The 144,179-nt window shown below is 39.2% G+C and overlaps 5 protein-coding genes and 1 long non-coding RNA gene across 7 annotated transcripts in view; 5 read left to right on the plus strand and 1 right to left on the minus strand.

Moving 5' to 3' along the window:
* gra (granulito) overlaps window positions 1-42 on the plus strand; it is a 9,808-nt gene extending 9,766 nt beyond the window's left edge. For both annotated transcript variants that reach the window (XM_022673967.2, XM_007256504.4), the window contains exon 7: window positions 1-42. This exon is cut by the window's left edge. The gene's annotated coding sequence lies outside the window, so the exon portion shown is untranslated.
* A 2,284-nt stretch (window positions 43-2,326) lies between these two features.
* Window positions 2,327-13,745, plus strand: upp1 (uridine phosphorylase 1). The gene is made up of 8 exons (XM_007256510.4): window positions 2,327-2,520; window positions 2,872-2,925; window positions 5,651-5,762; window positions 6,707-6,865; window positions 8,277-8,391; window positions 9,911-10,120; window positions 10,242-10,388; window positions 13,161-13,745. Exons 2-8 carry the CDS (start codon window positions 2,885-2,887, stop codon window positions 13,307-13,309), a joined length of 933 nt encoding a protein of 310 aa, XP_007256572.3. The 5' UTR covers window positions 2,327-2,520; window positions 2,872-2,884; the 3' UTR covers window positions 13,310-13,745.
* A 3,030-nt stretch (window positions 13,746-16,775) lies between these two features.
* On the plus strand, window positions 16,776-27,576 carry stmn2a (stathmin 2a). The gene is made up of 5 exons (XM_007256509.4): window positions 16,776-16,942; window positions 21,595-21,690; window positions 22,869-23,044; window positions 24,228-24,419; window positions 25,366-27,576. Exons 1-5 carry the CDS (start codon window positions 16,924-16,926, stop codon window positions 25,423-25,425), a joined length of 543 nt encoding a protein of 180 aa, XP_007256571.1. The 5' UTR covers window positions 16,776-16,923; the 3' UTR covers window positions 25,426-27,576.
* Window positions 27,577-30,280: 2,704 nt separating this feature from the next.
* Window positions 30,281-36,537, plus strand: fabp4b (fatty acid binding protein 4b). Its single transcript, XM_022673345.2, has 4 exons — window positions 30,281-30,414; window positions 33,014-33,189; window positions 34,805-34,906; window positions 36,351-36,537. Exons 1-4 carry the CDS (start codon window positions 30,345-30,347, stop codon window positions 36,402-36,404), a joined length of 402 nt encoding a protein of 133 aa, XP_022529066.2. The 5' UTR covers window positions 30,281-30,344; the 3' UTR covers window positions 36,405-36,537.
* Window positions 36,538-50,396: 13,859 nt separating this feature from the next.
* LOC125802378 (uncharacterized) lies at window positions 50,397-51,211 on the minus strand. The gene is made up of 2 exons (XR_007439442.1): window positions 50,706-51,211; window positions 50,397-50,607 (listed from the first exon to the last, which is right to left on the minus strand). It is a non-coding gene; the product is annotated as an uncharacterized LOC125802378 (long non-coding RNA).
* A 611-nt stretch (window positions 51,212-51,822) lies between these two features.
* On the plus strand, window positions 51,823-105,097 carry ankib1b (ankyrin repeat and IBR domain containing 1b). Its single transcript, XM_049480213.1, has 20 exons — window positions 51,823-52,015; window positions 59,452-59,717; window positions 61,063-61,363; window positions 62,090-62,272; window positions 64,494-64,611; window positions 73,090-73,298; window positions 77,451-77,539; window positions 78,623-78,767; window positions 80,040-80,206; window positions 83,659-83,747; window positions 84,546-84,676; window positions 85,843-85,977; window positions 86,562-86,648; window positions 87,888-87,954; window positions 88,056-88,201; window positions 89,501-89,679; window positions 91,881-91,932; window positions 92,450-92,561; window positions 94,156-94,199; window positions 95,334-105,097. The coding sequence occupies exons 2-20, from the start codon at window positions 59,530-59,532 to the stop codon at window positions 96,138-96,140; spliced, it is 3,249 nt and encodes a 1,082-aa protein (XP_049336170.1). The 5' UTR covers window positions 51,823-52,015; window positions 59,452-59,529; the 3' UTR covers window positions 96,141-105,097.
* The last annotated feature ends 39,082 nt before the right edge of the window (window positions 105,098-144,179 follow it).

Raw genomic sequence — 144,179 nt, forward strand, 5'->3', positions numbered from 1 at the left:
GATTTTCCCCTGACTAATAAAATAAACACTAAAAAACCCAAACAGGACTGAACTGTACTCTTTTTTTATTATTATTTACTCTGATTGTATACATATATAGTTTGTTTTTATACTACAACTGTTTTCCTTTTATATTGAATATATTGAATTATAACCCCTGTACTTTGATGCATACAGAATGTGTTTTTATCATTTAGATTCTGTAGACACCTCTTGCTAAGTTGACAGCTTTGCATGTCTTGGCTGAATTTTCTCAGTCAGCTTTATGAGGTAGGGTCACCTGGAATGGCTTTCAGTTAACAGCTGTGCTGGACTTATCAGGAGTTAATTACTTAAATTCTTGTCTCATAATGTGTTTGAGATCATCAGTTGTAAAGTTGTGAAGAGGTAGAGTTGGTATACAGTAATAACCCTATCTGTGTAATGTTCCAATCCATGTTATGGCAAGAACTACTCAACTAAGTAAATAAATAATACTTTAGGAATACAGGTCATTCAATCTAAAACATTTCAAGAACTTTAAAAGTAGCATCAATTGCAGTCGCAGAGACCATCTAAAAGTTATGATGAAACGGGCTCTTATCAGGACCACCCCAAGAAAGGAAAAGCAAGAGTTTCCTCTGTTGCACCGGGTAAATTAATCAGATTTACCAGCCTCAGGATCTGCAAGTTAACAGAATGCCAGATAAGAGCACCTATTCATGTATTTTGTGTTCCTTCATAGTCTGGATGACTTCAGTATTCATTTATAGTATTCAATGTAGGAAAAATAAGAAAAACAATGAATGAAAATGTGTATCCAAACTGCTAATACAATCAAATGATTTCTGACACCAAACTTTTTCAGTTGATTCACGGAAAACGATTGGATGGATTTTCTTGATTGGGGCAGCTGAGACCGAGGTGGAAATACAGAAGCACACAAAAGTTCTGTATAATAAGTGCGATATAAAGGCGAGGTTTCAGCATTAGCTGTGCATAGCTCTACAGTGTGTGAGAGTAGCTCATCCACACTGACCGCAGCTCTGTTCACCGAAACCCTTGGGTTTCCATGGTAACTGCTCGCGCCGCAGTGTGACATTTGCATGCCCTTGGGCACGCACCGCTCAGTGATGAATCAGTTCAACTAAATTTACAGAACCGACTCCTGAAAGCATTCGATTCAGCTGTGAACTGATGCACGACGCATCTGGTTCCCAGATGGTAAAAGGGCTATGCTAAATCAACGTCTATTTTTCTTTGCATTGAAACTACCCAGATAGCAAAAAGGATCTGGCCCGGATCCGGCACAATTCAAAACGGATCTGGCCCAGTGTCCTTTTGCCCAGTGAGTATGTTAATTTTAGACGTCAGAACTGATTTATTTTTTGAATTGCATCGATTAAAACTTGTTTCAAACTTCAATCCAATTAACATTTATTTTTACTTTCAGGTCTGACCGGGCTAATTAAGTGTGTCCATATGCTAATCACTTTAATATTTGCACGCAGTCATTATAAAATATTACAAACCTTCCCACGTGAGTACTTAGGGGTGTAAGGAGCAATGAATTAAATATAATAGCAATATATCGAAGCATCACAATATTGTGTTTTGATGGTGGTGTCAATCGATTAAAATCAGATTATTACAGCAAAATTCAGTGATTAATCCTGATTAAAAGCACGAATAAAATTGTAAATGCTGGTATTTCCCTGTCTATTGGGAGGTAGACAGTAAATGTGTAATGGATCATTATTTTCATATTTTCCTTATCATACAACTTAATCAAAGCTTACACCCAAGTCACACCTTTTCTTTTTCTTAAGATTTAATAGTGGATATATAAATGTACTCTAAATGTACTCTATATATATATAGCAAATATATTGATTCTTTTACTTAGAGTATATTTATATATCCACTAATATATATATATATATATATATATATATATATATATATATATATATATAATCCAATTATAATCCAAACTTTTAAATGTTTTTTTATTTATTTTTTGTTTCTTACAGGGTTTTTTTTTTACTTTCAGGTCTGAAAGGGTTAATTAAGTGTGTTTGAGGAAACAGGGACAGATATTTTTTATCAAGTAAGTATAAGTTATAAAACATCCTAATAATTTCAAAAGATCAGGGAAAAATAAATAGTCTCTCCCTATCTAGTGCACTACTAATGAGTAGAGGCGGGTAACCCAGGTCCAGAAAGTAAAAATCCCGGGGTTTTGTATCAGCTGCGGCAGAGACGCCCAGGCAGTTGGTAGAAAACCCTGGGTTGGATTTTTACTTTCTGGACCTTGGTTACCCGCCTCTACTAATGTGCGAGGGAGTAGGACCTCTGATTCAGAACCTGGTGAATCTTTGAAAAGAGCCGAATCAAGGGAACTGATTCTCTTTTTTTTTATTGATTCGCTGCTGATACTTCCCACCGTCACGTAGCCCCGCATCTGACGGATGTTGAAGGCTGGGGAAGCGGCGGTACGCGGACACACAGCACTGCGGCAGGAGGAGAACCGAGACCGGGGTAAGTACAGCCGGAACGAGTCGCTCTGCTGCAGGTAACCGGACTGTAAACTACTCTTTTATACTTAATCTTCATTTTCGTTTGTTTCTATTCAATTGTCTGTTTTCGAAATAGTCCGTTCCACCTTAAATGTTGCAGGATTTACATTGGAGACACCGCTGTTTAAGGTGGAACGGAAATGGAAAAAAGTGTTCAGCGCAAGTTATTAGCTAAAGCAGAGCATATTAAAATATCACATTTTTATGATTTAAGGGGTGTTTGACTCGCTCTTGGGTGGTGTAACTCTTTGTTATGACCCACTGTGATGTATTAAATATATTTATTTTATTTTTACTGTGATTATATTAACAGGAACAGAGGAAAAATGCCTTCAGGTGGAGAGAAAAATGGAGAGACCTGTGACAGGTGGGTAAAGTGCCAGTCTGTATAACAAGTCCAGCCTGAGGGCTGAAACTAATGATAATACAGGCTAATAACAGAGCCTCCTGACCTCAGGCCAGCTCAGCTCACCTTTCCTTTGTTTCTGAAGGTGAAAGGTGGAAGCAGGAGTGGAGCTTCAGCTCTGGGTGTAGATTTTCACAAGCTGTCCACATAAGAGTCACTGTGTGAATGAAGGTGCACAGCAAAACACAAGCAAATCATTTTTTTTGTTTAAATACGTTAATCAATTAAAGGTGTCATTCAGTTGTTTTTTAATTAATTTTGTGTCTAGTTGTGCTCTCTAGTATGAATAAATGCCATGTAAGCTGTTTTTTTGTAAGAAGTGCTCCGGTGTTTCTGTATAGCTCTGCTTTTTTTACCACGTTGAAGCCTCAGAGTCCGCTCTAAATCGTGAAATCTGATGCGAGCGGCGCCCGCTTTGACCGGTGTTCTGTATAGTTGTGCTACCTTGTCAAACCGTGCTTCCCTAGTGTATATTTAAGGTCTCTGTAAAACGCAGAATCAACCGGAGATCCGTTTTAAACCTAGAGTTACTTACACAAGATAGTTAACGTTAACTAGCTGATGTGAACAGATCTGTAAGCTTTCTGCTGCAGCCCGGCTTCAGCTCTATCTGTGGGCGGTCCTGAGCCGAAGTGTGCGAGGCCATAAACTCACGAGTTGACGAAGACATGGTGTATTCTGAGTATTTTCTTTTACTAGCTACTGCAGACAATGGAGGCTGAAGAACAGTTTTATGTGCAGCATCATATACAACTCAGAGAGACCTATTGTATTTCACAAAGAACATAAAAAATTGATTTTACTGGAAGGAGACCTTTAATGTAGTGATTTAGCTGTTGTCCACCACACATTTTACATGCATTCATTGTAAAATATTACAAACCTTCCCACATGAGTACTTAGTGGTGTAAGGAGTAATATATTCAATATAATAGCAATATATATTGAATCATCGCAATATTGTGTTTTACTGGGGTGGTGTCAAACAATTAAAGTAATTAATCAGATTAATCACAACAATATTCAGTGATTAATCACACTAAAATCATGATTAAAAAGGTTAATAATGGTAATTTCCTGTATTTTGAGAGAGAGACAGTAATAAATGTGTAATTGATCTTTATTGTCATATTTTTTTTATCATACAACTCCTCAGGCTCTACTGCTGTTTTTTAAAGCAGAAATTAATCAGATTATTTATAACAATATTCTGTAATTAATTGCGATCAGTCAGACCTTTTCTTTTTCTTAAATTTTATTAGTGTATATATAAATGTTCTCTAGGTAAAAGAATCAATGATAGATGAAAAAAATAAGCAAAATTAAGTTCTATTTATATTAGTGCTGTCAATTACAACAATTTTTAGTGATTACCCTTGATTAAAATTATGATTAAAAAAAGTTAATGCTGGTACGGTACTCTCCTGTCTTTTGGGAGGGAGATCTTTATAGATCTTTATTTTTATATTTTCTTAATCAACACCCCTTAGCATTACATTATAACACTTAAGCCTTTTAGATTTATTAATGCAAAAAAAAATACCACGTTCAAGTGTTCAGATTAATTGTGTGTGTTAATGTGTTAACATCGACGGCACTAATTTAAAAAACTGTATTGACTTCGATTTATTCCTTTTTTATGGTAAATGGATGTAAGACGTCAAATGATGGTAATGGTGAATGATGTCAGACAGCAGTACTCTTGCAGTCTTCACTGTTCTAATTGGATAGAATTTAATGTTTCTTTTATCTGATTGAATGCATATAATGACCAACACTAGCTGCACAACTAGCCTCTCTCACTCCTCTCACGAGTGCTGTTTAATATTGTGTGTGTTTGCTTGCACCCAGTGCAAAGCAGCAAAAAAAAAGGGATTAAATATTTGCCATGAGAGGGAGCTGCTTTTCATTCTTAAAATTATGTTAATGATCTTCTCTCTTAGATTTAAATATTTTTTTCAGCTTCTCAGAGATTAATGTGTTTAAAACACAACAAAAACACAACTTTATAGTTTCACTTTTAGAGATGCTGGGACTTTAGTTTGGGTTTTAGGGGTGCTTGAGCCCCCCTTATAAAGGGATAGCAATGCCCCTGTCCGAATAGGTTAATTTGTGGTGAGAACGTGATCCAGCCTCAATCCCACCCAAACACAATACTCATATTTGAGCTAAAGGGCTGTTTAGGTGCAGTTTAATCTGATTTATTACTCAGATATTTACAATAGCTATAAACAAACGCTCTGCTGCTGCTCCGTGCTAAGCTGTTTTCACACTGCGTGCAGTATGTGGAGGGCTTGTCTGCACAAATCCCTGCCACGCATTCCCATTGAAAAAGTGTGTTTGAAAGTGCAGTGGCAAATTTTTCATGTTCAGTGTTAAAGCAGCTTCACACTGCACAACTATATGCACTGGTCTAGAACATAGAACCTTTTTCCTGTATTTACGTTCTAGATCCGCCCCAAACAGCTCTTCTCTTACTAATTAGTTGTGACGTGTTGTTTGCAATTGTTATTTTTTTATCTTGTGTCAAACCAAACCAAGGAGGAAAATGCTCATTAACTAATTAACTTTTTTGGACCAGATAAACAAATTACAGGTGTATAAATTCAATTCTCTTCATGCTTCTTATTTCAATACTTTTGCTGGAGTGGCAAAAATATACCTACTTTTTATTTCGTTCTTGTAGGTCTATATATGTGAATAATCCCCATTTGGAGTCTATGAAAGAGGACATTTTGTACCATTTCAATCTGGGTACAACCAGCCACGACCTGCAAGCCCAGTTTGGGGATGTCAAAGTAAGTGTTCATGGATTATTTGTCATATTCGCATTGCCTTTTCTGTGTTTTAGTCTTCCTTTAAGCTGATATCCATAAATTTTGGGATTTAGGGCCCTCTCTTGTGAGAATGTTAATTGCACAGAGCATGTGGAAGAATCATTTTTAACTGGGCGGGTGTGATGCGGTCTCCTTTCAGAGCAGATGAGTCCGATTCCAGGTTATGTTTAGCCAGTGAGAGAGAGAGAGAGAGAGCTCAGTCAGAAGCTAAAACTACACACTTTGGTTTTACTATGGGTGAATAAGCTACTGAGCTCTGAGTTTCCCCTTCTGAAGTCACCATTGCTCCACCAGCTGCTTGTGTTGAGTAAAACTGAGCCGGATCCTCTTTTAGAGGCTGTACGTGTGACGCGAGTACGTAAAGACGCAAGATGTGGCCAGAAGAACTCCTGCAAAAAAAACAGTGTTAAGAATAAATACATTAGGTCTAGTAGGGGTGGTCGTTCCAGCACACTGGTACCATTCTATCCCACTCAGAAATGCTTCTACTTTCAATTTATTTTTAAATGTTCAATTTAAACAAAATAATATGGACTGCCACTTTAACAAAGGAACATTTAGATTTAAGATTTAACCTAAAAAACAGCCTCTCTGTTTTTTTCAGCAGGGGAGTTTTATATGAAATGTTGGTGATAAGACATTTTTTATTAGTCTTGAAATTAATAAAATATTTCACGAATATTTTTATCCCAAAATAATAATCCCCTGAAATGTGGTGATATTGTTTTAGGGCCACCCTTATCAAAGACTTTTAGACAAGTGGGTGGAGTTTCCTTTTCCTTTTCTCAAGACCCTAGTGTGCTAAGCGTCTGTGGGAAATGTCCTTGGTGGTTGCCTCACTGCTGACCTGCACTTCCTGTGTGTGTGTGTGTGTGTGTGTGTGTGTGTGTGTGTGTGTGTGGTAGTTTGTGTGTGTTGGGGGAAGCCCGTGGAGGATGAAGTCGTTTATTGAGTACATCGCCGGGGAACTGGGCCTGGCTGATCCAAAGGCAGAGTACCCAAACATCTGTGAGGGCACAGACCGCTACGCCATGTACAAAGTTGGACCTGTGCTCTCTGTTAGCGTAAGTCATTACCACCTCAATCCCAACACACACACACACTCACAAACAAATCTGATGCTTTAAAGGGCCATATTATACAACTTATTAATTTAGAATAGGTCTATAGGCTATACAAAACCTGTTCATGAAGTTTTTTTGCACCAAATCACAGAGAGAGTTCACAAGCTCTACACCAGTTCTCACCAGTTTTAGTCCCAGAATGAGCCATTTAAGGGCTCTGTCATTTTTATACAAATTAGCTGTTGCTGGCCACGCCCCTAAGTGTTTACCACATAGCGTTAATGTTAGCTTGTGCTAAAAAGCTAAACACAAACAAGCTATTTCATGCTTAACTGTGATAGAAGCACAAAACTCATTATTTGAAAATATTTACATCACAGTAGGTACAGATTTCTCCTTCAGACAAAGTCTGTTAACTAATCCTGCTGTGTACTAAGTTCTCTCCCAGCAGGACGAAAATTTGTTTCTTCAACTGATTATGTCAGAAACATTCCAATAAGTCATGCAAATGATTATTAGGTCACGTGTTTTCAGAATACTAACTCTACCTCTTCACAACTTTACAACTGATGCTCTCAAACACATTAACAGGCAACAAATTCAAGTAATTAACTCTTGACGAGTTCAGCACAGCTGTTAGCTTAAAGCCTGAATTCCAGGTGACTCTACCTCATAAAACTGACTGAGAAAATCCAGCCAAGATGTGCAAAGCTGTCATCTAAGCAAGAGGTGCTACTTTGAAAAACCTAAAATATATAACGTTCTAGTTTGTTTAACAGTTTGGACTGGTACTGTATATCTATACGATATCTTATTGCACGTTTGCACTGAGATAATGCTATGCTAATCCATGCAAGCATGTTTTCGGTTGTTTTAGATAAAATACAGATGTCTGAAGCTTATAAAGGACATTTCATATTGTTCTGTATGTTATATCTGCAGGCGTTTGCACATATGCCAGCCTGTCTCCATTTTAACACCACTGGGCGCTCACTGTATATCCACTCATACCAGCCTTCTATCTGTTTGAATGGGGAGGGACCAAAATATTCTAAACTGAAGGTCTAATTACCATTTCAACAACATATTTTACATCACTGATACCATCAGATAAAACCCTCCCGATTAGTTTGTAGCTTTTTGCTTCATATTTCACAAAAATTATGTGTAAAAGAGAGAGTCTTATCCACTCTTTTTATCTCTTTTTATTATTTATCTCTGTTCTGATCATTAGATATAAAACGACTAAAAATAAAACCAGTGTTTTACCAATATTCTGCCCAGCTCTTCTGTAAAACAGGCTGCTTAACAGAAGTCTTGTGTATTGTTGTGTTTAACACTTGCACATGTGTTCGTATGTGTATGTGTGTGTGTGTGTGTGCGTGTGTGTGTGTGTGTGTGTGTGTTTTAGCATGGCATGGGCATCCCCTCCATCTCTATAATGTTGCACGAGCTCATCAAGCTGCTGTATCATGCCCGCTGCACTGACGTCACTGTAGTACGCATCGGGACCTCGGGTGGAATAGGTACAACTGTAATACACCTGTATAACACACTAACACACACATAGTGTGATAGGAGGTTACACTGAACAACAGGTGAACTACCTAACAACCCCATAGCAACCACCTTGGATACCATGTCATATTAGTAAGTAATCTCTAGAAACCACAAAGCAACACCACAGCATCTATCTGATAACCCCATATCAACCACCTAGGACACCATAACAACTTAGTAAGTAGTGTCTAGCAACGACCAAGCAACACCACAAAGGCTACCTAACAACCCCATAGCAACCTCCTGGGAAAATGCAACAATTTAGTAAATTAATCTCTAGCAACCACCAAGCCACTTTACTGAAGCTACCTAAGAACCCCATAGCAACCACCTGGGGCACTATAACAACGTAGTAAGTAATCTCCAGCATTCACCAAGCAACACCACAGGATCTATCTCATGAACCCCATGGCATCCACCTGGGACAGTACAACAGCTTAGTAAGTAATCTCTAGCAACCACCAAGCAACACCACAGGATCTGTCTCATAAACCCCATAGCCACCACCTGGGTCAGTACAACAGCTTAGTAAGTAAACTCTAGCAACCACCAAGCAACACCATAGAAGCTACCTAATAACCCTTTAGCAATCACCAGTGACACTGCTCCATACAACAGCTGCCTAGCATTTCAACAGTAACCACCAGTAACACAATAGCAACTGTTTGTGATACCTTAACAACCATCTAGTGACAACAAACTCTGGGATTTACGAATTTTGTACTTTTGTAATTTGGAATGTTTACTTTGATCTGGAGCAGATCTATGTAAACCTATTGGTAACTACCTAATAACCCCATAGCAACCACCTCGGACCCTCTTAACTTCTTAGTAAGTAATCTCTTCCAACCATCAAGCAAGACCACCACAGCTACCCAGCAACACCACCGCAACCTCCAGATACACAATATCAACCACCTGCAATACCATAGCAACCACCTAAAAACACACAACACCTACCTAGCAACTACGTACAACTGCCTAGCAACCCAATAGTAACCACCATTGACACAATAGCAAATGCTTGTGATACCATACCAACCACCCAGGTGTCCCAGTATAGAAGTAGTGCCAGTAGAATAGGACTATCTGGAATATATCAAAATACATTTATGGGCAAGTAGCTAACAACCCAATAGCAACCACCTGGGACTCCATAGCAAATTGGAGTTTTTTGTAACAGCATAGCAACCATCTAGTAACCCCACTGCAACCACTTCTGAAAGCAGGATAATCCTGCTTGCTGTTTCTTTAGGTTTGCAGCTGGGTGACTACCAATTAACCTCATAGCAACCACTTTGGACACTATAGAAATGCTGTAGCAGCAGCAGAGCAATCACTTGGAACAGCACAGCAACAACCTAGTAATCCAAGGACAACCACCACGACCACAGCAGTCAGTTAGCAGTAGAACAGCATAGCAACCACCAAGCAGCTCTACAGGAGCCAGCATTGAGGGACTCGTCCTGCTCACTGTTTCCTCAGGTTTGCAGCCGGGTACTGTAGTGGTCACTAAGCAGTCGGTGGACTCCGCGTTCCTCCCCCGCTTCGAGCACGTGGTTCTGGGTAAGCCCGTGGTGAGGAGCACCGAGCTGGATGAGGAGCTAGCGGAGGAGCTGCTGCAGTGTGGGAAAGAGCTACCGGAGTTCCAGACCGTCATTGGGAACACCATGTGCACACTGGACTTCTACGAAGGTTTTTATTGGTTGAACACTTTTACTATTTGAAGGTATTTGGTGGGTAAAAGGCTGTGCACCCCACAGGTGTTTACTCTGTGTTATTGTTTGTTTATTTGTGTGTGTGTGTGTGTCTGCAGGCCAGGCTCGTCTGGATGGAGCTTTCTGTTCATACACTGAGGAGGACAAGCAGAACTACCTGGCTGAGGCGTACGCAGCTGGAGTCCGCAACATCGAAATGGAGTCTTCTGTTTTTGCCGCCATGTGTAAACTCAGCAACCTGAGAGGTACAGATCTGTGTGTGTGTGTGTGTGTGTGTGTGTGTTTGTGTGGCTGTGGTGTAGCTAAATATTTCACCGCCTTGTTCAGTTAGTGCACATTTTACCCACTGCTTTCTAGAATTTCCCCTCAGGGATCAATACAGTGTCCATCCATCCATACATCCATCCATCCATCCATACATATATCCATACATCCATACATACATACAAACATATATCCATACATCCATCCATCCATCCATACATATATCCATACATCCATGCATACATACCGTATTTTTTGGACTATAAGGCGCACCGTATTATAAGACGCACTATCAAAGAACGCCTATTTTCTGCTATTTTTCCATACATAGGGCGCATCGCATTATAAGGCGCGTTAAGTGACACTAGAAAGGGTGCCTATATCAAAGTGAACAGGGGTGGCGCCATGTTTCCCTTCCCCCACCGGGGGTGGTCGCTTGCCGGTGGAGCGTCTCAGTATATATAAATCTAGCTCTTTCAAAGTCAAACGAGTGCTGGATATTAATCTACACAGATTCCTCTCCTGAAAACTGTTTATTTGGGTGAGTAACGTGCTTCAGTTTATTTACAGTAAGCTTAGATTTCCAGATGTCCACTAAGGCTTGCTGCACCAGCGTTAGCATAGCTATCCGCTAGCACGCTAGCTAGTCACCTAAACTAGTAAAGTTAACCCAAACTTAAACGACAGCGTTACACTGAGTAATCCTGCGTGTTCTGGTAAGACAGTGAGATATTAGCTAGCGATTCGTCCCCCGTAGCTTGTTTTAACACGGTAAACAAGCAGATTACAGGCTGATAAAACTCACCTCTGAGAGAGTTAGCGCTTAGCATCTAGCTAATGCTAGCCAGGCAAAGCAGCACAGACTTACAGGCCGATAACTCACCTCTGAACGGTGAACGCTTAGCGATTAGCATCTAACTCTAATAATACTGCTCCAGCAGTATTAAAAGTGCTAAATTTAGAAAATACTGATCTCTGAACAGTGAAAAAGCTAGCTAGCTAAGCGGTTAGCATCTAGCTAATGCTATTGCTGCTCTGCACGGAGTGTGTGTTTACTGCTCCTTACACCTGACGGGTAAAATTTAGATAATACTGATCTCTGAACAGTGAATAAGCTAGCTAATGCTATTTGCTGCTCCAGCCTCGGAGCTGCACGGCTCTGGACTCTGTATAGCACTGAAACTCTGTATAACGCTGCACGGAGTGTGTGTTTACTGCTCCTTACAACCTGACGAGTAAAATTGAGATAATACTGATCTCAGTGAATAAGCTAGCTAGCTTAGCGGTTAGCATCTAGCTAATGCTATTGCTGCTCAGCCTCGGAGCTGCACGGCTCTGGACTCTGTATAGCACTGAAACTCTCTATAACGCTGCACGGAGTGTGTGTTTACTGCTCCTTACAACCTGACGAGTAAAATCCATACAAAAGGCGCACCGTATTATAAGACGCACTGTCAATTTTTGTGAAAATTAAAAGTTTTTAAGTGCGCCTTATAGTCCGAAAAATACGGTACATCCATACATCCATCCATCCATATATCCATAAATACATACATACATACAAACATACATACATACATCCATACAAACATCCATACATGCATACATGCATACATACATACATACATACATACATACATACATGCATACATACATATATCCATCCATCCATACATACATCCATACATACATCCATACATCCATCCATACACACATACATACATCCATCCATACATGCATACATACATACATACATACATACATACATACATGCATACATACATATTGGCTTTGTTCACTTTTCTTACTGCACAATGGGGCCGATACACCAGAAATGGTAATATTGTCTAAGAAGGTCATGTCTATTAGACTATATAAACAAACCCATAACACATTATAATGCATAAAACAGGGCTATAAATATTTATAAAAAATGTATAACACAATAAAGCTATGTTTATTATGTATTATGAATTATGATTATAATGCTGTGCTAATCATCAGCTGTCATATCATATCATATACCTATCACTATTAATATATTCCCTTCATGGACATCTTTCACTTTACTTAAGAGTGTACAACACACCATAATAAGTTATAAATTATTAATATATGTAAGATAAGTTAGTTAATGAGTTGTTAAAAGAAATTATAGCATGTTTTGTTAAGAGAGGTTTTTGGTATTAACATATAACATCTTATAAACACAGCAGATGCTGCATTAAGATCACAATTTATAATGCACAAAATAAATATAGTTATAATACATTTTATAACTATTGTATGTATACATTTTTGTAATTTTATATTTCTAATGCCTTATAAATGCATTATAATGTGTTGTTAGTACCACAGTAATCACCTAGCAACACCATAGAAACCACCAGTGACACCATAGCAACCACCAAGCAACACCATAGAAACCACCATTGACGTGGTTGCAACCACCTAGAAACACAATGACCCAGCAACACCATAACCACCATCTAGCAACCCAGTAGTAACCACCAGTGACACAAAAGCAACCACTTATAATACCATTGCAACCACCTAGCAATACCCAGCCAATTACAGATGTACTTTTGTAGTTTGGAATGTTCCTTACTCTATGGAGCTGATAAACATGGGCCTATAGACTTTTAGCTTTAGTTGCAGTCACAGTGTAATTTAAACAGTGCAAACCACAATATAGATTCTACACAATATATCTAAAAACAGAATTTGACAATGACAATGTTGTTTCTTTCCAGCCGCTGTGGTGTGCGTGACGCTCCTGGATCGTCAGAAAGGAGATCAGCTGACCAGCTCTCATGATGTCATGCACAGCTACCAGCAGCGTCCGCAGCTCCTGGTGGGTCATTACATCAAAAAGAAGCTGAACGCCTCCATGAAGAAATAATCCTGCGCTGTGATCCAGTGTAAGCCAGGCCAAAGCCTCCGTTTTCAGTGATTTTTTTTACGGATGTTATTTTATATCTTAAATTTATACTGTAATTTCAGCTCTACCCTCACTGCTAGTGCGAACGCTGCAAATGTAGTTTATTAATTGTTTTAGAAAAAGTCATAGAGTAAAACCTGTATTATTATTATTGTTTTAATAATAATAATAATTATTATTATTATTATTATTATTATTATTATTTATGTTCATACAGCCATGAAGATGTCCAAAGTTGTTGTTCAGGTAAAACTGTGCTAATATATAAGATGTCATCATACATCATTTACTCTAATTTGGTCTGTATACACAGTGGGGAAAATAAAATTTGATATGCTGCTGATTTTGCAAGTTTTCCCACCAACAAAAAATGGAGAGCTCTGAAATTTTTATCATAGGTAAAATGGCATTTGAGACAGAATCTAAAGAAATAAAAAAAAATAAAAAAATCACATTGAATGATTTTTTTTAATGATTAATTTAAATTTTATTGCATTAAATAAATATTTGATACAATAGAAAACAGAATTTTATGTTCAGTAAAACATTTGTTTGCAATTAAAAAGATCAGACATTTCCTGTAGTTTTTGAAAAAGTTTGCACACACTGCAGCAGGTATTTTGGCTCACCCCTATATACAGATCTCTCAGCTTTTGGGGCTGTCTCTAGGCAACATCGAATTACGGCTGCCTCCAATGATTTTTATTAGAATCTGGTCTGGAGACTGGCTAGGCCACTCCAGGACCTTGAAATGCTTCTTACAGAGCTGCCATTAGTGTGTTAATAACGGTAATCTTTGAGACTGTGGTTCCAGCTTTCTTCAGGTCATTGACCAAATACGCATATCAATCAATAATTTGCAATACAATGCAAATTTAATAAATTATTTAAATATACTATACAATGTAATTTTCTGCATTTTTATTCTGTTTTTCACAGTTGAAGTGTAGCTATGATAAAAATTGTAGACCTCTCCACTCTTATAGATGGAAAAACGTATTTTCTCCACCGTATGTCACGATGAGTTGAGTGGCTACTATTTTAGAGAAATATAATATACATGTTATTGTTTTGTTTAGTGCTTTATTGCTTGGGAATCTGTGAATATTGCAATAGGATTGTGCTTAATTTCACATTATGCTTTAAGGCCAAGTATATCCTACAGTGTGAACAGTCTGAAATGGGATTTGTATTATTCAGTACTGTACTCGCTATCACACAGATCTGTCACCAGCATGAAATATGTGAATATTAGGAATATTCTGTACCTGCGATTTTTATTTCATTGTATTTTTTTTGTATACAGCAATAAAACAAATACAAAAAAAGCTAAATGTCTTGAATATATTACTTCATACCATTGAGTTTCATGTTGATGTTGATGGTGAATAAGAAAGTACTTAGTTGTATTAATCCTTTTTTTTTATGAGCAGTTTATATTAACAGATAATCTGAATGTTTGTTTTATTTGAAACTTTACATTAAATTTTTCACTATGTAGTTTATTTGTATGCACTTTTAAAATGTAGTTTTATTTATATTTTGCACTTTTTGTTCTTTTTACATCCAAAGTGTTTAGATTTTTTTTTTTACATATTTTTTTTTAACATTGGCTGTATTTCATACATGTTTACACACGGTTTTGGCCTGTTTTGCTTATCACATTTACATCACATGGTTAGGAGTATACATAATGATTAATCACAGAATACTCCGCAATGAGAAATCCCAGAAGACTCCGGTAAAGAGTATACACAAACAGAGAAATCCCAGAATACTCCAGTTAAGAGTATACACACACTGAAAAATCCCAGAATACTCCGGGTAAGAGTATACACACACTGAAAAATACCAGAATACTCCGGTTAAGAGTATACACACTCACACACCGAAAATCTGATTACTACACTAAAATACAGCTCTGATTTTAAACACTTTTTTATTTTTGAAATTTGTAGCCTTTAGATATAGTTGTTTGGAAGTGTTTTTGCACTTTTATACATGCTCTTTTATTTTTCCTGCGTCTGACTGAGGAAACAATAGTGCTGTGGGAACTGCTGGTTGGGTGTTGTCCGTTCCTATTGGTTAACTTCAGCTTGTGACCTCTGTAACTTTAGAGCCCTTACATCATTATAAAGACTCACATATTTACCAGCACTAGCTGTGAAGATCTGTTTATAACTCACACACACACACACACACACACACACACTGTCATTCAGATCAGGCTGACTCATCCCTGACCCGTCTTCAGAGGTGAGGTTCTCGTAAGGTGTATCTGCAGTTTTCCCACCCACTCACTGACCAGATCAATAGCTCCACCCATTTAGTCTACAGCAGTTTAGCTCCACCGATTAAGTCTACAGCTGTTTAGCTACACCCATTGAGTCTACAGCAATTTCTCTACTTCCATTTAGTCTACAATAGTTTTAGCTCCTCCTATTCACCTTAATAATTTTTAACCCCACCCATTTAACCTGTAGCTGTTTTGCCCAACCCATTCAGTCTAGAGCAATTAGGCTATACCTGTTTAGCCTACACCAATTTACTCCACCCATTAATTATGCAGCAATTTAGCTCCACCCATTAATCCTACAGCAGTTAAACTTCACCCATGTAGTCTCCAGAAGTTTAGCTCCACCCATTTAGTCTACACCTATTAAGCTTCACCCATTCATTGTACAGCTATTTTACTCCACCCCTTAATTATGCAGCAATTTAGGTCCACCCATTAATCCTACAGCAGTTAAACTCCACCCAAACAGTCGACATCAGTTTAGCCCCACCCATTAATCTTACAGCAGTTAAACTCCACCCATTTAGACTATACCCATCAAGCTCCACCCATTAACTGACAGCTGTTTAGCCCCACCATTCAACCTAAAACAGTATTAGCCCCAAGTCTTTAACCTACAGCAATTTATCCCCATTCATTTATTCATTCATTCAACCACACCCACTAAGCCTACTGCAATTTGCCCCCACCCCATTCATTTTAAAAGACAGCCAATCAGAACAGATCTCATTTACTTAAATACTAAAAGGGGACTGGTGTAGAGCTGATGATAAAGGGTAACCTGTATGATTTGGGTTCTTTGGGTTTAGGTTCTGGAGGTTAGGTTTTTTGGGTACATCTTCAATCAGCGATTCTGATTACCACGGTAACGGCCGTGCCAACGCCCTCTGCAGCCAATCAGCTTCGAGCTGTGTCGGCGAGACGGTTCGCCTGCATCAGCACCGCGTCAGGGGGCGGCGGCGCCGAGCCAATCGCGTTGCTTTCTCCTTTTCCCACCCGCATTGCGTCCCTTACCCCACCTCTTATCGGGGAAGTCCCGCCCCCGGCCGCACTGTGCCCGCTGGGATTGGGCAGCGGAGGGCCCGCAGCCAATCAGAGGCGGGCTGGGGGTCTCCCTCTCTCTCCGCTACATAACTCATCCTCTCCCACCCATCAGCTTCTCTCTCTCGCGCTTTGTGCTCCTGCTGATCCAGTGCCTTAACGCGCCCCGCTGACCGGTACCGACCAGAACCCCCGAGCAACACCACAGCAACATCTCAGCAACACCACAGCAACCGCCATGGAGCAGATCGCCGCCGGTGAGTGAGCCCCATCCCTGCCTGCAGAGGTGATGCTGAGCAGGCTGGTGATGGTGCAGGTGATGGGTGTGATTCTGGGGGTGGAGGTGGAGTGGGGGAGTGAATGGATGACTAAACTATGCGTCGTAGCTCAAATTTGTTTATTTTATTAATAATTCCTATTTATACTGATATCTATAGCATCATTTCACACAGTCCCGCACAATAAAACTGTAATACAGCTTCATCCGGGCTTTTCATACACAGCAGACACACCTACATTGTTCCAGTGCCAAAGTGATGCTTTATTATAACCACCGAAATGATGCAAAATCTCATGAATCATGTTTAAAAACGGGTTTCAAGGAGATTTTAAATGCAAAATCTGCATTTGCAGCGGCGCAGCTGCCACTTTACTGCTCCCTCCACAGCATAATGCAGACAGACCCCACCCAAGACCCCTGGCACATTAGCCTAGACTGCAAGACAGAGGAATATACACAAATATCCCCTGATTTCAGTGTCAGATCAGTTTAAAGTGATAAAAACGGATTATAACGTTGATATAATGTTTATTTTGTGCATTTTTACCTTATTTCTGCAGATATTGTGTGCTTGTGTGTGTGATCTATATGTCTGATTGGCATTATGTGTTTCCAGTGGCCTGCCAGCTTTAATGGAATTGATCAGAGAGAGCTGAAAAAGTCAGTTTATCTGCAGTTATTATACAGAATTATACAGAATTTAGTCTTATTAAACATTAAATTAACAATATAATGTAATATAAACCTTTAAAAACAACCTGTATGTTAGGCCCTGTATGTTGTATAGGTGTCAGTCTCTCTTTTATATACAGGCTGGGGCCTAGCAATAGATATTTGTGGATTTCTGTATTTACTGGAAGAAGAAACAGTGATGCTGATTTATTAAATTATTAAATGTAATAAATGTTACTTTTAATAGATATGAACAATGTTCCTTAAAATAATATCACAATAATTCAGCATATTTGTCAGTAACATATTTCTGGCGATATACAGTAATAATAGTTAATTTAACCTGATAAATAATGTAACAAAGAAAAAAAATCTACCACAGTCTACAACAATACTGCAAAGTACAGAATTGTTTGTTCATTGCGTATAAACATATACAATTATACTGAAATATAAAGCTTTGGAAACGTTTTAAATGGAATACCGTTATTATTAATATTATTATTATTATATGGATATTAAATTCTTTTAAATCTATTGTGAATGACATAATATGTTCAATTATTTTATCACTGCAGATAAAAGACTTTACTCTACTATACTGATTTTAACTGATTTTAAGGTCCAGTCGGGTGATCTGGGTGTGACTCTTTTACGGACCGCAGGCCTGAGAAGTTTAGTTATCTTTAAAATGAGGAAAACCCAGTTTTAGGAAGAACAGAGGGATGATTTGTACATTGATTGTCATTTTTACCCACATAATGACAGTCACAGCTAGGGTTAGAGGGTTTCATCTAAAATAAGCCAAACTGAGCAAAATAAAACACTTGGTACAATACTGAACATTGAATACGTTTTTTCACAGGTTTTCATTAAATTTGCGGGTTTTAATTTGATTTGCCATTTTTCAACACTGAAAAAGATCAATTAAATTGCCTAAATTGCCTAAATATTTTGTCTTGCTTTTCAAAGAAAAAATACAAATAAACAAATAGAAATGCTTATTGAACAGTGGGCATTTTTATTCTCCCAGCAGGCATACCAACAAAGCATATATCAAATATATTTATCTCAGCACTGCTGTTTTAATCATATTTACCTCAGCAGTGCTATTTTAATTATTTATACCTCAGTGGTGCTGCTTTAATCATTTTTAACACAGCAGTGCTGTTTTTTCATTCTTACCTCAGCAGTGCTGCTTTAATCATTTTTCCCTCAGCTGTGCTGTTTTAATCATTTTTACTTCAGCAGTGCTGTTTTATTCGTTTTTACCACAGCAATGCTACTTTAATCATTTTTAACACAGCAGTGCTGTTTTTTCATTCTTACCTCAGCAGTGCTGCTTTAATCATATTTACCTCAGCAGTGCTGTTTTACTCATATTTACATCAGCAGTGCTGTTTTAATCATTTATACCTCAGCATTGCTGATTTAATTCTTTTTTTCTTCATCATTGCTGTTGTAATCATATTACCTCAGCAGTGCTGTTTTATTCATTTTTACTCAGCAGTACTTTTTAAATATTTTTTTACCTCAGCAGAGCTGTTTTAATCACTTATACTTCAGCAGTGATGCTTTAATTGTTTTTTTTTCCTCAGCAGTTCTGTATTATTAATTTTTACTTCAGCAATGCTGTTTTAATAATTTAATAAAGGGCTTTTATTAACATTTTTTAACTTAAAAACTGCTGTTTTAATCATTTTTACCACAGCAGTGCTGTTTCAATCATTTTTACCTCAGAAGTGTTTTTGACATTTTTTTTTTACCTCAGCAGTGCTGTTTTAATTATTTTTACATCAGAACCCCTTTTTAATATATATTTTTACCTCAGTGATATTTAGTATATTTTACCTCAGCAGTGCTGTTTTAATCATTTTTACCTCAGCAGTGATGTTTTAATTATGTATTTCAGCAGTACTGTTTTAATAATATTTACCTCATAAAGTGCTTTATTAAATATTTTTTACCACAACAATGATATTTTAGTAATTTTTACTGCAGTGCTTCATTAATCATGTATACCTCAGCAGTGCTATTTAATAATCATTTTGAGTTAGCTGAGTAAGAGGGGTGATGAAGGACAGTTGTGGAGAGTTTAGGCTGGGCTGGAGGAGGAGGAGCAGCCGGCTCTCACTGGGAGTCTGGCCAGCCCTGCAGCACCGGAGTTCGGTGGCCTTTGCAGCTCCAGCCAAATCAGCACTAACAGTTTGCTGGCAGAACCACGAGACCCTGGATAGTATCACAGGGCATCCCACGATACAATATTATCACAAAGCGCTGCCCACAATAGCAATGATATCACAATACTGTGATTCTGCGATATTCAATATATAACAGGACAATTCTCTACAATACTTTACAACATATATGTTACTGAAGAGGATAAAATACCCCTCAATATGCAAATTCCAGGAATTATGGATTAATTGATTAATTGGTGTCAGTTTTACAGAATTTAATAACCAATACTTGTGACAGCACATGCATGGAGATATACTCCGGTTAAGAGTATACACACACTGAGATATCTGATTATCAAGCTAAAATTCAGCTCTTTATTAGATTTTTAATCTGATATTTAGATCATACTCTGACAGAAGAAATCGAAGTATATTGATCTGAGACTGATACTAGAGATTTACCATAATTAAAGCTTGGCTTATAAAAAATGTTTAATGAAGAATTGTATGAAATAAAGAGCTTTAATAATCATTGAAATCAGTCAGGATAATTGTTTATGGTTACAATAAAAGCATTATGATTCAGTTATATGTAGAGGTGTAGAGTTTTAGGACTTGACCGATATGAATGTTCATCACTGAAACCTTTTTTTAGGGCTAAAATCTGAGTGATGAGTGTTCTGTGTGATATGTGTGTATATGGGTGTGTGTATATAGGTGTGTGTGTGTGTGTGTTGGGGGTTAAATGTGTCTGTTATGGATAATGGAGTCTGCAGGATGTGATCAGTTCAGGTCTGGGGAGGAAATGAGAGTCATTAGTCTCTGCTGAATATTTCATGTGGCTGGAAGATCCTCAGATTGTTCTTTCCTACAGTCCATTTCCGGATCCGCCTCCTGCCCTCAGACGAACCTCACTAATAAATGAGCGCTGGGTTTTTTTACATAAAATGCATGTTACTGTTGTAGATCATATCAATCTTTTTAGTGATTGGTATAGACACTATAAGACACTATTTAGTCCGGTTAAAACAGGCTCTGGTTAGTGGTTGGTGCGTGACGATACTCATTGCTATCTCACACTCCTCCAACAGTCTATTTTCACGCCTTCTGTCTGTGTCGTTTAAATAGCTCGAGTGCTTGTGAATTTATCTATGCTGATGGGTGTGGTGGTCTGGAAAAAAGGTAAAATAATAAGGTGAAATTTCTGGTGTGTATTGCTATCTTGGCAACATAAAACGCAGGTGCGGCACAGACTGAATATAACCTAGACATACATCAACAATCAGATGTTTATTGCTATTTTGGCAGTGAATTGTCAACACAGACACATCCACAAAGTGAATACGCCCAGCTTGTTACGCACACATGGAAAAAAAAGGAATCAGAGTCCATACTAAAGAGGTGCTCTCAATACTTAAAAATAAAAATAACTTGCAGACCAATTACAGGAGGTCATGGCAGGCTGCTAATATCAATAACTAAACAACAAAAGAAGAAAAAGAACTGGTTTGGGTTTGTGCCACAAACCAACTCAGCCCCTGCAGTATGGGTGCAATAGATTACACTGGTGATTTCTGTATCTGTAACTGTAGATTAACCCTTATTTATTAACAGAAATATGATATTTTTTTAAAAATTGGTCAGTTGGTCACTGAAAAACATGTTTGCAAGAAACATATTTTAAGTGTTGTGAAATGAAATGTTAAGAGTATAGTACATGTGTTTAAAGTGTAGGTTTGTCAATGGTGATAACAGTCTGTGTTTTGATTCCCCACAGCGTATAAGGAGAAGATGAGGGAGCTGTCCATGTTCTCACTGTTCTGCTCTTGCTTTAATCCCAGACTCCACAAAAACCTGGACGTCAACTCAGAGTGTAAGTGTCTACGGATTATATCTCGTTTATATCTCATATGAAAACATACTCTTTTTGGTGTATATATACTATAAAAAAACTGTTAACTCATTACTGCTCTAGGGCTCTACTATGTAGAGTATCTTAATTCACCATATATGTAGCGTAATCTGTTTACCATCACCATGTGCAATATTGGGATTTATTTGCTATTTATTTATTTACTGTCTACCTATGTGCACTATCACTGGTCACTGCTTACCGCAACACATAGAGTATCTCACAAAAGTGAGTAAACCCCTCACATGTTGGTAAATATTTTATTATATAATTTAATGGGACAACACTGAAGGTGACATTTTTATACATCAGTGTACAGCATGTCTAACAGTGTACATTTGGTGTGCCCTAAAAATATCTATGCACTATGCAATATCTATATAAAGTTCTGGAAAAAATAAGAGATCACTTCAGTTTCTGAATCAGTTTCTCTGATTTTGCTATTTATAGGTTTATGTTTGGGTAAAATTAACCTTGTTGTTTTATTCTATAAACTACAGACATTTCTCCAAAATTCCAAATATAAAAATAGTGTCATTCACAGCATGTATTTGCAGAAAATTAGAAATGGCTGAACAAAAAAAAAGATGCAGAGATTTTAGACCTCAAATAATTAATATTCATAAATTATATTCATTTTAAGAGTTCATAAATCAATATTTGGTGGAGTAACCCTGGTTTTAAACACAGATTCAAGCATCTTGGCATGTTCTCCTCCACCAGTCTTACACACTGCTTTTGGATAACTTTATGCCTTTACTCCTAGTGCAAAAATTCAAGTAGTTCAGCTTATATTATAATATATTATAATATATTATAATCATCCATCTTCTGCTTGATTATATATCAGAGGTTTCAATTTGGTTAAATCAAAGAAACTCATAATTTTTAAATGTGATACCTATATAAAAGCACTGCCTTATCTGTTGGGCATGAGCTTCACAGTTTGCAACTGGAGACCTTGCCCTCTCCTTATGTTTGAGGATGCTTAATAGGGTTTAGGTCTGGAGATATGCTTGGCCAGTCTATTACCTTTACCCTCAGTCTTTTTAGCAAGGTGGTTGTCTTCTTTGAAGTGAGTTAAGGGGTTGTTAACATGTTGGAGTAGTGAGATGTGGGATATGTCTTATAAATTTCAGATATGGAAGTGAAGCCTATAAATAAACGAGCTTCAGGTCAGGCCTTTGAAGTGATCCTCAAGCCCCCCTCGCCGGTGTCAGATGTGGCCCACAACATCGCGTCCATTTCAAAGAAAAGAGACGTCTCTCTGGAGGACATCCAGAAGAAACTGGAGGCTGCTGAAGACCGGAGGAGAGTGAGTGTTCACAACACTTTGTCTTACTGGTAGTATTGTGTGTCCATCATCTGCCTCTTATTTGTAATTGGTCATTTTCGGCAACGTTTAGTGAGACACTCTGAAAATCACTAAGAACTCACCTATCATGTCAGAAACCTGCCAATCTTCATCAGAGAGAAGCGTTTGTAAATAGTGTACAGTTACCAGCATTAACATTTTTCATTATGATTAATCACAGAATATTTTTGTGATTACTAAAAGTAATTAACTTCCCTAATATGAATTTAATTTAATTAGCAATCAATCAAACACTGATTGTTTTATTTAAAAGCCACAAAAATATTAAATCTCAAGTTATTTGCTAGATCAATATTTTGTCCCATCCCTGACCTTAGCTGCTGTTCCCCCGATGCCTGGACAAAACTGTTCAGGACACTCACGCCAGAGGCATTATTAATCAGGAGATCAACCTCTTTAATATGACTTGGCATTTCTAATAACACTCAACCCAGCATCACTTCAAGGATAAAGTCCTGTCCTTCAACAGAACCAATCAGCTTACTGCTTATGCTGAAGGGACATGCTGCTGGGGAATCTTCTGCATGATAAGGAGATCTGCTTGGGCGCAGTAGCCATGTCAAGATAAAAAAAAATCTAATTTTTCGTGCCTTATAGATCCAAACACTATAAACTATAAATGAGATTTGTATTAAATTTTATAAGTGATGTAGAATCTGCAGTTGAAATGGTAACTAGACCTTTAGTTTAGAGTATTTTGTTCTCTTTTCAATCAAACATAGAAGGCTGGTCTTGTATGAGTGGATATAAATGGCTGCTGAGTGAACCGATTTGGCAATTAAATTGTGGTGTCCCAAACCAAACCACACACTTGTATACTTTGCTCTTTTGCACCAGCCCTAGAGGTCACACATGTAACTTAGAAATGGCTGACAGATCAAACTACCCACTTATGAATCTCTTTTGGGTTTGTTGGACCACCAGAGTGAGTTAAAATTAACGTTCATATTGGGTAATTGAGCCAATTCATGGTTTATAAATGTTTAATCATTTTTGTACTTAATGTACATGTAAGTGGTTAAGCTCTCCATAAACCGTCCCAATAAAGCTACAGAAACAGCACTTTTTAAATATATTTGTGTACAGCAGGTCATGCTGCTAATATGCTAATGTGTCTCCACAGTCTCAGGAGGCCCAGGTACTGAAGACTTTGGCTGAGAAGCGCGAGCACGAGCGGGACGTCATGATAAAAGCCCAGGAGGAGAACAATAACTTCAGCAGGATGGCTGAAGAAAAGCTCATACTGAAGATGGAGCAAATTGACGAGAACCGCAGGGCCCACATCGCAGCCATGATGGAACGCCTGCAGGAGAAGGTGAGTAAACAACTTACTATTGTTACGATCATCCAATTTATTTAGCTTAGTTGTTATCAATCACAGCTTCCTGTAGGGTTTTACAGTCAGACATAATTAGGTCCATAAGGGTCCATTAGGGTCCATTAGGGTCCATAAGGTTCATATAATCCACACAGGATTATATGAACCTTATGGACCCTATTTTCCGTGATCTTTAGGTGAGTTGCAAACCGTGCATCATGCAGGTTGATTTAGAGAGCGTCAGTGTGTTTTTGCTATTATAACAACAGGAAAAATATGCCTTGTTCGTCTCGAAATGCCCAAAAGGCATGTACAAATTCTCTTAATTAATGACGGGTGTGTTTTGGGCATAACGTGAAATACACCAATCAGCGTGTCACTTGTGTGTTTTTTAAAGAGCCAGGTGTACGCTGACTTTGGCAGATTGCTATTTTAACGGCGCAACTACCAGGACGTGTCCAACACGACCGGCTCATTAACACTCGTTTATTCTGTTTATTGTCAATATTAAAGTTTGCATAGCTGCCAACAGGCACTTGCTATGGGTTTTTGCTCTGCTGCTCGTCCATGTGTGTGTAATGCGCCTGTGCCGACAATTCAATGCCAAGATAGCAATGAATGTATGACTTTTTACATCTGTCTAGGTTTTATTCAGTCAGTGGCACACCACTGTTTGCAATTACCAAGATAGCAATATGTCACAAATTCACCTGAACACATCTAATTTCCAGACCACCACGCCCATCAGTGTAAATTTATTCACAAGCATTGTTGCTACTTAAATTAAGCAGGTCAGAAGAGAAGAGAAGAGAAAATAGACTGTTGGCAGAGTGTAAGATAGCAATGAGCATCGCATCGTGCCTTGCGCAGGGTGTAAAATAGCGCCCCCTACGTTTCCTGATTATATTATAACATATTGCATGTTTTCTTCTGCCTTATTTAGGAGCGACATGCCGCTGTTGTCCGCCGGAACAAGGAACTGAGAGAAGAACTGACAGCATGAAGTCGTTTTCACTCTCGTCAACACTTCTTTTTTCATCCTGTTGTTACACACACAAAAAATCACACACACATTCGCGCAGTACTATCTAGTAGGTAATTTCAGTATAGTTTAAATGGTCTTGCTCAGTTTCATAGTTTATCACTCATAGATTAGTTTGTAAATACGTAATTTTTTAAATAACTATCTCTCCATCCGTCTACCAGTCAGTCTGACTGAGCACAAACAAACATCCATTGTATAAAGTCTATCTACGATACAGTGTCATTATCATATGTAGACTTAACACCTTAATCCCTTACAAAACACATATAATCTGCATTATACACCTGCATACACAAGTACACAGAGTATTTATGCTGATATACAGTATAAACGACACACTGGAGTACTTTCTTTCTACAACCCGGCTCTGAAACACACCTCGTTCCAAGGATTCTCTTTGATAAATCTACCTTTGAAACGCATTAGACACAAAAAAGGTGGTTTGTGTTTAAATATTCTGATCATCTGCTGTTTACGACCTACTCTTTGGACCTTTTTGAACTAAGTAGTGCTATAAAGTGAAGGGTCACTGATTAGCATTGTATCAATAACTCTGTAGCCTTCTTTAGCAACATCAGCTTTGAAAAACAACTTGCTTTGAAAAAATGGTTCACAAAAAATGTAATTTACCCAGTTTCTTTGCCTCACCCAAACTATGGTATGGCTTTGGGCCGTTACGTTGCTGTCTGAAGCAAAGGTGGCATTACCTTATTTTTTTCCTCGTGAGCCTTTGGCTCAAGTACTAGGAAAACAACTTTTAAACACCAGGCACTAATTGGTTAACGCTTGGATGTGTATTTCAACAAATATTTGGTAGCAGATATTTGGTTTAATGCAGGAAAGAAAGAAGCAAATAACACTAATACAGGCAAAGTTAGCTTAGCTTTTTAGTTGTTAGCACTCGTTTAAGGAGGATTAAAATATCAAAAACATAAAACTAAGCAGGGCAAGTGTAAAAGACATCTGAAAATATTGTCTGTTTACTGTTTGTGAAGTGCTAAAAGAAACATGTAGGTTTTATTATGAGAGGAGTAACTGAGGCAGCCTCTCACCGCAGCTAATGAGCTAATGCTAAGAGCAGAGCTAACCGAGGGCCACCATCAAAGCAGCTAATGCTAATAAACTAACAGAGGTAAGTCAGTGGATAATGTTAGACTTATTTTGTGAGAGGAAATTGACAATTTTCATATCTTCTCACTGTTTCTGTACCAAGTTAAAATTAAGTACTTTGAAATCATCCTCAAATGCAGTCCCAAAAACATCAACAATGTTATGATGAAACTGGCTTTTATCAGGACTGCCCCAGAAAAGGAAGACCAAGAGTTAGCACTAGCAGCTACGGAAAGCGCAAGTTAGCAATGGTAAGCATGTTTCTCTGCGAAGAATGTTAATAAACAGCTGAAAAGTGGAACTCTGAGTGGTTAACCAGGACGTGAGTAACTGTGCACATCCCTAGTTTGAGGTAAAGGGAGAATTAAATTGGTATAAATTCGATTTTTTTGTGAACTCTTGCATTAAAATCACACTGAATGCTGAATGGCCAGTCCTTTTTATAGTATTTCCTCATTCCGTAACCTGAAGAGCATGTAAATTCTCCTCTCACCCTGATTCCCTGTTTGAGTGTGTGTTTTTCTGTGTGAATAATAAAAAAAAAAAATCTTAACTCGAGGTTGAGGCTTGCCATCCTGCAGGTCCATCAGACCCAAACCTACTGCAGTTCTGCTGGTGCTGTTTAGAGTCAGATGAATGTCTGTATCCTGACCGTACTGATTTCTGTAATATCTCTGCCGGTCGAATGTACTTCTCCTCCTGACTTCAGCCTCTCCTGTGGATATGAGTTTTGTGTTTGAGTGTGTGTTTGTGTGTGTGACTGAGTGAGTGAAAGAGTGTGTGTCTATGTTAATTAGGGTGGCCAAGCTTTTGTGACCTTTCTCTTTGGCAGTGAAATGCCAGTGTGGAACAGAATATGCATTGAATGTTTTTTTTTTATTGATCACTGTTTCCTCCTGAGATCTGTCTGCCTGCATCTTCTGCTGCGTAAACTGTGTTTCCCTCATTTCTCTGTGTGCTAAATTTGGTAAATAAAGATTTGGGGTTCTGTGAAGGCTGGATGTGTGTTTGTGTGTGTTTATTAGCCACAGGGAGCACCTAAATGGTGTAATAAGTACCAATAGAAACTATTATTTGAGTATGTAGTGGTTCTATAGTTTTTAAAGGCTAAAAGTCTGCATTGCATGAAAATGCCAGGAGAGCATCTGTTTCCAAAACCCCCTCTGAAACCAGCAACAAGTCCACAGGGTTTCACACATGAAGATGTGAAAAGTATGGAAATTCAGTACTCATGTAGAAGCATATACAGTGGCGTGAAAAAGTATTTGCGCCCCTACACATTTCTTGTTTTTGTATTTTTTGTCACATATTTTTCAGATTATCAAACCAACTTTAATACCAGGCAAATATAACCTGAGTAAATATAAAAAGCACTTTTTAAATAATGATTAAAAAAAATATATCAATCTAGCCCTATGTGAAAAAGTGTTTCCCCCCATAAATTAAGTGTGATTAATTACACTTTTGGGATAACTGTGTTTAATTTCACTACTAACCACAACCAGGTCTGATTACTGCCAGGCCTGTAGAATCAAGAAATCACTTAATTAGAACCTGTCTGACAACACGAAGCAGCTAAAAGATCTCAAAAAGCAGCACATTATGCCCCAATATGAAGTAACTCAAAAACAGATCAGAAAATAAAGTCACTGATTAGACCACAGTGAGCGCTAATTTTTACAAATAGAGAAAACATGAAACCCTGGTCCAGGAGTGGCAGGCTGATCGAAATTATTCCAAAATGGAATAAACAGCTCATCCAGGAGGTCACAAAAGGACCCAGAACAACAGTTAAAGAACTGCAGGTCTCACTTGTCTCAGTTAAGGTCAGTGTTTATGATTCAGTAATAAGAAAGAGACTGGGTGAAAATGTTCTCCATTGAAGAATTCCAAAGTAAAAATCACTGCTGAACAAAAAGAACACAACAGCCCATCTCACATTTGCAAAAAAAAAAAAAAAAAAAAAAAAAAATCTTCATGACCCCCAGAACTGATTTCTACTTTAAACTCATCCAAAATATGTAGTGAAGTAAAAAAAGAAGTGGGGGTTAGAAATAGTAAAATAATACTCCAGTAGATACAGATACAGCATTTTAGTACTTAAGTAGTAAAGTAAAATAATACTCCAGCAGATACAGATACAGTATTTTAGTACTTAAGTTCAGTAGTAAAGTAAAATAATACTCCAGTAGATACAGATACAGTATTTTAGTACTTAAGTACAGTAGTGAAGTAAAAATAATACTCTAGTAGATACAGGTACAGCATTTTAGTACTTAAGTACAGTAGTGTAGTAAAAATAATACTCCAGTAGATAGAGATACAGCATTTAGTACTTAAGTATAATACTCCAGTAGATACAGATACAGCATTTTAGTACTTAAGTACAGTAGTAAAGTAGAAATAAAACTCCAGTAGATACAGATACAGCATTTAGTATCTAAGTATAATACTCAAGTAGATACAGATACAGCATTTTTGTACTTAAGTATAATACTCCAGTGGATACATATACAGCATTTTAGTACTTAAGTAAAGTAGTAAGGTATAAATAATACTCCAGTAGATATAGACACAGCATTTTAGTACTTAAGTACTGCAGTGAACAACAGAAGTAGTTCTACTTTTTGCTAGAGATCTCTGAGCATTAGTGTGCAGTACACAATTGGGATGCAGTGTTGTAAAAGTGTAATTCTAATCTCGGCCAGCAGGGGCCGCCAAAAGCATTTACACACGAATAAGAGCAGTTCACTTGTGCCCCCTGGCGGCGGGAGGTGCAATCAGGGTTAATAAAGAGCCTGACTCCTTTTTCTCTCCTATAGAAATCACAATGACATCCTCAAGCATATGTTGATACTGACACCAACTATATCTCAACAAACTGCTCAATAGATGCATATACTTTATATACATATTTTGGACAAACCTTCCCATTCAATGTATATTTTTTCCTACACTGTAAATTAATACTTAATTAAGTGATCCAGACTATGAATGATGAACACATAAGGAATCATGTAGTAACTTAAAAGTGTTAGACCAAAATATTCTGTGAAGCATTTAGGTGATGCTGTCTAAAATATAAACTATATTCTGGTTGGTTTTACACCTTTTTGTTTACTGAATAATTTCATATATTTTTCTTTATAGTTTGGACGACTTTAATATTAATCTACAATTCAGAACAACTTCTCTTTATCACACATCCCACTCATAATATATATATATATATATATATATATATATATATATATATATATATATATATATATATATATATATATATATATATATATATATTTAAATAATTTAAAATATATTTATATATAAAATGAGAGAAGTTGACCTTATCCTTAACATTTGGATAAATGCCAGCTGGTGAATGTGTGGATTAATCTGACTCACCTGATCAGTGTGTGGGGTAGGGGGGTGAATACAGTATACACAGGCCTGCTGTTCATTTATACTGCCTCATTAATCTCATAAATCTACCCCACATTACAATACAATAATTCATACCGCAGCAGCACATTAATCACCTATTAATGCTCTTCTTTCTTTCATAATATGGTCTGATATAAAGTCCTTTCTGATCCCGACTCAATGCACTCATTTAGATCCCAGAACTGTTCAGATCCGGCCTCGCGCTCTGATTGGTCGGTTGATGGAGCGCGTGCCTGCCTCTTTATAAGTTCTGGAGCAGGACTTAAGCAGCGGTGTTGGTGATTAACTCCAGAGGCCTGATATCACTCTAATCCAGCAGGAGAATGGAGAGCTTCATGGGAACATGGAAACTCACCTCCAGCGACAATTTCGACGAGTACATGAAGGCAGTAGGTAAAGATACAGCTCATTCACTCCTATAGAAATACTAAATACAGAAATACTAATTACAGAAATACTGATTACAGAAATACTAATTACAGAAATACTGATTACAGAAATACTAATTACAGAAATACTAATTACAGAAATATTGATTACAGATACAGTGATTACAGAAATACTGATTGCAGAAATACTAATTACAGAAATACTGATTACAGAAATACTAATTACTGAAATACTGATTACAGAAATACTAATGACTAAAATACTGATTACAGAAATACTGATTACAGAAAGACTAATTACAAAAATTCTAATTACAGAAATACTGTTTACAAAAATACTGATTACAGAAATACGGATTACAAAAATACTAAATACAGAAATACTGATTACAGAAATACTAATTACAGAGATACTGATTAGAGTAATACAGTTTACAGAAACACTGTTTATAGAAATATTGATTACAGAAATAACGGTTATAAATACCAAGTTTCAGAAATACTGATTACAGATATACTAAATACAGAAATATTAAATACAGAAATAATAAATACAGAAATACTGATTACAGAAATAACGGTTACAGAAATACTATTTACAGAAACACTAATTACAGAAATACCAAGTTACAGAAATACTAATTACAGATATACTAAATACAGAAACACTAAATACAGAAATACTAAATACAGAAACACTGATTACAGAAATACTAATTACAGAAACACTGATTATAGAAACACTGATTACAGACACACTGATTACACAGACTGATTACAAAAATATTGATTACAGAAAAACTGATTACAGAAATGCTAATTACAAAAATACTGATCTGTCATGGCTGACGCTGTCAGTCTGCCTGCTCTAGTCCCTGCTACTACCAAAGACTCCAACTCCCAGCATGCTCAGCCTCTGGACTCACGCTCTGCCGTGCTGCCTACTAATTAGTAGTTAGTTACTTGATTACTCTCGGGTGCTCTCTCCTGTATACAAGGTCCCTTGTCCTACTCTCTTGTTGTAGAGTATGTATCTATCTCTATAGCTCTGATACAACGCGTTTCTCCTGTGCTCTTGATCTTTGTTTCTTGACCTACCTTCTGTTTCTCGACTACTCTCTTTGCCTATTCCTTTTGTTATTGTTTGGGTCCTCTGTTACCGACTTTCTTCCCTCACTACGTTATTGGTATGTTTCTTGTTCATGCTGCCCAGTTATTTGCCTTTGGTTATTATTGCATTCACTGTAAATAGACCCTTGGTTTTATATTAGCAAGTGTCCTCATATTCTGGCTCAGGTGTTCCTCACATGATCACAGAAATACCAAATTACAGAAATACTGACTACAGAAATACTTATTACAGAAATACTGATTGCAGAAATACATATTACAGAAATACTGATTACAGACTGATAACAGAAATACCACAGCTTAACACTTTGAAATGGCTATTAATAATATAAAAAGCCAGTTTAGCTATGTAAAATGATAATATATGCCATATTACGATTACTGGACAAATAATTAAACTGGGTAATTATATACTTAAAATGTGAAATCACTATATGGCTAAAGACATGTCACTACTGATCTTTCTATTTATGTACACTGGGGAGTGTACATTTAACTAAAACATGTTCAATAACCACAATTTTAGTTTTTTGCATTTTCAGTGTGGAAAACTGTTGTTCGTATGTTTGTCTGAAATATTAGTTTGTCAGAAATTACCTTAATCACAAGCGTACTGTTAATTTTGGTGTTGTGAAAGTGGTCTCAATTGTGTTTCTAAAAGTCATGAATATAATTCCTTCTTACCTTCAGATACCCTGTCTACTATACATATAGTATTTTACATAATGTGGACCAATCTAAAAAAATACTAGTTTAGTTAGAATCTAATAAAATAAATCAAAATTGGACTTTACCTAAGGATAAAAAAATACTTTTAAACAAAGAAAAATATTATTTATTAACTTTTTTATTATTATTTTGGAAAAACCTATTACTGTTACTGTTATTTTAGAATGAGCTAATTAAATCACTTTAACTGCATCTAAACATATTGTATAAAACTACTAAATCAGTTTAGAATAAATGAAAAATACATAATATTCTAATCAAATCCTTTGAGCAACCCCAACACACAAGTAAAGGTGAATAAATTTAAAATAAAATAATAATAATAAAAAACACTGGCGTGCTCAACCAGCATAACGTAACACTCAACAAAGAAACAGTAACTTTTTCTTACAGCCTAGAACACTGAGGCCAAGCAGCCAACCATTATGTACTATTTAGTATCAGTAGTTAGTAGAGAATGTAGATTAGGGGGGGGGGGGACGACGACTACACACTGATAACCAATGAGAAGAGAGTCAGAACAGCTGGCAGAACTGTCAATGAGTTTAGAGAAATGTGTTAAAATGATCAATCATTCTCTACCGATTCAGCAGAAAGAGATTAAGATAATACATACTGGATTACTAATTTTACTACAGTGAGTTTGTAGGTGCTACTGGACAAAATTTCTGCTCCTGTTAGTGCTGATATTTTTGGTTAAACAAGTAATCTACAGACTGATCTGATTAATTCTGATCTTGCAGGCATCGGCTTCGCCTCCAGGCAAATCGCTAACATGGCCAAGCCCAGCCTGTTGTTCAGCGTCGACGATCAAGGGTTCATCTCCATGAAGTCCATGACCACGTTTAAGACAGTGGAGATAAAGTTCAAGCTGGATGAAGAATTTGACGAGATCACGGCAGACGACCGACAAGCAAAGGTGACGTATCTCATACATACTGCTAATGAAGAGATGATAAACTAAATATGAATAGAAGTGCAACAGAATCAGCTAGAACATCCATTAAATTTGAAATTCCACCTTAAATAGTACTCACTATCAGTATATATTATTATGAATTCCACCTTAAATAGTATTCACCACCATTTTTGTTATTATGTGTACCAACTTACATAGTATTCACTACCATTTTTTATTATTGTGTTCCAACTAACATAGTAAACACTACCACTTTTTTATTATTGTCTTCCACCTTAAATAGTATTAACTACCACAACTATTGTAATCCACCTTGAATAGTAATCACTTCCACTTTTTACTGTTGTAATCCACCTTAAATTATATTTACTGTTATTTATTATTATTATGAATTTCACTTTAAATGGTATTCTTTACCTTTTTTATTATTGGGGGTTACACGCTAAATAGTATTTTCTATTTTTTTTATTAGTGTGCGTTCCACCTTAAATATTACTTACTGACATTTTATATTATGTATTATTGGGTGGCGCTAAAGTGCTGCAGGCTGAAGGGGAGGGCATCAACTATTGTAGGTTAAATGGGCGGAGCTAAAGTTCTATAAGAAGAATCGGTGGAGCTAAACTGTTGTAGGCTGAATGGTTGGAGCCAAACTGTTGTAGGCTGAATGGTTGGAGCCAAACTGTTGTAGGCTGAATGGTTGGAGCTATACTGCTGTAGGCTGAATGGTTGGAGCTAAACTGCTGTAGGCTGAATGAATGGAGCAAAAGTCCTGTAAGATAAATGGGAAGGGTTAAACTATTGTAGGTTGAATGGGTGGGGCTAAACTGTTGTAGGCTGAATGGTTGGAGCCAAACTGTTGTAGGCTGAATGGTTGGAGCTATACTGCTGTAGGCTGAATGGTTGGAGCTAAACTGCTGTGGGCTGAATAGGTGGGGCTGAACTGTTGTAGGCTGAATGGGTGGAGCTAAAGAGCTGTAAGATGAAGGGGAGGGGTTAAACTATTGTAGGCTGAATGGGTGGAGCTAAAGAGCTGTAAGATGAAGGGGAGGGGTTAAACTATTGTAGGCTGAATGGGTGGAGCTAAAGTGCTGTAAGCTGAATGGGAGGGGTTAAACTATTGTAGGCTGAATGGGTGGAGCTAAAGTGCTGTAAGCTGAATGGGAAGGGTTAAACTATTGTAGGCTGAATGGGTGGAGCTAAAGTGCTGTAAGCTGAATGGGAAGGGTTAAACTATTGTAGGCTGAATGGGTGGAGCTAAAGTGCTGTAAGCTGAATGGGAGGGGTTAAACTATTGTAGGCTGAATGGGTGGAGCTAAAGTGCTGTAAGCTGAATGGGAGGGGTTAAACTATTGTAGGCTGAATGGATGAATTTGGACCGAGTCTTTAGACTGCACTGTAAAAAATAAAAATGCATTTTTTTGGTAATTTTGGTAAACAAATAATTTTGGTAATCCTTATTGACCTTAAACGGGAAAGGTTTATTCTAATTTCATGTCAGACAGTGAGAAAAACATACATATGTGTCTTTATTATATAGTGTATGTAAACTCTGGTTTCAACTGTAAATAGCTACAGAAAATGTTTGATTTTAATCTAATATTGCTCTTTTTAGACGTTTATGCGCTTGGTGGATGGTAAACTGGTCCAGACGCAGTCGTGGGAGGGCAAGAGCACGACAATCGAGAGGGAGGTTCAGGGCAACAAACTGATAGCGGTGAGTGATATCAAGTTTTTTTGCATTCTATTGGACATAAAATATATATGCATACTACCCCAGCTGGCACACAACCGACCTTCAACGTTGAAATGTGGTTGAAATATGACTAAAGTAATGTATGTTGTTGTTGAATTAACATTTAATGTTTAATGGTTGTGCTAACGTTGAACTTTTAGCGTTGAATCATCATAATGTCCTCAACCTTCTGCCTTTTGAATCAGCTGTGGCGTGAGGAGGCGGGGGAGTTGTGGGTCCGCCCCACGCCAGAGCGCAAAGCCATGCCTGTCTCAGCTGGCCCGGATGAGGGCTGATTGAGCCGCCAGTTGAGACAGGCATATATACCCAGCCTCCGCCATCATTTGGAGAACTCTCACTGAGGAGCTGGGGGCTGAGGCTGCGCGGACTCGTATGAACACTTAAAAACTAAGTAATTCTACGGACTCTAGAGCCCCATTGGGCTATGTTTCTTTAAGTTTATTCTGGGTGTGGTGGAGGGCATTTTCAAGCCAATAAAGGTATGATTTGAGTTCATTTAATCCCCGTGACTGTGTATCTCTGTGAGCTTCCTCCTTCCGGGTCACAGTGATCGCCCCTAACCCCAGGGGCCTACCACACAGCATTTTACATTTCATCACTATATAATTTCTAAAATCGGTTGGATGGAGGAATGAAACAGTGTTTTTTCTTTCTATTTGCAGTAACTGCTTTTTAATTTAACATTATATTTATGTTCTAATAGTTTCACTCTTTTAGTGTTTTTGAGATCAGATGTTGAATCAGATTGGTAGTGGCGGGTAACTTTCTTTATACTCAGCTTTACTACAGTGATGTAAGTTTATTTTTAACACTTTGTTAATCGTAGGATTTTCTAATTTTATTGAGCTATGGTTTATTAAAGGTTGAACATATGATGTTGAAACAACATTGCCATATCAACGTTGATTCATTTTTTAAAATCAACAGTTGATTCAACGTTGATTCAACCATAACATCTACATTGATGAACGTTGATTCAACGTTGATACAACGTTTACTCAACGTTTATTCAACGTTGAAATGCCAGCTGGGACTGGTCTTATCAATTACTTTATTACTGCTTATCACCTGTCACACCTCTAATTTCTCTTTTCACTGCTAAAACTAAGACTAAGTCGAATGTTAAGCTGTAACACGACCTGTTCCATCACTGCTTTACTACAGGAAAGGCTTTTAGTTCATTTGTTTTACTGCTAAATTTTGTACACTGGACCATTTTCGGTTTTTGGCTAGACATGAAGAGCTTAAAAGGCAAAAATAAAGGGAAAAATTTGGGGTGTTTTAAAACCTTTAAGTAGTAATGTATAAATTTAGTAGTAATATATAATTGTACTGTGTACACTTGTAATGTGTATGTAATTTAGTTACAGTTATATATCTGTCATGTTTGTCTTCCTCCCTGTAGACGTGCACCATGGATGACGTGGTGTCGGTGAGGACGTATGAGAAAGATGAGTAAAGGACCCTTCGTTAGGCTGCTTTAAATCCTCCTGCGAATTATTTTAAATGTAAACTGTGAGCTGTATTAAAGGTAGCACAGATGTGTTCTGACTGCTTTAAGTATAAACATCAATAAAATGTTACTTCGTTAACTCTGTAGTTGTGTGCATTTCATTCTGTCCACCTTATGGTGCTTCTCATAATATAATTAAAGAGTAAAGGGGTGTGGCCAAACTGTCGTTCGGTGAATGGGTGGGGTTAAACTACCATTAGATGAAAGGGCAAGTATAAACTGCAATAAAATTATTTGGTAAATTGAAACTGTCATAAGAATGGGTGGAGCTAAACTGCTATAGGGTGAATGGGCGGGGCTAAAGATTTGTAGGCTGAATGGGATGTCAAACTGTTGTAGGCTGAATGGACGGGGCTAAACTGCTATAAGACTAATTTATGAGTTTAAATGTTTACAGATGTTCTAGTGCATTCTGATGAACTCACTCACCCAAAAACTGTATATAATCACACTATTATAGATAAAGAACTTGTCAGAATTGTAAAGATGTATAAAGAGTAGTTACTCCATATAATAGGTGGAATAATGAAGATAAATAAAGATCATAAAAACAAACCTTAAGGAAATCAATAGCATTAATAGTGTTTCACTACTGCACTTAAAGTAATAATGAGAAAAATAAATGAGTTACATTGTAGATTTACATTAAAATCTCTCTTACTGCTTAGAGAAACCAGTTATAATAAATGGGATTAGGGATAGGCTAATGTATCACAAAACCCCTCATATTTCCAAAGTTACTATATATAGAATGTCTATAAGGGTGTTTTCACACCTGAAAGTATGTGAACCAAGGTTTATGTGTTTGTTAAGTCATATTTTGTCATTTTAGTTACTTTTAATTTAATTAAATTAGTGCAAAATAATTTCACACTGCTAAACTTACAGCTAAATCCTGTCATCATCACCTACGTGGGCGAAGTCCCAAGATACCTACAATTTTTTGGTTTGTAAAATGTTGTCAGTTCAGCAATTTGCTTTTATAAGTGTTGTGGCGAATTCTACAGGGGTTGGACAATGAAACTGAAACACCTGTCATTTTAGTGTGGGGGGTTTCACAGCTAAATTGAAGCAGCCTGGTGACCAATCTTTATTAATTGCACATTGCAGCAGTAAGAGCAGAGTGTGAAGGTTCAATTAAAAGAGTAAGAGCACAGTTTTACAATATTGCAATGCACACAACATTATGGGTGACATACCAGAGTTCAAAAGAGGACAACTTGTTGGTGCACGTCTTGCTGGAGCATCTGTGACCAAAACAGCAAGTCTTTGTGTTGTATCAAGAGCCACAGTATCCAGGGTAATGTCAGCATACCACCAAGAAGGACCAAACACATCCAACAGGATTAACTGTGGACGCAAGAGGACGCTGTCTGAAAGGGATGTTTGGGTGCACCTCAACTCTCCTGTTTCCACCAGAACTGTCCGTCAGGACAATAAATTATTGTGGGCTAAAACCAGGTGTTTCAGTTTCATTGTCCAAACACTGTACCTCACAGGTACAGGCCTCCTGCAGCAGTAGGAGTGTTATTAAGGAGTTAATCTACTGTAACAGTAAGTCGATTAATGTTCAGTCTAAGCATTTTGGTCATACAGAAACATGACATACTTGCATGCCAAGGGGAAACAGATTTTAGCAGAACACCTATTCTTTTTTTCTCTCTGGTTTATTTACGACTGACTCAGCTTCCTGTAATTGGTCTGAAAATCTGATCCATCTAGAAAAGTGTTTCAAACTGCAGATGAACCAGACCATGTTTTTTTTTGGCCCCTTTGGTTTGGACCAAAAAAGGTAGGTGTGAAATCATCATAGAAAAAAAGTGTAAAAAAAATAATGACAGTAACAGTATGGAGAGAAGCAGAAATAATATTAATTAATTTAATAGAAAGATCCCAATTTGAAAGTAGAAATTCATCAAAATCATCCTACTCCAGACTTTTAGAGTCAGCAGATGAACATCACCAGAAACAGCTTATTTTGTAATTTGTATGACAGTATATTAGTAGTATCACTGATAATACAATTACAGTGAATATAGGACACCCTCAGCAGCCTGGCTAACCCTGCCTACTAAATCATGTGACTGTAGATCACCAATGGACACTCTGGTCAAAGTCTTTATAGGCAAGGGCAGAAACCCAGGCAACGTGGCCGGTCATATATTTTACATATTTGATAACATATGCTAATAAAATCTTATAAAAATATCATGAGTGGTTTGTAGTATTTGTTTCAAAAATGCAAAAAAAGCGGGAGGGCTGGACATTATCCATAAACTAGCTTTATGATAAGTGTTATGAGGACTCCCATTCATACCGTGGTCAGTGGCCTGTCTCCTCATTAATAAGAGCTCTGCTCTGGCTTCCATATGCAACATTCGGCTCCAGAATTTCTTAGATAGCCAGCTGGGTTGGTAAAGTCTTATAAGATTATTTGCATATATATTATGTTAATTTATCTAAGTGCTTGAGTGCTTAGCTACTTTTATATAGTATTTTAGTTTAGCAGTTTAACAGTCTGCTGTCACAAGCTTTTAGCTAATACTTGGAAGAGCATGCTAACAGTTACCCCATCCTAGCTGCATTCAATTGGCTCTTAAACAACTTCTGTACAATTATTTATGTTTTTGTTTGGTTATGAGCTACAATTGAAGATAAAGCTGCTACGATATAAACTTAGTAAATAAAGTATTGCTAATATTGAATTCTGCCGTGATTTGAGCAGCCGTGGTTGTATGTTTTTTGGATACAATCCGGGTTAGCACCCAAACATCCCTTTCAGACAGCTTCCTCTTACAGCGTCCACAGTTAATCCTGTTGGATGTGGTTGATCCTTCTTGGTGGTATGCTGACATTACCCTGGATAACGTGGTTCTTGATACATCACAAAGACTTGCTGTCTTGGTCACAGAAGCGGCAGCAAGACGTGCACCAACTATTTGTCCTCTTTTGAACTCTGGTATGTCACCCATAATGTTGTGTGCATTGCAATATTTTGAGCAGAACTGTGCTCTTACCCTGCTAACTGAACCTTCACACTCTTCACTCTCTTACTGGTGCAATGTGCAATTAATGAAGATTGGCTACCAGGCTGCTCCAATTTAGCCATGAAACCTCCCATACTAAAATGACAGGTGTTTCAGTTTCATTGTCCAACCCCCGTAGCTCTTATCAGGACCGCCCCAGGAAAAGAAGAGCAAGAGTTACCTCTGTTTCATAAGTTAACAGCACCCCAGATAAAAGCCACCTAAAATCTTCACAGTATAAATTAGTGTAACCTCTGAATTTGGTTCCAGGGCCTAGTCAGTCTTTTCTGCTGGATTTACACCTCCAACATTCCCTCGCAAAATCAGTTTAGGTTCAGGGTTGAATGGCAAGATGTTTGTTGTCCAATAGGATCCCCAAAACCGGAGGTCATGTGATCACTTCTCATCACTCGCTGAGATCTGTTGAACATGTGACAGCTAATCCTCAGCAGCTCGTTTCAGAATGGCTTCCTGAATTAAAAACCCTTAATACCTGTGGATTAGAGGGAGCTTTGCAAAAATTTCACCCCCTGAAGAATGTATTGCTCTCCACCAAAAACCACCCCCACCCAAGCTCTGATCTGACCGTCGTCAGCAGTTTTAATGACCTCTGATTTCTCCCAAATATGAGCTTCCTGCTGTTTAAACAAGCCTACACTACACTATTTCCTAAGAACACAGTGTACTCCCATGGACACAGGTGTTTTACAGCAAGCACCAGGGCATGCAGACTGCTTCTACAAACATTAGTGAAAGAATGGGTCACTGTCAGGAGCTCAGTGAACTCCAGCACTGTGGTGTCATGTAATTTCCTCACAACTAAATATTCCACAGCCAACTGTCAGTGATATTATAACACAGTGGAAGTGACTGGGAATGACAGCGACTCTGTGCTCTGTCAGTGTAAAATAACAGAGCAGGGTCAGCAGAAGCTGAGGAGCATATTGCACAGTGGTCTCCACTTTTCTGCAGTCCTTCATTACAGACCTACAAACTTTATGTAGCTTCAGATTAGATCAAGAACAGTAAAGCGTAAACGAGCAGCTTCATCCAAGTCTTGCAGGTAAGCAGATAATTCGGTTTGGGCAATATGGTTGTGGTCAGCCCCGGGGTTGAGGGGCGTGGCCACCAGGACCCGGTAGTAGGAAGCACAGAGATACACAGACACGGGGAGTAAATGAACTCAAATTCGTACCTTTATTTTGCCAAAAATGCCCTCCACCACACCCAAAAGAACTCAAAACAACATAAATCGACCCAATGGGGCTTTAGCTGCTGTAGAGTTTTCTTAAAGTCTTAGGATGGTCCGTTTCTGCCTCAGTCCTCTGCTCACCAGTTTAGTCATTCTCGAGTGAGGGCTGAGGCTGCGTTTTTATATCTGTCCCAGCTGGCTGCTTAATCAATCAGATGCAGATCAGCTGGGACAGGTAGGACTATGTGTTGCTGCGTGGGGCGGACCCACGGCTCCCCCCGCCTCCTCACGCCACAATGGTGTATGTTGAAAGTAAGACATTTGACTCATTTAACTCTTCTTTTAACAGCAGTGTGTAAAAGGTGTGTGAAGTGAGAAAAGCAGTAGATGGAGTTTTGGGAGTGGAATGTTCTCCTATACTTCTCTGACGGAGCTCTTTACTGGATTTTTCTTTACTGGATTTGCCCTTTTATAAATGCTTTCACTGTTTTTTATAGTTGAAAGGTGGGGACTGCAGGTAGGCCAGTTCAGCACTCAGACTCCTCTTCTGTCAGACTATACTGTTGTGAAGGATGCAGCATGTGGTTTAGCATTGTCTTGATGAAATATGCAAGACCTTCTTTGAAAAAGCTGTTGTCTTGATAAAAGCTTATGTTTCTATGTTCTAAATCCTCTATGTACTGTTCAGCATTGATACTGTAGAACCTTTTTTTAGATATGTAAGCTGCCCACAAGCACAAATATTTACTACTTTATGTTGGTCTTTCACAAACAAATCTCGAAAATCTCACCTGTAAGGTGAAAAATTGAAAAAGTTTATGAGGTATGAATACTATTGCAAGCCACTGTACATGTTAAACAGTGTGCTACATTAATTCGCTTCCAAGACGACTGTGTGTAGAGGAGCTGGTTGTTGGACTGCTGAGATTTCATTCAGAAATTCTCAAATCCCCCAGACGGCAATCCGCTCAGTCTGATCCCTCACACACACACACACACACACACACTCGACTGTCTGGCTGCTGGGTGTATAAAGCTTGTATGGGTTAAGGTAGAGGGAAAAGGACAAAGGGCAACCCCATTATGGTGCTGAATTTTAGGGTGAATGGACTGAGATGTTTTAAGATGCTGGAGTTAGATTCTTAAATAGCTGGAGAGTAATTCTCATGTGGCTAGAGTGAGACAGAAGTGAGATTTTTGGGTGGTGAGAGAGATTTTCAGGCAGCTGGAGTGAGATTGGGGCTGGTAAAGTTATATTTAAAGGTAGATGAAGTGAGACTGGAGTAAGATCTTTAAATAGCTGGACTGAGATGTACCTGAATCTTTGGAGTGGCTTTTAGATGGGGTGAAACTGGATTTGAAAGAATGCAGTGTGAGGTGGAGTTATTTTCTTTAGGGTGAGGTGGAGTGATGTACTGTAGTGTGAGGTGGAGTGATGTTCTATATGGTGAGGTGAAGTGATGTACTGTAGTGTGAGGTGGAGTCATGTTCTATAGGGTGAGGTGGAGGGATGTACTGTAGGGTGAGGTGGAGTGATGTAGGGTAAGGTAGGGTGATATAATGTGAGGTAGATTGATGTACTGTTGGGTGAGGTGCAGTCATGTAGTGTGAGGTGGAGTTGTTATAGGGTGAGGTGGAGAGATGTAGGGTGAGTTGAAGCGATGTAGCATAAAGTGAAGTGATTAGAGGGTGAGATGGAATGATTATAAGGTAAGATAGAGTGATGTAGTAAGAGGTGGAGTGACACGGGGAGATATAGAGATTATAGTGTGAAATGGAGAGATTATAGGGTCAGGTAATTTGGAGTGATGTAGGGTGAGATGAATGACTAGTGGGTGAGATGGAGTGAGGTAGAGTAAGATGGAGCAATGCAGGGTAAGGTGGAGAGATAGTGTGAGGTGGAGTGATGTAGGGTGAAGTGAAGAAATTATAATGTAAGATGGAATGATGTAGGGTGAGGTAGAGGGATATAGGGTAAGGTGTGGTTATATAGGGTGAGGTGTAGAGATTATAATGTCAGATGTAATAATATAGGGTGTGGAGTGATATAGGGCAAGGTGTTGTTATATAGGGTGAGGTGTAGAGATTATTATGTCAGATGGAATGACGTAGGGTGAGGTTAAATTATGTACTGTAGTGTGAGATGAAGTGATGTAGGGTGAGGTGGAATGGTTATAGGGTGAGGTGAAGTGATGCAGGGTGAGGTGGAGTGATGTAGGGTAAGTTTGAGAGATTGTAGTGTGAGATGGAGTGATAAAGGGTAGTGTGGATTGGTTATAGGGTGAGGTGGAGTTATGCAGGGTAAGTTTGAGAGATTGTAGTGTGAGATGGAGTGATAAAGGGTAGTGTGGATTGGTTATAGGGTGAGGTGGAGTTGTGCAGGGTAAATTTGAGAGATTGTAGTGTGAGATGGAGTGATTATAGGGTGAGGTGGAGTTATGCAGGGTAAGTTTGAGAGATTGTAGTGTGAGATGGAGTGATAAAGGGTAGTGTGGATTGGTTATAGGGTGAGGTGGAGTTATGCAGGGTAAGTTTGAGAGATTGTAGTGTGAGATGGAGTGATAAAGGGTAGTGTGGATTGGTTATAGGGTGAGGTGGAGTTATGCAGGGTAAGTTTGAGAGATTGTAGTGTGAGATGGAGTGATAAAGGGTAGTGTGGATTGGTTATAGGGTGAGATGGAGTGATGTAGGGTAAGTTTGAGAGATTGTAGTGTGAGATGGAGTGATAAAGGGTAGTGTGGATTGGTTATAGGGTGAGGTGGAGTTATGCAGGGTAAGTTTGAGAGATTGTAGTGTGAGATGGAGTGATAAAGGGTAGTGTGGATTGGTTATAGGGTGAGGTGGAGTTATGCAGGGTAAGTTTGAGAGATTGTAGTGTGAGATGGAGTGATAAAGGGTAGTGTGGATTGGTTATAGGGTGAGGTGGAGTTGTGCAGGGTAAATTTGAGAGATTGTAGTGTGAGATGGAGTGATAAAGGGTAGTGTGGATTGGTTATAGGGTGAGGTGGAGTTGTGCAGGGTAAGTTTGAGAGACTGTAGTGTGAGATGGAGTGGTGCAGGGTAAGGTTAAGTGATGTACTGTAGTATGGGATGAAGTTATTTGGGGTGTGGTGGAGTGATGTACTGTAGTGTGAGGTGGAGTGATGTAGGGGGTGGTTGTGTGATGTACTGTAGGGTGAAGTGGAGTGATTACAGTTTAAGGTGGATAAACGTTACATAAGATGGAGTGTAAAATGAAGAGTTTATAGTGTGAGATGGAGTGATTATAGGGTGAGGTGGAGTTATGTACTGTAGTGTGAGATGAAGTGATGTAAGTTAAGGTGGAGTGATGTAGGGTGAGGTGTAGAGATTATAATGGGAGGGTGAATGATGTAGGGTGAGGTGTAGAGATTATAATGTGAGGTTGAATGATGTAGGGTGAGGTGGACAGTGGTGTGAGAGTGAGTAGAGTACTGTGCACTCCTGTATGTATGATTATGTATAATGTGATGTTCAGGAGTGTGTGATCTCTGCAGAATGCATTATTAATTCAGGCTTTATTAGTGGATATGGTATATGGGGGGCTGCCGCTGTGGGTGGTCTGCACTATAAGCCCATATTAATGAAAAGCTGCTCAGGCTTTGCTGAGTTCAGGGCGGTACAGTGGTGCCGGGTTTGAACCCAGTGATCTGAGTACCTTGTGCTGCTGGAGCTGTGTGGAACTGTCTGGCTTTAAAATTTAGTCCAGATGTCCAACAGAACTTAAGACTAAAGCCCCAATGAATAGCTAGGCTCACCCTCGTGGTAGCTGTATTTAAAATGGTTCTTTGTGGTAAAATCTGAACACAAACCACAAAAAGATCATGATTTTATCAAAATAATTACAAAAAACATAATCATGTTCATGAAAACATCTGAAACTGCAATGCTTTTAAAAAGTATTCATACATCTTGAACATTTTTCATAGCGATGTGGAGGAATGGTCACAAACTTATGGCCAGACATTCTCCTTCAGGATTTTTTTTTATCAAGAAGCCATCAATTATCATTAAAAATAGGTTATGCAGGTCCTGAACCAGCAAAGCAGCCACCATTACACTACCACCACCATGTTTGCCTTTGTTATGACGTTATTTTTCTGAAATGATGTGATGAAACAGGTCACACACATTCCAGAAAGTTCCACTTTTGTCTTATCAATGTACATATTATTTTCCCAAAGTTCTGAGGATCTTCAAAATGTTTGCTGTTTGTTCTTTTTGTTCAGCAGTGTTTTATTCCCTGGAATTCTACAATTTTACGGCCAGACTCTTTCTTACTATTGAATCAAGAAAATTGACCTTAACTGAGACAAGTGAGTAACCTGCAGTTCTTTAGATGATGTGATGTTTTTTGTGATCTCCTGGATGAGTTGTCCATGCCCTTTTGGAGTCATTTTGGTCTGCCGGCCACTCCTGAGAGGGTTCACCACTGTTTTATGTTTTCTCCATTTGTAAATAATAGCTCTCACTGTGATTAACTTGAGTTCCAAAGCTTTAGAAATGACTTTGTAACCTTTTCCAGACTGATAGATGTTTTTATTTTGTTTTCAAGCAGGTTCTATTTAAGTGATTTCTTGATTCTACAGTTCTGGCAGTAATCAAAATATGTTAATCACAGTTAATACAATTTTTCACAGAGGGCCAGGTTGGTTTGGATAAATTTTTTCTTTAATAAATGAAATCATCCCTAAAAAATGTTTTTTTTTATATATATATTTGCTTATGTTTTCTTTGTCTGATATTAAAGTTTGTTAATCTGAAAAAATACAAATATGCCACTCTAGTTGTGGAGGGAGCTGCTGACTGGGTTAATTTTACACAGGCCCACATCACAGCTCAGCACTGCTACCTAGTGTTCAGTTAGGCCCAGGACACAAATACTAATTCAGGTTCAATGTAAAATAGCTCTATTGGCAAGAAATGTAATTAACAATTTTTGCCAAAGCAATGAAATAGGTATTAATATTAAAAAGTGGCAACAAAAACAATACAAATACAGTTAAAAGAGTATGATTAACTTACATTAGATACAAATATCACTATATACTATATCACTATAGATATATCTACAGATGCAAATCATATCCAGTAATATTCTAATATTTCTTTGAAAAGATAAAAACTAAAATAAATAAAGAATTAACAATATGTAAATACAGGCAGTTGCCAAGGTAATTCCAGGTGGTTTCTATAGGCTTCAAAAGGTCTCTGGCCGGCACACTCAAGGACATTTACAGAGTCGTCTCTAAACCCACTCCTGTGTTGTCTTGGCTGTGAATTTATTTACTCCATTCAGATTTCCCTTAACCATCAGTCTCCCTGTTTCAAACACTTAAAACACCCAGATAGTGGAATGCTGCCGCCACCATGCTTCACTGTAGCAACACATTTGGGCAGGTGATGAGCAGGGCCTGGTTTTCTCCAGATATATTGCTTGATGCCAAAAAGTTTACGTTCTTCCAGATTAGAGAATCTTGTTTCTTGCAGGCTAAGAGTTTTTTTTATTCATTTTGTACTGAGATGATTCTGTCTGTATGCTTTATCATAAATGACAGAATGGTGGAGAGCTGCAGTGATGGATGACCTGGATGATCTGGAAGTTTCTCCATCTGCACACAGGATCTTTGCAGTTCATTTAGAATGAACAAACCAAACTAAAAAGCAGGTGTTAAAGGGGCAGTAAATCACAGTTCAGACTGTAAGAGACCTTCTTGGTCTGGATCTACTGGACCATGGTCCTGTTCATCTGCAGTGTGAAAACACTTTTCTAGAAGATGGATGTTCTGACCAATTATTACATTGGTCCCACTTTATAATAAGTGTCCCTAAGTACTATGTAATTACACGGTAACAATCTATGTAACTACAGTGTAACTACTGATGAAGTACACACTGTTACAGATTAACTATTGAGGTACAGGTTATGTAAGTACACATGTGTACCAGGGTGAGTGTACTCACACACGTAATAGAGCAAGTACTTACACATGTATAACAATGTGTGTGTTACCCTGTTACACATGTGTACTTACACAAGTCAAAATTAACCTTAATACACATGTGTAATTACATAACCTGTACCTCTGTAGTTAATATGTAACAATGTGTAATTCATCAGTAGTTACACTGTAGTTACACGGATTGTTACAGTGTAACTACATGGTACTTAGGGACACTTATTATAAAGTGGGACCATTACATTACATTACATTACATTTGGCAGACGCTTTTGTCCAAAGCGACTTACAATAGTGAAGTACAAAAGTAATAGAAGTTTAAATGTAAAAACATCTTTATATAGGGCTTTAAGGAGGTTAAAGGGAAATAATGGGATTGAGGAGTGAAGGAGGGGGAGAGGAAAAATGAGGTTAGAAGTAGTTAGTGTGTTAGAGGTGTTAGGAGAGTAAGTGCTCTTTGAAGAGCTCTGTCTTCAGGAGTTTATTAAAGATAGTGAGAGATTATCCTGATCTGGTAGTGGAAGGTAGTTTGTTCCACCATTGGGGAACTCTGTATGAGAACAGTCTGGATTGCTTTGTGTGAATGTTTGGCAAAGCGAGGTGACAGCGCAGCGGCCATTGGAGGAGCACAGCGGATAAAGATAGAAAGATAGACTAAGTCTATGAGCACCCATTAAACAATAGAAGAAGAAAAAGAACAGGTGTTGTGTCAGGGGTCTGATTTCCCTAGGCGATGTGCAGGCATGTCATGTAATGCAGCAGTATGGGTACATGAGATTATGCTGGTGATTCTTGTATCTACTGTAACTGTAGATTAAACAGAAATAAAAAGGAATCCAAGGGGAATCTTTTATTATCGTTTATACTCATTTTGTAGAATGCACCTGCCCAGGAAAGGGGCATAAACAGATAGTATGCTACAAACCAATCAATGTGAAGTATAGGGAGTCTCCACCCACATATGTGATGATGTCAGGATGTAGTAAAGTTGTTTAGTGCACTCATTCACTAAACTGCAGTGTAAAAACTGGACAAAATTAATCAGACTAAATACAGAACAGAAAACAATGTAACAAACATCAATTTTGATGCGAAGTCTGGTCCACAGGTGGAGTCCAATCAGGGCATCTGATTAGTTAAATGTTTGTAAGAAATGTATTAAGTATTGAGCGCACAATTATTATATTTCTATATAAACACCTTGGAATCGGAGTTGACAACCATATTTTTAACATCAAGTGCCCTGGGTGAACTTACGGTGCTGTGTGGAGCCATGTGGAGCAGTGCTCGCAGTTCACACCGGTGATGTGAGGCTAAGGTGAGAGTGCCATAATGGACTATGTGTTAATATTAGGGATGCAACGGTACAGTGTGGTTGCGGTTCGGTTCAAATCGCAGTTCTAAAGCCACAGTTTCGGTTCAGATTCAATCTATATCAATATTATTTAGCATTATCAAACATGCAGTAGGTTTTTAGCCCTTTCTATTTCAAATCAACAAGGCGCTCCTACTCACACTTGCAAAGCCAATATTAAATAGAAAAAAGGCACAGATCAATTCAAATCACAAAATGATAAAAAAGGAACACTTATTCTTACCATTAGTCAAAAAACAGGCAAAATTAAATAAAGTGCAGTAATATGAAAAGTAAACATTAATATTATTCAATCAACTCAACCAACAAATATTGTCAGCCAGTCACATACTTTAGGAAAATACCAAACTGATATCACACTGTGCTTTCATCACATTTTTTTGCCTTGTTTATCAAACTCAACGCTGAAGCCAAAATGGTCACAAACAGCGGATTTATAAGCTGACGGCACCTCTTCAAATTTCCTTTTCTCTGTTTCGCATTCACTCGCCATGATCACGCAGCTGAGAAAGTTTTGTTTAATTAGCCCTCAAATCTTCAGCGTCTGCCTTCAGAGCGCTGATTTGCTCCAGGGAAATTCAGAAAAAATTCTGATGTTGGTTGTTGCATGGTTGTGGAGAGACACGCCAAGGGAAGTACACTGCTCAAAAAAATAAAGGGAACACTCAAATAACACAATATAACTCCAAGTAAATCAAACTTCTGTGAAATTAAACTGTCCACTTAGGAAGCAACACTGATTGACAATCAATTTCACCTGCTGTTGTGCAAATGGAATAGACAACAGGTGGAAATTATTGGCAATTAGCAAGACACACTCAATAAAGGAGTGGTTCTGCAGGTGGGGACCACAGACCACGTCTCAGAACCTATGCTGTCTGGCTGATGTTTTGGTCAGTTTTGAATGTTGGTGGTTCTTTCACACTCGTGGTAGCATGAGACGGACTCTACAACCCACACAAGTGGCTCAGGTAGTGCAGCTCATCCAGGATGGCACATCAATGCGAGCTGTGGCAAGAAGGTTTGCTGTGTCTGTCAGCGTAGTGTCTAGAGGCTGGAGGCGCTACCAGGAGACAGGCCAGTACACCAGGAGATGTGGAGGAGGCCGTAGGAGGGCAACAACTGAGCAGCAGGACCGCTACCTCCGCCTTTGTGCAAGAAGGAACAGGAGGAGCACTGCCAGAGCCCTGCAAAATGACCTCCAGCAGGCCACAAATGTGCATGTGTCTGCACAAACGGTTAGAAACCGACTCCATGAGGATGGTATGAGGGCCCGACGTCCACAGATGGGGGTTGTGCTCACAGCCCAACACCGTGCAGGACGCTTGGCATTTGCCAGAGAACACCAGGATTGGCAAATTCGCCACTGGCGCCTTGTGCTCTTCACAGATGAAAGCAGGTTCATACTGAGCACATGACAGACGTGACAGAGTCTGGAGACACCGTGGAGAGCGGTCTGCTGCCTGCAACATCCTTCAGCATGACCGGTTTGGCAGTGGGTCAGTAATGGTGTGGGGTGGCATTTCTTTGGAGGGCCGCACAGCCCTCCATGTGCTCACCAGAGGTAGCCTGACTGCCATTAGGTACCGAGAAGAGATCCTCAGACCCCTTGTGAGACCATATGCTGGTGCGGTTGGCCCTGGGTTCCTCCTAATGCAGGACAATGCTAGACCTCATGTGGCTGGAGTGTGTCAGCAGTTCCTGCAAGATGAAGGCATTGAAGCTATGGACTGGCCCGCCCGTTCCCCAGACCTGAATCCGATTGAGCACATCTGGGACATCATGTCTCGCTCCATCCACCAACGTCACGTTGCACCACAGACTGTCCAGGAGTTGGCGGATGCTTTAGTCCAGGTCTGGGAGGAGATCCCTCAGGAGACCATCCGCCACCTCATCAGGAGCATGCCCAGGCGTTGTAGGGAGGTCATACAGGCACGTGGAGGCCACACACAATACTGAGCCTCATTTTGACTTGTTTTAAGGACATTACATTAAAGTTGGATCAGCCTGTAGTGTGTTTTTTCACTTTAATTTTGTGTGTGGCTCCAAATCCAGGCCTCCATTGGTTAATAAATTTTATTTCCATTGATGATTTTTGTGTGATTTTGTTGTCAGCACATTCAACTTTGTACAGAACAAAGTATTCAATGAGAATATTTCATTCATTCAGATCTAGGATGTGTTATTTGAGTGTTCCCTTTATTTTTTTGAGCAGTGTATATAAAAAGTTTCCCCTGGGTCCTAAGCAGTCCTGACTATTGCCCACAGAATACAGTGTCAAATCAATAACCACAAATAAAACATTAAAGTTTTGTCACCTCAACAGCGAGCCAGATCCAGAACCAGAACCAGACAGAGACAGCAGGACAAACTCAAACTTTTTATTTTCTTAACAAGGAATTAGCAAACTCAAATTACAGTGTTCTTTCTTCTGTATAAAGAAAAAAAAAAAAAACAGAGGTTGGGCCGGGGGTTGGGATTCAACACATTCTGGTGATGCTGTATGAGTATATTCACAAAGCAGCTCCACCATCAAAACCTTGGAGTCCTTGCCCCAAAGAACATCTTCCTTGTTGATCTGCAAACATAACATCACAAGAAGAAAAAGCAGCATATCTTAGCATTTGATGATTTACATTTGTCCCTCATCTGCAATCATGCTGTACCCAACTGTACCTGATGATCATGGGGTCATTTGTAGAGATGCAGTTTTGTGCTTCTCTGCAGTTTCCCAAAAGTGACCGTCACAGCTCCCAGCGTTCCTTTCTGTACATAAACTAGTGCAGGAAAACACCCAAACCAGAACCAGCATTATTGATCTGTGCAAGCAAAACCATCTGTAATCAATACAAACACAAACTAAAACTCTAGAAGCTACTAGCAACAGTGAGTCTGTTGTAAACGTCAAGGATATTAAATGTAATCAAATCTTTGCAGCTCCTGATGGTCAGTCAGCACCCCCAACTGTGAATAGATAAAATGCAAACATCAAGAGTGTGTTCTTAACAAAGGGTGAGTATTAGATTCAGAGATAGATAACGTTACTCTATGAACCATTCCTCCATGGCTAATTCACAAAAACACTCAGTCATCAGTGTTACATTCAATGATGGTGCTGAAGCACTTTTTGTGCCAGAATATAATAACTATTGCTTCCTATTGTCAGCAAGTACTGGTTTCAAAATCCGAAAAATCTTATCATCCAATATAATTCCGATATCAACGAGCATCCCTAACATTAAATGATTCTTTCTGCACATTTAGCCCCCCCCCCCCCCCTCAGTGGCAAGACTTGCCGAATTAGAAGTAAAAACACCTCTGTTTCTTACTAGTGTCGCATAATGCGTTTTATAATCCAGTGTGCTTTATAATGTGAAAAATAATAATCTGTAATAATCTAAAATGGCATGCTGTGTCGTACCAAGGATTTGAGATTTCACATATAGATAAGCTATCTGGCTAACGTATTGACCCAATAATAAATGACAGATAATGTGAATGAAGTTTTTAGTTGTGGGAGTGAGATTCCATAAAAAAATCTCAAAATCAAGTAAAGATTTTTTAATTCATTTTTCATGCAATTCAGATTCTGGGAGGGAAAGGAAAAAACAAAAACAAACAAAAAAAGAACTAAAACACTTTCTTCTAATCTAATTTTATTTGGTTCAAATATATAATAAAAATGAAAATGAAAAGTTTTACACCCATAATAATAATACACTGACTACAAATACTTTAACAGAAGGGGACTCTTATTTTGAAGCAGAGGTTACACACAGAGAGGCACACAGTGCGGCTGCGGGCGGCTTCACGCTGCTGTGAGAGCGTCTATAACAAAGAGCGGAGGGAGAGATTTGTTTTGTTTATGGTTTTGATTGGAGGTAAAGTAATCGATTATTGATCATTATCGATCAGCTTCATATGAGGGCAGTTCTGCGGCGCGAGGGGAACAGCAGCTGATTATCCGTATGAGCTGTTCTAGTCGGGTAATGACGCTTTTAATGGTTTTATCTGTGTGTTTATGTTCAGAGCTGTGCTTGGCTGTGCTGTGCTGTGTTTATGGACTGTGTTTATGGGCTGTAGTTAGTTGTAGTGTAGAGGCTGGTTATGAAGGTTATGAGTTAGTTAGCTTGGTGTTTAGCTACTGTTATAGCCATTATTGCATTCAGGTAGCAGTTAGCGGTCTGTTAGAGTTTATTTGCTGAGTGACAAGGGAGGAAACCAGGGAGTAAACAAGGTAAACAAGGTAGGTAAACAAGCCATTCAGCAAGGTGACAGCCTGATTGCTGCACTGCTGGCTGTTAGTTTCATCATTTATGGTAGTAACTGCATAAAAACTAGAGAAATATGTTTTTCCTCTTCTTTTATTGAGCTAATTAACCTACGTAGATAGCTAATTAACCCAGCTAAGCCAAGTTCCTAAGTAAACATTAATTAAATAAACAAAATTAACAGTTTTTTAGGATCAGGGATTTAAGGCTGCTGAACCAACCCAACCAACAACAAAAACAAAAACAACAGTACAACAAAATTGTACATGAATTTTTAAAAAGTGTGTCATCAGAAGAAAAAAGTAATTTAAATTCAAACATGAAAAGTATTGACAGTCATTACTTTAAAGTTATAAGTAAAGACACTAGGGTTTAAAATACTTCTGTAGAAGTTTGAGTATCATCTAAAACGTTTTACTCTTTAAGTAAAAGTGTAAAAGTACTGGTTTCAAAACTATTTAAAGTATAAAAGTAATGTTAGAGAGGGAAAGACGGCATTATGGAAAAACCTTAGGCCGTGCCACAGTGCAATACCCCAAAACACATTTTTCGAAAAGCCATAATGACTATAATATTATATTAAAATGTTAATATTGATAAATTTGGCATGCTCTAGGCTCCCTGTTTTAGGTGCATATATGCTAATTGAAAATGAATGTATTTTAGTACAATGTAAATATATTACATTTTACCAACTTTAATTGGGATATTTTGAGAACTCGTGGCTATGATGGGTCGTATAAACCATTAGGGTGTTGGAATGGTATATTTATACTTCTCTGCATCCAACCACAATCAGATTCACTCTATCTGGATGGAGAGATTTATCTGGATAGGGTTTCTTTGAATGACGAGAAGCCAGAAATAGGAGTAACAAGGCTATTTTTAAAATCCAAGGAGTAAAGTTCAGATAACTGTGTGAAAATGTAAGAAGTAGAAGTAAAAATTCAATTGAAAAATAAATGCTCTAGTAACGTATAGCTTTTTTGCAAAAAAAGGAAAGGGTAGGTGAAAAAAAAAATAAAGGACAGAGAAAAAAAAACAATATATAGCAAAAAAAGAGTAACAAAAACAAAGGAAGCAAAAAAGTATAAAAAGATTAAAGAAACAAATAAGCAAGTTTTTGTTTTGAATGTGCCCTGTCTGTGTATTTGTGTGTGTATGAACATTTGAGTGGAGGTGCTATAAAATAATAGGATTGTTACAGGTGTGTAATGGTTGTGTTAGTGGTGTGTGGGTAATATGTTTGTGAGAGCTGAAGCTAAAAGTGTTTGTACTCTGTTACTGGACACTTTCAGATTAGATTCAAATCAGTCACACAAGCTATTATATACAGGACACAGGTGTTATTTTATTTTAAGCAAATTTTCAGCAGATAAGAAGATAAAACTGTTGGAGGCATTTTTTTTTTACATACACTGCCTGGCCAAAAAAAAGTTGCCACTAAAAAGGTCACACACACTAATATTCGGTTGGGTCGCCTTTAGCTTTGATTGCTGCACGGATTCACTGTGGCATTGTTTCGTTAAGCTTCTGCAATGTTACAAGATTTATTTCAATTCAGTGTTGCATTACATTTTCATCAAGATCTTGCAGCAGCATTGATGATTGTAGAGTCTGACCACTGCACAAAGCAGCTCTTCTCCATCCAGCACATCCCAAAGATTCTCAATGAGGTTAAGGTCTGGACTCTGTGGTGAACTCTCTCAATCCATGTGTGAAAATGATGATCTCATGCTTCCTGAATCACTCTTTCACAATTCCAGACCCATAAATCCTGACATTGTCATCTTGGAATATGCCTGTGCCATCAGGGAAGAAAAAAATCCATTGATGGAATAACCTGGTCTATATTCAGTATATTCAGGTAGTCAGCTGACCTCATTCTTTCAGCACATACTGTTGCTGAACCTAAACCTGCAGACCAATTGCAGCATCAACCCATCAATCATTTACTTACTTAAATCCAGATGGCGATTTTTTATTTTTTTTTGGCCAGTGTATATTTATTCCTCTCACAGGTGCATTCTCCATCATCCGGTTTAATTTATGTTGCTAAAACCTGCTCTTTACTCTGGGAAAACAACCCAATGTCAGTGGGTGACATACACACACACACACACACACACACACACACAAACTTCTCTGGTACATGCCACATTAGCTTTCTAAATAAAATATATATATATATATTTAAGTGACCTGTAATAAACTACAAGAACACAGTACAAGCTATAATAATAAAATTGGAGAGAGTGATAAAGTGCACTGTGATGAGACTGAAGTGAGCGCAGCCTAAAAAACTGTTTATTTGCTTCTTGAAATTTAGAGCAGCGTCAAGATCTAAATATTTCTGCTTCTTAAGGTGTGGCTATCCACCAAGGTGGTGCTGTAAACACACACACACACACACACACACACACACACACACACACACACACAAGAGCTTAAGCTTCTTCTAGGAACCAGACATGCAGCTGTAAACACAGCAGACAGACTGTGATTATCAGCAGAAAATACATGATTAGCCTCTGCTTCACTCTCACACATTTAAATCAATAATTACTGATGTCAGAGTGAATTACATCATTATTAATATAATTAAAAGCCTTTTGATTAGTGGTGTCAGTTGATTAAAATGAATTTATCACAACAATATTCTGTGATGAAATATTGTTTGATTGGCAAAATGATTGCAGTTTGTGGTGGTGTTAATTACTTTTTAAAAAATCACAATAATATTCATTGATTCATCCTGATTAAAAAAAAAAAAAGTAAATTAAATGTAAATTCTGTTACCTCCCTGTATTTCTTATAAACTATATTGCCAACAAGTATTGCTTATTCTCTTATTTTTACTCCTTAGGTTTTTATTTGATGTGGGTCCACCGTTTACAGCAGGTTTAGGAGTGTGTTTATGGTCATTTATAACTATTATTTTAGAAGCACATTCGTGAGGTCAGGTACTGATGTTGGATTAGATGGTCTGGCTCACAGTCTTCACTCTAATCCATCCCAAAGGTGTTCTATTAGATTGAAGTCAGGACTCTGTGCAGGCCAGTCATGTTCTTCCACACCAAACTTGCTCATCCATGTCTTTATGGAGCTTGCTTTGTGCACTGGGGTGCAGTCATGTTGGAACAGGAAGGTTGTGAGCATGAAATTGTCCAAAAACGTCTTTATAGGCTGAAGCATCAAGAGTTGCTTTCACTGGAACTTAGAGGCCAAGTCCGACTCCTGAAAAATATCCATCAACCCCCCTCCCCCAAACTTTACACAGTGCAGTCGTACAAGTACTGTATTCCTGCACATGGAGGAGCATGATTCGTCACTCCAGAAAACACGCCCCCTCTGCTCTACAGTCGAGTGGTGGTGTGCTTTACAACACTGTTGCTGTCATTCCCAGTCACTTTCAATTGTGTTATAATATCACTGACAGTTGGCTGTGAAATATTTAGTAGTGAGGTCATTTCATGACTGGATTTATTGCACAGCTGTTGCATTATTTTACGTTACCACAATGGAGTTCACTGAGCTCCTGAGAGCGGCACATTCTTTCACTAATGTTTGTAGAAGCAGTCTACATGTCTAGGGGCTTGGTTTTATACACCTGTGGCCATGGAAGTGACTGAAAAACCTGAATTCAGTGATTTTAAATGGGTGAGCGAGAACCTTTGGCAATAGAGTGTAGGTAAATACACACACACACACACACACGCACATGCACATGCACACTGCTATTCCATGCCTTGTGGTTTATTGCGACAGACACACAGGAATAGTGCTGTTCTTTACCCAGAACCGGTCCTGCTCCAGGCTGCCCTGTGTACGAGTGTGACGCTGCCCCTTGGGTGAAGAGTACACATCATCTGACGTGGGCCCTCAGGTGCCGGGTGGACAGATGGTGTGAGCGGGGGGGTGTAACTGTAGGCTGCTGAATCCTGCCCTCCTCACAACCTGCTCTCAGTGGGCCGAGGGGAGCTGGCAGAGTGAGCCGGAAGCCCCCGGAGTTTCTGGAGGGAAATAGGAGGGGAGTGAGTCAGTGTGTGTGTCTGTGTGTTTCTGGAATGTATAGGCTTGATGAGTACTCAGAATGTATGGTCACCCTAATTTAAATACATTTTAGTTCAGTATACGTAGCTTTTAGCTGGAATGGCAGAAATAAGCTTGCTACAGTAATTACATAATTACATTATCGACTTATCATATAGTATATGGACAAGCTTAAAGCCTATTGGAACACATTTTTCTATGAGTGTGATGAGACACTTATCTCACAAGACGAGACATGGTATTGGGTTGACAAGAATAAGGCCAGTCGAGATTTTAACCAAAAAAAAAAAAAAAAAAAAAAAAAAAAAAAAAAAAAATATATATATATATATATATATATATATATATATATATATATATATTTTTTTTTTTTTTTTTTAAGTTTATTTTTTTATTTAACTGAAGCTTACAAAATTGCAGGTTAATTTTTAATATTTTGTAAGTATGGATGTACATTTTTGCTCTTATTATAAACTATATATGTTTTATCATATGCAGCAAAAGACAAAAGAACAGTATGTAAATGCTGCAGCTGCTTTTGCCATAATCCAAGCAAATTCTCTCCTATATGAGCTAAAATGCGTCTCATCAGAATGTTTATTACTATTCTAGTCAGAAACCCCCAGTGAGGGATCTGTATTAAACTGGCAATCCCCCATTGAGGGTTCTATATAGATCTGTAAAGCCATATATTTAACTGAATTGTGTCCACAATTCTGCGTCGCTTTGCAATTTAAACTGTGAAGGTAGGAATGTGTGTGTGGGAACATGAGGCTGCTGTTGCCACCCAAAATGACCAACTTTGAAAGTGCACAGGTAGTTTATTTAAAAAAAAACATATTTTTATACAGTACATACAGTACCTTCAGGCAATTGTCCAGGCGCCACCATCTTGAAATTAAGTCTCAATAAGTCGATTTACAGCACTAATAGGTAGGACTGAGGAACAGGGTCCTCTGAATTCTACCAACAGTGTGTGAAGCTACACTGAGCTTGTTAGCGGTGCAAAGGTAGTGATTTCTTTGCATGAGCCACACTATGCCCTTATTGTTAACATTGTACGATTGTTGGGAGCATCAGCTAAAAAAAGCGCTGTATTTTGTATTTTTTATGTATTTTAAACTCATTATCATATTTCACTACAACTCAAGGATTTCCTTTAAGTAATTTAAGGTTTCAGAAGTCATAATTAAAATACCATATTTTTTGGCTCTATAAGGCGCACCGGATTATAAGGGGCACTATCAATAAACGCCTATTTTCTGGTTTATTTTCATACGTAAGGCACACTGGATTATAAGGTTCAGTATGCGACACTAGTAAGGATCAGGGGTGTCACCATGTTTTCCTTCTAATTCGGCAGGCCTGTAAAGCTAAATTTTAAGTTTAGTAAACAAAATTATAATTTGTAAAGTAAAACGAGCACTGGATGTTAATTTACACAGATTTCTCTCCTAAAAACTTTTATTAGAGTGAATAAAGCGCTTCCATTTATTTACAGTAAGCTTCGATTTCCAGATTTTCACTAAGGCTAGCTGCGGGTACACTTACACTGAGAAACCCTGAGTGTTCCTGTAAGCCAGGGTGTTTATAAGCTAGCGGTTCGTCACACGTAGCTTGTTTTTACACAGTAAACACGCAGGCTACAGTCCAATATACTCACCTCTGAACAGTGAAAGAGCTAGCGCTGTTAGCGGCTAATGCTAAGGCTGCTTCTGCAGTGCTAGCTGAGGTTAGCAGCAGACAAAAGAGGCAGAAGAGCTAGCACTTAGAGTGGTTAGGGGCTAATGCTAATACTGCTCCAGTTTTAAGTCTCAGTGCTGGAGAACTAAATCTGCAAAACACTGTACTTCAGTGGAGTGGCTTTACTGCCCCTTACAACCTGACTGGTAAAATTCATTCATAATGCTCACTGGATTATAAGAAGCACTGACGATTCTATAGTGTGAAAAATACAGTATACAAAATGCAGATTGAAATACTTCTGTCTGCCTTTAAGCTCTATATCTGTGTTAGCGCTGTGTGAGAGGAGCTAATGTAAAATAAAGTCAGCACTTTTACACCCTGCAGAAACACAGAAATGCAACAAGTAGGACATGCTCTGCATCTGCTGGTGTCAGGCCCCTCATGTGTCTGGACATGTGACCGTGTTTTCTGAACACTGCTGGGCCGGGAGAAGTAGGGAGAGAGAAAGAACTCTTCAGATTAGTAAAGACTAGCCTAGCATGCTAACGGTGTCGGGCCTGGAGTCCTGCGCTGGCTCCCTGGGCTGCAGATAAGGAGGCCCAGAATGGAAACTGAAGAGCAGGCTTGGAGTTTGGAGTTGGAGTTTGGCTTGGTGTGATTGTGGGTGTCCTGTGAGGAAACTCTGGAATAAGATAGATAGAAGAACACAGCTTGGTTGTAATAGAATGTTTTAATTAGTATCGTACGCGATAATATCGCTAACATTTCTGAATATCGTGAACGATATTATACCCTAAAATATCGTGCCATAACACTCACCCCTAATTATCACATCATGGTTCTACTTTTTTGCTGTTTTAAGCAAAAGAAAAATTCACACATTTCTCATTTCCTATTAAATATCTACTAGAGACAAATTATATCTGTCCAGTATAATTTATTTTACTTTAATCCTGGATATATGGAGATATTTGGAGATCTGTTATAAATCTGCTAAAATTCTTGTATTTTTTAATATCTTTATTTTTTTGTCATATCGCCAAGAGTATCGTTATCGCGATAATATCATGAAATATCGTGATATTATTTAAGGGCCATATCGCCCACCCCTAGTTCTAATATAAACTCTGCTTAAAGCATAGCGAATGTATTCTAAAAACAGTTCAAACGCACAAACTCTATTAATTCAGTACTATTCTATACTGATTAAAGCAGACCAGCTTAATTGCCATTAATCACACTTGTTCTTCTCAGGAGGCAAGTTTGTGTAGTGGATATTTGAATGTAAATAAAAGAATAAATGTAAGAGTGTGTTTTTATTTCTGTTCTCACATAATACTAATGCTAATGTTAATATTAATAATAGTAATAAAAATGATGATAGTAATAATGTGATTTCCTGCTGTTTTTAGGTGCTGCACCATGTTGGCTGTCTGCAGGTTTACCGGCTGAACTAGCGCTGACGTTAGCGTAGCGCTGGAAGCTGAGAGATGGGGAACACTGCCACCAAGTTTCGTAAAGCGCTGATGAACGGAGACGAGGTTCTAGCATACCAGTTGTACGAGGGGAACCCGCAGTTTAAAGAGTCTCTGGACCCGAACACCTCTTACGGAGAGCCTTACCAGCACAACACCCCACTACACTATGCTGCCCGGCATGCCATGACCCGCATACTCAGGTAACAGATAGACGGAAATCTTTTATTTAATTGTAAAGCTCAAAGCACATTATTTATCACAAACTACTTTTATCGCGGCACAACACGCTTATGAAAGCACCGTGTTAATTACAAAAAAAAAAAAAAATCACAATTGGTCGTATTCTCAGCTTATTATCTCAAAATGCATCAACACATAAGCATAAACCATATATATAGCTAGAAAGAACTAGAAAGAAATCCTACCGTTTCTAAAAACTGCAGCATCATTGCTCTCTGGTGTGAATCTGTGATTAACATATTGTAGAAAACACAATAATAATCTCTCTTTCAAAGTCTTTTTTTTTACAGAGAGTTGAGAATTTTCTGTGACCCGTTTGCTGCTTTATTTCACAGTTTTCAGTACAAAACCGCATTCTGAAGTATAATTCAGTGTCTGAGGAGAGCTCTGTGTCGTCTCTGAATTTCCCCGCGGCTGTGTTTACCCCAGCTCAGAGCCTGAGATCAACACATGGGCTCGTAAAAAATGTTTTGAATCGTTGATTCCAATTTGCACTTGATTCCTGAACTGATTTACTCAAGAGTCAACTTTACACTTAATCCATTGTGCGAGTTCCTCAAAAGCGTCCAAACAGATGATAATTCACAAAATATCAACAGATTTTAAAGTTTACATGTCTCACAGCTTTTAAATACCTGATTTTATAAGCCTTAGTATCCTCTGCTTTTCAGGCCACTATAATTGTGAAATTACATTTTCATACTGTTTCTGAATGATCTGTAGCACAGTGGTATTTGGGTAAATTGTTATGGGCTGTCTGTAGCGATAAAAAAGTTAACCAAAAAATCATTAGAAGGGAGAGAGTTGAGAATTTTCTGACAGTTTGCGGTTAAATTTAAATATAGAAGAATATCTGTGAGAATATATTGTAGAATTATTTAGTAAAGTGAAGTATTGAATACAGAATATTTCTGCCTTTCAAAAACATAAAAAAATAGATCTCTCAATTTTCAAAATTTCTCTTTTTTTTAACAACATGCAAAACTGGAAAAATCAGAACATCAGAGATTTATTTTTCCATTTTTCTTGAAATTATTTTTGCAATAGGCAGAAATAAAAAGACAAATGAGATGAAAATCCATTACTTTAGTTTTGCAGTCTGTGTAATGTTTATAAGTAAAATATTCTGGCCCTTTATTTAAAATAGAAAATTAAGTGTAACATTTTTTGCATCTTGTAACAAATATGGGCTGAATTATTCCATCAGATTAAATTTTTCTTTAGACCTTCAGAATGTTAAGGGCAATTAAATAATGAAATTTGTTTCTATGGTAATTTAATAATTCTGCCTCTCGTCCTGCTCAGGTCCTTCCTCTTCAGTAAGGACGGAAACCCCAACAAGCGGAATGTGCACAACGAGACTGCGCTCCACATGCTGTGCATGGGCCCACACATCCTGCTGCCAGAGGGGGCGCTGCAGCCCCGCCTGGCCCGGCCGTACGAGGACGAGCGCCGCCGGTCCGACTGCCTGCAGATGATCCTGAAGTGGACTGGTGCCAAGCTGGACCGGGGCGAGTACGAGAGCGCTGACGTAAACGCCACGGACAACAAGAAGAACACGCCGCTGCATTACGCAGCCGCCTCAGGGATGAAGATCTGCGTAGAGGTGCGGTTTCAACTACACTCCGTTCTTCTGCAGTGTTTTCACACCTGTACCAAATTTCCATTCTGGGCTCAGTTGGGGGCGGGGCTCATTTTGGCTGCTTTTCTTTCACACACAAGAACTCTAATGCAAACAGTGGATAGATTGCTTAATTCTATACATCACTTTTCTGCATGTAGTATCACTTAAGCTTTGTCTGTTTTCTGCTTTGTATTGAGAATTAGGACTGCAACTAATGATTATTTTAGTAGTTGACTAATTTGATGATTCATTTTTCAATTAGTCGATTAGTCAATTATTATTTCTGCCATGTCCTCCATCTGTAAAAATGATTGAAACAGCTGAACATGAGATTTAAATGCATTTAAATGTAAAGATGTTGTTTAAATGTGGAAAGTTCTGATATTTAATAAGTAAATATGTAATCTGTTGTATTGGATACACAGGTTTAGTGTAAACTGTGTGAATGAGCCCTTTAACAATCTCCCACTGCGCTTCTGTTCCCAGCACTTTGTGTAATGCATTACTGTTACAAAGTAACCATTAGCCAATTAAATTTGTTGTCAACAAATTAAAATAATCGACATTGTCGATTAAATTGACAAATCGTTGCAGCCCTATTGAGCTTGTATTGAATATCAACATCACAACCTCTAACCCCAGCAGGTCATTTTGTTATCTGTGCAGGTGTAAATGGTTAGATATGTGTCTGTGTGGTTCTGTGTGCAGTTTCTGGTGAAGCGGAATGCAGACCTGTTCGCGGAGAATGAGAATAAGGAGACTCCGTGTGACTGCGCCGAGAAGCAGCATCATAAGGAGCTGGCTCTCAGTCTGGAGTCTCAGATGGTTTTCTCTACAGATCCGAATGCAGAGGACATTGAGGCCGAGTATGCTGCCCTCGACCACCGGGAGGTGAGCATTATACACATACATAGAGTAAATATACAGGGGTTGGACAGTGAAACTGAAACACCTGTCATTTTAGTATAGGAGGTTTCATGGCTAAATCGGAGCAGCCTGGTGGCCAATCTTCATTTATTGCACATTGCACCAGTAAGAGCAGAGTGTGAAGGTTCAATTAGCAGGGTAAGAGCACAGTTTTACTCAAAATATTACAATGCACACAACATTATGGGTGACATACCAGAGTTCAAAAGAGGACAAATTGTCTTTGTGATGTATCAAGAGCCACGGTATCCAGGGTAATGTCAGCATACCACCAAGAAGGACCAACCACATCCAACAGGATTAACTGTGGACGCAAGAGGAAGCTGTCTGAAAGGGATGTTCGGGTGCCAACCCGTATTGTATCCAAAAAACACAAAACCACGGCTGATCAAATCACGGCAAAATTCAATGTGCACTTCAACTCTCCTGTTTCCACCAGAACTGTCCGTCGGGACAATAAATTATTGTGGTCTAAAACCAGGTGTTTCAGTTTCATTGTCCAATCCCTGTAGATTAATAACATTTTAAATAAACACAACCTCCCAAAAGTGAATACACCCCTCACATTTGTGCATCTTTTCATAGGAACAGTGTACAACTTGTAAAGCAGTATAGATGTACTGTCCCCTAAAAATAACACAACACACAGTCATTAATGTTTAAATAACTGCAGTTCAATTTGTGTGGCCTCTATTATTATCTAGCACTGACTTGATAGATCTCTTGGCAATGGAGCTTGCTAGAGCTTTACAGTTTACCACTGGAAACCTCTTCCACTCCTCATAATGACATCACAGAGCTGGTAGAGGTTTGACACCATGCGCTCTTCCGCTTGAGAATGCTCCACAGGTGCTTAATAGGGTTTGGGTTTGGAAACCTACCTTATATCATCAGTGCGTCTTATAATCTGGTGCGCCTTATGTATGAATTTTACCAGTTAGGTTGGAAGGAGCAGTAAAGCCACTCTGCTGAAGTACAGCGTTATACAGGAGTTTAAGTTTAGCTCTCCAGCACTGAGCCTGGAGTAGTGTTAGCATTAGCCGCTAACCAATATTTCCCCCTTCAGAGGTGAGCAATATTGGCCTGTAGCCTTCTGATAAACCCGGCTAGCACTGCTGGAGCAGCATTAGCATTAACCACGTACCATGCTAGCTCTTTTGTCATTCAGAGGGCAGTATATTGGACTGTAGTCTGTGTGTTTACTGTGTTAAAACAAGCTATGTGGGATGAACCGCTAGCTAATATCACCCTGTCTTACCGGAACACTTAAAGTTCCTCGGTGTAGCGCTGTGGGGCAGCATTGGCTGCTAACACCTAGCGAAATTCAGGAATCTTAAGCTTACTGTAAATAAACGAAAGCACTTTACTCATCTAAATAAAGAGTTTTCAGGAGAGAAATCTGTGTAGATTATCATCCAGCACTCTGACTTTTATTTATTACAGTGTTGTTTAGTTAGCTTACCTTTACTTAACTTAGCTATCGAGTTGAAAAAATGTTGTGTGGCCCAGTTTCTGTAGGTTAGGGGGTTAAGCTCTGCTTAAGCATGTCACAGTACCTGTTGGAAATAATTTTCTCTTAATAAACGGCTAACCCCTTTTCCGGTAGCAGTTACTCATGATGCTACCACCACTATGCTTGACTACAGGCAAGGCCTTAGTATTTTTTACCAGGGCGCCACCCCACGTTAGACACCGACATCTGAGCCAAACAAGTTTATTTGGTTATGATGAACCGCAGAACAGGATTCCAATAATCCATGCCCTTGGACTGCATGCCTTTAGCAAACTGTTTGCGGGCTTTCTTGTGCATTCAGAAGAGGCTCTTTTCTAGGACAGTCCCATACAGACAGAGGTTATACAGTATGCAAAATGTGACGGCAGGCTGACCTCCCACTTCTTCAACCTCTGTAAAAATCCTGGCAGCACTTATGAGTGTATTTTTTAAAACTAACCTCTGACCTATTACACTGAACATGTGAACTCAATTTCTTTGGTGGACCCTGGTGAGTCTTGATTTGAGAGGAACCCATCCTGGAAAACTGGTGTCTGACCTTGGTTACTGAGCTGTATCTCAGTTTTAAGGTGTTAGCAAACTTCTTATAGCCTAGGCCATTAGTAATACTCTTAATGTATTTTTTATTGTATATTTTTTGGTTTATTTTAAAGCTTTGTATTTGTGTTGCAGTTCTATGAGGGTCTGCGGGTGCAGGACCTGCGGAGGCTGAAGGATATGTTGATAGTGGAGACGGCGGACATGCTGCAGGCTCCTCTCTTTACAGCAGAGGCTCTTCTCAGGGCACACGGTATGCACAGCACAGTTTATTTAAATCAAATACATTTGTTTAGCTCTTTTTACAACTAATGTCACAAAGCAGATATACAAATATCTGGTAGCGGGACTCAGAATCCGACAAAACATAAACATTAGAACACAGAACTTCACAGGTGGGCAGATAATAACTAAAAGTAGTGTTGAGTGGATTCATGATACAGAGGATGAATATGACAGACTAACTAAAGGGAGAGTCAGAAGGTAACATAGACACGGAGGCACCCAGAAACACTGGCATGGTAAATGTGGTAAACTTTGCACATGCTTTTGTATTTCCACTTGGGTCTTGACTCTTATGAACACTTTGAGCATAAAAAAAAATCAGTTTTATGTGAATCAGTTCAAAGAGTTTGGTTTTAGGAATCATATGCTTCTATATGCTGGTTGGATGCTCCCCTATTCTGACCCTGTCACTACCCCTCACCAACCCTCACCAGAACCCACCAATTAGATCAGTTGAAGAAACACCATTTTGGTCATTTTGGTTGTTGAGAACCTCAGCAGAGAAGCTATATCAGGAGGTCCGGCATGGCGTGGAGTCCGCGCACAGCATGGGGGGGTGAAGCTATATCTGCCACAGCCTCTTTTAAGTGTTTTTAGAAGGAATGGCAACATTTACAAAGTGGGGAATTTACTATTTTTGGAATGTGTTGCATGGCTGAAATTCAGGAATGAGTGTTTATAAATAAATTAAATGAAGTTAAGCAGATAAAACATGCAAATCAAATAAAAGACCCATAAGTCCCAACTTTAGATTAGCCAACTAATGCCCATAACACCCAGTAGTGGATTTATCAGTAGAAATGAAACCAACTTCATTATATGCCATATCCAGCCACTATTATTAATGTGGGAAATGTGGGAGTTCTTAGCTGTTTGGAGAATTTAAAGTGCAGGTATAATCTGCAATACTTAAATTGCTTTGGGATGTATAAATCCAGTGTATTGTATATTTTTTCCTCTTTTAATAAAACATGCTGTGTGCTCTGTGTCTCAACATGATGTAACTGTGCACACAGTACAGCTCTGGAAAAAAATAAGACACCACTTCAGTTTCTGAATCAGTTTCTCAGATTTTGCTGTTTATAGGTTTATGTTTGAGTAAAATAAACATTGTTGCTTTATTCTATGAACTAAGGACAGTAAAAATATTGTCATTTAGAGCATTTATTTCCAGAAAATGAGAAATGACTGAAATAACAAAAAAGATGCAGAGCTCTCAGACCTCAAATAATGCAAGAAAAACAAGTTCATATTCATAAAGTTTTAAGAGTTCAGAATTAAATACTTGGTGGAATAACCCTGGTTTTTAATCACAGTTTTTTTATGCATCTGGAAGTACTCAATTTCCAGATACATTACTGTAGCTCACCGCCATTCTCCCCCGGCATTCTAAAATGCATTTCTTTTTAGCCGATGCTCTCTCTGGGTGGGTAGATGGCGCTCTCTCCCCACATCACTCATAGGGTGATGTCCACAACACAGGGCTTCTGTGAGCTGATGTATCGGAGCCGAGTCGCTGCGTTTTCCTCCGAGCGCGCTGTGATGCTGCTCGGCAATGCTGCATCAGCAGCAGCTCGAAAAGAAGCAGTGGCTGACTTCACATGTATCGGAGGAAGCATGTGCTAGTCTTCACCCTCCTGGTGTGTTGGGGTATATACAGTCATATGAAAAATTTCTTTCGCATCACTCTCCCATACAGCTTCTCCTTGTGCAAAGTGCGCTGTATTGTTGACCGAAGCACAGTGACACCATCTGCAGCAAGATGATGCTGCAGCTCTTTGGAGGTGTTCTGTGGATTGTCCTTGACTGTTCTCACCATTCTTCTTCTCTGCCTTTCTGATGTTTTTCTTGGCCTGCCACTTCTGGGCTTAACAAGAACTGTCCCTGTGGTCTTCCATTTCCTTACCATGTTCCTCACAATGGAAACTGACAGGTTAAATATCTGAGACAACTTTTTGTATCCTTCCCCTGAACAACTATGTTGAACAATCTTTGTTTTTAGATCATTTGAGAGTTGTTTTGATGAACCCATGATGCCACTCTTCAGAGGAGATTCAAATAGGAGAACAACTTGCAATTGGCCACCTTAAATACCTTTTCTCATGATTGGATACACCTGGCTATGAAGTTCAAAGCTCAATGAGGTTACCAAACCAATGTTGTGCTTCAGTAAGTCAGTAAAAAGTAGTTAGAAGTATTCAAATCAATAAAATGATAAGGGTGCCCATACTTTTGCACCGGTCAAATTTTGGTTTAATGCATATTGCACATTTCAGTCCTGAAATATTACTGTGTCCATCAGTTATTAGATATATCAAACTGAAATGACTGTTGAAAACACCCAAATATTTAGAACTAAAAATTATTAAGATTAATAGGGGTGCCCAAATTTTTTCATATGACTGTATATATATATCATGACTTAAATTCAGGACACACTCTTTAATAAACTACCTATTCACTTTCAAAGTTCTCAGTGCCTCATTTTAAATGTAAGGGTCCTCAGAAATCTACCAGTGAAGTGTGAAAATACTTTAAGTTTGCTACTGTTGTAAAAATAGCGATTTGTTTGCATGGTTAATGGCATGCTTTGTGAACATCAGCTAAAAGCGCTGTATTTTGTAATGTTGGAGGAGGGGATGGAGGTAAGCTATTCAACAAAAATCCATACTTATCATGGTTCAGATTCACTACAACCCAGGTACATTTTACACCGGTTTTCTCCTTTAATAAGCTGCAGATACAATGAAACATGTTGATCACAAAGTTCGCTAATGCTAACTATTTTAGCCTGCCTGCTGAGGTAATGTTGAAGAGTCGAGCCTTTTTTTCAGATTGAAGGATATCAGGACAGGCTGGTGTTAATATTTTATATTAAAGCTGTTTTCCCACATGAGGGGCGTGGTTTTCCCTGATGATGTAATATATAATCAGTGTTACAGCTGGGATCTGACCACACCCTTCTCACCTCTTAAACAGCACGTAGCACTGGAGTTAATAGAGTTTGATCACTTTTGAGTGTTTGTATATATTTTTTTTAGAGCTCTGGGATGACGCAGCTCTTTCTGCTATTATATATATAAAAAAAAAACAAAGTCCATCATTCACACTTTCACCGTATAATTATAATGTTTAATATCATAGATATTTAGTTATTCGAGTCCAGTATTTCCCTAACAGCTCTGTAAACATCCCCGCAGACTGCTCCACCTTCCGTCTGAACTCACCCTCACTTTATCCCGTGTTCTTCTGGATTCTGTTGCTGTTAAACACTCTCTGGCACAAGACTGGAAATTGGATCAGTGCTTTCTTTAATAATATCCAATTATGTGAGCAGGCGCTGTTCCAGAAACGCGGGGCCTTTTGGGAGAGCAGGGCAGGTTTCTGCTTCACCAGGTTTTCTATTATTATGACTGGGCTCTCTGGAGAGGGAGACGGGTTAAACTGTCCAGGTCCACCTCCTTCAATTGTGTTCGCTCTCAGTTCTCACTGTTCACACATTCTTAACACCAACGCTATAACTTAAATTATACAAGTACAAGTCCAAATTGTGCCAAAAGTGTCAATATTTTGTGTGGCCTACTTTATTATCCAGCACTGCCTTAACCCTCTCAGGCATGGACTTTACTAGAGCTGTACAGGTTGCTAGTGGAATCTTCTTCCATTCCTCCATGATGGCATCACTGAGCTGGTGGATTTTAGACAACTTGCGTTCCTTCACCTTATGGTACATTTGAGGATGCCCCACAGGTGATCAATTGGGTTTAGGTCATACCTGAGACATACTTGAGCAATCCATCTGCTTTACTTTCAGCTTCCTTAGCAAGGAAGTTGTCATCTTGGAGGTGTAATTTGGGTTGGTATTTTGATGGAAAACTGCCATGCGGCAATGTCACAATACATGATGGAATTCATGTTTTCTCTCAGTAAACCCAGAACATGAAGCCAACCTCTGGATATGACCCTGAACACATCGACTTAACTTCTTCGGTCAACCCTGGCATTTTGTAGCTCAGTTTTAGGGTGTTACCAATCCTCAGAGAGTTATTTGCCATGAGGTGCCATGTTTAATATCCAGTGGCCAGTATAAGAGAATTATATTCAAATCATCAAATTTAACAGCCTAGCTCCCAATTCACACGCAAGACCTTGTAACACTAACAAGTCACATGACACCAAGGAGGGAAAAGGGACTCACTTGTGTTGCCACTATTTAGAAATGAATGGCTGTTTGTTGAGTTAAGTCTATCCTGCTATACAAGCTGTACACCAACTTCTCCAAGTTATATTCAAGTTTCTTACATTCTATAGTGTTATATAGTGTTGCCCCATTAAAATATTTTTATTAAATATTTTCAGAAGTGTGAGGGGTGCACTCACTTTTGGGAGATACGGTATCTCCATTTACCACCACTCCAGATTATGTAAAACCAAGTGCATATTGCAGAATAATCAGGCATTTGCTGTTTCAGAGGGAGAAACAGGGAGTTATGTTGTTTAAAGCTGAACTTTGAGCTTCTCTCATTAAAAATCATGAGTTGTAGAAGCTGTGGAGCCATCCACTCGCTCTTTATGTGGTTACTTATTATTAAATATGACATGTTTGACCCACTTAAGAGGTTTTTTGGGTGAGTGGGTGGTGTTAAATGAAGCGCAGCATATCTCAGTTGTCCTGCCTTAAAGGAGAAATCTGGTGTAAAATGGGCTTGTGTTGTAGTAAAAACATGATAACCAATACGAATTTTTGTTGAATAGCCCACCTCCGTTCACCCCTCCGTTCACCCCCAGCATTCCATATTGGGAACAATGACACTTTAAGCTGTTGCTTCCAACATGCTTCCAATGCTAGCGATAGGGGCACAGCGAAGCCAAGAATTGGCTATTTTTACACCATTGACGAGCTCAAAGTAGCTCCACACTTCATTGGTAGAATTTTGAGACCCTGACATTTAAAACAAGACACTGAGAAATTTAGGAGACAAAAATAATAGTGTCGTGTGGTTTACTTCTAGTTTACTTCGTGCAGACGTACTGTATTATAATATCTTAGCGTAGAGTGCAAGAGAGAGGGGGAGACTGCTCTAGAGAAGAAGAGACAGTGTAAGTGAGCAAGAGAGGGAGAGACAGAGCGAGTGACAGCACAAGAAAGGGAGAGACAATGCAAGTGAGTGAAAGACAGCACGAGAGAGGAGGAGACAGAGCGAGTCAGTGAGAGAATGAGCAAGAGCGAGTGTTCGAGAGACAGCACGAGAGAGGGGGAGACAGTGCGAGTGAGTAAGAGAGGGAGAGACAGAGCGAGTGAGTGAGAGAGGGAGAGACTGAGTGAGAGAAAGTACGAAAAAGGGAGAGACAGCACGAGAAAGGGAGAGACAGTGCGAGTGGGTGAGAGAGGGAGAGACAGAGCGAGTGAGCAAAAGACAGCATGAGAAAGGGAGAGACAGTGCGAGTGAGTGAGAGAGGGAGAGACTGAGTGAGAGAGAGTACGAAAAAGCGAGAGACAGCACGAGAGAGGGAGAGACAGAGCGAGTGAGTAAGAGAGGGAGAGACAGAGCGAAAGACAGCACGAGAAAGGGAGAGACAGTGCAAGTGGGTGAGAGAGGGAGAGACAGAGCAAGTGAGCAAAAGACAGCATGAGAAAGGGAGAGAGTGCGAGTGAGTGAGAGAGGCAGGGATAGAGCGAGTGAGCGAGAGACAGAGCAAGTGAGCGAGAGAAAGTACGAAAAAGGGAGAGACAGCGCGAGAGAGGGAGAGCGAGTGAGCGAGAGAGACCACGAGAAAGGGAGAGACAGTGAGTGAGTGAGAGATGGAGAAATGGAGCGAGTGAGCATGAGACAGCACGAGAAAGGGAGAGACAGTGAGTGAGTGAGAGATGGAGAAATGGAGCGAGTGAGCATGAGACAGCACGAGAAAGGGAGAGACAGCACGAGCGACTAAGAGACACTGAGAAAGGTCGAGATAGAGCGAGTGAGTGAGAGAGCTAAATGTAGTTTAGCAGCTAGTTGTTTATAAATAGTATTTTTAACAAACGAGCTGTGAACTTTTAAAGTTCTCAGTGCCTCGTTTTAAATGTCAGGCCCTCAGAATTCTACTACTGAAGTGTGGAGACACATTGATTACATTGTTAATGGTGTAAAAATATCCATATTCTTTGCATGGGTAAGGTTATGCCCCTATCACTAGCATTGTAAGCCTGTTGGGAGCATCAGCTAAAAGTGCTGTATTTTAGAATGCTGGGGGAGAATGAAAGTGGATTATACAACTAAGGCTTGTACTCATTATCATTTTTATTACAGTCAAATTCATACCATATTTCTCCTTTAATATCCTGTTGGTCCACATCTGGAAGTGATAGTTTTGGGTCCAGAAAGGCTGGGACTTTTTCTACAACTCACCACTTCATCTGAACTCCCTGTCCTCTGTTTCCTCAGAGCTGAGATCACACTAATTACACTCTGACCCTCTCACCCCTGCTATCACTCCCAGTCTCCTCCCAGAATCACAGACTGAGATCACTTCTACTCATTTCTTAACTTAAAGACCGTAAAATAATTAATGTGGTGCAGTGACTTTCTGTTTTATATTCAGTTAATAAAGTGCAGCCTGTCTCTACTACATTAAAACAAATATTTAAACATTTCTTCTAATATTTAATGAATAATATTCATGAAATAAACAACATTTTAAATAGACTATTAAAAAAATTAAAATATGTTCTTTCACAGAATAGTCTATATTTAGTAGATATGACAAAAAATATATATAACAAAACACTTTTGGTCTGTACGATTTTTTTTTTATCAGCCTCAACTCTATGCTATCATACATATACATAGCTGCCATTCTGAGGACCGAATAAGGGACTGACTAGCTAGCACTAACACATGAATGCTTAGCTTGGTTGGTTAGAATCCCTTCTAGATTATTAGCTTAGTATAGTTCAGCTACACAGCTTACAAATTAGTGCCTATTTTACCAGTAGAAAGCTTATCCATTTCAACTTTCAGCATTTGATTGCAACTTTTAGTCCCAAATGCTATCTAGTTTAGGGTGCTATGTGTTTTCGGTGTGCTCTGTTAACCTCCAAGCGCTAAAAACTGTAGCTAGCTATGGCAAATAATACGCTATTTGAGTTCTCTACTGGTGCAGTGTGTGGTACCTTGCTAAATGGGTAGCTAAGCTAGTGAAATACCCACACTTCTAACTGTTTTAGTAAGTTTTGTGTTTATTTCTCCCTGCAGCTTCCTGTAATAAACATAAGTCAGAACAAATGGCAATAAAAACTGTATATAATGAATATCTTTTACAATGTTTGCAGGATGTTTTGTATAGTTTATTACCTCTATTACCTAAAAAAATATACACAAATAAGACTAAGTATATAAGACTTACATACTGAGCTTGGTTGGTTAGAATACCTTCTAGACAATTAGCTTAGAATAGTTCAGCTACACAGCTAACAATTTAGGGCCTATTTCACCAGTAGAAAGCTTATCCATTTCAAATTTCAGCATTTGATTGCAGCTTTTAGTCCCAAATGCCCTCTAGTTTAGGGTGCTATGTGTTTTTGGTGTGCTCTGCTAACCTCCCAGCTCTAAAAACTCTAGCTAGCTATAGCAAATAAATGCTAAATAAATGCATACGGCTAGCCGTTTTAATAAAATCAGATATGCTATTTGTGAGTTATCTATTGGTGGAATGCGTGGTACCTTGTTAGCTATCTATCATCTAAATTTGATGCTTAGTAATTAGAATAATGTAATGTTCTGAATTACTGAGTTTAACAGAGCTTCAATGGAAATAATGGGTAGTATAGCTGCATATATCACATTTATTTTTTTGGAAAGAGAAAATGTGCGTGTGTGTGTGCACGTGTGCGTGTGCATGTGTATGTGTGTGTGTGGGGCAAAGTGCGCATTCTCAGTGTGCGCTTAGCAGAGTCTGTACTAAACTCGTAAAGTAATAATGCAACATTACATTTTAATAAATCCATGAAATCCGTGATCCATATCTTTTCCATCTGTTTCTGATCCTTTGAAAATGACGTGATCTGCCCCGATTTCCGATCATGTGATGGGATAGGGGACATCCTTAGTCTGACACCAGTCTTTACATATAACCACCATATACATCATTAAAATCAGTATTGTGTTTTTTTTTTTATGAATACAGCTTTGAAAAAGAAGATATTCTGATACAGTATTGATTAATCTTACACCCCGGATATGTGTTGTGTGTTATGTGTGTTACTCTAGTCTTCAGGATAGGGGAATGTAGCTTAAAAATCAAATTACCTTTTGGAAATGTTTCTGTCGTGGTTATATATTGTTATCTACTTTTTGTCGAGTCCTAATTGTAATATACTAATATTTGTACAATATTTGATGGAATGTTGAGATATGGCTCAGTGGTTGCAGACAGGTGTGAACACTCTGCCTCTCACCCTCAGACTGGGACAGGGAGAAGCTTCTGGAAGCGTGGATGTCGAATGCTGAGGACTGCTGTCAGCGCTCCGGCGTCCAGATGCCCACCCCCCCGCCTCGCGGCTACAACGCCTGGGATACGCTCCCGTCCCCCCGGACCCCACGCACCACCCGCTCCTCCATCACCTCCCCCGACGAGATCAGCCTCTCCCCGGCCGACGACGACCGCTCCCTGGTGAGAACACAGAGAGAAACTGAAGACAGGATTCTGATAAGATTATGGAAATCCACCTACAAAATTGATTCCAGTGATAAAATTTTAGTTATGGAAGTCCTGATATAGAATTTAAGTTCCGGAAGTTCAAAGATGAAGTATGACTTTTGGAACTCCAGAGACAAAGTTTAAGCTATGGAAATCCAGATATCAAATGGAAGTTGTCGAATTCCAAAAAGATAACATTTAAGTTATATCTTCTTCATGTTCCAGAGATAACATTCGAGTTATGGAATTCCAGTATGGAATGGATTTACAGTACAGGCCAAAAGTTTGGACACACCATTTTCTTTCCTCTTTTTCTTTATTTTCATGACTATTTCAATTGTAGATTCTCACTAAAGGCATCAAATCACTATAAATGAACACGTGGAGTTTTATGTACTTAACAAAAAAAAGGTGAAATAACTAAAAAAAAATTATATTCTAGTTTCTTTAAAAATAGCCCCCCTTTGCTCTGATTACTGCTCTGCACACTCTTGGCATCATTCTCTCAATGAGCTTCAAGAGGTGGCCACCTGAAATGGTTTTCCAGCAGTCTAGAAGGAAGGAGTTCCCAGAGGTGTTTATTAGCACTTGTTACTCCTTTGCCTTCTTCACTCTGTGGTCCAGCTCACCCCAAACCATCTGGATTGGGTTCAGGTCCGGTGACTGTGGAGGACAGCTCATTTTTTGTTAAGTACATAAAACTCCACATGTGTTCATTCATAGTTTTGATGCCTTCAGTGAGAATCTACAATGTAATTAGTCATAAAAATAAAGAACGCATTGAATGAGAAGGTGTGTCCAAACTTTTGGCCTGTACTGTATATTTGTTTTTATATTTTAACACAAATATTAATATCACCTTCATGTTTCAGAGATAACATTTGAGTTGTGGACGTTCTGAGATAGAATTCGAATTTAAAAGTTCAGAGATAAAATATACATTTTGGAACTCCAGAAATGTTGAGTTTTGGAATTGAGTAATGGAATTTCATAGATAGAATTTGTGTTTAAGTTTCCTAAATTTAGTTGACAACAAGCAGGTAAAAGAAGAAACTACTGGAAAGGCAGCTAGATGAAGAATGTCGAAATAAAATGCAAGTCCAGAATATAGGATTCATTTATAGAGTTCCTTATACAGCTTATTTGCTCTACGGTTGTCCAGATTTGTCAGTATGATCAGGGTTGGAATAATGAGTTAAGTATAAGCTGTTTGGAGAGACCCTGATTTATATTCCTCTCTCTAAAATTAGCACATGCAGCATGTTCTCCACGAGCAGTCCGGCAGAGTGTCTGAGCACTGAGCTCTCGAGAGGTCCAGCTGGTACTCCGGCTCGGTACTGACCCGTTTAGAAGGAGCTGAGTAAGTGGTGGGACAGTTGCCCCTTTCAGATCCAGTGTAGAGGTTGTTTTGGGACAAAGCACTCTCTCTCTCTGAATCACAGAGGAAGCCCAGTCTGCCCCACAGAGCTGCCCTTCACTAAAGCTCTGAATGGACCTGCTGATCTTTCTCCACCAGTATTCCCCATTACCCGGCCACGGACATGAGCTCATCAACCACCACCAGAAGCTCATTCTGTGCTAAAGAGTCTCCTGTGTTTGCTCCTCCACCAATGCAGAGTCAAGTCAAATATGATCATTCTGTATGTTCTTGTTCAAAAAACAAACATAAAAAAATTTGATTAATCACTTCCGCAGTCAAGACCTGTTTGATCCACACAGCAACATTCTTCATTATTGCATTAAATTAAAACCAAAATGTAATCTCAAAATAAAATCTATAATAAATGACCTGTGTTGTAAAAATTCAACAAAATGCCAGAAATCCAGTATTTAAAAGAAACTTTTATCTGGCTCAGTGCTGAACATCACCACATATTCTCCCATCTGGGTTCTGGATAAGCATCTCATTTAAATTATAAGTAACTTATTGAGATATTGAGACGATTTGAGTTATGGAAGTCCAGAAATATAATGTCAGGTAGGAAGTCTAGAGATAAAATTTGAGTTATGTACAAATAAATAAATTCCAGAGATTAGATGTGAGCTATGGAAGCCCTGAGATTTCCAGCAATGGAATTTGTTTTGGAAGTCCAGAGAAATAATTTGAAGTTGGATGTCTAGAAATAGTAGTTGAGTTATCAAAGTCCAGAGATAGAATTTGACTCACTTGCCTCAGATAAGGTCAGTAATAATGATTCAATAATAAGAAAGAGTTTGGGTGAAAATGGTATCTATGGAAAAATTCCAAGGGAAAGAACACTGCTGACCAAAAAAACCCACAAAGGTCCCTCACATTCGCCAACAAACACCGTGATGATCTCCAGGATAAAAAGGGGAAAATATCCTATAGGCTGACGTGACAAAAGTGGAACTTTTTGGATTGTGTGTGTCCTGTATGGCAAGCCAACTAAGCCAAAACCTGTGGGAAAGAAACGCCTCTACGCGTAAAAATATTATGTGTACAGGCGGTAAAACTGTTCGTGTATACACCACTTGGCATCTAACATCCAATCAGTAAACGCGCCTATGCATACATTTGCATTGTAATAAGGCAGCCTGACGACACATGATGTCATGCAACGTATTGTATTCCATATTCATAAGACGCTTATGTGGGTTACAACGCAGTGTCAACGTACCGTGACATAGCCCCTTACATACTCATACACACTCTGCACGTAAGGTCCACGTAACTGAAACGTTGTAATCATGTGACTATGATGTACCCCCTATTTCAAATCTACCTCTTTACAGGTAAAAAAAAGCACGTGATGTACAGACGGCATAAATTTATGCCTCTACGCGTAAAAAGATCACGTCTGTACACGCAAAAAGATAGCGTCTTTATCTGTCAACGCATGATTTTCTTTTACGTGTGGACACGTGATATTTTTATGCATGGAGGCGTTTTTTTTCCTCACACGTTTTGGCTTAGTTGGCTTGCCATAGTCCTGTTACATCTGGCATAAACCTAACACATAATTTCAGAAACAGATCATCATACTGAATGTAAAACATGGTGGTGGTAGTTTGATGGTCTGGGGTTGCTTTGCTGCTTCTAGACCTGGAAACTGTAATAGAAGGAACCAGGAATTCTGCTGTTTACCAGAAAATCCTAAAGGAGAATATCCGGCCATCAGTTTGTGACCTTAAGCTCAGACATACTGCAGCAGGACAATGATACAAAACATACAAGGCTGTGGCACGATCTTAAACTGGTTAAACAGATTAAACAAGTTTATGCTGGAAAACCCTCCAGTGTGTCTGAATTAAAACAATTCTGTAAAAAAGAGTGGACCAAAATTTTTCCATAGAGATGTGAAAGACTCACTGCCAGTCATCACAAACAGCATTGATTGCATTTTATGCCGCCAAGTGTGGCACAACCAACTTATTAGGTTTAGAGAGAAAACCCCTGGGTTCAGGTTGGTTTGGATAGATCTTTTCCTTTAATAAATGAAATCATCATTTAAAAACTATTTTTATATTTACTCAGGTTATATTTGTCTTATATTAAAACATATTTGTTAATCTGAAAAATGTAAGCATAATTTAAAAGCAAAAACAAAAGAAATCTGTAAGGGGGGCAAATACTTTTTCACGGCACTGTATATCCTAAATTTACCATCAGGTGAAAGGAAATACTGGAACACGTTGGTGAAGTGTGGGCTACTTTTGGGCACCCATAATTCTATATTACTTTAAGAACTACTCAACTCAACAAACTCAACAAAACCTTTGTTGAATATCCCACCTCTGTTCTCCTGCAGCTTTCCAAGATCCAGCAATTTTGTGCAGTTTGTCCAAACAGGCTAGAATGGTTTGTAATGGCTTATATTTGCCCCTGCAGATAAATTGCTTTTTACACCGTTATCCAGGAAAAAAAATGATCTTAATAAATGAAGGTCAGTCAATCTGAAAAATTTCAAGAATTTTAAAAGCGCAGTCGCATAGACCATCAAAAACATTATGATGAAACTGACTCTCATCAGGACTGCCCCATTGTAAAGGCTCAGGTGACAGTCTAATGAAAAAACAAAGTCAGTGAGTTGTGACTGTAACAGAAAAGGAAATGCTTCAGTGGAGTCTGACTGGTGTGTGTTTGTTGTGTGTTTACTCCCTCAGTGTGGGATCTGCATGTGTGCCGCCTCCATGTTTGAAGAGCCTGTTGATATTCCATGTGGGCATGAGTTCTGCAGAGCATGCTGGGAAAGGTGAGGTCTAAATATGCTGTAAAACACTGGAATCTGATCGTCCTGGCATCTCGCAGGCCACTGCATTAATCAATTTATTCACAGTGATGTTCCAACAATTACAGGGGCTAGGTATCCAAATCAAATCAATATCTTTCATTTTTTTGATTCTTCAAAGTAGCACCTCTTGATTTGTACTGTAATCTTGGCTGGATTTTCTCAGTCAGCTCTTTGAGGTAGAGTCACCTGGAATGGCTTTAAGGAAACAGCTGTGCTGAACTTAACAAGAGTTAACTACTTGACTCTCTTAATGTGTTTGAGAGCATCATTTATAAAGTAGTGAAGAGGTAGAGTTGGTTGGTATACAGTAAATAGCTCTATTTGAGTAATGTTTCGAATCCAGATTATGGCAAAAACTACTAAACTAAGTAAAGGAAAAACACTTTCAAAAATAAAGTTTAGTCAATCTTTTTTTAAAAGTATTCATAAGTGCAGTCGCAAAGACCATCAAAACATTATGATGAAACTGGCTCTCATCAGGATCACCCTAGTAAAGGAAGAGCAAGAGTTTACTCTGTTGTACAGGAGACATTTATCAGAGTTACCAGACTCAAACTGAAAAGTTAACAGCTCCCCAGATAAGAGCACCTAAATGCTTCACAGAGACTCCAGACTAACTTTTTTTTTTTCTTTTTGACTACCATCCCAAACCATCCCCCATCCAATCGATTTATCCTAAATTGAAGATCATCAGTCCCAAAATATATTTTTTTATATATTTTTTTATTTTATTGTTGTACTTATTTGTGTGTAATTCTGCTGCCATATAATCATGTTTTGTTTTATTTTAGTTATCTTTTTTTTTGCACAGTGAAGTCTGTCCACCTCTGCTTGGTTAGAATTGCAGTTCTGCCGTTAGCCAGTGAGTGACAGTTCTCATGATTAACATTGTCACTTTTGAAGCTCCACAGTTGACTGATAGGCTTTAATCCCATCCTGTTGCACATTTTTATAGTCTCTGGGACGATGGGGTGGTGTTATTCTGGAGCCCTCAAATAAAAGGTTCTACAGCTATGTAAAATGATGTGTCTTTACCTCTGGCAGCTTTTTGAACCTGAAGATCCAGGAGGGGGAGGCCCATAATATTTTCTGCCCAGCCTACGACTGCTTCCAGCTGGTTCCTGTGGAAGTCATAGAGAGTGTGGTGTCCAAAGAAATGGATAAGCGCTACCTGCAGTTCGATATTAAGGTATGCATCCGTGGTGACCACCAACACACATGCAGATTCACTGTATATCTTCGGGACTTCAGTTCATTTAGATGTATTGTCTGCCAATAATGAATTTCTCCTATAGTCATTCATTATGTTATTAGTGTGTTTACAGCACTAATAATTAATAACCATTAACCCTTGGAACCCTAAGGACACATTTTCCATCTATAATCGCACCTTGTGTTCTCAACTTAATTACTCAGGAAACTCTTCACACATAAACATAATCCATATATGGTTAGAAAGGACGGAACTTATTCTTTCTAAAAATAGCCATGACATCCCAGTGCGGTAAAGTTTAATCTACAAGAAACGCATTGAGAAAAACACCTAAAAAAGAGAGATCTCCTTCCCCAACCATTATTGTTTATGTTTAGTGCTTCAAACATATTTATATGATGTTTGAAACCAAATAATATCAGTAAATGACTCGAAAGTGTCCACAGAAAAAGTGTGAAACTACCTGCTTTACTCAAACTAAAGCTAGGTATGCTGCGCACTACTTTATATAGTTTTATTTAACCTTTTTATTCATTCGGACTAAAAAATGTACATTTTTGTATATAGTTTTCTTTGTGTGTCCTGATTAAAATACTGAAAGGCATAGGCTGCTCTGAGTGTCAGGTTTTTAGTATCTACATGTATCCTAGAGGTGTGATTATCAAGGAAAATAAATCCGCCTGATGCTGTTTCTCCATGTATTTTGTCAAAGGAATAAACCATTTAATGAACGATCGTCAATATTCTTATGCTTTTAACTCATAAACACTCTATTCTAACAATTTTTGAAAATATATCTTGGGTGTGAATATGTTTAAAGTCTATACATTCAAAAATAATAAGAAAAAAAAAAAAAACAGGCGCTTGGTACATTTTTGACCAAAACATGACCAGTTCCAGGAAAATATAACAATTTTGCTTCCTTTTACATTTTAAATAATTATATTTTTGAGCAGCCGTATGTCTTCTGGAGTAAAAGAGCTCATGTGTTTGTCTGATATAATTACTGTGTTTTAAGACCTGAAAAAGAGGAACTGACAAAAACTGAGAAAAAAAAACACACCAAAACAGCCTAGAGTTCAAAGGCTTAATATGAACTGAATGGATATTCTACCACCAATAAAGAAAAAATGAACGTGGGCTACAGGTAGCTTGAGCTGAGTGGTAGTAAATATATTCTGGGTTCTCTCTTTTTCTCTTTTTCTCTTTCTCTCTTTGCTCCTCCCCCTCTCCTCTGCTCTGTTTTAGGCGTTTGTGGAGAATAACCCTGCGATCCGGTGGTGCCCGCGAGCAGGCTGTGACCGGGCGGTGCGGTTGGCGGGGCAGGGACCGGGTGCCAGCGCTTCAGATCCACTCAACTTCCCTCTCCTGCAGGCTCCTGCTGTGGACTGTGGGAAGGGTCACCTCTTCTGCTGGTCAGTGATTGCTGCCAGCACACTCATATGTTATCAATGTCCAGTTTATTAGAGAAGCTTGCCTCAAATTTCAATCTACACTCAGATGGTATCAGTGTCTAATTTATCATTCATTATGCAAAATCCAGTCTACACTCATATAGACATATTTTATCAGAAATACAGGTGCAATGGACAATGGACAATGAAACTGAAACACCTGTCATTTTAGTGTGGGAGGTTTCATGGCTAAATTGGAGCAGTCTGGTGGACAATCTTCATTTATTGCACATTGCACCAGTAAGAGCAGAGTGTGAAGGTTCAATTAGCAGGGTAAGAGCACAGTTTTGCTCAAAAATTTGCAATGCACTCAACATTATGGGTGACATACCAGAGTTCAAAAGAGGACAAATTGAGGACGTCTTGCTGGCGCATCTGTGACCAAGACAGCAAGTCTTTGTGATGCATCAAGAGCCACGGTATCCAGGGTAATGTCAGCATACCACCAAGAAGAACCAACCACATCCAACAGGAATTGTGGACACAAGAGGAAGGTGTCTGAAAGGGATGTTCGGGTGCTAATCCGGATTGTATCCAAAAAACATAAAACCACGGCTGCTCAAATCACGGCAGAATTCAATGTGCACCTCAACTCTCCTGTTTCCACCAAAACTGTCAGTCGAGACAATACATTTATTGTTTCAGTTTCATTGTCCAACCCCTGCAGGTGTATAGTAGTTTACCTTCAGTATAAAGGGCCAGGTGTAGGGCCAAAACCCATTGCAACAAGGCAAGCAAACTTGTCAATTGCCTAGGGTCCCAGACAACGACCTATAATAGATGGATGGGATGTCTTGATCACATCTGTATGGTTTTATGCTGTGTGTCGGTGAGGGGGCATCCATTTTGCTTTAAATTAGTGATTTGTGTGCATTTTGCTTTCTAGTAGGAATGCACAGAGTATTTGATGAAAATATTTAACCTCAAACATTTTTGATGTTCAGACAAGTGAAAACATTGATTTAATTAATTGAGGAAAACATAGCAAATTTATTTGAAAACCTTGAAAAATCATGTTCAGTATTCTGCCTCGGCCAAATAATTAATTTTGTTTGGTTTTGTATTCAATCACAATTTTAGTTTAGGTGCATCTCTGGCATGGTGTGTAAGCATGTTAGCAGGGTTAGCATGTCTTCCCTGCAGCTCTGGCCCTTCTGTTCCCACCAAACACACACACACACACACACACACAAAACACACACATACACACTGTAGTGCTGTGTGTAGTACTGACTGTGCCAGGGATCCACATTACACCCCAGTGCACTCCTGACTCTATTTTCTGCCTCCATATGCTGTCAGTGTTTATGCTCTGCTCACAGCTCTGACTGAATGACTGTACCAGCAGCACCACAACATTACACAACACAGCATTTTACATTAACAGTGCATCATTATTTAACACACACACGTTACTGTAAATACTGTTATACTCTACTTATCTGCACTCATCTATACCCATCCACACTTATTCTGTACCTATACAGTGGTGTGAAAAATTATTTGCCCCTCTACAGATTTCTTTTGTTTTTACAATGTTTTCATACTAATATTTTTCAGATTATCAAACTTTTTAAATTATAATTGTATTTATTAAAGGAAAATTTGACAAATTTGAAAATTTGCTTTATGTTACATTGTAAAGGTTCTTTTAAACTGTAAAACATATCTACTTTAATGTTAGCTACTTTAATTCATCTTTCTCTCGTCTTTCTTCTCACTGTCTTCCTGTCTCCCTCGTTTCAAGAGAAAAGTCAACTGCAGAGTTTTGTAATGACAATTTCCTAACATTTTATATATATATATATATATATATATATATATATATATATATATATATTCAGAAGCAGAATGTGTGTACAACACTGCATATGCATCTATTCTCATTCAGATGAAAAATTTAGTTTTCTATTACGTGCGCCTATCACTTTTCCTAATTTGATTGTGAAAAAAAGCATTAAATAACAGTCATGTAATAAACTACAGGCAAGTAGTTTGGTTTGTATTTGCTGTTGCCTTTTCCTCGCTGTTCAAAATTTAGCTGTCGGGCTTGTGTTCACTCATTCTGAGCTCATCTGTTGAAAGATGTGGTTATCATATAATTTTACTTAATTGTTGTGACCTACTTTTCAGTCTAGACGGCCTGTTGGGGAATGACTGCAGTAAACTCTGTTCTGTTTTTAGACCCCTGAACTCAGACCGTTGAGTAATCTGAGGTTTTTCTTCACTTTATTCTTTTCAGCATGTGAGAAAGGCTAAGTTTAAAAGCTGTAAGGCAAAAATGCATCAAAAATTACTTAATGCATTCGTAGTTGGCCAAAACGATTCTCTTAGATGTGCACGCCCAGAATGTTAATAGAGTGGCTATTATTTCAGTTGCCATTTTCCATTTTTTGTAATGGAGATTAAAATATAACTCAGCCTCATCCATACGAATGCAACGGCTGGGTGATATGGTAAAAATATTATATCATAATATTATTATTATTTTTTTTTTTACTGTACACAGTATGTGTTATTTGTCATTTGATGTGATTACAGTTTTAGTTGCAGTAGTTCCTTAAAAGTACTGTTTAAATACTCTTCCATGCTGAGTACTGTGATTTCTGATCAAAGTAAAGCTGGGAAATATGATATTTTATCACATTGTGACAAGTTTTCATATCGTATCGACAATCAATGGCTTTATTAAGCAGCAAAAATGTAATAAAGCCATGAAAGCCTACTCATACCCGTCCATACCCAATTAACGTCCATACTAACAACCATCTGTGCCAAATACCCGTCCATACCAAATACCTGCCCGTACCCAATACATGTCCATACCCAATAAAAGTCCCTACCAACACCCATCTCTACCAAATACCATTTTATACCAAATTCCTGTCCATACCCAATAAACGTCTATACTCAATACTCATCTATACCCAATACCCGTCTGTATCAAATTCCCGTCCATATCAATACCCATCTATACCCAATACCCATCTATACCCAATACCCATCTATACCCAATACCCGTCCAAATACCTGTCTGTGCCCAATACCCGTGCTTACCAACATCCATCTGTACCAAATACCTGTTCATACCAAATACCTGTCCATACCCAATAAACGTCCATATCATCACCCATATGTGCCAAATACCTGTTCATACTAAATACCTGTCCGTGCCCAATACTTGTCTGTACCCAATACCCGTCAATACCCAATAAACGTCCATACCAAATACCTGTTCATACCTAATTCCTGTCCATACCCAATAAACATCTGTACCCAATACCCATCTAGAGCCAATACTCATCCATACCCAATACCTGTCTATTCCATAAATGAATCCACAGTTGAAGCTTGTGTGCAGTAGTTGTGTGTTGTGGTGTGATTTATGGTGTGTTTTGTGTTTTGTTGTACAGGGAGTGTCAGGGAGAGGCTCATGAACCCTGTGACTGTCAGACGTGGAAGATGTGGTTACAGAAAGTTTCTGACATGAAGCCACAAGAACGTAAGAGATTTCACCACACACTGTTTGCTTCACACCTTTCTCCACACAGTCATTCATTTATCCATCCATGTGTTATTAATTCATCATTATTGCAGTTAATGTAGTTAAAGCATCTGAAATGTTCTAAGGTAATCTATATCTATAATGCATCTAAAAATGGATTGATTATATGCATGTCATGATTATCACATGGATTATTAGATATTTATTCATATTTTCATTAACATCCTTTCGGTTGCATTCTTGCAGCAGCCAAAATCAGATAAAAAAAAATCAAATCAGATGTTTATTTTAGGCTGTTTAGGCTGTCTTTTAGTGTGATCAATAGCAAACATTGGTCTGTGACTCCTAAACTGAGGCTCCTGCACTGAAGGGCTGCGCTTCATGTGAAGTTTCGGTTTCACCTTCTCCAGCATCAGAGGAGCTATCAAGGAGTTCCAGTGTTTCCAGCTGGGCTTATTGTTGAGGAACGTAATTTAGTTTTTCATTTGTATTTGACACTGCAGTAGCTTCCTATTCTGGCTGAGTTTAGCTATTTCTTTAAAACATGGAGAGGTTGCAATTAGGGCACTCTCTTTATCGCATGTGCCTCGGTTACAAAAAAACACGGACTGTTCAGATGAATATGATATGAGTCACTTTTAAAAGGTAGTGTGAACAGTCAGAAATAAATGTTGGATTTGGTTGGAAATCTGATTTGGATGACTTTTATCTGTTGTGTTAATGTAGCTTGAGTTGTGGGCACTCTGAACTGAGTGTGTGTGTGTTTTTGTGTGTGTGTGTGTGTGTGTGCTGCAGTGGCAGGGGTGAGCGTGGCGTATGAAGATGCTGCCAACTGCCTGTGGTTACTAACCAACTCCAAACCCTGTGCAAACTGCAAATCACCCATTCAGAAGAACGAGGGCTGCAACCACATGCAGTGCGCCAAGGTGCTCTCTCTCTCTACCTCGCTCTCTCTACCTCTCTCTTTCTTTCTTTCCCACTGTCTCACTTTCTGCTTAAAGGTGCAGGACATACCTCCACCGTCTCTCTTCACTGTCCAGAAAAAATGCTCATTCTCCAAAGATAAATTAGAGGAAAACATTGCAACACCCCTTATATTACCTTACAGTCATAGCAGCTTAAGCCATATTGGGACAGGTTAGTTTATAAGGGGGGTGGGGTAATGTAATTGTGGATGAAAGACCACCAGATCAAGACCCTGTCATGGCCAGTCCAATCTCCAGACCTGAACCTCATTGGAAACCTCTAAAATGTAATCAGGAAGAATGATCACCCGTTAAGATCAAACAAATCTTAACCGCCTGAAGTTTTATAAGATCACCCAAAAGCAGCGTGAAAGACTGGTGGAGAGCTGATGGAAAGCTGTCATTAAAAGTCATGGTTATTCCACCAAATATTGATTTCTGAACTCTTCCTGAGTTAAATCATTAGTATTGTTGTTTCTAAATTAAAATGTTTTGAAAATGATTGTTTTCTTTGCATTATTTCAGATCTGAATGCTTTGCATCTTTTACTCTGCACTGCAGTTACTTTGTATGAGAGGTTAAATTAGAGATCTTGATGATTCCACAATAAGAGATGGGACCAATACGATTCTATATCAGTATTTGTTCTGACATTGATGTAATTTACTTATCGAACAATAGACAAATAGAGCTGATCCACTAGGGCTGGACAAGATGGATGAAATTTATTTAGATTTGTCACAATATTTTTTTCATTTCGGTCAATACGATATAATTGTGATGTAGATATGAAGAGTATTAAAGCTAACACCTGTGATGTAGCTACATCATCACACACTGGCACTGCCAGCCTACAGTAGTCTATAGTGTTCTGCCCTTTGTGCTCAGCTTGAATGCAGTGAACTGGCGGCAGCTTCCTGTAATGAACATCAGTCAGTATCAGATGCTGTAAAAACTGTATAACTTTAATATACATCTTTTCATTAATACAATCTGCCCTGAGAACCTTTATTATGAAGCTTATGCTAACAGATTAGCCACAGCAGAGCTGGCTAACGGCTAACTGGCGATTATAATTGTTTTACTAAGCTAAATTAATATGTGTGTGTGTGTGTGTGTGTGTACAGTGTAAGTATGACTTCTGCTGGATTTGTCTGGAGGAGTGGAAGAAGCACAGCTCGTCTACGGGAGGGTATTACCGCTGCACTCGCTACGAGGTGATCCAGCAGGTGGAGGAGCAGTCTAAAGAGATGACTGTGGAGGTACTGTTCTGTATACCATTCAGCTTTTTGACTGGAAACATAAAAAAAACACTCATTAAAACAACAAATTTAGTTATACTGATGGGGTCGTAATATCAGCTTAAGCCATATTGGTACAGGTTAGTTTATAAGGGGTGGGGGTGGGATAATGTAATTGTGGATGAGGAGGTGGACCACCAGATCAAGACCCTGTCATGGCCAGTCTAATCTCCAGACCTCAACCCCATTGAAAACATCTAAAATGTAATGTAAGAGAAAGATGGATGATTACAATCCAGCAAACAAAGCTGTTTTATAAGGTCACCCAAAAGCAGTGTGAAAGACTGGTGGAGAGCATGCCAAGAGAAAGCATGAAAGCTGTGACTACCAATCAGGGTTATTCCACCAAATATTGATTTCTGAACTCTTACTGAATTTAAACATTAGTATTGTTGTTTCTAAATTCTAAATGAATATGAACTTACAATGTATAATACTCCACCATATACCTGTAAATGATAAAATGAGAGAAGTGGTCTGTTAATTTTTTCCTGATCTTCAATGTCATTCTCAGGTTAACTTCTTGTTTGCATTTTTAAATCCAGGCTGAGAAGAAGCACAAGAGCTACCAGGAACTGGATCGATTTATGCACTACTATACCCGCTTCAAGAACCATGAACACAGCTATGAGGTAAATTACCCTGGTCAGCTTTACCCTCACTGAGATGTGTTTTACATGCCAGCACATGCCAATCATGACAACATGTGTTTCACAGGACTGAATGCAGAAATGAATTATTATTGTCCATTCCGCCTTAAATGCTGCAACCCCTGCCATCTGTTGCACCATTAGAATTCGGACATAAAACATTAAAACTACACATTAAACCACAGTATTAAAGTGCCGTAAGGAAAATACTTAATTACATTGGTGGGTTTCTTTGGTCGCTTATTCCGCCATCTTACCAGAGATTCTCATACCCGTCGGTTTAAAGTGTGGGAAGGAGGGTGCCGAGTGGTCCAGCGGTCTAAAGCACGGAGGTCAAACCCCCTGCTCAAGCAGCTTTGCCACCAGCACTCAGAGGGAGCAAAATTGGCCCTGCTCCCTACGGTTGGGTAGATGGCGCTCTCTCCTCACATCACTAAAGGATGATGTCCACAGCACAGGGCGTCTGTGAGCTGATGTATCAGAACCAAGTCTCTGCGCTTTCCTCCGAGAGCGCTGGTTACTCGACAATGCTGCATCAACAGCAGCTCGAAAAGAAGCGGTGGCTGACTTCACATGTATCAGAGGAAGCATGTGTTAGTATTTTCCCTCCTGGTGTGTTGGGGCATTACTGGTTACAGGGGGATTCTTAATGAGTGGGTTGGGTAATTGGCTGTGCAAAGACACTGGGGAAAACTGCTGGAGCTCACTGGAACTTAGTATTTTTTTATCTCGAAATATATTAAAAATATATTTTAATTTTTAAATCTCCATATTTTGCCCAGCCCTACCGTAAAGCATTTATTTAAACATAACTCCCCCAACTGTGAAATAAGTATCGCTTGTTAGAACCCTGGGTCAAGCAGTTTCTCCATCAGCAGCCAGAGTCTGAGAGAGTACAGTAGGTCATGCTCTCTCTGGGTGAGTACAGTAAGAGGTGCTTCCTTCATCTTCTTTTATCACTCATACTGTAATATTGGTCAGCACAGGCATCTGTTAGCTGATGTATCAGAACTGGGACGCAGCGCTTTCCTTTAGCGATTCTGCATCAGCAGCAGTTGGAAAATCTTTATTCTCCTAGCATTAAGAGCATTAGTAGTGATAGAGTCCTAATAACAGGTTTTCGCAACTAACTTTTCATATTAGGGAGAATAAGTGATATATAAAAAAAATAAATTATAACAATAATACTAATAAACTGTCCTGTCTCACTGTCTCCTGCAGCTGGAAGACCGTCTCCTCAAAACTGCCAAAGACAAGATGGAGCAGCTGAGTAAAGTGCTGAGTGGAAGTAAGAATTTATGTCTGAGTGTTATCAAGTCAGATCAGATCAAAATCAGAGGTGATTCCTGCTGGATGCAGAATGAGGACATTTTAACTCTTTCATTGCAGGAGAAGGAGGTCCTCCAGACACCACGTTTATCGAAGACGCAGTCCACGAGCTTCTCAAGACTCGCCGCATCCTCAAGTGCTCTTATCCCTACGGTTTCTTTCTGGAGCCTAAAAGCACAAAGAGAGAGATATTTGAACTTATGCAGGTGGGTCACGCCTAGAGCTCTAACTCTGCGTAGATAGGGCTGGACAAAATAATGGAAACATTGCTTGAAATTGATTGTATAGCCATTGAATCAGAAACATACAAGTACAATGAGTAGTTAGGCATGTTATGATTACTGTTTTTTTTTATGGACAATATATTGTGCCAGGATTTTTTTTTATAAATTATTTTATTGCAATTTCAAAATAATTGAACAATTTTCTTTCTTTAAAAAAAAACATATTATATTGTAATGTTGACGACTAAGATTAAGACTAAAAAGCTATACAGGAACACGTGCAGAATTATTTAGTAAACAAAAAGTGTTTAACAAACCAGAATATGTTTTGTTAAATGAGAAGTTGTGTTCAAACTTGTGACAGCATGTGATACTGAATATCCCAACTGTGGGATTAAAAAAGGGGGCAATAATCCCTTTAATAAAATGCAATAACTAATTTAAAGAGCAATGATATATTAAAATATTAAAATATTCATATTTAAAAAGTAGTATTTAACATAAATCATTAAAATAAAAACACTCTCGCCTTTAAGTCTCCTCTAAAACTCCTTAGAAACTGTTTTTAGGGTTCCTGGATTTGGATTCTTGGATCATTTTTAATATATATTCACACACATACAGTGTAATATATCTTTTCATGGGACAACACTGACAAAATTACACTTTGACACAATAAAAAGTAGTAGTCTGTGTGCAGCTTTTATATAACAGTTTAAATTTATTCTTCATTCAAAATAACTCAAAATACAGCCATTAATGTCTAAACCAAAGGCAACAAAAGTGAGTACACCACTAAGAGACCACACCCCTAAATGTCCAAATTGAGCACTGCTTGTAATTTTCCCTCCAAAATGTCATGTGATTTGTTAGTGTTACTATTAGATCTCAGGTGTGCATAGGGAGCAGGTGTGTTCAAATTTGTAGTACAGCTCTCACACCCTCTCATACTGATCACTGAAAGTTCCAACATGGTGTTTAATACTTTTGCACGTCACACTTTTCAGATTTAAATTTAATTAAATTTTGAAAAAACATGCATTATTTTCATTTCTTTTCAAAATGATGTGCTACTTTGTGTTGGTCTATCAATTAAATTAAAGTTTTTGGTTGTAAGGTAAAAAAAAGATGTGAACAAGTTCAAGGGGTATGAATACTTTCGCAAGCAGTTGTAAGTCTTATTGTGATATTATTGGGCCTATATGTAGGCGTACAGTTCCAGACCCTCTCATTGTCTACCTATGAACGTAAAGAGTACATATCCGGCTCGTGTTTTTCCAGACTGACCTGGAGATGGTGACGGAGGATCTTGCCCAAAAGGTGAACAGGCCTTACCTCCGCACCCCCCGCCATAAGATCATTCGGGCCGCCTGCCTGGTGCAGCAGAAGAGGCAGGAGTTCCTGGCCTCCGTAGCTCGAGGGGTGGCACCCAACGACTCACCTGAAGCCCCTCGCCGCAGGTAAAACCAGCACACCTGAGCTCCACACCTTTACAGGTAGTGACCATTACTTTCACCCGAGCTGCGTAGGATTAACTCTAATTTTAACTTTGCTACATTGTTAAGTGCAAAAACGAACACCTAGAGACAACACAGTAACCACTTTTCAACCTCCTTGACTAGCATTATGTTTTAGTTTTATGTCGTTACATCTTTCAGAAAAAGATCATCATACTGAACGTAAAACATGGTGCTGGTAGTGTGATGGTCTGGGGCTGCTTTGCTGCTTCAGGACCATCTAGCAGCAGATTAGTATTCTCAGATACAGCTTACCCTCTTCTCAGCAGCACCTTAGTAACCGTCCAGCAACCAATTACTTACAAACATAGTAATGATCATCTGATACACCACATAGCAACATCATAGCAATAATCAAACAACATACAGGGGTTGGACAATGAAACTGAAACACCTGTCATTTTAGTGTGGGAGGTTTCATGGCTAAATTGGAGCAGCCTGGTGGAATATCTTCATTAATTTCACTTTGCACCAGTAAGAGCAGAGTGTGAAGGTTCAAATAGCAGGGGAAGAGCACAGTTTTGCTCAAAATATTGCAATGCAAACAACATTATGGGTGATATACCAGAGTTCAAAAGAGGGCAAATTGTTGGTGCAAGTCTTGCTGGCACATCTGTGACCAAGACAGCAAGTCTTTGTGATGTATCAAGAGCCACGGTATCCAGGGTAATGTCAGCATAATACAAGAAAGACCAACCACATCCAACAGGATTAACTGTGGACGCTGTAAGAGGAAGCTCTCTGAAAGGGATGTTCGGGTGCTAACCCGGATTGTATTAAAAAAAACATAAAACCACGGCTGATCAAATCACGACAGAATTCAATGTGCATCTCAACTCTCCTGTTTCCACCAGAACTGTCCGTCAGGACAATAAATTATTGTGGTCTAAAACAAGTGTTTCAGTTTTATTGTCCAACCCCTGTATGATGCTGTGAAAAAGTATTTGCCCCTCTACAGATTTCTATTGTTTTTTATTTTTTTTTGTGATACTTACATTTTTTAGATTATCAAACACATTTCAGTATCAAAAAAAATTTTTTTAAATGATTTTAAAGTTTTTAAATGATAATTTTATTTATTAAGGGGGGAAAGCAATCCAAACCAACCTTGCACTATGTGTATATCTCCTAAAAATGACCTGTGATTACCCATAATGTTTGGAAAGCTGAGTTCAATTTCACTAGTCACAATTGGGCCTGATTACTGCCTGACCTGTAAAATCAAGAAATCACTTAAATAAAACCTGTCTGACAACATGAAGCAGCTAAAAGGTCTCAAAAAGTAACACGTTATTCCCTAATCTGAAGAAATTCGTGAACAGATAAGAGAACATTGACAAGTCTATCAGTTAAGAAAAGGTTACAAAGTAATTTCTAAAGATTTGGGACTCCATCGGACCTTCCCAGGAGTGACTGGCCTATCGAAATTACTCCAAAAGGGCATGAACAACTCATCCAGGAGGTTGCAGAAGAAACCAGAACAACATCTAAAGAACTGCATGTCTCACTTGCTACAGTTAAACTCAGTGTTCTTGATTCAAAAATAAGAAAAAGACTGGGTGAAAATAGTTTTTATGGGAGAATTCCAAATCAAAAAACACTGCTGATCAAAAAGAACACAACGACCCATCTCACATTTACCTACAAACATCTTGTTGATCCCCAGAACTTTGGGAAGATATTTTGTTGGCTGATGAGACAAAAGTGAAACCTTTGGAAGGTGTGTGTACCGTTATGTTTGGCATAAAACTAATACATCATTTCAGAAAAGGATCATCATACTGAACGTAAAACATGGTTAAACATGGTGGTGGTAGTGTGATGCTCTGGGGCTACTTCACTGTTTCAGAACATGGACAACCTGCTGTAATAGATGGAACCATGAATTCTGCTCCCTACCAGAAAGTAGAGACAAGTACCTTTTCACAGCACTCTACCAACTGCAACATGGCAGCAGCACCATGCTACAAACATCCTAGCTGCTACCTTAGGCAGCATAGCAGTACAACTGCTTAGCAACATAACAGAAACCAATGGAACCCAATGGAACCAATGGCAATCAACTGAAATACCACTGCAACCACTTGGAACAGCACATTAACCTCCTAGCATTGACCTGTTAGCTTGTTCTACTGTGTTTACAGTTTTGCTGGGGGGACGTGGGACTGGGAGTACTTGGGCTTCGCATCTCCAGAGGTACGTCTTACTTTTGGTTTTTGTTTTAATATACTGTATAAGTAATTTATGAGCTCTTTTTATCTTGTTTTTTTTACATCTTTCACTAATTGTTCTTCACATGTTGTGTAGAGCTTTGCCCTCTTTTGCAATCTGTAAAGTAGTATGTATGGTATTGCTACCAGTATTGCTGGGAAGGGGAAATTAAAACCAGTATGCATTTTTCACATACTGCCATGCCGCTGTGGAGCGCCGTACGGAACAGCACCACAAAAGAAGCAGATACAGCTCGCTAGCTAACGCTAGGCAGTTAGCCTAACAAGATAATACACTAAAGTAATGGTAGCTCAGGTCTGTGAAGTCAAACTCGCTGTCCTGCATGGAGAAAAATGAGAACAGCGCTTTATCTGAGGAGCTCCTGCTGCTGTTCCTCCCTGTATCAGTGTTTTTATCAGAGTAAAATAGAAAAACAATAGCAAACAGCAATTATTTACTTAGAAAGAGACGAATGGAAATTGGGTGTTTTGCTGTGTTGTAGGAGTATGCTGAGTTTCAGTACCGCCGCAGACACCGGCAGCGCCGCCGTGGAGACATGTCCAGCCTGAGGAGCAACACGCCAGACTCTGATGATCACAACCCCGGAGCTTTAGGTACAGCAGCTTTGCTACTGAACCTCCTGCACACTTAACACTCATCTTTATCCTGATGAGTAAAATTATCATATCTCTCAGTCATTTCCAGACTAGAACTCTTATTTTAGGACATGGCAGGATGATGTCTGTGCCCTTCTCAAAAGTGTGAAAAGTATTCACATTCATTTCTCAGGTACAATATTAGATACTAGACTAAGTATCAACTCAGGCTTTTTACTCAAGTAAAAGTACTGGTTTAAAACTACTTAAAGTATAAAAAAGTAAAAATAATGTAAGGGGGAAAAAAATGGCATTACAAACAAAAGCTTAGACTTCTCCACGAGGTTCTATAGTGAACTACCCCCCCCCCAACACATTTTTCTAAAAGCGATAATGACTATAATGTTCTATTAAAATGTTAATGTTGATAAACTTGGGATGCACCAGGCTCGCTAGTGTTTCAGCTACATATATGCTGATTGTATATGAATGTATTCTATTTAGTAGAATGTAAATATATTAAAGAAGCTTAGTTGGACTGGAGTTTGTCTGAAGTTCTCTTTAGTCTCTGCACAGATCATCTTCAGACTAGACCACATAAGTCTGCTATGTTCTTGCTGGAGTGTGTGTGTGGGGGGGAGTGTGTGTGTGTGTGTGTGGATGGGGGTGGGGTTGTGGTGTGGGGTAGGGGGGATAGTGAATATAGTGGATATAGTGAATCTAATTCCAACCACAATCAGATTCACTATATCTGGATGAAGAGATTTATCTGGATAGGGGTTTTATTTAATGAAGAGAAGCTGGAATGAAAACAAGCTGTAATAAAATAGGAATAATGAGGTTTTTTTTAATGTAAGGAGTAGAAAGTTCAGAAAATTGTGTGAAAATGTAAGAAATAGAAATATAAAGTCGTCTGAAACATAATAATTACTCCAGTAAAGTATAGATAACCCTTATAAATTTCTACTTAAGTAAGATAAAAAAGTATTTGTATTTCATTACCTTGTATTTCATTAGTGAGAATTTTATACATGAATCACTCCTACAGCTCATGTCCATTTTATTCTGCCGCACACACTTTCTAGAGTTCTTCTGCATTTGTGATGCGGTCTAAAGTCTCTACTGCTGTGGACTCTGATCATAAAGTAGCTAGATATGCTAACCCAACAGTAAAACATCATATTTAAACCTTATTCACAGCTATTTAGAATATATGTAAGGACACCACATAGTTAGGTAGCTAATTTACTCTTTTCTGTTGTGTTGGTAACACTGTGTTGATAAGTCTGTTCTTCAAGCTAAATTCTTCTTTTCTTCCAGTTACTGTGATGTTCTGTAACTGACTGAGTATTATATTACTTATTCTGTCTGTTTATTATCACCGGAACCGGAACACCGGAAGATCTAACTCAAAATTAAATCATGCAGAATAATGTGGATGGTTTATAGTATCATATACTGTATAGTATTAGAATAAAAGAGTAAAAATAAAAATAAATAAATAAAATACATAAGGCAAGCTATGAAAAACAACAACTGGCATATTATTTTTCAGATCCATTGTTTATTATTATGGTCTGTTTTTGTATATTTTTTTTTGTCCTCTATGCAGATTCAGAGCTGGTGGGGTGTAGTCAGAGACCAGGCCTGCCTATGGTAAGACCACCATACATCATTACAAAGCATTTAGCTTCACACACACCATCTGACAGATCTGTCTGAAAAGTGTTTCAGTGGTCTAGCAGAATGAGTGCCGTCACTGTGAATAACTGGTTTGAATCTCGAGTCATTCTGCTTGTCCACCAGCAGCCAGAGTCCGAGAGAGCATAATTGATCATGTTCTCTCAGGGTGGGTACAGTTGGTGGCGCTCTCTAAATTTCATGAATATTATTGTCGGCTGGAGATTTTCAGTTTCAGCTGTTTAACACTTTTACAATAATAAATGATAAAAATGATATGCTGCAGTAAATTTAAAATTCTAAATGTATTAAATACCATGTAATGCCATTGTCTTAGATAAATATGGATTATGGGTAAGATTAGCTAAACAATTCAACCCCATCACACTCAACATTCAACTCTGTCGCACTCAACCCCGTGACACTCAACCCCGTGACACTCAACCCCATCATACTCAACCCCGTCAAACTCGACCCCGTCAAACTTGACCCCGTCACACACTCAACCCCATCACAGACTCAAACCAGTCACACTCAACCCCGTTACACACTCGAACCCGTCACACATTCAACCCCGTCACACACTCATACCTGTCACACTCAACCCCATCACACACTCAACCCCATCACACTCTCAACCCCATCACACTCTCAACCCCGTCACACTCTCAACCCCGTCACACACTCGAACCCGCCACACTAAGCCCCGCCACACTCACCAACGTCACACACTCGAACCCGTCACACACTCGAACCCGTCACACACTCGAACCCGTCACACACTCGAACCCGTCACACACTCGAACCCGTCACACACTCGAACCCGTCACACACTCGAACCCGTCACACTCAACCCCGTCTCACACTCAGCCCCGCCACACTCAGCCCCGCCACACTCAGCCCCGCCACACTCAGCCCCGCCACACTCAGCCCCGCCACACTCAGCCCCGCCACACTCAACCCCGTCACACACTTGAATCTATCACACTCAACTCTGAAACACTCGACCCCGTCACACTCAATCCCCCATACTCAACACAGCTGAGAAGATGTGTACCTAAATCTCAGTCACAGATCATCATAGTAACTTCTGTTGTGTTGGTCCTGCAGCCTCACAGCTCCTTGGATGAAGATGACCCAAACATCCTGCTGGCCATCCAGCTTTCCCTGCAGGAGTCCGGGCTGGCTGCTGTTGCTGGAGGGGGAGGAGTGGACGCTCAGGAGATGCTGGCCCACGAGGCGTCCATGGGAGCCATCGGTACGTCTCTGCCCTCCAGGCTGGACCCGCTGCTGCACGGAGTGGACGTCCCCCGCGCTGCCCTGAGCAGCTCCGAGCTGCTGGAGGTTGGAGATAGCCTGAAGAAGCTGGGCAATATGAGCGGCCAGAACGTTCCACAGTGCTTTAACAATCTGGGCAATCCCAATCCTAATCCCAATCCTAATCCTGCCCACGAGCCCACCGGAGGCCCGTTCCCACCTCCGCCTGGACAAATGGAGACCACTGACATGGATCCTGCTGATAACGCTAACCTGCTGGGGAACATCATGGCCTGGTTCCATGATATGAACCCTCAGAACATCAGTCTGGTTCCCCCGGCCGCTCCCTCAGACCTGGAGTTCAGCAGCCAGGCCCCGGAGCAGCCCGGGGAAAACCTGTTCCAGCAGTGGCCTCCAGAGGGCGACGGGGGCGTGGTCAGTGAATTTTGCAGCACTGAAGAGCGAGAACCCAACAGACCCACTCAGCTGAACCTGGTGACCGTGGATCTGCCATCAGCACCGTCGGCTCTGGTGGCTCAGATGAGCGAGGACCTGGACACGCCTCCCCCTCAACAGTCTGAAACCCCTAAATGTAACTCGGACCCCGACCAGCCCAGCAGTAGCTCCTCTGAGTGGGAGGGTCAGGTGCATCTTGTATGAATTCAGGACCCCTCGTCCTGAACCGCGGAGCTGCCAAACCACTTTTGATGTGAAGTAGCCAAGTCAGAAAAAAAAGAAAGGGGGAATCCACCAGTTATTCTTTCAGAATCCTCTGCATAATTCTCTTCACTGTTAGAGGTGAGCTGTTCAGAGTGCGGGTTTGGTTTGAAACTGTGCTTGATTTTTTTCTAGACAATTAAACAAAACAACTTTTTTGGTTAACGGAACCAGATCCTTACAGAAAGTACAACACAAATATAAAATATATATTTTATAGGGGTGTAAAGGTATGTGTATTCTTTACGAACCTTCACGGTACGGGGGTCAGGGTTCGGTTCACGCAAACGCATTCAGAATACACGCTACAGGCAGTCTATATGAGACTTATGGAACCAATCAACGTAATGCGGAACTAATGAAGTGTTGCACCTGGACAGTGTAGCTGTAGCACTGTTGCTATTAGCAACTCGCTACTGACTTAGCCCATAGCCTGTCCTGAGAAGTTTAGCTCTGACTGGAAACAGGCTGGAACACACAAGCAGAGAACGCAGAAACACAAATAATTCACTCGTACTGTGTCTCTCTGCCTGTCTCTCTCTCTCTTCCCGTCTCTTTCTCTCTCCCTGTATTTCTCTCTATCTTCCTGTCTCTCTCTCCCTGTCTCTCTCTCACCTATGAAGTCAATCTCTCGCACTCTCTCTCTCTCTCTCCCTGTCTCTCTCTCTCTCTCCCTGTCTCTCTCTCTCTCACTTATGAAGTCTCTCTCTTGCACTCTCTCTCTCTCTCACTCTCACTCATGAAGTCTCTCTCTCGCACTCTCTCTCTCTCTCTCTCTCTCTCCCTCTCTCTCTCTCACTTATGAAGTCTCTCTCTCTCTGTCTCTCTCTCACTTATGAAGTCTCTCTCTCGCACTCTCTCTCTCTCTCTCTCTCTCTCTCTCCCTGTCTCTCTCTCTCTCTCTCTCTCTCTCTCCCTGTCTCTCTCTCTCTCTCTCTCCCTGTCTCTCTCTCTCTCTCTCTCTCTCTCTCTCTCACTCTCACTTATGAAGTCTCTCTCTTGCACTCTCTCTCTCTCTCTCTCTCGCACTCTCACTTATGAAGTCTCTCTCTTGCACTCTCTCTCTCTCTCTCTCTCTCTCTTTCACTCTCACTCTCACTTATGAAGTCTCTCTCTCTCCCTCTCTCTCTCTCTCTCTCTCTCACACTTATGAAGTCTCTCTCTCCCTGTCTCTCTCTCACTTATGAAGTCTCTCTCTTGCACTCTCTCTCTCTCTCTCTCTTTCACTCTCACTCTCACTTATGAAGTCTCTCTCTCTCCCTCTCTCTCTCTCTCTCTCTCTCTCTCTCACACACTTATGAAGTCTCTCTCTCCCTGTCTCTCTCTCACTTATGAAGTCTCTCTCTTGCACTCTCTCTCTCTCTCTCTCTCTCTCACTCTCACTTATGAAGTCTCTCTCTCTCTCTCTCTCTCTCTCACTCATGAAGTCTCTCTCTCGCACTGGGAAATTCCATAATTTTTTTTTATCATGATTTTAATTAATTGTTAATTCATTAATTGAACACCACTAATATAATTAAATTTTGACAGTTTAATGCTGATATCTCTTAAAAAAGAACCCAAACACTGAAATGCATCAAATAATATGCTTAGGAAAAATATTTGTAGTTTAAGCATTAATTAAAGTAATGCTGTTGTTTTTGTTCTTAATAAAGCTCCAAAATCAGGCTCATTATTTTTTCCATCAAGATCCAAAAGATGGAGCCTCTCATGTTGACAGTATGAGAGAACCCTGGTTTCAAGCATTTAATAAATGTGCTCAAACCCCGTTACAACATTCCATCCCAAAAAACAAAACATGATTATAATGAAGAATCATTGTTATTATAAAGTTAATACAGGTAAGGCTATACAGAATGCCCAGCCTCTTTATTTTTTCCACCAACCGTACCGAAAACGTGTGAACTGAACCGTGATTTTTCTGTACCGTAACACCCCTAATATTTTATGTTACATACTATCTAAACCAACTAGTCAGTTTTCTTCAGGGACTATTTCTTGCTGCATCCACTTGCATGTATCCCTCCTTCAGTTTAAAGATTTTAAATTTTAAAGCCAAAATCTCAAACTCTCAAAACTCTGATGAAGTAGTACATTTACTCACCATCACTCTACACTACTACACTATACTGACATTATTGTTTAAGATTGACATAGAATTAAGCTAGAATTTCACACCAAACCCACCTCCAAACTCTACTCCAAAGAAGAACTGTTTATTTATGCAGAGAATTTTGAAATGAACTCCCCTTTAAGGTGAGAGGAGAAAGGTAATATAAGTTGCGTAGTCAGACGAATAGAAATTGCAGAAACTGTATTTTAAGAAAACTAAAAACGTAAGTATTGAAGCTTGTCTGTCGTCTCGCGCTGCGGGGTCTACTTTGATGTGCTTCGGAGGTGTGTGATGTGTTCTTTGATGTGGGACAATTAACAGGAGGAGGAGAGAGAGAGAGACGGCTGATAAAAACAGAAGGATAGATGGCTGTATGTAGTTGATGGCAGGGGGTAAATAGTTTAGCTAGAGAGAGATTAGCCTTGGTGCACTACTCCTGTTTGATTATCTTTCACAAAAAAAAAAAAAAATCTACTGTACACAACAAGAGCATGTGTAGCCATGGCTAGGCTAGGCTAGGCTAGGCTAGTTTGAATGTCCTGTGTGGCCTGCAAGATGCGCTTTATCTGGATGTGGGTGTTACTGTAGGTGCCATAAACGCTGGCGAGAGCTGACGCGATGCCAGCGGACAGTGTGATGACTGTGCCTGCTGCTGAGGTCTAAAGCAGCCCCTTTACAAACACCACCCCCTTCCTTTAAACCCTGTGGGCAGTATTAGAGAAATTCTAAAAAAAAAAATGTGAGTGTTTAATCTCTCTCTGTTGTGTCTGCAGCTCACAGTTCATTACCAACCACTGTTACCTGCTATTTTGAATGGTATTTTGCAGAATATTGGTAGGAAATGTATGAAAATTAAGTAAATGGGCAGTTTTGTAGTTTTTCTACTCTCTATATAATATTCAATGGGCGGGTATATTTTTATATTTTTCCATTTTAAAAAAGCATAATATGATTATATATATGTAAGTATGCTTCAGAAGGTGTTTTGTCCTTTTCCTAAATCCAGGGAAATGTGATACATACTGTAAATGATAGTATGTGAAATATAATAGCATATATACAGTTATATAACAGCATTTCTCTGTACTAGGATAAAGAAGAAGGGTTTAAATATTTAATGTTATATAGTGTATAATGGTTGCTGAAAACCCCTGGGAAAGCCCCTGACCAATCACAATTCTAACGCAGCCCCGCCCTCTCTTTGAGTCTGAGCAGCTGCCAAAGCTACAAAATAAAAGTCATACAAAAACATTTAATATATACAAATGAGTTTTTAGGGGATTTAAGCAATTTTGTTCTATTATGTATTTATATTATATAATTCCTCGTTCTGGCCATTGACTTTCACTATTAGCGATGAGATTAAATATATATATATAATAGTATATAACATAATAGTATTTACAGTGTTATAAGGTGGTATAGAGTCGGGGTCCGTAGGCAGTTTTGAAGAGGGTAAATCAATGAATGATGAGTTTTTAGTGAACAGTGTTTGTGGTAATGGGCTGTACGCTGCAGGTTTGGCAGGTGGAGATTAGGGTGGAGTACTCCTCACTCTGGCTAATTGTGAGGTAAGGAAGATTCTGGTGATTGTGATGATGGTTAAAGATGGTGGTGAAAGAAAGTGTAAGTTGCGAGCTGAGTTGTGATCCTTTTTCTCGGTAAAGCTGATCACTGTAAGGCTGATATACTTGCTGTTTGGCTATGCTCTCACGTTGACAGCCGGCTGCGTTGTGAATGTAACTGTTTAAACTCTCGCACGTGTGCTGCACTGGATACTTGCACTAGAGGGCGCTTCATCCCTGCTATGTTTCCAGTATGTGTTTAATTTTGCCATTCCACGTCAACTTTTAATGTTGATAAAATAAAACAATGCTGATTATTGATGGGAATAACAGGGCATCTTATAATATTATATAACGTTATGTTGCCCATTATGATGATTACATCACGATACTATGATTTTGCGATATTATTACTGTATTATCTTCAGAATCTGTGTTACTGTAGACAATTAAATTGTGGATTTATTGGTGTCAGAATTTAACAACCAGTATTTTTCACCGCAGGTTTACCCAATTCATTTGATTATAACGCCACTAGGTGAAGTAATGAAGCAGTATCTTTAATACATCACTAATTATAGGTAGACTTTTAGGGAGTTTAGAGTGCCTATGTTGCAATAAACTTATTCATAACATTCATTGACGCCACAAATCAATACAGTACAATTGAAACTATACGATATATCGCCATATCGATATATTGTCCTACCCATAATGCTGATCTCTGGTGAGGACACATCATACAGATGCGGGTCGTTTTAGGAACTGCAAATTGCTGCACTGCCCCCTAGTGGTGTGGTGTGTACTGCACCTCGCTTATGTAATATGTTAATTCCTGAATTTGTGCACAACCCACACACAAAAAAAACCCCAAAAAGACGCAGGTAACGCAAGGCAGCCATTGTGTGTACGTAAACGTATAGTTAACAGCACGTATATCTCTAGTGTAATACGCCACTGTTGGATGAGATGGAGTGTGACGTGAAGGTGATGTTCTGCAGTGTGTTTTTTTGTTTTTGTTTTATGGTTAAAGCGGTTCTATCTAACTCTACGCAAACTCATCACAGTGCCTTTTCTGTGAGTTCTCTCCTATTTATTGCCACATCTCTGGAGCACCGGCCTCCGGACGCAGTGTTTTTAACCACATGTTTTTTATATATATCCTCTCTGCCACCCTTTAGCTCGACTCTGAAGCGTTTTTCTAAAGCATTTATTATGAGCGCCACTGGGTTCCTCGCCGGGTTCCCACGCACCTCCTCCAATCGTACTAACTCCACCGCCGATTCAGTGAGCTGGGTGTGTGTACAGTATGTGACGCCATCGTGCTTCATTCAGTGTGTAAAACGCCAGACCTGATTAATATATTGTACAATTGATTTTCTATTTATTTGAAATTGAATGTCTTTCATATAAAACAAATGAAATAATTGATAATGTATAAAAAAAAGCCAATGTTTCGTCTAGTTCTGTTTCGACAGTCCTTTTACAGTGCCACTTTTAAATACGCGCTTTATACTAATTAATCGTGACTACTGAGGTGATAATCGTTAACAGCCATTTCAACAATTAATACTTTTCTTTTTGTTATATTAGTATTATAATAATAATTATTATAGATTTTTTTTTTATGGGCATGTATTTCTATAAACACCAAATCAGCCAAATCTTCTAAACTTGACTCAAGTCAAGACTGACTCATTGAAACCTTCAACTCAGAGTAATACTATATATACACATATATAGTGTATAATAACTATATATTCAATGCTATATACTGTATCTGTATAGAACATTTCCAGAATTGTAATTTGCTGTACACTCCATTATCATTAATATTGTACTGTAACAAGTTCTCTCGATGCCATAGAACATTACATTTTGATCAAATGCATGAAAAAAATGATAAATAGTTGATTGGTCTGGACACCATGTTGCAGGACAACAGCTCATAACTGGGGGTCTGTAAATCTGTCAAGGCCAATCATTTAATGCCTGGCCAAAAAAAAAAAATCTTCAGCAAAAAACAAAAAAAAAGGTTGTATTGCCCCACAAGATTTATTTCAATCCAGTGTTGCATTAATTTTTCACCAAGATCATTACCACCATTGATGATGGTAGAGTCTGACCACTGCACAAAGCATCACTTCTCCATCCAGCACATCCCAAAGATTCTCAATGAGGTTAAGATCTGGACTCTGTGGTGAAGAATCTATGCTCCCTGAATCACTCTTTCACAATTCCAGCCCCATGAATCCTGGCATTGTTATCTTGGAATATAGCCGCGCCATCAGGGAAGAAAAAATATATTGATGGAATAACCTAGTCTATATTCAGTATATTCAGGTAGTCAGCTGACCTCATTCTTTCAGCACATACAGTTGCTGAACCTAAACCTGCAGACCAACTGCAGCATCAACCAACCCCACATCATTTACTTACTTAAATCCAGGTGGAGACTTTTTTTTTTTGGTCAGGCAGTGTATATATAGACCGATTCATAACACATTACAATTTAAGGACCAAATCCTTAGTATGTGACTGGCTAGCTGGTAGCACTACCACAACCTGTGCAGTTCTAAATGGCAAGCTTAGCTCAGTTTGAATTTAAATCCCTTCTAGCTACACCGCTAACAAATTAGCACCAATAAAAACCTTAAAGAAGAAATCTGGTGTGAATTAGAATTGGGGTGTAGTAAAACATGATTTTAGTATAAACTTTTAGCGAATAGCTCAACTTCATTCAGCTCACCCCCTGCATTCTGAAATACTTCGCTTTTAGCTGATGCTCCCAATGCTCGCATTGTTTTCAAACTTATGGGTATAGGGTTGCCCATGTAAAGAAATCAACATTATTACACCATTAACAAGCTCAAAGTAGCTCCACACTTCATATTTAGAATTCTGAGGCCCTGACATTTAAAATGGGACACTATTAAAATTAGTTTTAAATAAACTAGTGCACAGCTAGTTTATTTAAAACACTGTTTAAACAGTACATACAGTACCTTCAGGTAGTTCTCTGGGGGCCACCTTCTTGAAGTTAAAGTGACGATAACTCGACTGAGGAGTCACTGAGTAGTAAAACCTTAGTATAAGTATGCCATTTGTTATGGTGCTCTTTATTTTCATGAAGACAGAGGTGGGCTATTTGACAAAAGTTTGTACTTAACATTTTTCACTACGCTCTTTTCAAACCGATTTAAATTCCTACAACCCCCCTGAAAGGACATGAGGGGACATTTTAATTATCTTGGGATAAATATTTTGGGATAATGCGTTAGAAAAAAATAATCTCAGGTGTTTGTTGCCTACAAATTACCAACTCTGGCCTTTAGATGGCACCAATGTGCCATTCACTATTATCTTTTTTTTTAAGCAGAGTTTAAACAGTTTGAAACGTGTTTTAAAACAGACCACAGAGGAAGGATTGCCCTGATAAATTTGAGGTAACGTTATCTGTTCTTATTTAAAAGGAGCAACGGTTTTCTGAACAACATGGATTCAATTTTATAAGGTGCCTGTAAGGGTGTTTGTGCCCACTCTAAACTCTGGATGGTACAAATGCTCATCTTCAAGAAGAATGTGTCTTCTTTTGAATATTAAAAAAACAGTACCTCCGATATAAAACATCTGTGTAATCTAACCTTCCTCTGGAAAAGAAAGAAAAAAAAACATTTTAAAACATGTTTCAAATAAAGCTCTGATATAACAGTGTCTGTTAGCAAGCACTGAATTAATAATGAATAATTATATTTCCATTAGAGTAGTGCAAATTACATAATTAACTTCCAGCACCCCTAAATAATGAGTGGGTTTGGAAAAAGATAATGAATAGCGTATTGGTAGCGTCTACAAGCCAGAGTGGGAAGTTACCTGATATTACCCATGTAATTCCATGTTTCACTAAAATTACAGTTTTTTAATCCCAAATGTCCTTGTGTTTTGGGGGCTGTGTTTTTCAGTGCGCTCTGCTAAACCCGTAAATAAGCCTCCAGTGCTAAACGCTGTAGCTATATCCAATAAATAGCCATATGGCTAACTGATTAAATAAAAAGAAGCTGCTGTATTTGTGAATTCTCTACTGGTGGGATGTGCGCTAACCTGTTAGCTGGGTAGCTAAGCTAATGAAATAAATATTTGTAGGTTTTATGTGTAGTTTCTCTACCGGTGGACACTAATATGATAGCTAGGTCTCTTAGCTAGGTTAGGTAGCATTATACAATCTGAGTTTACTGTGTTGCCTTGTCAGTAAACTCAGTTTGTATAATGCACCAGAGAAAAAAAAATAATTATCACAAAAATCACATGATAACATTTAAAAACAGTGGATGTGTGAATGCACACAAAGCCTCTAAGCAGCACATATCTATTAGTAGAACTTGACAGAACATAACAGCCAAGCTAAGCTAAGCTACACTAAGCTGAGCTAAGCTAAGCTAAACTAAGCCAAGCTGGCTAAACTGTGGTCAGTGCTACGTAAATCGGATTGACTAGTCAGAATCATCATTCCCAGAAATCTACAAACACAAGATATGTGTTTTTGAAACTAAACAAATTTAACCAGATTAAATACAGTACAGAACACTGTACGCTGTACTCAAGGACTTGCTTTAGAACCTATGTTCTATGGCATCGCTCATAGAACCATTTTTTGTTTGTTTTTAAGAGTGCAATATTAATGAGAACTGGAGTGTACAGTACTGAAAATATCGGAAACGCTCAAAAATTATGTGTAACTACGAACTCTTCCACACACACACATGTTGGGGATACATGCACTGATTGTTCCGAGGGTTCTGGTTCTGTTCTGATCATGTTCTAGATGACTGAAACAGACCCCAGTGTTCCGAGGGTTCCATACAGAGGAGACTCTCAGTGGGTTCTCTTCTCGCATGTCCGGATCTAGAGGAACTGACGTGGTTCTGTTTGTGTGTGTGTGAGACACAGTGTTCTAGATCAGAATGTGTGTGTGTAAGAGTCTGGTTCTCCTGAAGAAAGAAAGGCAGATGAAGGCGGGTCGGTGGAGAACTTAAAGAAAGCATATTTTCTAACCCGGTGCCGTTTTTTTATTGTTAAACTAATCCTGATACGGTTTTGCACTTTCAGAGTTTATACTTGATACATTCCCACTTTCTATGGAAATACCATGTTTGATGTTTGGCCAATAAATTTGACTGAACTGAGTGAAACTCAATAAAGTTGTCAAGACAAGTCAAAAATCATGCTGTTGGTGTGATATTAATTCCTTATTTCATGCTTATGGAAAACTTCATGTTCATGTCAGGAGAAATATTCCCAGGAAAACATATTTTTTCACATTACAAGCACAGACTGTTGTAATAGACGCTTGACATCAGCTGCCGGAGCCCTGAGAAAGCACAAGTGTCCTCGCTCTCTCTGGGTGGGTAGATGGCACTCTTTCCCCTCATCACTCCTAAGGGTGATGTCGATCAGCACGAGGCATCTGTAAGCTTATGTATTTGAACCACGTTGCTGCGCTTTCCTCTGAGTCTGCTGTAATACTACTCGGTAATGCTGCATCAACAGCAGTTCAAAAAGAGGTGATGGCTGACTTTACATGGAGGCATGGAGGCATGTGCTAGTCCTCACCCTCCTTGTGTTGGGCATCACTAGTGGTAAGGGTCCTAATGAGTCTATATAAGTGGGTTAGGTAATTGGCCTTGTAAATTGGGAAGAAAATGGATAAAAATTATAAATAAAATTATATATAAAAAAAACTGATAGACCAACCAAAAAAGTATAAAATAATTGTGAAGTGAAAAGCGAATGATACATGGTTTTCATAATTTATAATAAGTAAAAAAATGACCAAGAAATGGCCATTCACCTAAACTTACAGCTCGAGCAAGAATAGAACTGCTCAGAGAAGCAGCCAAAAGGCCCACTTAAAATCACAATACCGTACATTTAAATCTCTGGGTGTAAGGTAACAAAATGTGAAAAAGGTCAAGGGTAGTATTCATAATACTTTTGCTTCTGTATTGTATATAAAAAAAATGTAGGTTGCTGTTTTATGAAGCACAAAAATGGGTTCCACTTTAACACTGAGCACAGTTTCCACTAGAGGGCAGTGACCGCACACTAGATTACAGCAGACATTTTTATGAATGTGTGTGTGTGTGTGTGTGTGTGTGTGTGTGTCTGCTGGCAGGCCATGCTGGCATGCTCCACCCCAGACATCATTTGGAGAGGAAGAACCAAGAAGTTCCTCCAGAGGCCTTTAAAGTATGTCGGCAGAACATCCTGCGTGATGTTCCCACACTCAGTCACACCTAAACGAAGAACAATACATTTTCCTCACCTTCTAACATTTTATTTAAAAACTTCAGTAACTTTAGTTTTTATTAGGTGGCTATTGAAAATGACACCTGCATATTCACTCACTTCTACACCTCCACACTTAACACTATCTTCTAAACGTCCTTCATTCAGCATATCGTTGCTGTCCGATGAAAAATAAGTATCTCCATTTTTGTTATTTTTTTTTTGTTTACTACATAATCTGAACGCACAAACTGTCCTTTACATGGTTTCAAAATGTCTTTATGAATGAAACAGTAGAAATAAACTATTTTTACATTGACTTTTATTGAACGTTAAGAAAGTTTTATCTCTCCTGTAATGTTGCTGTTTTGGAGATGCATGTTTTTCATTGGACAGTGATGATATATATATATATATATATATATATATATATATATATATATATATATATATATATATATATATATATATATAAGGAGACCGCTTTAAAATGATCAGTTTTCTGATTTTATAGGTATATGTTTCAGTAAAATAAGCATTGTTGTTTTATTCTATAAACTACTGATTTCTCATCAATTCCAAATAAACTATTGTCATATAGACAATTCATTTTTAATTTGCAGAAAAGTAGAAATGATGAAAATAAAAAGACATAAAAATATGCAGAGCTTTCAGACCTCAAATAATGCAAATTAATATTTATTTAGAAACTACAGCAATACTAAAATTTTATGAGTTCAGAAATCAATATTTGTTGGAATAACCCTGATGTTTAGTTTTTTATTTTTTTGTATTATTTAATTTTCACAGCTTTCATGGGTTTGGGCATGCTCTCCACCAGTCTTTCACACTGCTTTTGGGTGACCTTATGCCAGCTTTGTGTGATGGCCTCTGACCATCCATCTTTCTCTTGATCACATTTCAGAGGTTTTCAATGAGGTTCAGGAAAGGAGATTGGGCCGACCATGACAGGGTCTTGATCTAGTGGTCCTTCATCCACACCTTAATTGGTCTAGGTGTGTGGCAAAGAGCACACACTCATTGTCCTGCCACAAGCAAAAGAAGCCATTTTTTTTCCAGGATAACCTTGCATGTAGCTTGATTTATTTGTCCTTCACAAAGATAAATATGCCCCATTCCAGTCTTGCTGAAGCATCCGCAGATCATCACCGATCTTCCACCAAATTTCACAGTGGGTGCAAGACCAAGACACTGTGGCTTATTTGCCTCTCCAGGTTTTCGTCTAACCGTTAAATGATCAGATGTTGGGTAAAGCTGAAAACTGGACTCTTCTCCAGTCCTCTAAAGTCCAATGGTCTTTTTTTATTATTATTATTATTATTTTTTTTTTTTTTGTTTAAAATTTTTCTCATTTTTTCCACAATTTACATGGCCAAGTACCCAACCCACTCATTAGGACTCCCCTCATCACTAGTAATGCCCCAACACACCAGGAGGGTGAAGACTAACACATGCTTCCTCCGATACATGTGAAGTCAGCCACCGCCTCTTTTCGAGCCGCTGATGATGCAGCATTACAGAGTAGCATCACAGCGCGCTTGGAGGAAAGCACAGCGACTCAGTTCATATAAATCAGCTCACAGACGCCCTGTGCTGCGGACATTACTCTTTAGTAATGTGGAGAGAGAGCGCCATCTACTCACTCGGAGGGAGCAGGGCCAATTTTGCTCCCTCTGAGTGCCGGCAGCTTGATGGCTGCTTGACTCGGCGCCCCTTATGGTCTTTTTAAAACAAATAGCTCTTTGCATTTGGACCAAGAACACAGCACCTTCTTTCTCATGTTTGCTGTGTCTCTACATGTCTTGTAGCAAAAACTGCACTTCTTATGTCTTTCTTTCAACAATGGTTTTCTTTTTCCCAAATTTGTGAAGTGCACGACTTATATTTGCTCAAAGCTTGGGATATGTTTTTATAACCCTGCTTTAAACTTCTCCACAACTTTATCTCTGATCTGTCTGGTGAGTTTTTTGGTCTTTATGATGCTGTTTGATCACTAGTGTCTCTAACAAACCACTGATGCCTTCAAAGAGCAGGTGTATTTATACTGAGACTAAATTACACACAGCTGCACTCTATTATATAATTAATAAATGACTTCTGAAATAACTCTAGGAACACATGTACGTATCTATTAAAAACATGTACTAATCACACTCAGCCAGCTTTACTTATTTTTGTAAAATGGTTCTAAGCTGAAGTGATATTTTTCTCAGTCCTGTTACCAAAACTCACGTCCAAAAAGCATGTTTAAAAGCAAATTCACTAATTAATTTGATTTTCTCTTAAAAAAGTCTTGCCTGCATGTTCAAATAATTTATATTTATGCCAAAAAGATCATTATACATGCATGCACATTGTACTTTTCTGAAATATACAAAGCTTTTTTTTGTCTCATTAAGAAGACTCAAATCTGAAATTGATAATTTTTTTTTATCATGCAATTTTTAATTTAACAAATTAAATTAAATTAAAAATTTAATTAAAAAAAATGATGGACCAAGTGGTTTACGTTAACTAATGTTCATATTAATGAATCAATGAACCAGGAGACAGTACTCATTCCTGCTACTGGCACTCATTTCTGTTACTTTTTATGTTTTGAGTAACAGGACTGAAAGTAACAGAAATGAGGTTTTAGCATAGAATTAGCAAACACATTAAAAAAATAGCTATGGCTATGGCTATGCTTATAGCATGAGGAGACTAAGGATATTCTAGTGATTTTCCCAAAAATTGTATTTTAAACCTAAAGAATCTAAGATCTAAGAATTAATTTAGGTAACAGGAGTGAGTGTTGAGATTGAGCTTCTCAGTCATAGTTACAATAAGATAAAAAAAAACAATAAGAAAAAAAAACTAATAAGGGAAATTTAATTTGGCAGCTAATGTCACTTCCTGCTGTAGATGTGATTTGTAGGATGTTCCATATATTTCAGATGGGGTAACGTGTTACGGTAACAGGACTGAGTGAAACCCAGGGGCACAACTAAAATGTGTATTTTAACTAAAAATATTACGGATTTATTATGAAAAATATATGTTTAAAGCATATATGGGGTAAAGTTTAAAGTTAGAGAGTGGGGACAGGTAGTAAATTATGTTTTTATTAGTTTTTATTACGTTTATTATGTTTTGAATTACATATCTTACTTTTGCAATTACAGGGTTTGGACAATGAAACTTTTTAGTGTGGGAGGTTTCATGGCTAAATTGGAGCAGCCTGGTGGCCAATCTTCATTAATTGCACATTGCAACAGTAAGAGCAGAGTGTGAAGGTTCAATTTGCAGGGTAAGAGCACAGTTTTGCTCTAAATATTGCAATGCACACAACATTATGGGTGACATACCAGAGTTCAAAAGAGGACAAATTGTTGGTGGCACGTCTTACTGGAGCATCTGTGACCAAGACAGCAAGTCTTAGTGATGTATCAAGAGCCACGGTATCCAGGGTAATGTCAGCATACCACCAAGAAGGACCAACCACATCCAACAGGATTAACTGTGGACGCTGTAAGAGGAAGCTGTCTGAAAGGGATGTTCGGCTGCTAATCCGGATTGAATTTCAATGTGCCCCTCAACTCTCCTGTTTCCACCAGAACTGTCCATTGGGACAATAAATTATTGTGTTCTAAAACCAGGTGTTTCATTTTCATTGTCCAATCCCTGTAGGTCAGTGTACAAGAATGTATGCTTAATAATAAAATGTATTTTAAAGATATTTTGTGTGCACATTTATACATGTAATATCCTGGGGACAGAAATGGCACTGATTCGTTGGTATATGCCTACTCCAGTAAAGTATAGATAATCAACATTTCTGTTTAAGAAAGCTAACAAAGTATCTACCATTTACAGTATTTACTTTAAACATCTGAACAATACGGAACAAATCGTAAACTGTATTAATTCTGTGATTTATGGGAGAGTTGGCGGCCTTAATGTACAGTAATCTGCCAAACTAATATATATAGCTGTCTTGTGCGTCTCGGTGAGCTCAGAGAGTGTTACTGAAAAGCACCGATGGCCCTCCAGCCGCTTTACAGTTGTTTGTCCAGCTGTACGAATGCTGCGCCAAAACTCAACTTCCCTAGTCAAAGTGTTCATCTTGAGCGGACGTAGAAGACCGGTCCCATGGAGCCTAAATCTGTGTGTCAGCACATCCCTTTGTTTTAAAAACTGGGCTAATGGCTAATCATGCTCTGTTCATTTTAAATTAGTGTCAAAACTAACTACGTCAGTGGCTTTCTGCTCTGCGCCTACATCAGCTTCTATTCTGTCAGATTACATTCAGTCAGTTGGCGTCAGATCAGATGACACATGATGATATGCTACCCTGAAGGCTGTCTCCTGCCCCCAGGTCCTCCAGTCCTCTAGAGCTGCTAGCTTTTGGGCTGCTTTTGCTACGAGTTCAAGAAGTAGAAGGCTGGTGTGGAGCTGATGCAGTCAGGCCTGTCCAGATCTGTCCAGCTTGAGTCAGAGGGAGACGATGAACAGAGCATCAGGTCCTGCAGCTGTGTGGAAGTCCCCGAGAGGTCCAGAAAAGGCCGTGGAGTCTTCCTCCTCCAGGAAAACCTCGGCGAACACAAGCTCATAGTTCTGGTTCTGTTGTTCCCAACATGTCTGTGAAAGCTTTCTTCTGCTCACGAGGAATTAAAGAGTTGCTCCAGCACTAAACGAAACAAGTCGCGGTCAGATTGAAGAGTACCGCGATTGCAGCTACAGGCCGGCAGCCAGTCAACACAGTCTGCAGATTACAGGGGACCATCAGAACCTTCAGAGGACTGTAGAGCTCTGGACATGTGAAGCTCTGTGAGAAGACAAGCAAGACTTTGACGTTTCTGCCTGTGATAAATATTCAGCACCACTGTTTAGCATCAAACGAGCTACGTGTGTTTAGCCAGGCCTGGCGGCTCGCTCCAGTTCCCCCAGTATAATAAGAGATGAAGCACACTGTAAACACAGGTGGATCGTGGGCTTCTGGCAAACCCGGTTTGCGTCATGCAGAGGAAGAGCGTTCACCTAAATCAAGACGATCACCTGCGTCCATGCACTCATCTCCACCGCTAGCATTGAGTGTTTATTTCAGAAACAACAGAGTGATGAAAAGAGGGATTTGTAAAGTTCTGGGTGAAGTTTGTAAGTGGGTTCTGGTTGGATCTAGGTCACAGTATGTTTGATTTGGAAAATTCTGGGTCAGTGTATGAGGGGTTTTCCAAATTTCTGTCATGAAGTTCGCTTTGTAAAGTTCTGGGTCAGAGAAATAGAGTTTGTAAAGTTCTGGGTCAGACTATGGTCAGTTTGTAAAATTCTGTGTCAGAGTTAGTTATCTTTGTAAAGCTCTGTTTTAGAGTAATAGGGGTTTGTAAAGTTCTCGGTCACACTAAGGTCACTGTGTAAAGTTCTGGGCCAGTGTAATAGGGGTTCGTAAAGTTCTGAGTCTGTGTAAAAGGGGGTTGTAAAATTCTTGGCCACACTAAGATCAGTTTGTAAAGTTCTGGGTCACAGTTGTTTTCGGTTTTGTAAAGTTCTGGGCCAGTGTAATATGGGTTTGTAAAGTTCTGAGTCTGTGTAAAAGGGGTTTGTAAAATTCTGGGTCACAGTTGCTTTCGGTTTTGTAGAGTTCCGGGCCAGCGTAATAGGAGTTTGTAAAGATCTGGGTCAGAGTAATGGGGGTTGTAATGTTCTGGGTCACAGTATTTTTTTTTTTTTTTTTTTTTTTTAAGGGGGGGGGGGGGGGGGGGAGTCACAGTATGTTAGGTTTGTAAAGTTCTGGGTGATAATAATAGAGGTTTGTAATTTTCACTAAGGACGGTTTGTAGAGTTCTGCATCACACTAAAGAAGGTTTGTAGAGTTCTGGGTCACAGTATGTTATGTTTGTAAAGTTCTGGGTGAGAGTAAGAAGTTAGTAAAGTTCTGGGTCAGAGTAAGAAGTTAGTAAAGTTCTGGGTCAGAGTAATGGGTGTTTGTAAAGTTCTGGGTCAGAGTAAGAAGTTTGTAAAGTTCTGGGTCAGAGTAAGAAGTTTGTAAATTTCTGAGTCAGAGTAAGAAGTTTGTAAAGTTCTGGGTCAGAGTAAGAAGTTAGTAAAGTTCTGGGTCAGAGTAAGACGTTTGTAAAGTTCTGGGTCAGAGTAAGAAGTTTGTAAAGTTCTGGGTCAGAGTAAGAAGTTTGTAAAGTTCTGGGTCAGAGTAAGAAGTTTGTAAAGTTCTGGGTCAGAATAAGAAGTTTGTAAAGTTCTGGGTCAGAGTAATAGAGGTTTGTAAAGTTCTGCGTCACACTAAGGACGGTTTGTAGAGTTCTGGGTCACAGTACCTTCAGTTTGTAAAGTTCTGGGTCAGAGTAAGAAGTTAGTAAAGTTCTGGGTCAGAGTAAGACATTTGTAAAGTTCTGGGTCAGAGTAAGAAGTTAGTAAAGTTCTGGGTCAGAGTAAGAAGTTTGTAAAGTTCTGGGTCAGAGTAAGAAGTTTGTAAAGTTCTGGGTCAGTAAGAAGTTTGTAAAGTTCTGGGTCAGAGTAAGAAGTTTGTAAAGTTCTGAGTCAGAGTAAGAAGTTTGTAAAGTTCTGGGTCAGTAAGAAGTTTGTAAAGTTCTGGGTCAGTAAGAAGTTTGTAAAGTTCTGGGTCAGAGTAAGAAGTTTGTAAAGTTCTGAGTCAGAGTAAGAAGTTTGTAAAGTTCTGGGTCAGTAAGAAGTTTGTAAACCTCTGGGTCAGAGTAAGAAGTTTGTAAAGTGCTGGGTCAGAGTAAGAAGTTTGTAAACCTCTGGGTCAGAGTAAGAAGTTTGAAAAGTTCTGGGTCAGAGTAAGAAGTTTGTAAAGTTCTGGGTCAGAATAAGAAGTTTGTAAAGTTCTGGGTCAGAGTAATAGAGGTTTGTAAAGTTCTGCGTCACACTAAGGGCGGTTTGTAAAGTTCTGGGTCACAGTACCTTCAGTTTGTAAAGTTCTGGGTCAGAGTAAGAAGTTAGTAAAGTTCTGGGTCAGAGTAAGACATTTGTAAAGTTCTGGGTCAGAGTAAGAAGTTTGTAAAGTTCTGGGTCAGTAAGAAGTTTGTAAAGTTCTGGGTCAGAGTAAGAAGTTTGTAAAGTTCTGAGTCAGAGTAAGAAGTTTGTAAAGTTCTGGGTCAGTAAGAAGTTTGTAAAGTTCTGGGTCAGAGTAAGAAGTTTGTAAAGTTCTGGGTCAGAGTAAGAAGTTTGTAAAGTTCTGGGTCAGAGTAAGAAGTTTGTAAAGTTCTGAGTCAGAGTAAGAAGTTTGTAAATTTCTGAGTCAGAGTATGAAGTTTGTAAAGTTCTGGGTCAGGGTAAGAAGTTTGTAAAGTTCTGGGTCAGAGTAAGAAGTTTGTAAAGTTCTGGGTCAGAGTAAGAAGTTTGTAAAGTTCTGGGTCAGAGTAAGAAGTTTGTAAAGTTCTGGGTCAGGGTAAGAAGTTTGTAAATTTCTGAGTCAGAGTAAGAAGTTTGTAAAGTTCTGGGTCAGGGTAAGAAGTTTGTAAATTTCTGAGTCAGAGTAAGAAGTTTGTAAAGTTCTGAGTCAGAGTAAGAAGTTTGTAAATTTCTGAGTCAGAGTAAGAAGTTTGTAAAGTTCTGGGTCAGGGTAAGAAGTTTGTAAATTTCTGAGTCAGAGTAAGAAGTTTGTAAAGTTCTGGGTCAGGGTAAGAAGTTTGTAAAGTTCTGGGTAAGGGTAAGAAGTTTGTAAAGTTCTGGGTCAGAGTAAGAAGTTTGTAAAGTTCTGGGTCAGAGTAAGAAGTTTGTAAAGTTCTGGGTCAGAGTAATGGGTGTTTGTAAAGTTCTGGGTCAGAGTAATGGGTGTTTGTAAAGTTCTGGGTCAGAGTAAGAAGTTTGTAAAGTTCTGGGTCAGAGTAAGAAGTTTGTAAAGTTCTGGGTCAGAGTAAGAAGTTTGTAAAGTTCTGGGTCAGAGTAAGAAGTTTGTAAAGTTCTGGGTCACACTAAGGACGGTTTGTAGAGTTCTGGGTCACAGTACCTTCAGTTTGTAAAGTTCTGGGTCAGAGTAAGAAGTTAGTAAAGTTATGGGTCAGAGTAAGAAGTTTGTAAAGTTCTGGGTCAGAGTAAGAAGTTTGTAAAGTTCTGGGTCAGAGTAAGAAGTTTGTAAAGTTCTGGGTCAGAGTAAGAAGTTTGTAAAGTTCTGAGTCAGAGTAAGAAGTTTGTAAAGTTCTGGGTCAGAATAAGAAGTTTATAAAGTTCTGGGTCAGAATAAGAAGTTTATAAAGTTCTGGGTCAGTAATAAGTTTGTAAAGTTCTGGGTCAGAGTAAGAAGTTTGTAAAGTTCTGAGTCAGAGTAAGAAGTTTGTAAAGTTCTGGGTCAGAATAAGAAGTTTGTAAAGTTCTGGGTCAGAGTAAGAAGTTTGTAAAGTTCTGGGTCAGAATAAGAAGTTTGTAAAGTTCTGGGTCAGAGTAATAGAGGTTTGTAAAGTTCTGCGTCACACTAAGGACGGTTTGTAGAGTTTTGGGTCACAGTACCTTCAGTTTGTAAAGTTCTGGGTCAGAGTAAGAAGTTAGTAAAGTTCTGGGTCAGAGTAAGACGTTTGTAAAGTTCTGGGTCAGAGTAAGAAGTTAGTAAAGATCTGGGTCAGAGTAAGAAGTTTGTAAAGTTCTGGGTCAGAGTAAGAAGTTTGTAAAGTTCTGGGTCAGAGTAAGAAGTTTGTAAAGTTCTGGGTCAGAGTAATAGAGGTTTGTAAAGTTCTGCGTCACACTAAGGACGGTTTGTAGAGTTCTGGGTCACAGTACCTTCAGTTTGTAAAGTTCTGGGTCAGAGTAAGAAGTTAGTAAAGTTCTGGGTCAGAGTAAGAAGTTTGTAAAGTTCTGGGTCAGTAAGAAGTTTGTAAAGTTCTGTGTCAGAGTAATAAGTTTGTAAAGTTCTGGGTCAGAATAAGAAGTTTGTAAAGTTCTGGGTCAGAGTAATAGAGGTTTGTAAAGTTCTGCGTCACACTAAGGACGGTTTGTAGAGTTCTGGGTCACAGTACCTTCAGTTTGTAAAGTTCTGGGTCAGAGTAAGAAGTTAGTAAAGTTCTGGGTCAGAGTAAGAAGTTTGTAAAGTTCTGGGTCAGAGTAAGAAGTTTGTAAAGTTCTGGGTCAGAGTAAGAAGTTTGTAAAGTTCTGAGTCAGAGTAAGAAGTTTGTAAAGTTCTGGGTCAGTAAGAAGTTGGTAAAGTTCTGGGTCAGAGTAAGAAGTTTGTAAAGTTCTGAGTCAGAGTAAGAAGTTTGTAAAGTTCTGGGTCAGAATAAGAAGTTTATAAAGTTCTGGGTCAGTAATAAGTTTGTAAAGTTCTGGGTCAGAGTAAGAAGTTTGTAAAGTTCTGGGTCAGAGTAAGAAGTTTGTAAAGTTCTGGGTCAGAGTAAGAAGTTTGTAAAGTTCTGGGTCAGAATAAGAAGTTTATAAAGTTCTGGGTCAGAATAAGAAGTTTGTAAAGTTCTGGGTCAGAGTAATGGGTGTTTGTAATGTTTTTATGGTCAGAGTAATGGGTGTTTGTAATGTTTTTATGGTCAGAGTAATGGGTGTTTGTAATGTTTTTATGGTCAGAGTAATGGGTGTTTGTAATGTTTTGGGTCACAGTAATGGGGTTTTAAAGCTCTGGGTCATGATAAGTTTGGTTTATACAATTCTGGGTTAAAGTAATTGGCTTTGTAAAGTTCTGGGTCAGAGTAATGGGGGGTTGTAAAGTTCTGGGTCACAGTAAGTTCACTTTGTAAAGTTCTGTGGAGAACAGTTTTAAACTGGCACATTTTGGGTGGCCTGGTGTGAGAGTTTGGTGCTGAAGGAGATGGGGGCGTACAGTATGTGAGGCACCAGGCGTTGACTTTGACTTTGTGCTTCCAGTTAAACGTGACGGAAGGCCAGCGCTCCAAGAGGGTAGAAATATCAGGAAAGCGGGAATTCTCAGAGACTGCTCTAAAAATAAGATGGTAATCTAACGCGTCGGGCCGAGCCCCCCCTTACAGATCGCTGCTAACCTTAGTGCGGTGGTCTCATGCGTCCTCTCTGCATGTGGTCGTCAGTAGATTGCCCTACTTTTGCCATCCAACAGTGCGGCTCTGTAGCTCTCGCTGTGAGAAAGCGTGGAGAGGAGCTATCGCCAGCTTCTTATCCGAACCACATGGGTTTACTTTTCTTCACATATGGCCGGAGTTAAGGAGCAAAGGGAAGGAAGACTCCCAGGTAGCGTCCGATCGCTGTCGGTTCTCCCTGCAATCAGAGTTCCGCCAGCAGCGTCGGGAGCCAAGAGGACCGGCCTGAGGAATGGAACGAGTCATTTTCTTTAAACACGTTTCAGAGTAAGGGCCTACCTTCAGCAGCAGACCACGCTGTTTGGCCCAGTCAGGTATCAGGTTATAACGAGGCCTGGTGTCGATTACCTGCGAGGGCTTCTGGGTTCCCGTACCCAGGCTCATTCATTGTGTGCTAATCGTGCTGTCACAGTGCGACGGGAACCCGAACCGTGCCCTCGTCCAGGATGGCATCCGAGGCCGCCTCTCCGGAGACGTGGGATTACCCATGAGCCTCTCTGTGTTGCTGTCTGAGAGGGGAGCTCTGTTTGTTCCCACAAACTCTATTACTTATTACTTCTATCACTTTTTTGTACCCAGGGAAATTTGATCGTCAGGGAACCAGGATGGCATTTGAAAGGGGGGTGCAGGAGTCCCCATAAATAACCATTCACTCTGTGTAAGAGTAGGCTAAACTACAACTGGGTGGAACCACATTCTGGAAAATATGACAAGCTTACAGAGCGGCCGAATGCTAGAACGCTACAGAATGCAAAAGAAGGCATCCGTCTGATCCACTTGGATGGTACTGAATCAGGTTCTTTGTAGACGCAATTCTTAGCAGAGCTGATCTGGAACAGAATGCTTGTAAAGAGCTTTTGGACAGCTATTTACACCACCATTATCCAAACTCTCTAACCAATACAACCAAACACACTGTTACTGTCCTATTACTGTACCTCTAAAATACTGTATACAGTGGGGAAAATAAGTATTTGATACACTGCTGATGTTTTCCCACCTACAAAAAATTGGAGAGATCTGCAATTTTTATCAAAGGTACACTTCTCACACTGAGAGACAGAATCTAAAAAAAAGGTATGATCTGTAAATAATGAATTTGTATTTTATTGCATTTGATACAATAGAAAAGGTTAGACATTTTCAGTTCTTGACTGAGTTTGCAGACACCGCAGCACTCCTATGTACAAATCTTCTCCAACTATTCCAGGTATTAGGGCTGTCACTGGGCAACATTGAGTTTCAATCCCATCCAAATATTTTGAATTGGGTTCAGATCTGGAGACTAGTGCAAGGGCCACTCCAGAACCTTGAAATTCTTCTTACGGAGCCACTCTTTAGTTTCTTTGGATGTGTGTTTTGGGTCATTGTCATGCTGGAAGACCCATCCATCTTTAATGCTCTCAATGAGGGAAGGAGGTTCTTGGACAAAATCTTGCGATACATGACCCCATCCACCCTGACTTCCATTCAGTGCAGTCGTCCAAACCGTCTTTGGGGAAAAGCACCTCAAAGTATGATGGTTCCACCCCCAATTATTTACGGTTGGGGTGTTCTTGGGGTTGTCCTCATACTTCTTCTTCCTCCAATATAACAAAAAGCACTATGTTGGTCTCATCTGATCACATGACCTTCTCTCATGCCTCCTCTGGATCATCCAGATGGTCATTGTTGAGGTTTACACAAGCCTAGACATGTTCTGGCATGAGTAGGAGGATATTCTGCAGGATCCTGCAGGATTTTAGTCCAAAGTCAAGGATTATACAGAATCATAACGGTCTAGACACAACTTAGTAACACCCTAGCAACCACATAGCGACCCAGGATGATACAAGATCTGCTCAGCAACACCAGAACAGACTTGCAGTCTAAATTGATTCTTCTGGATCTCTTGTAAAAGTTTATTATATATTTACTCAGATACATCTAGCAACAGCGCAGCAACCATCTAGCGACCCCATAGAAACAATTCTACAAAATAACTACAGGAACAACAAAAACAGCTGCTTGCTTCTTTTGGATTCAAAGTCAAGGCTTATACAGGATCATAACGATCTAGAAACAACTTAGCAACACCCTAGCAACCACATAGCGACCCCATAGATACAACCCAGGATGATACAAGATCTGCTCAGCAACACCCTAGAAGACTTGCAGACATGACTTGTTTCGTTTGGATCTCATGTAGAAGTTTATTATATATTGGCTTAGATGCATCCAGCAACACCATAGCAACCACCTAGTGGCCCCATAGAAGCAACCCATAACTATACAGTATCTACTTAGCAACACCTGGACAGACTTACAGACTTGAATTGATTCCTTTGGATCCCAGGTAAAAGTTTATAGTATATTGGCTCAGAAGCATCTAGTAGAACCCCAGCAACCACCCAGTGACCCCATATAAATAGTTCTACAGGAATACTACAGGATTCTACTGCTTACCAACAAGTTTATACAGGATCACATCCATTTAGCAACACCCTAGCAACCATCTAGGGACTCAATAGAAGCAACCCTGGATGATATAAGATCTGCTTAGAAATACCAATGGTATCTTTTGTCAAAACTTATGTCAAAGTTTATATTAGGTTAAAACCATGTGGGAACACCCTAGCAACCACCCAACAACCCAGTAGAAACACTACTACAGGAATACTAAATGAACTGCTTACCAACAACACCTGCTTGTTTCTTTTGGATCACATGTCAAAGTTTATACAGGAATAGATCCATCTAGCAACACCATAGCAACCATCTAGGGACTCAGTAGATGCAACCCAGGATGATATAGGATCTGTATACCAACACCAACTGCGACTTGCTTTTGGATCAGGACCATCTGTGAGCACCCTAGCAACCACCTAGCAACCCCGTACCAACCCATGACAATACAGGATCTGTTCAGCAACATCAACAGTGACTTGATTTTTATTTCAGTGTTTTGCACTGGATCAGAACCATGTAACACCCCAACCATGACATGGAATACCATATTAACCACTTTACGAAAAAAAAAAAAACTAAATAAATAAACTATTTAAATTTGCAGACCCCTTGGCCACACCAGGGATGCCGAGGTGTTCCCAGAGCCCACTTTGAGAACCATGGCTTTAAAAAGCCCATCTCCTGCAGGTGGGTGGGGTGGAGCAGTTAGGTGAACGAACAGTGCTGTCCAATCAGAGCTCACCTCATCATGACCTTAGAGACCACACAGTTCCTGCAGGCTGACCTAAGGGTTAATATGCACTTACCAATTTTCTCCACTAGTGGCCACTCATTTAATGTAATGGCTTGTTATGAACTGTGTGTGTGTGTGTGTAAACTGAAGTGCTTGTTACTATAAAGTTTGCTTCCACTAATGTCGCTAACAAACTGTAACATTACCTGTTGAACCTTTAAATGCACTTAAACAAAAAGTATTTTAACTATATATATATATATATATAGACAGAATGAAGTTATAGGAAGTTATAATAACATTAATGTCCATAATAAAGCTCTAATAACATTAATATCCACAATGAAGCTCTAATAACATTAATATCCACAATGAAGCTCTAATAACATTAATATCCAGAAAGAAGCTTTAATAACATTAATATCCAGAATGAAGCTCTAATAACATTAATATCCAGAAAGAAGCTTTAATAACATTAATATCCAGAATGAAGAAGCTCTAATAACATTAATATCTAGAATGAAGCTCTAATAACATTAATATCCATAATGAAGCTCTAATAACATTAATATCCAGAATGAAGCTCTAATAACATTAATATCCAGAATGAAGCTCTAATAACATTAATATCCAGAATGAAGCTCTAATAACATTAATATCCAGAATGAAGCTCTAATAACAGTAATATCCAGAATGAAGCTCTAATAACATTAATATCCAGAATGAAGCTCTAATAACATTAATATCTAGAATGAAGCTCTAATAGCATGAGTGTATTGCTGGATTGCAGGTTTTTGTGTTTGAGGTTTGGGGTCATGCTTGTTTGCAGCACTCTGACGGGGACTCCTGCAGATTCTCTTCACCTCACTGCAGCCTTGCCAAAGCTCCCGTTAGTTACCTAATTAAAGGAGGGACCTTTAGCCCTGCTGATTAATTACATGGCTTTAATTTAATGCTTCCTGACAGCTCGAGTCCGTCCAAATTGGATCAGGATATTTGTGTGCATTTTTGTGTTTTAGGGGCAGTTCATTAGCTTAGCAAAATGGCCTAATATTCACCAAGCGAGTCACCAAAGGTCCTCACTAAAATAACCAGGGTCCTTCCTAACTAAAACTAAAACATCCAGGGTCCTAAATAAAACATCCAGGTTTCTATCTAAAACATCTAGGGTCCTAAATAAAACAGCAAGGGTCCTAACTAAAACCACCAGAGTCCTAAATAAAACAACCAGTCTCCTAACTAAAACAACCAGAGTCCTAAATAAAACAACCAGTCTTCTAACTAAAACAACCAGTCTCCTAACTAAAACAGCCAGTCTCCTAACTAAAACAACCATTATTCTAACTAAAACATCCAGTCTCCTAGCTTAAACAACCAGTCTCATAACTAAAACAACCAGTCTCCTAACTAAAACAACCAGGCTCAAAACTAAAACAACCAGTCTCCTAACTAAAACAACCAGTCTCCTAACTAAAACAACCAGTCTCCTAACTAAAGCAACCAGTCTCCTAACTAAAACAACCAGTCTCCTAACTAATACAACCAGTCTCCAAACTAATACAACCAGTCTCCTAACTAAAACAACCAGTCTCCTAACTAAAACAACCAGTCTCCTAACTAATACAATCAGTCTCCTAACTAAAACAACCAGTCTCCAAACTAATACAACCAGTCTCCTAACTAAAATAACCAGTCTCCTAACTAAAACAACCAGTCTCCTAACTAAAACAACCAGGCTCCTAACTAAAACAACCAGTCTCCTAACTAAAACAACCAGTCTCCTAGCTTAAACAACCAGTCTCCTAGTTTAAAAAACCAGTCTCCTAACTTAAACAACCAGTCTCCTAACTAAAACAACCAGGCCCATAACTAAAACAACCAGGCCCATAACTAAAACAACCAGTCTCCTAACTAAAACAACCTGAGTCCTAACTAAAACAACCAGTCTCCTAACTAAAACAACCAGTCTCCTAACTAAAACAACCAGTCTCCTAACTAAAGCAACCAGTCTCCTAACTAATACAACCAGTCTCCTAACTAAAACAACCAGTCTCCTAACTAAAACAACCTGAGTCCTAACTAAAACAACCAGTCTCCTAACTAAAGCAACCAGTCTCCTAACTAATACAACCTGAGTCCTAACTAAAACAACCAGTCTCCTAACTAAAACAACCAGTCTCCTAACTAAAGCAACCAGTCTCCTAACTAAAGCAACCAGTCTCCTAACTAATACAACCAGTCTCCTAACTAAAACAACCAGTCTCCTAACTAAAACAACCTGAGTCCTAACTAAAACAACCAGTCTCCTAACTAAAGCAACCAGTCTCCTAACTAATACAACCAGTCTCCTAACTAAAACAACCAGTCTCCTAACTAAAACAACCAGTCTCCTAACTAAAACAACCAGTCTCCTAACTAAAGCAACCAGTCTCCTAACTAAAACAACCAGTCTCCTAACTAATACAACCAGTCTCCTAACTAAAACAACCAGTCTCCTAACTAATACAACCAGTCTCCTAACTAAAATAACCAGTCTCCTAACTAAAACAACCAGTCTCCTAACTAAAACAACCAGGCTCCTAACTAAAACAACCAGTCTCCTAACTAAAACAACCTGAGTCCTAACTAAAACAACCAGTCTCCTAGCTTAAACAACCAGTCTCCTAACTAAAACAACCAGGCCCATAACTAAAACAACTAGTCTCCTAACTAAAACAACCTGAGTCCTAACTAAAACAACCAGTCTCCTAGCTTAAACAACCAGTCTCCTAACTTAAACAACCAGTCTCCTATCTAAAACAACCAGTCTCCTAACTAAAACAACCTTTCTCCTATCTAAAACAACCAGTCTCCTAACTAAAACAACCAGGCCCATAACTAAAACAACCAGTCTCCTAACTAAAACAACCTGAGTCCTAACTAATACAACCAGTCTCCTAACTAAAACAACCAGTCTCCTAACTAAAACAACCAGGCTCAAAACTAAAACAACCAGTCTCCTAACTAAAACAACCAGTCTTCTAACTAAAACAACCAGTCTCCTAACTAAAACAACCAGTCTCCTAAGTAAAACAACCAGTCTCCTAAGTAAAACAACCAGTCTCCTAACTAAAACAACCAGTCTCCTAACTAAACCAACCAGATAATGGTGGTCACACAAATATTGATACTTCAGGAACTTTCACTAAGGGGTATACTTACTTTTTGTTGCGGGTGGTTTAGACATTAATGGCTGTATATTGAGTTATTTTGAGGGAAGAATAATTTACACTGTTATATAAAAGCTGCACGTATACCACCTTTCACTTTGTCAAAGTGTCATTTTGTCAGTGTTATCCCATAAAAAAAAGATAAACTTAAATACTTACAGTCATATGAAAACGTTTGAGCACCCCTATTAATCTTAATCATTTTTAGTTCTAAATATTTGGGTGTTTGCAACAGCCATTTCAGTTTGATATATCTAATAACTGATGGACACAGTAATATTTCAGGACTGAAATGAGGTTTATTGTACTAACAGAAAATGTGCAATATGCATTAAACCAAAATTTGACCGGTGCAAAAGTATGGGCACCCTTATCATTTTATTGATTTGAATACTTCTAACTACTTTTTACTGACTTACTGAAGCACAAAATTGGTTTGGTAACCTCACTGAGCTTTGAACTTCATAGCCAGGTGTATCCAATCATGAGAAAAGGTATTTAAGGTGCCCAATTGCAAGTTGTTATATCTCCTATTTGAATCTCCTTTGAAGAGTGGCATCATGGGCTCATCAAAACAACTCTTAAATGATCTAAAAACAAAGATTGTTCAACATAGTTGTTCAGGGGAAGGATACAAAAAGTTGTCTCAGAGATTTAACCTGTCAGTTTCCACTGTGAGGAACATAGTAAGGAAATGGAAGAGCACAGGGACAGTTCTTGTTAAGCCCAGAAGTGGCAGGCCAAGAAAAATATCAGAAAGGCAGAGAAGAAGAATGGTGAGAACAGTCAAGGACAATCCACAGACCACCTCCAAAGAGCTGCAGTATCATCTTGCTGCAGATGGTGTCACTGTGCTTCGGTCAACAATACAGCGCACTTTGCACAAGGAGAAGCTGTATAGGAGAGTGATGCGAAAGAAGCCATTTCTGCAAGCACGCCACAAACAGAGTCGCCTGAGGTGTGCAAAAGCATAGCTTGCAGAAATGGCTTCTTTCGCATCACTCAAATATTTATCCAAATATTTAGAACTAAAAATGATTAAGATTAATACGGGTGCCCAAACTTTTTCATATGACTGTAAATATCTGCAGAAATGTGAGGGGTGTACTCACTTTTGTGATACACTGTATATAACCGTGGTAAAGTAAGATGCTGATGCTGTTGTCCTGTTGCTGGCAGATAATGGCAGTGGTTTGGGTTGCCCCTTATGTATATGTTACCTCTGGCTTTCTCCTTTTATATAGGCTTTTATATTCAGATCTTTATAAGTCAGACTCTATGACCTATGAGGGATTTTTATTTCCACTGTTGCTCTCTGTGGGTTTTATATTTTATGTTCTATTCACTGTCCTGCTACCAGATTTCAGCAATGCTTCTTTGCGACATCAGCTGTAAAAGGCATTATATAAATAAACTTAATTTGATTTGACTTTAGTAACTTTTGCTTGGGTATGCAGTATGATCTCAGGCTGGTGCTGTTGGAGCGCTGGAGAGCAATGTTTTAAAAAGCTCAGTTAAAACACAGCCTTTGACATTATTCATCAATTATGCAATAATGCTCTGAAGCATTTTACACATTTTTATCCAAACAATGGTTTTAAACACTGGCAGCCAACAGGGCTGCTCTTGGGAATGCCATGAAGTTTGATATTCTAAGAGAAAAACGTTCCTGAACATCCCGGCTGTCTCCTGCCTAGCTACCCCCCCCTTGGCAGGGTCAGAGCTCTAGTGTGTTTTAATGTCAGGTTGACAGGTCTGATTTGGGTTCTCTGGCGCTGATGGTTCTCAGGGGTAGATCCATTTTTAGGAACGAGGATGTTTTTCTGATGCTGATCCAGTGAATCCTATACCAGTTTTTACTGGAGTAGAAGAGTCTTATTTATATGTGTTTGTGCTTTTTGTGACCTACTTAACATGAACAATGGAACATGCTCAGTAGTGCTGAGCTCGGTGTTTGTAAACAATTGTTTTATTCATTTTTGATAAGTTTTGGAATGTATGTCAGCATGAAAAAACACAAGAAAAAAACAAGGACTGGACTCAATGAAATACTTAAAAAGATGTGTTGTCTGGATCTAATTGAGACTCAGCCTATGTATGTTATCATGTGACTCCAACAGTGCTGAGCTCTATCTTAATAGAGAGTCCAATCTTAATCTTGGTATCAATAGTATATGTACTCAGACATGTTTGAGATATGTGTTGGACTCAAAAGTCTTTGTCTTGATAGTATTTGTACTTGTACTCTGACTTGTGTTGGTCTTGATAGTTTTGACTCGGATTTGTCCAGGATTTAATAGTAAATGTATTCAAACTTGTCTTGGGTTTGATGGTATTTGTACTTCGTCTTCGTGATATTTGTACTCAGAATTGTCTTAGGTTTGATGGTATTTGTACTCGGACTTGTCCAGGATTTGATAGTACTTGTATTTGGACTTGTCTTGGTCTTGATGGTATTTGTACACAGGCTTGCCCTGGGTTTGACAGTACTAGTATTTGGAAGAGTTTTTGGATTTGCTACTATTGGTAACCTGAGTCTTCTTGGTCTTAATAGTATTTGTATTTGGACATGTCTTTAATTACATGTGCAGTTAGACTTTGATTTGATTGTATTAGCAATATGACTTTACTTAGACTCAATAGTTTTTGTTCTTAAAATAATTTAGTAATTAATACATGTGTAGTCTGAACTTGTTCTTGAACATTGTTTTTGTCTACATGTAATTGTCTAAGCTCAATACTCAGATCGGTCTGTGGTGTGTGTGTGTGTGTGTGTTTATGTGTGTGTGTGTGTGTGTGTGTGTTGGTGTGCTGCTCAGTGTAGCTTTGTTTAATTTCTCTTCTTTCTTTTGAACGTTCCCACAGCATCTGTTTCCTCTTGTTTTGGATGGTGTTGTGTTTCTGTCTAATTACGCGGCTCAGACAGATTATTTGTCACTTTAATTATGGCATTCTCTTCTGAAAGGTTTCGGCACGAGGCAGGGAAACGTGGTGGGAAGCTTTTTAATATGTTACGTTGCTGCTTTTAACAACAGGAATAACACAACAAGATTTCTAGATTTCAACAAAATGTAGAGCTGAATAAAAAGATCAATAAATTTACATTTTATTCACAATAGAAGGTAGAACAATAAAACACATGTTAAAGGTTAAACAAGACATTAACCATTTTATTAAAAACACATGATCACAATAACGCACAAATCACAATTTTTCACAGTTTCAGAAAATCTCCAGCCCAAAATTACAGAGCACCTTAAGGGACATGGTGTTTTTTTTTTACGTAGTAAGTGGTGAGCACCACTTATTAAGTCGTGAGCACCAGAAAATTGTAGCTAGCAAGCTATAGTTTAAACTGGCATATGTTCCAGAGTGTAATGCTCACGACTTAGTAAGTGGTGCTCACGACTTAGTATGTGGTGCTCACCACTTAGTAAGTGGTGCCCATGATTTAGTATGTGGTGCTCACGACTTAGTAAGTGGTGCCCACGACTTAGTATGTGGTGCTCACGACTTAGTAAGTGGTGCTCACGACTCTTAGTAAGTGGTGCTCACGACTTAGTATGTGGTGCTCACCACTTAATAAGTGGTGCTCACTACTTAGTATGTGGTGCTCACGACTTAGTATGTGGTGCTCACGACTTAGTAAGTGGTGCTCACAACTTAGTATGTGGTGCTCACGACTTAGTATGTGGTGCTCACGACTAAGTAAGTAGTGCTCACGACTTAGTATGTGGTGCTCACGACTTAGTCTGTGGTGCTCACCACTTAGTAAGTGGTGCCCACCACTTAGTATGTGGTGCTCACGACTTAGTATGTGGTGCTCACGACTTAGTATGTGGTGCTCGCGACTTAGTAAGTGGTGCTCACGACTTAGTATGTGGTGCTCATGACTTAGTATGTGGTGCTCGCGACTTAGTAAGTGGTGCTCACGACTTAGTATGTGGTGCTCACGACTTAGTAAGTGGTGCTCACAAATTAGTAAGTGGTGCTCACCACTTAGTATGTACAAAATAATATAAAAGATTTAGAGAATCTGGTGAAACCCCTGTGTGTATCTTCAGTCCCTTAGGCAGCTCTGCATTAAAAACAAGCTGTACTGACTCTCGACTGGAAACACTTCCAGAAATCATTACTGTCTGTGAGCGCAGTTCATTAAACTATAATCCACTAATGCAGGTTAAATGCAGGACTGAGACAAAATACAAACCTATTCTGTGGTCTATTAATTAATCAGAATTTGACATTCTTTTAGGAAACCGAAGACACTGTCCTGAAGTCATGCAGGATCAAGAGTTTATGGAGCATCCAGCTTGTTATCAGTGCACAGTTTAAAAGCTTGTATCTCTGATGGTATGGGCATTAGATGCCCACATCACATGCCGAGGATGTGGGCAGCTTACATATCTGGAGAGGCTCTATAAATGCTGAACAGTATACAAAGGATTTAGAACAACATATGCTCCCATCCAGACAACGGCTCTTTTTAGGGGAAGGTCTTGCATATTTCAGCAAGACAATGCTAAACCACATGCTGCATCTTTCAAAAGTCCAGCCCAGACCTTTTCAATCGGTAACAGCAGCAAATACATCTGATGCATAATGAAAAAATAAATAAAATCAACAGGACCCAAAAATGCCTCTGTCTTCCCTGGGCCAAAGCTAAATTTCGAAAATTGTAAAAAAAAAAAAAAAACCCTTGATATGTGTTCGGTTTTCTATTGTGAATAAAACACGAGTCAATCAACAAGATTATCAGATCATTGTATTCAGCTTTTTGTCCAACATGTGTAATTGTATGGTAATTGTATTGTGGGATTGTGTTCTTGAATTCGTGTTACTGTATTACTGAGTCGACCTTCCAGCACATCCACTCGTACAGCGCTGAGCTGTAACCGTTAGCATGCCCTGATCAATAGCAGACCAGGCAGAAAAACCAAAACACCATAACAAATCCTTTCTCCACACACAACACCCCATAATAACCCACAGTCCTGCAGCTATTAGAAGAGTGCGCTGGGAGTGAAGGCTTCATAACAGTTTGATTGAGGGCTTGGCTGAGATGTTTAGCATTATTAGTACAATGGCTGAGAATCATCCACCTTCCAGTAAAACACATTAAGATCTGGACGGTGAGAGGAACACAGTGCCAGGTGTGTGTTTAGGGGCACAGGGCAGGACAATGCATTATAGCACTGAACATATGATACCACAGAAACACTGGATACCACAGAAACACTGGATACCACAGATACAGCTATAGCACAGAAACACAGGTTGTAAGGAGCATTAAAGCCACTCCGATGAAATACAGTGTTATAAAGGAGTTTCAGTGAAGTTTTTCTCCAGCTCAGAGGCTGAAGCAGTATTAGCATTAGCCGCTAACTGCAGCACTAGCATTTTCACCATTCAGTGGTGAGTATATCAGACTGTAGTCTGCATGTTTTTATAGTGTTAAACAAGCTACGTGGGACAAACCGCTAACTAAAAATCACCCTGGCTTCCAGAACACTCCGGGTTTCTCAGTGTAGTGCTGTCTGGCGACATTCACTAGCACTAAGCGCTGCTAACCACAGGTAGCGTTGTTGCTAACCACGCTATAATACTGTAAATCCAATCTATTGTAAATAAACAGCAGTGCTTTACTCACCCTTATAAACATTTTCATGAGAGAAATCTGTGTAGATTAACATCCAGCACTCGTTTAACTTTGAAAGAAAACTTAAATATATTTTTTTAAAGAATTAATTATGTTTTCTTAGGTGCCTCCAGCGGCGAGACCTGCTAAAATTAGAAGGAAAACATGGCGACACCCTTAATCCTTACTATTGTCGCTTAAAATGCGCCTTATAATCAGGTGTGATTATAAAAAAATAGACGTTCATAAAATACAGTTAATACAAAGGGGACAGGTACAGGAACATCAGATGTTCAGCAGTTTGACCTTTAACCTAAGGCTGAAACACTATATGGGGCACTATCTGAGGTCTATTCATTATATGAGGATCTGAAAAATCATGTGATAAAAAAAATCATCTAAAAAAAAAACAAGCGATATCAGCATCACACAGAAATGCTTATTATAAGACAATATTACAATGTAATTAAAAACTATACTCTGCAATGGTAAAAGAATTACTGATGAGTCATATCTACATACTTGAAATACATAATTGAAATACATGTATTTGCAGTTCTAGAATGGACCTTAATGATATTTCTCTGCTTAAAAGCTCTCAGGATTTACAGTACAGGACAAAAGTTTGGACACACCTTCTCTTTTTCAATGCGTTTTCTTTTTTTTCATGATTATTTACATTGTAGATTCTCACTGAAGCATCAAAACTATGAATGAACACGTGGAGTTTTATGTACTTAACAAAACAAGGTCAAATAACTCAAAACATGTTTTATATTCTAGTTTCTTCAAAAAAGCCACCCTTTGCTCTGATGACTGCTTTGCACACTCTTGGCATCATTCTCTCAGTGAGCTTTAAGAGGTGGCCACCTGAAATGAAAAGTTTTCCAACAGTCTTGAAGGAAGGAGTTCCCAGAGGTGTTTAGTAGCACTTGTTGCTCCTTTGCCTTCTTCACTCTGTGCTCCAGCTCACCCCAAACCATCTGGATTGGGTTCAGGTCTGGTGACTGTGGAGGCCAGGTCATTTTTTGTTAAGTACATAAAACTCCACATGTGTTCATTCATAGTTTTGATGCCTTTAGTGAGAATCTACAATGTAAATAGTCATGAAAATAAAGAAAACGCATTGAAAAAGAGAAGCCAAGCTTTGGCCTGTACTGTATATCTGAGGTGCAGATCATAGAAAACATGAGTAAGAGAGAAAAATAAGAAATATGAGTTCCTATAATTGGTGCTTTGAGATCTCCCTGATTAATGTTGTGAAATTGAGCAAAGGGCACAGGAGGAAAATAAGGAACAGCCCTGCGTCGTCCTGATCATGAGGGCCGGCCTGGAGGAGCTCTGGAGGAGTATTGGAGGGACTCTTTTCTGTGTTATGGTATTACAGCTGTAATCATACACCGGCCTTTCAGAGCCTGGTCCATTTTCTTCTCAGAGTGCTCATGAGGAAGACGTTACACACACACACAAACACACATACACAAACACACACACACACACACACACACAGCGCTCGCTTACGCTTTACTCTAAACTCCCATTTGGCAACGGACTCGTCCATTGTTTTGCAACACGGCTTTACAATGACAGAAAAGGAAAATATGGTCCTGGTTGGGGTGGTGTTGACGTGTTTCTGGCTCTAACGCTGCAGATATTGCGTGAATTATTCCTCGGCTATACGTCCAGGCTGCAGAGAGGGCTTAGGCCCGGTCCGCGTGAGGACATTTCTCAGGCTTTAGAACCTATAGCCCGTATGGCCCGAAGCTGACCCGTCCTCTACTGCTCTCCTCCTTTAATATCTGACCATCTTTAATATCTTAAAGTTCAGCACTACGTTAACCTCTTCAGACACACCTGCAGATACTGAGCTCTACGCCAGACATATAGCCCCACTCATAACACACAGATTACAGTGGAATATATGTCTGCAGTTTATCATTAGACCCTCCGAATACAAATGTTGTAGGCTGAATGGGAGGGGCTAAATTGCTGTAAGCTAAATGGGTGGAGCTGCCCTGCTGTAGATTAAATAGATGGAGCTAAACTGCTGTAGGCTAAATGGGTGGAGCTAAACTGCTGTAGGCTAAATGGGTGTAGATAAACTGCTGTAGGCTAAATGGGTGTAGATAAACTGCTGTAGGTTGAATGGGAGGGGCTAAATTACTGTAAACTAAATGGGTGGAGCTGCCCTGCTGTAGATTAAATAGATGGAGCTAAACTGCTGTAGGCTAAATGGGTGGAGCTAAACTGCTGTAGGCTAAATGGGTGTAGATAAACTGCTGTAGGTTGAGTGGGAGGGGCTAAATTACTGTAAACTAAATGGGTGGAGCTGCCCTGCTGTAGATTAAATAGATGGAGCTAAACTGCTGTAGGCTAAATGGGAGGGGCTAAATTACTGTAAGCTAAATGGGTGGAGCTGCCCTGCTGTAGATCAAATCGATGGAGCTAAACTGCTGTAGGCTAAATGGGTGAAGATAAACTGCTGTAGCTTGAATGGGAGGGGCTAAATTGCTGTAAGGTGAATGGGTGGAGCTGCCCTGCTGTAGACTAAATCGATGGACCTAAACTGCTGTAGGCTAAATAGGTGTAGATCAGGGATGGGCAACTTCCATGATGGAGAGGGCTACATTTTTTTCAGCATGACCATTGGAGGGCCACATGACCTCGCACTTCAAATAATTGAATATGAAAAACGCTACAAATGATTTTCAATAAGAACAAATTTTATATGAATTTATATCTGTATGTTTACAGCACCAACATTTATTAACAACCATTTTCTGCATATTAATGCATTTTAATACGGCAAAAGACAAACCGTTTGCTTAAAAAAAGTGCAAAAAGGAAGTCCTTCATATCAAAGAACAAAAAGTTTGCTTAAAAAACTGATTGCAAATACAGTAGTTCCTCTGTTTAAAAAAAGTTCATTATAACAAGTCCTTCATAAGCAACATAGACAAAACACAAAACATTTGCTTAGAAAAGTGCAAAAGGCATTTGAACTCATTTATAACAAAGAACAAAAAAGATTTAAAAACTGATTGCAAATAGCTCATTCAATAATAGCAGAAAACTAGACCACAGAGGCCCAACATTTATTGAAGCTCACTGTTGCAAAGCGCCCGTGCCCGCTATTGTTTGGCAGCGACCGCCCTCTAGCGGTCAAAAGTAGAATTACATTTTTTTTTTAATTATGAAATTATGAAATTATTTTTGATCTATTCGCGGGCCGCACTGAGTGATGACGAGGGCCGTGTGCGGCCCCCGGGCCGCCAGTTGCCCATCCCTGGTGTAGATAAACTGCTGTTGGCTAAATGGGTGTAGATAAACTGTTGTAGACTAAATCAATGGACCTAAACTGCTGTAGGCTAAATTGATGGAGCTAAACTGCTGTAGGCTAAAAGGGTGGAGATAAACTGCTGTAGGTTGAATGGGAGGAGCTAAATTGCTGTATGTTGAATAGATGGAGCTTAACTGTTGTAGGCTGACACTTGAGCCTAACAAGAATTGGGCTTCCTACCCCTAGGTGTGAACTGCAAAACAGAGGGGTAAGTGGTAGGGCCAAGGGGTGAATTGGGATTGGGCCTTGGTCTGCTGAACCATGTGGAGCCTGTGATTTATGATGTTCGACGGCTTTCATCAGAATCGTAACAGTGGAGTACTCCTGGTCCTCTGGTTCCTCCGGCCCCTCTGCCCACTGAAGGCTGGTGAGCTTGATTGGATGGGATGGCAGTTAAAGGGCCACTGTATGTGGAAGCAGGAGGAGGCCCTGTTTCCAGTAAACACTCTGAACCCACTCAGCTGGAGCGTAATTAGCCAGACAGTGGCTGAGCGGGTGCAGAGCACCATGCTGCTGTTTTTCCTGCAGTACGACTGATTTAGGTTTGATCAGTTTCTGTGTAACATGCAGCTAATTCATCCCCACCACTTGCAGCCGGCCGAATCTGGACCCCGGCCAGTAGTTCACCCCCGACACCGTAAGCGATATTCCTTTTCTGAGTCCATCTCAAGCACTGTTCCCCAATCCATCATCCAAAAAATGGAAAAAGTATTCTACAACTGCAAACCTACCAATACATACCAATCCCCCTAAACTGACAGATCAAGCAGCAAGGAGAGCACTGGTCAGAGAAGCAGCCAAGAGGCCCATGGTCACTCTGAAGGAGCTGCAGAAATCCACTCAAGTAAGAATCTATTGTTAAAGAAAGTTTTTTTTAAGAAGGTGCTGTGGTCAGATGAGGACAAAGTTGAACCTTGTGGCCTAAATGCAGACAAAGCACTCTGTGTGGTGGAAAAGTAACACTGCTCATCACCCTGAACACATCATCCTCACTGAGAAACATGGTGGTGGCAGCATCATGCTGTGGGAATGCTTTTCTTCAACAGGTACAGGGATGCTGGTCAGAGTTGATGGGAAGATGGATGGAGCTGAAAATGGGCAAATTGTGCCATATTAGCATTGTCCCTCCGTAGTGTCATGTATATCATTAATGTTACAAGGTCGCGGGTGTGAATGGGGACAATACCTGTTATATTTGGTGTTTTGGGTACAATTCTCTCGTACCAGCCACCGGACATTTAACATTCAGCACTATATGAAACAGAATTGTTGACCTCCACAAAGACAGTCTAGGCTATCAGATACTAAATATAATGCTAATATTAAAACAGAGATACAGCAAAGTAGCTAAGATCATACAGCAGTTTTCCAAGACGGATTCCACTCAAGTTGAGTCCACATGTTTAGAGTCATATCCAGAGGTTGGCTTAAAAAAAACATATGCCTATACTGTATTAACAATAGACTGTGTATATCTGGACAGAGCATTGTCTCTTAAAAGTGAAGCCGCCACAGGTCGGGCGCCCCCTGCTGTTCGGTTGCAGAAAGCTGTGTAACCCCACCCATCCCCATAGGTTTCAATGGCAAAACATCTGGCAAACTTTCAATCACGTTTTTTCCAATATACTGTAATTCTACCTCCATTATTTAAATGCAACAGCTAGTGTAAACTCTGCTTATATTGTCAAATTTTTATATCCCCACAGAATTTGTTTCTTAAAACGTTATTCAGCTCTATTCAGAAAGGTGGGGTTATTGTAAAAGGGCTGGGTTACACGAAGCCAGGGTTGGACCAATGACTGTGTATAGCTCTGTGGAGGCAGCCCTCAGGGGCAGGGTTATTTAAATGAGTAGGCTGTCTCTCCACAGTCTTTCTCCCTCCTCTGGTCTCCAACATCGCCAACATGGTGGAAGATTTTGGCTTAATTTTCATTGAAAGAATGGGAATGGAGACACGGCGTCCATCTTTTTTACAGTCTCTGGTATTAACTCTGTCTGCATGGCACTGTCTCTGATGGAGCCTCTTCTGTAGCTGATGCACAAGAAAGCCCGCAAACAGTGAATTCCTGGAACCATGTCCTGTTGTTGATGAGATCAAAATAAACTTGTTTGGCTCAGATGATCCTGGTTAGGAGTACCAAGGCAACTGTCCCTTGGTACTCAAGCATGGTGGTCAAAGCTGAATTCCAACATGCACTATGACATTCTGAAGTAGAACATGATCATCTCTCTTTGGAAACGAAGCTCCAATATTACAAATTTCTTGCAGAAGAAGCTAAAGGTGGTAGACTGGACTAACATGTATCCAGACCATTCCAGACCACATTTTGAGAATCTGTGGGGCATCCTCAAATGGAAGGTGGAGGAGCACAAGGTCTGTAACATCCACCAACTCCATGAGGTCATCATGGAGAACTGGAAGAGGATTCCAGTAGCAACCTGTGAAGCTTTAGTGAAGTCTGTGCCAAAATAATGGTGGCCACTCAAAATACTGACACTTTGGGCACAATTTGGTGACTTTCATTAAGGGGTGTACTCATATTTGTTGCCAGTTATTTTGAGAATACATTTTATTAAAGTGTCATATCTTCAGTGTTGTTCCATGAAAACATATAATAAATGATTTACTATACTTTGAGAGTTGTTCTCATGTTGTGAGATACTCAACAGTTGAGTATCTCTTGAGTATCTCAAATTGAGTATCTCAAATTGTGGGTTTATACTTAGCCACATTCTGATACCAGTAACACAGGAAAGAAAGGAAGCGATCTGGACTCCAGAAGACCAGAACCAAAGAACCGAAAACGTGTTCTCTCTGTGGATGCAGAGAACTGAGGGTAAGATGATTAGATTAAAAACACACATGAGAATTATCTCCTCACACTGAAGGCAGGACCTGGCCCTGAGGACCTCCCAAAAACACAGCATTACACCCAGACGCTCAGCTTTTACCGTTCAGCTCTGAAACTTTCCAGACCAGGATGAGACTGGCCGATGATGGAAAGTGAGAACATGAAGGCTTGTTCGCCTGGAACGCTGGACAGGGATTTGGCACACAGAGTTGGAACACAGCCCACGTTTCATTTAACCTATAGGAGCACAGCAGGGGTTAAACTGTGATCTGCATCATATAGCTGTGAAAAGTCAGGAATATTGCAGGAATATGAAATTGCAGTACGGTGTACCAGGGGAAGGGTCTGACAGCCGAGGCCCAATGTTTCCAGGAATTATGGGTATTACATTGCTAGGATCACTGTCTACTGTGACTGTAGGATGACATGAAGGTAAACGACTGCAGGGGCTTAAGGGGGGTATACCTCAGGGTCTCCTTTGTGGTACGAAGAACTTCATAAGAAGTTTAAAATCAGAAAAAATGGCATTAAAATAAAAGACATACAAATATTTTAGTACGTAATTCAAAGAATAGAGATACATGCAGATTAGAATCAGAGAATTTATTACAGAGTACTACAGGGAAACTAAAAAACAAACCAAGCACAGGTGTAGCAAACAACAGTAGGGCAGCATAAACAAACTAATTTAAAGCCGAAGGTCATACACAGAAGATTAACAACACAAACCATGGACAAGGCTGAGAGCAAGGTCCAAAAGCAGGCAAGGGTCAAATCAGAAAACAATCTTAAACAGAAGGGCTAAGCTAAAGCAGTAGTCAGTAAACAAACAGGCAGAGGTCATACAGGAAAGGCAGAGAAGATAAAAAGAGAATGCATGGTAGAAGACCTAGAGAACTAGATTTAATATCAATATCACTGAGAAACAGGAAACAGGGGCTTTTATACACACAAGGACAGGTGTAAGCAATTAACACTGATTAGTACGATGAAGTGTTAGTGAGACGCAGTGGGACATGACAGGGAGAATCCGCCAGAGAGAGCACAGGGGAATCCTGGGAAGTGTAGTTCTGAGTCACTGAATTAGAGTCCATGGCAGGCAGACAGGAAGTACACTCGTTCTGACAGACTGTAATACACTACAGAAATCCTAGACCAGGGGTCGGCAACCTTTGACACATGGAGTGCCAACTTTAACATTTCTAGTCAATGAGTGTGCCACTATCAACAATAATAAATAATAAAAAACACACACAAACTAAGGGAATATGTTCTACAAATTTGGATTTTTTTACATAGAAAATGTGCTTTAAAAATAAAATTATTATTATTATTATTACTATATATATTTTTTTTTGTGTAAACAGTGAGTCCAGCTCTGAATTAACGTGGCTTTATAGATAAGCGTAACTTGCACTGAATGAATGCCTTGCCTACCAGCGAGTGTGATCCCTGTCCTTGCTTTTCTTGGCTGAGCTTTCTTATCTGGGGGTTGTAGTTTGTCACTTTTAATCGTAAACATGACTCGAAATTGTCCGTCGTCAAACAGCTGCGGATAGGGCTGAGCACACTTTTCATGTGCGAAAATACCTGCTCACACAGGTAGGTTGAGCCGAACACTGACACAAGGCCAATGCAATGCTCTTGAGACAGCCGAACTTTTCTGGTGCAGATGTCCAGCGTGCCCACAGTGGCGAGCTCTTCAGCTGCATCTTCACGTCCTGTCCATCCATCCAGTTGATCAGAGCTGCGATACACAAAACCATAGTCTTCCATCCAGGAGGGCTGAAATGCCCTAGCTTTGTTTTCTTAAGCCGGAGGCTCTGTCATCTCTTGTAACGCTATTAGGTGGGCTAACTGACTTTGATTAGGCTAAATTTAAATATGGGTCTGTGGGAAAGTGGGTGGGAGCTGAGTGCAGAGCGTTGAGGAGCAAATTCGATTGGAGGATTGTGCTGTCAGTCTGATTTTTTTTGCTGATGCTGGTCCAGCGTGTCGCGTGCCAGTGATTATGCCTTGGCGTGCCAGCAGTGGCACGCGTACCATAGGTTGCCGACCCCTGTCCTAGACGGTGCTCTGTAAGGCTCCAAAATCAACTTTCTCATTCTGACAGAGTGTAATACACTACAGGAAGAATAAGGGGTGCTCTATAATGCTCTATAAAGTTCATATAATCTATAAGCTAATTCTGACAGACTGTAACACACTACAGTAAATGTAGGGGGCGCTCTATAATGCTTTGTAATGTTTATATTGTCCATGTTCTCATTCTGACAGACTGTAATGCGCCACAGAAATCATAGGGGGAGCGCTATAATGCTCTATAATATTCATATGATCCACACTCTCAATCTGACAGACTGTAATACACTACAGGAAATGTAGAGGACACTCAATAATGCTCTATAAAGCTGTTATGATCCACATTTACATTTTGATAGACTGTAATACACTACAGAATGCATTGGTGGCACTTTGTAATACTTTATAATGTTCATAGCATCCACGTTCTCAATTCACTCTGATATTGGCCGTCAACATCTTAACACCATGGTGCTTTTGCTTATCACAGAAAAATAATTTACAGGAACAGCAATGTTATTTTATTCTTTATTCTGTTTATTGTTGATGTAAACACTGGTATGAGCACTGAGCGTGTGCCTTGCACACGGCGCACCTGCGTAGGTATAAACAGGTGATGAGTGACTGTTGTCAGGGTTTAAATCAGTCAGTGGCACATCTGGGTTTTCCACCACCAAAATAGAAATGCAGCAGAAATTTACCTGAACATACCTCACTTCCAGATAAACTCTGACGCTATGTTAATGGCGCGGGCACAAGGCGTAAAAATAGACTGTTGATGGGGTGTAACTAAGGTGTAAGATAGGGCCCTATGTCCTTGTACTTTCCTTACCTATTAAACCAGATCAAAACACTTTGTATTTACATGTGAATTGGAATTTTGCACTATTTACATATGGATACCTTGAACCACCATTGGGCAATCCTACAGACAGCAGGAGCTGGATGGGGAGTATTTTTCAGAAGGTAGACATTTCTCCCAAAGAGCAGAAATGTCAAATTTAGGTTAGCATTGTAGTTGTTGCTCTGAGGCCATTAAAATGATACTAAACATGCACACATTCGCCTTTAATATAAAAGCAGTGTGTAAGACTGGTGGAGGAGAACATGCGAAGATGCATGATTAAAACTGTGATTAAAAAACAGGATTATTTCACTATATTGATTTCTGAACTTGAATATGAATATGAATTTGTTTTCTTTGCATTATTTAAGGTCTGAAAGGTCTGCATCTTGTTTTGTTATTTTAGCCATTTCTTATTTTCTGCAAATAAATGCTCTAAATTACTTTTTATTTGGAATTTGGGAGAAATGTTGTCTGTAGCTTATAGAATAAAACAACAAAGTTCATTTCACTCAAACCTTTAAATAGCTAAATCAGAAAAAGTGATTCAGAAACTGTTGTGGTGTTTACATTGTTTCCACACTGAAAACCCATACATTGTTTGAACTCAAATGATTTAAGTCTGTTTTACATAAAATTGGATATTTCTAAACAATACTCAACTATTTTGAGTTAGTTGAACATTTGTGGGCACATATACATTCAAACTGAGAACTTTGAGTTGCACCAACTCAACTTTGAGTTTAGTCTGTTGTCATTAACAGCTTCTTTTCCATTGGCTTCAGTCATAATCTATTTGTATACTGGGTGTGTCCAACAGTTTCTGACTAACACTCACCATCAGTGTGTAGTGATTCCCCCTGGGCTACCTTAGAAATAAATCAAGTTCTCCTTTTGTTGTAATAACCTGATGTTTTCATTTATGCTAACTCAAGTTTTTGTTCCCCATTACTTAAAAAAATTAGCAAACCAGCTGCTTTAAAAAAGTTAAATAAACTCAACTTATCCGGTCTTACAGTAAAATAAATATAAAAAAGTTAAATCAAGTTCCCCTTTATTTGTAACGCTAACTTAGGTTTTCATTACCCATTACTCAACTTTTTTAAGGCAACCGGTTTCCTTATTTTTTTAAAATTAATTTAACTTGTCCGGGCTTACAGTGCAGAGCTGTATTCGGGTTAAGTCCTGTCTGTTGAAAGATGCTAATGTCCTAGGTGAAAATCTGAAGTGTGCAAAGACAATTAGGGTTTCCTATTGAATAGCCTTACAGCATCTATCTGCCTCAGACCTTGCCATAAATAAATGCTTTGCAAGATTTGAATTAATCTGTTGTATGTTATTCTTTTTCCTTTTCTTTTCTTTTATCGAGGATGTTGAAACTACCGCCACCATGTAGGCGAGAGAGTCTTTGCTGGAGAATAAGAACCCCTGAATGATGCCAGAGGGGGTTTACCACACTGGCTACATTAATGTTGTTTTAACAGAGAGAACAGAAACAGGGGGGGTTCTCACTGGCTGCTGCGTCCACTCTGCGATGCGAGTGATGGAAAAAGAAAACAGTGCATTAATGGGTTTATAAAGCTCTGTGTGTCGCAACGCCTGTAACTGCAGGGCTGTCAGCGCACAGCACGAGCAGATCCATCATTACACATTTGCTTGTTTTAGGCGTTGCGTAATGCCACGAAGTATCAACATGTCCCTCTTTCGGATCACTGGGACACGCTCTCCTCCAAACCCATCGGAGGCTCCGAGCTCCGGTTTCACACTGGGAGAAGGGTCTCGTGATCTGAACTGTGGGGCACACTGGACCTGCGGTGCTGCTGCCAGTCACGCTGATCTGTGTGTGTAATAACACGTGTAATTACCTTGTGGCAGAACCACTTATGGTAATCAATAGCTGTCTCAGAATGGGGTCAGTCTGGTGGGTTTATACTATAGATTTTTTTATGGAACAGAGAGGTTACTCAAACACTACCTACTACTGTTCTTCCTTCTTAGATCAGAATGTAGACTGGATTACCCACAGATTCCTTACAGATATGATTATTTAATGTTTGCTGTCTCAGCCACGCCCCCAGGCAATTGTAAAATCCAAATTAAAAGCTAAAATAATGCTATTTGTTACTGATAACATCTGACAACTCAGAAATACATTGGTATAAAAAGTGTATGCCTCTTTAATTTTCTTATTTCTTATTTTTTTGCATGTTTGTCACTTGTAAAGATTTATAATCATCAAACAAATTTAAACATTTCTCAAAGAAAACATTAGGAGCAGCCAAGAGGCCCATGGTCACTCTGAAGGAGCTGCAGAGATTTACAGCTCAGGTCAGAGAAAAATGAGCCATGTTCTCCACAAATCTGGCATTTATATAAAAGTTCCTAGAACAATGCCCCTTTTGAAAGCAAAAAATAATAAGTCCAGATAGGGGACACAGCAAACATGTGGGCGAAGGTGCTCTGGTCAGATGAGAGCAAGTTAAACTTATTGGGCTAAATGCCAAACCCTACTAACACCACACATTACCCTAAACGCATCATCCCTACTGTGAAACATGGTGGTGGCAGCATCATGCTGTGGGATGCTTTTCTTCAACAGGGACAGGGAAGCTGGTCAGAGTTGATGGAAAGATGGATGAAGCTAAATACAGAAAGAAAATGCTGGAAGAAAAACTTTTGGAGGCTGCAAAAGACTTAAGAAATAAGAGTTCCAGCAAGACAATGACCCTAAACATACAGTCAGAGCTATCTATCTATCTATCTATCTATCTATCTATCTATCTATCTATCTATCTATCTATCTATCTATCTATCTATCTATCTATCTACCTACCTACCTACCTACCTACCTACCTACCTACCTACCTACCTACCTACCTACCTACCTACCTACCTACCTGTCTGTCTGTCTGTCTGTCTGTCTGTCTACATACCTACCTGTCTGTCTATGATTAGCCAAGATGCCCATGGTCACTCTGAAGGAGCTGCAGAGATTCTCGGCTCAGGTTGGAGAACTATGAGCCGACAAAAGTGGCAGTTAAAAGATCAGTTTATCACACCTGAACTCAATTTCTCTAGCCACACCCATGCCAGATTACTGCCACACCTGTTCTCAATTAAGAAAACACTTAAATAGGACCTTCCTGGCAAAGAGAAATAGACCAAAGAAAGTAATTGAGGTCTATCAGTCTAGAAAAAGGTTATAAAGACATTTCTAAAGATTTGGGAGCCATTATCCACAAATGGCAAAAACGTGGAACAGTGGTGAACCTTCCCAGGAGTGGCTGGTCCGGAAATTGCCTCAAAACAGATGTAACTGTGGGGAAAGCAAATCCCATTTTCTCCCCAATTTACATGGCCAATTACCCAACCCACTCATTAGGACTTCCCCTATCACTAGTGTTGCCCCAACACACCAGGAGGCTGAAGACTAGCACATGCTTCCTCCGATACATGTGAAGTCAGCCATTGTCTTTTTTTGAACTGCTGCTGATGGAGCATTGCGGAGTAGTATCACAGCGCACTCAGAGGAAAGCGCAGCGACTTGGTTCTGATACATCAGCTCACAGATGCCTTGTGCTGATCGACATCACCATTTGGAGTGATGTGGGAAGAGAGCGCCATCTACCCACCCAAAGAGAGGGCAAGAGCAATTGTGCTCTCTCAGGGCTCCAGTAGCCGATGGCAAGCTACATGAACAGGATTCGAACCAGCAATCTTAGCCTGCTGGACAACTTGGAGCCTCACATAAGACTTGTTTGTCCTGTTGTGTTCTGACAGGTTGTAATGGGTGCTGAACTTCACTCCAGTGATTTAAACTATCATTAAATGCTGGAACATCAGGTCCACCTCTGGAAGCAGAACCGTTCCTGTGTTCCGGATGGCAGATGGTCGAGCGGCCGGGTTTGCAGGAAGTTCACGGCGAGGCTGGAGGGAGTTAACGGGGCGAGAGCACCTTGACCTCATCTTTCAGTCAGAACCTCCAAATCTCCACTGTCTCGGGACTCTGTGGATCAGACGCTTTGAAGAAGATCTCAGTCCGAGATGCAGAACAATAGATCATTATTACAGTTTTTGACAAACTTGGATGCGTTTGACAGCCAAGGCAGAGCAGTTCCAGGAATTATGGGTATTACGTTGCTAGGACCCTGGTCTACTGTGACTGTGGGATGACGTGAAAGTAAATGACTGAGTCTCCCACCAGAGATGGTCCTCATTATGTTCCTCATGGTAGAGGAGCTGCCTTAAATGCTCATACTGACTTTAAAGACAAACTGTAGAAACACAAGTCCAAACACTTTCTGAGGAAACCTTCCAGTGAGACGAGTAGAGCTTTATTTAGGAGCTGTGTGTGAGATTAGAGATTAGAGAGGAACAGGAGAAGATGTGAAGTTAAGAGGTTGTGAGTGGGGGTTAGCTGTAGAACTGTTCATTATAGAGACTTGAATTTATCTACAGAGGCAGTGAATGGAAACAGGCATCGGTTGCCACAACTACAGCTCAAACAAGCAGTCCAAAGTCTGTAAAAAAAGTAAAAAAACAACTGAATCTTCCTTTTTTGTTTTCTTTGTGAACTATATAATCGTTTATGTTCAACAACATCCTGTAACCTGTATTCTTTCACTATTTTTATGATATGTAACTTTAAAAACCAGTTTTAGACCCAAAATCTTCTCAGAACTACTTCAAACCGTGTCTCTTATGAAAAATAGATCCCTATTCTTATAAAGGGAGAGACTAGTTTAGTTTAGTTTGCTAGCTATTTAAACAAACATACATTTATGTTAGAGGAGCAGCCAAGAAGCACATGGTCACTATGCAGGAGATGCAGAGATTCACCGCTCAGGTGGGAGAACTATAAGCTGTGTACTCCACAAATCTGGCAAGAATCAAGCAATTTTTAAAGCAAACAATAAAAAGTCCAGATAAGGGACACAGCAAACATGTGGGCGAGGTGCTCTTGTGAGATGAGATCACTTTTGGGTCTTTTTTTAGGGTTTCGCTTAAATGCCAAACCCTACTAACATCACACATTACCCTGAACACAACGTCATCCCTGCTGTGAAACATGGTGGTGGCAGCATCATGCAGTGGGGATGCTTTTCCTTAGCGGGGACAGAGTTGGGAAGCTGGTCAGAGTTGATGGGAAGATGGATGAAATTAAATACAGGACATCCTGGAAGAAAACTTGTTTGAGGCTACAAAAGACTTGAGACTACCAGCAAGAGAGTGACCCTAAACATACAGCCAAAGCTACAGTAGAATGGTTTAGATCAAAAAATATTCATGTGTCATAATGGTCCCAGTCAAACTCCTGCTCTAATTCCCATTGAGAATCTGTGGCAAGACATGAAAATTGCTGTTCACAGACGCTCTCCATCCTACCTCGTTTGAGCTTTTTTGCAAAGAAGAATGAACAAAAATCTCATTCTTTAGATGTGCAAAACTCGTAGAGACATACTTCAAAAGACTTGCCAAACTGTACATTGTGGGGTTGTTTTACTGCAAGAGGGTCTGGTGTACTTCATTATGAAGCAATACTGAAGCAACATCCTAAGACATCAGAAGTTAAAGCTTGGGCGAAAATGGGTCTTCCAAATGGACAATGACCCGAAGCATACTGCCAAACTGGTTACAAAGTGGCTTAAGGATAAAAAAATCAAAGTTTTGGAGTGTCCTACAAACATGGCTCAGTTGTACCAGTTCTGTCAGGAGGAATGGACCCAAATTCCTGCCAACTATTGTGAGAAGCTTGTGGAAGGATATGCAAAACGTTTTGACCCAAGTCTTACAGATTAAGGGCAATGGTACCAAATACTACTATAATGTATGGAAACTTTTGACTTTGCAAATAGTAATAAAAATGCCTCATTATGCTGACATTTGGCAAACATAAATAATTTTGATATTCCTAATTGACTTAAAACAGGAAAACTTTATTCTGATTTAATGTCAGCCAGAGAGAAAAAAATGCATACTTGTCTCTTTATATGTATATGTTGTAAGTGTATGTAAACTTCTGGTTTAAACTGTACATAAATTGGGATTCCTTCTGGTTCCAGGTTGTTTTCAGGTTTCAGGCAGTTTCTGTAAGAAGCTTTAGAGCATCAGATGTTCTATCTCCATTCACCACCACTCCACACTGCTCCACTACTACGAGTCCAGACTGTGGAAAAAAGCCCTCAGTTCATCCACTCGGGGGCGGAGCCGGGTAAACACAGAGCCGTGTAATGTGTTCAATGTATAAGAAAGTCCTGCAGTGGCTGTAATTAAGAGGAACTCACTGTGACCGTCTTTTACTTTTCCCAGACTAATATGGATGAGTGAAGCCTCACACACACACACACACACACACACACACACAATAGCAATTACAGTTTGGCCCCGGCTGCATAAGCTCACTATTTTATACCTAATCCCAAAAGGATACACCCCTCCCCAGCGTCTCTGGGGGGCATATTGCCCCAGCAAGGGTCTCATCCGGTCTTTCCGAGATTGCAAGCACATGGGCCAACTTCCCCCCGAAGACAATGGCTTTAAACAAGGATAATAAAGATTCCCCCAAATGACAGGTTTGTTATTTTCGGTCAGTTTAATAGCAGGGTTATGAAAACAGATATGATTATGTGTGTGTAATGTTTCCGACTCTCCTGGCCCCGACCAGCAGCACGGTCCGGAGATTACACCCGGAGCCCAGAGTCCCAAAATCCCGCAGTCCTGAACAGGGCAGGAGGCCAGGCCCCAGACTCTGCTGAAGAGTCATAAATATAGAAAGCATTTAAATCCTCTAGTTTCAAATCTATGAGATAAATCTGCATTTTAGCTACTGGTTCTTTAATACACCG

Source organism: Astyanax mexicanus, chromosome 6 (genome assembly GCF_023375975.1).
Source record: "Astyanax mexicanus isolate ESR-SI-001 chromosome 6, AstMex3_surface, whole genome shotgun sequence".
In the NCBI taxonomy this organism is placed as follows: domain Eukaryota; kingdom Metazoa; phylum Chordata; class Actinopteri; order Characiformes; family Acestrorhamphidae; genus Astyanax; species Astyanax mexicanus.

What these genes read in the sequence shown, in the direction of transcription:
- upp1 (XM_007256510.4), top strand. Translation starts at nt 2,885, where the DNA reads ATGCCTTCAGGTGGAGAGAAAAATGGAGAGACCTGTGACAG. An exon ending in CCCAGTTTGGGGATGTCAAA is followed by an intron (nt 5,763 to 6,706) that starts GTAAGTGTTCAT and finishes TGTGTGTGGTAG; the next exon opens with TTTGTGTGTGTTGGGGGAAG. An exon ending in CGGGACCTCGGGTGGAATAG is followed by an intron (nt 8,392 to 9,910) that starts GTACAACTGTAA and finishes CTGTTTCCTCAG; the next exon opens with GTTTGCAGCCGGGTACTGTA.
- fabp4b (XM_022673345.2), top strand. Translation starts at nt 30,345, where the DNA reads ATGGAGAGCTTCATGGGAACATGGAAACTCACCTCCAGCGACAATTTC. An exon ending in CGAGTACATGAAGGCAGTAG is followed by an intron (nt 30,415 to 33,013) that starts GTAAAGATACAG and finishes CTGATCTTGCAG; the next exon opens with GCATCGGCTTCGCCTCCAGG. An exon ending in AGGGCAACAAACTGATAGCG is followed by an intron (nt 34,907 to 36,350) that starts GTGAGTGATATC and finishes TCCTCCCTGTAG; the next exon opens with ACGTGCACCATGGATGACGT.
- stmn2a (XM_007256509.4), top strand. An exon ending in CCTGGACGTCAACTCAGAGT is followed by an intron (nt 21,691 to 22,868) that starts GTAAGTGTCTAC and finishes TATAAATTTCAG; the next exon opens with ATATGGAAGTGAAGCCTATA. An exon ending in TGGAACGCCTGCAGGAGAAG is followed by an intron (nt 24,420 to 25,365) that starts GTGAGTAAACAA and finishes TGCCTTATTTAG; the next exon opens with GAGCGACATGCCGCTGTTGT.
- ankib1b (XM_049480213.1), top strand. Translation starts at nt 59,530, where the DNA reads ATGGGGAACACTGCCACCAAGTTTCGTAAAGCGCTGATGAACGGAGAC. An exon ending in GAGTAAAGTGCTGAGTGGAA is followed by an intron (nt 87,955 to 88,055) that starts GTAAGAATTTAT and finishes CTTTCATTGCAG; the next exon opens with GAGAAGGAGGTCCTCCAGAC. An exon ending in TGGGCTTCGCATCTCCAGAG is followed by an intron (nt 91,933 to 92,449) that starts GTACGTCTTACT and finishes GCTGTGTTGTAG; the next exon opens with GAGTATGCTGAGTTTCAGTA.